This window comes from Sorex fumeus, unplaced genomic scaffold (assembly GCF_029834395.1).
Source record: "Sorex fumeus unplaced genomic scaffold, SorFum_2.1 ptg000029l, whole genome shotgun sequence".
NCBI lineage: Eukaryota > Metazoa > Chordata > Mammalia > Eulipotyphla > Soricidae > Sorex > Sorex fumeus.
The window spans coordinates 3,294,005-3,429,839 of record NW_026606086.1 but is presented as its reverse complement, the minus strand read 5'-3'; the positions used below and the strand labels follow the sequence as shown (position 1 = coordinate 3,429,839).

The 135,835-nt window shown below is 53.6% G+C and overlaps 1 protein-coding gene and 2 pseudogenes across 1 annotated transcript; all 3 read right to left on the bottom strand.

Annotated features, from left to right (window-relative positions):
- Positions 1-4,913: 4,913 nt before the first annotated feature.
- LOC130024594 (vacuolar protein sorting-associated protein 33A-like) lies at positions 4,914-25,645 on the bottom strand (annotated as a pseudogene).
- A 17,914-nt stretch (positions 25,646-43,559) lies between these two features.
- On the bottom strand, positions 43,560-53,612 carry LOC130024593 (CAP-Gly domain-containing linker protein 1-like; the record flags this gene model as incomplete). Its single annotated transcript, XM_056115303.1, is given in 9 exon segments — positions 43,560-44,225; positions 44,626-44,683; positions 45,786-45,889; positions 46,244-46,263; positions 46,266-46,440; positions 49,947-50,169; positions 51,157-51,281; positions 52,231-52,772; positions 53,509-53,612. Coding segments are annotated over 9 exon segments (1,998 nt in total), but the record flags the coding sequence as incomplete, so codon positions are not given.
- Positions 53,613-55,046: 1,434 nt separating this feature from the next.
- Positions 55,047-131,859, bottom strand: LOC130024592 (CAP-Gly domain-containing linker protein 1-like; annotated as a pseudogene).
- Between the last annotated feature and the right edge of the window lie 3,976 nt (positions 131,860-135,835).

Sequence of the window (135,835 nt, the reverse complement as noted above, 5' to 3'; positions counted from 1 at the left end):
CAATTCAATCAGCTAATCAGTGGCTGAATAAATAGCAGTACTCCTACATAAAAACACAAACCATGAAACAAAAATCACTGTACCTGTGAGGCGAGTGCATCAGCAGCCTGATGGCGCCTCCACACTTCCAGATACCCCAAAATTGCTGTTGTGCCTTTGGCCAGACTCCAAAAACTTGGGGCAAAGGTTACCAAGAAAGTAAATGGCCAAAAGTTAGGTATGTGGGAAACACACCCACAAATCACCTCCGGCTCAGCTAGATCATTGGAGGCATGGCCTCTCTGGGTCCTGATTGAACTGCTTAATGGCCATGATCCCAGAGACTCAGAAAAAATCTCGAAACCCAGTGGCTTTTGGCAGAAATGCGTCTGGTCCCTGCAGTGCTGGGCCCACGGTTTCGTGCCTTGGCCTGTTCCCTCTGGTGGCCCGGTGGCCGCCATCCTCCAGAGGCCACTGGACAGTCAGGCTTGGGACCTCAGTAACAAAACTTGTTGGGCCTCACAGGATGGGGGTGGAGCCAGTCCTGTCCTCCCCGTCCCCAAGAGACCCCAAGTCATTGCCCACGAACGGCCTTTCTGGCTCCTGATCAAGCTGCTTAACGACCAAGATCCCAGAGACTCAGGAGCAATTCTCGGGAACCCAACAGGTTTTGACAGAAATCCCTCCAGATTTAAGTGTTCAAATGTCAGAATTTCAAAATCGTGCGGCCAGTACTGCAGCCACGAAACATCATATGTTATTCATAACCAGCAATAGAAAACAAATTGTCTACTGTTGCCTTTTCAGCAGATCTGAGTGTTGGGGCAAAATCTCAAATAATAATGGTGGGTCTGGTGTCAAAATATTGAATGTGATCAAAGTAGAGAGAGAGTAATGTGGAAATCATCTGCCCCACTGGTAGGGGGAGGGTGTGGGATGGGGATATACTGGGGTTGTTGGGGGTGGAGAATGGGCACTGGTGAAGGTACGGGTGTTTCATTGTATGACCGAGACTTAGACCTGAAAGCTTTGTAACTGCTCTCACGGTGATTCAATAAATAAAATCATAAAAAGTGAAAAGAAAAGTAAGGTGGAGTTCATGCACAGTTCAATCAGCTAATCAGTGGCTGGATAAATAGCAGTACTCCTACATAAAAGAGAGAGAGAGAGAGAGAGAGAGAGAGAGAGAGATCCAGAAAAATGCGGCAAATCTGTACCCCAAGCACACTTCTCCCCAAACGATCCGTTTTCCCCCACCCGAGATAAAGCCGACACGCTATGGGTCACATCCTCCTGCCACTGACCCCCAAAACCCGATGCTCCCTCCTCCCACCCTAGGGACTGATGGCACAAACTCCATCTTTGTGTCACGCCATACATGACACATTTGTCACTAGCACCTGATGACTCATTTCAGAACCTCAACAGAAGCCACAAAGATGGGGAGCACTGTTCAGGGAGCACCATGCAGGGGCTTCTCAGACCTTCCCTCTACCTCTGTCCCCCGCCTGTTCTGGGGAAGATGTATAGACAAATGGCCGGGGGTTGAGAACAGAGGAACCAAGCTGGGAGGAAGCGGGTGCTTGTGTTTTGTTTTCTCTGGTGGCCTCTAACTACGGTTCCTCTTAAGAGACAAAGAAGGCCACAAATAAGCAAACACTCTGACCTCGGTTAGCACCCAACTCTGATTGAACGCCAAGATCTGCTCTAAATGAACTTTGAAAGGGCAAGCTAAATATCTTTCAGGGAAGCAAATAACCTTAGGGGATTATCTGCTCTGGTACTAAAAATGGGGGGGGAAAAAGTCTGTTTTGTATCTCTTGAAAATGTCAGCTTGACTCAAAGGCAGTTCTATTTCTTCCCGCGGTACAAATGCTTCCTCCCAGCTAGAGCTTTGGCTCACGTCTGTCCAGCATTTTCTGGACAGGGAAACACCAGCCCTGGGAGCTGTGGCGTGATGGGCAGCACCACACACCGATCTATGAGGAAGTTACATAAATATCAGTCTTTCGTTCCAAACAAAATGTCAGGAGCTGCAGACACAGTTCAAGACTATATATAGCCTGAAGGCACAGGACATATGCAAACGGCACCTACTCAATGTCATCAGCCAGCCCAGTCACCCACCTCACGCTGGCATTCAACTTCAAAATATCCAGATAGAGGAAATTGTCACATGTAAGGGGGGAAAATCAGAGTTAGCAAGAGCTCGGAGAGAAGAGCAAGCCGGCAAACAGGACTGAGAGAAGGTGACCGGAGTTGAGACAGGTCTCTGGCCTAACCCAGGTCCTAGCCCCAGCTGCCCTGCAGAACCTGCCAGGGGCGACCTCACATGCCTCGGAAGACTCACGGGCACCCCACATGCTATAGAATCCCCCCAACGCCCACAGTCGCTCAGTTCTGGCTCACACCCGCCCTTCCATGCAAAAGACCCGAAGGAACAAGAATCCCAGGCCGAAGCTTCTAGTATTGGGGCTGGAACGATAGTACAGCAGTGAGGGCATTTGCCTTGCATGCAGCCAACGTGGGTTCGAATTCCAGCACCCCACATGGTCCCCTGAGCACCGCCAGGAGTAAATCCTGAGTGCAGAGCCAGGAGTAACCCCTGTGCATCACCGGGTGAAAAAATTAACAATAAAAATATAACACCGTGGAGATGTGCAGACTGGGGGCGGGGTGCAGAGGGAGACCTCCCAAAGAGTGGCCCAGAGTGAGTATAACATCCCCAAAGATTCCGTAGGATGGGTCCGCCAGGTCTGGGGTGCAGCCTCACACTTGAGTCTAAGCCACCCTGGTCAGGATGTCCAAAGAGTCCTCAGAAAAGGACCAGAAACTCTGCATTGGAACAGAGTAGAGAGGATGATTCAGGGGAAGGAGAGCATCAGGGGGCATCTTTCGAACTGCTCAAGGGCCCAGGTGACTGTTCAGAGCGGGAACTGTGTCTGCCTGCGGACAGCTAAGCCGGCTCCTGCCCAGCCCTGCCCAGCCCCGAGCACCCAAACAAAACATTCATTTTGAAAAACGGCGTATTACTACAGAGACGCCTCTAACAACTCCCACCCGGCGAGGCTCAGGGGATACCCCTGGCTCAGCACTCAGGAATTATTCTGGTGGTGCTTCGGGGACCATATGTGATGCCGGGGATTGAACCTGGGTCAGCTGCGTACAAGGCAAATGCCCTCCGAATGTATATAGCTCCAGCCCTTGCAATTCCTCTTTAACAGCCCCTAAGGTCATAACTGGTGGTGTGTGGGTCCCTCCTGTCCTGAACCCGGGGCTCCCCAGGTGATGCTGGGCCTCTAGCCCTCTAAGCTATCTCCACACCACCCAGAAATCTGTAAGTAAAGTGAAAAAAGTAAAGGCCCTCCCGTTGTCCGTCCATTTGCTCGAGCGGGCCCAGTAACGTCTCCATTGGAGACTTTGTTGTTACTGAGTTTGGCATATCGAATACGTCACGGGGAGCTTGCCAGGCTCTGCCGGGCAGGCGAGATACGCTTGGTAGCTTGCCGGGCTCTCCGAGAGGGGTGGAGGAATCGAACTCGGGTCGGCCATGTTGGCTGCGTGCAACGCAAACGCCCTTCCACTGTAATATCGCTCCAGCCATAATTCCGTATTAAAAAAAATTTGTTTACGTTAACCACAGGGGCCAATGGCACAGCGAGGCCCGGGTTCTTTCTCTTAAGGTGCTGCTGAGACCAACATGCTGAGGGGAAAGGGTGCCCGGAAATCTGGTGATGCACCTGCGCTCTAGAAAGGTCGTTTCTTGAGACCAGCAGCAGCAGTACCACAAATCAACGCACACACCCAAGAAAGCAGGGAAACGCGGTCACATCTCAAACACACCTGCACAAGCTTCCAATGGCAGAGGGCGCAGAGGGCACAGACAGGCATCGGAAGCGTTGGGGAAGTGCACGGGTTCAGGCTGACTCCCTGGCTTGGCACTGGGGGTGACATTTGGTAGGCTTGGGGGACCGTATGGGGTGCTTGGGAACGAACCCGGGTCTGCCAGGGGCAAGGCAAGTGCCCGACCCACCTTACTATCTCTCTGGCCCTGGTACGCTGTTTTTAGAAGATATTATCAAGCCGATGTGTTTCCCCCTTGCATCTTCCCCTTCATTCCAGTATTTATTTTCCCTTTCCCTCCCTTTCTCGCTGAGGCTGAGGGTCGCACACTCTAGATGGCGGTTACCCACTTGGGGGGTGGGGGGTCTCACTCGGCCTGCCAGAACTCCAGCCATGCCCAATTTTCCCTATTTCCAGTGAAGAATATGCCATAGGAAAAACATCTGGTTGAAAACTCACATAAATCAATGCTTTTGGGTCTACAGATACTCTTAAGGGACTAAGCATAGAGAAACCTCACCGCACAGAAGATAGAGCCAGAGTTCTGGCCTGGGCGCCCCTAAGAGCCAAGCTGACACTTCGAATGAGAAAGTTTTCAGAAGTGCTCCCTGTCATAAAGATAGTAAACAAAACATATAAAATCATATTTGTAAACAAAAATCCACCTTTCAGAAAAAGACAACATTTAAAAAAGAAAATGTCCCGGGGACCCGACAGATAGTTCAGTGCGAAGGTGCTTCCCAGGCATCAAAGAGTCAAATATGGACCCCTGGGGACCAGCAAGAGTAATCCCTGAGCATCACCAGGTGAAGCCCCAAGCAAAAACCAAAGCAAAGCAAACAAATAAATATGTGCTGAAAATAACCAGTAGGAAACAGGCTGGGACGGGCGTGTGGGAGAAACAGAATTTTCCGCACACCCTGCACCCAGCCCTGAGGTCACACTGCAGAACCTCAAGAGTTTGAATGAAAAATGTAAGCAATTTTATTTCTAAAAATGAGAATGTAAGAAAAGAATCTTCAGGTCTTACCAAGACTCAATCAAGGGGAAAGGCGGGTCACGAAAACAAAATCACTCACAAACCTACGTTTCTTCTGCAGGCACCTGGGCAGCGGCTGCCACTCCTCGAAGTGGGGACCCGGGAGGATGTGCAGAAATTCCTCGATTCTGCGCCAACCAGGCCGGGAGAGCAGCTGGGCCAGCCGCATGCTGAGGGAGGCATAGCCGAGATGTCCGTGGGGTTCTGCGGGGGATTCGAGAGTGACACCTGGAGTCAACCAACTCCTCTCTGCCAATGGACCATGGGATCTCTTTTTGTTTGTTTGTTTCGGCGGAGGCCATACCCTGCGGTTCTCAGGGCTCCCTCCTGGTGCTGCACTCAGGGATCACAACCTGGGTTGGCTGCATTAAAGGCAAACGTCCTCCACGCTGCCATCCTGGATTTGACTTTGGGGAGGAACACAGTGTGCTCCAGCCTACCCCGCTCAGCCCTGCCATCTCCACCCTCTACCCAATTTCCCAATCTCTCTCTTCTCTCCTTCTCTCTCTCTCTCTCTCTCCCCCACCCCCGCCCTTACAGCTTTATGGATCAGACCTGGTGGTGCAGAGCTGACGCATGGCTCTGCCCTCACCTCTCCTGGCCCTGAGTCCTGTCTCAAACCAATCTCAGAAAGCTGCTTGGTGCCCCTGTGTGCTGGAAGGTGCCAGTGCCTGGCAGCACGTGCAGAGGGCAGGTGCGTGGCCAAACCCCAGCACCGCTGGGTCTGAACATTCAACTGTCTGCCGGGGAAAGATTCCATCCGACCCCCACAGAAGAAAAACTGTTCATCGATTTGGTGAGAAACTTCTCCTATAGAATCTTGGCCCACTGGGGGGAGGGAATGTGGAGAGCTCTAAGCCCAGCCAAGCTACTCTCAGGCATTCTTCCAGGGGGCGAGGCTCCAGGGCACAGCCAAGCCCAAATCTCCCAAGGGTGAGAGTGACAGCCCCCAGCATCACAGTCACCCCCAGTCTGAAACCCCCCCTCTCTCACAGTGACTCTGAGTCCAGCAGCCCCAACTTCCCACAATGAGTCAGTTGTGTTGGTCCCCAATCCTCTTACTTGAGGCTGGCCTTTTCCCTGACCAGAGGCTTCCTTGAGTCCAGACCAGCCTCCCCCGCCCTGAGGCCTAAGTGGACAAGGGCCCCTGTTTCCCACCCCCCAGCCCCCATTTTCAAAGAGCATCCCCCCAAAAGCCCCTCTCAGTCCTGGCTTCTGCAAGGGCAGCGCCTTCCCACCAGCAGGATGCCACACCACTGGGGAACTGTGTGTGTGTATATCTATGTATGGGTCTGTGTGTGTATGTTGGTCCGCATGCATGTGCGTGAAGGCTCAGCTCGCCTATTAGATGGCGTGCATGTGCATGCGTGTGCATGAAGACTCGGCTCACCTGCTCATTCACATCGTCCATCCAGAGGCGCAGGGTCTTCCGTATGGGGGGGTAGCTGTTCCTGCCCCACTGCTGGGGCCGCAGCAGCCCGGCCTTCTCCAGGTTCTGTAACGTCAGGATGTGCTCGTAGCCGTATGTCTGCCAGAGAAGTTGGGGAGCCTGCTAGATCTCCCACTTCCGAAGAGGGAGCGAACATTTTCATTCTCATTTTGATACTATTGATTTTGAGTCATAGCCGGCAGCATGCAAGACAAGTGCCTTACCCCTTTCTAGCTCTTGGTTTGTTTGTTTTTTTTGTTTGTTTGTTTGTTTTGCTTTTCAGGTCACACCCGGCGATCCTCAGGGGTTACTCCTGGCTTTGCACTTAGGAATCACTCCTGGCGGTGCTCAGGAAAACGTATGGGATGCTGGGAATCGAACCAGGGTCGGCTGCGTGCAAGGCAAACGCCCTACCCGCTGTGCTATTGCTCCAGCCCCTTTCTAGCTCTTTGGACCCCACATTTTCACTTTAAAGTCAGAATGCATGGGCCCACCTTAAGGAAGATAGATGACAGTGTACTGAAATAACTGAGTAAGAAAAGGAGGCCAACCACACCTCCTGATGTGCTATTGTCCAGATGTCTCCTTTGTTTTATTTGCTTTTGCCCCCCCCCCCACTTCCTGTGCTCAGGGATCAGTGCTGGTGGGGCTCAGGGAACCCATGTGGGTGCCGGGGATCGAGCCCAGGTGGGCACATGCAAGGCCAACTGCCTTTTTAATAAATTTCTCCCTTGGCAAATGAGTCACTTAGAAACACTGACCTGGAGAATTTCTCTTTTGTAATAATCCAGAACCTTCTGCTTGACCCCACTGTTGCACACCGACTGCAGGCAAATGAGCCTGAGCACCTTGATGAGTGGATGCTTCTGGGCGATGCAGTCCTCCATGTAACTGTTGACCTAGAGTCGTGGCAGATTCATGTGTGAGAGCCGGGTCTGGGCCTGCAGTCCTGGGCGCTCCCGGGCCCCTGAGAGGCCCAATCAAGGAGAGGCTGGAGATTGGCTCACGCTCCTGCCCACACTCCCTGGACAACCTAAGCTCCAGGGGCTACAGGCAGGTGCAACTGTCCCACTTGTCAGCGACACCTGAGCAGCATCAGTAAAGTAGCAGGGACTTGGGGAATTTGGGCGATTGCTTGCTGCAAGTGAGAATGCGGGATTTATTGACAGGCAGACAGGAAAAGGGATCATATAACCCATGCTCTTAAATAATCCCTGATGGGCTTCAATAGTCTTGGGCTTCAGGGCTGGGTCTTGTTTCTCTGAGGACAGCAAACAGCAATGGAACACATGCGCGCACACACACACACACACACACACACACACACACACACACACACACACCACCCCCGGTCAACAGAAACCGATCCCGTGGCAGAGTCTCTTTCCGCACATTTTGCACTGCCCTGACAGGTATTTAGGCCAGACACAGGAATCAAAGCGATTCCTTTCCTACCTCGAGTTCTGTTTGCCAATCTCGTTAACTATCGGCTAAAACAGTTTTAGTGTTCACGTACCTGATCAGTGTCTATTCCAGACATAAACTCCTGCTCCACGGTTAACTTATCAAAGAAGTCTTCAGACGCTGAAACATAATTAACACATGAGCAACTCAGAAGTGGGTTAAATGCTCATTTCTCCCAGAGGCATGCAAAGTAGCAAGCAAGCACCAAGTTTAAGTCATCACCAGGAAGGCACATTCCAGAACAGAGAGGCTGACAGCCTGTGCCCCGAGGTGTGCCTAGACACAGAGCCCCAGAGCCTGGGCCCTAGAAGCTTCCCCTTCACACTAATTAAAGCAATTTCCCAAGGGCATTTTACTTTGGTTACACTGGGGGCCCCTCCCGGTGGTGCTCAGGGATCACTCCTGGCAGGCTTCGGAGACCATATGGGACTCCGGGATCCAACCCGGGTCGGCTGTGTGCCAGGCACTGCAGTACCGCTCCAACTCCAGCTCCTTGCCACATCAGACTGAATCCAACCTCAGCAAGTATTGCCAGGTCTGGCGAAGCAGTGCTGGCGCCACCCAGAGCCTGGGAGAGTCCTGCTGCACCACCTGACCCCGCAGAACCCAACAGTCACACTCGGAACATTTCTGTGAGGACACAGCGGCTGGCACAGGGAACAATGCACAAGTGAAAAAGTAGCCGGGGCCCCCCAGAAGTAGCAGGGAGCCAGTGACACACCCTGAGCCTGAGCCCGGGACAGGGCACTCACTCGTCACGTCCCTGATGAGCTCGGCGATGGAGGTGTGGTTGGCCAGGGAGCCCCATGTCGCCTGCATGTGGGGTAGCTGGGAGACAATCTGCTTGATCTTGCCCACCGTCTTGACATTGTGCCTTTCCTGAGGGAGGGGAGAAGGTCACGACAGTACTGTGTACAGCACTCAGGGCCTCGCACACCTGTGTGTGTGCGTGTGCGCACACGCACACACACACACATACACGCACACACACACACATACATGCACACACACACACACACGCACACACACGGGGCATGCCCCAGACACAGCCACAGCAGTGCTGGGAATGTACCCAGGACACCCACCCTCCCACGCCCCCCCCCCCCCACACACACACAATGTGCCCCAGCTCCAGCCCTGGTTGCCAAGAGTGCATTTTTAAGAATTTGGGTCTCTGGGTTGCCCAGGACATGTTTGAATCACGTGCAAGGCAGTGCCCCGGCCTTCCTCCTGGCCTGGCACTCAGGGATCACTCCTGGCATGCACCGGGACCACATGGAAGGCTGGGGAGTGAGTCCAGGTCAGCTACATGCAAGGTAAGTGCCTTACCTGCTGTGCTATCACTCCGGCTCCCCCAACTTAATTTTTAGTGTGAGAAATGGACACAAAACGAATTAGGCTATAACCAGATCCCACAGCCACAGGAAAATAGAAAAGGCGGGTTGGTGGGTCCAGGTACTGCGACAGCCACATCCTGCAGCACTGGGAGACCATGTGGACGGGAGGGAGCCCAGGGCCCACGCAGGCCACACCTGACACTGCATGGTTCTTGCCAGGGATGTGGAGCTCAGCAAACTGTGCCTTGAAGCCACAAAAGCTAATGATCGTATAGCCTGAGACCTCAACAATAGCAAATCAAGTGTAAAACGTTTCCTGGGTCCAAGCTATACATTGTGGGAAGCGCTTGCTCAGTGCCCGGCCTCCCCAGAGAACCCAGAGGCCTGCCAGGAGCCAGCCCTGAGCACTGGCAGCGGGAAGGGAGGGAACTGGACACAATGGAGAGCTCGGAGCTGGAACAGTGAATGCCTGACACTTCTTATCCATAGCTTTATAAGTCACGGTGAGGAAATAAAAAATTGAGGAACAAAACCCAAGTGAGACAAAAGCAACTTCAGAAATACAACAACCATGGGGTCAGAGTGACAGAACAGTGGCGAGGTGCTTGCCTTGCATGCGGCCAGCCTGGGTTCGATCCCCAGCATCCCATGTGGTTGCCTCAGCCCACCAGAAGTGATCCCTGAGCGCAGAGCCAGGAGTTAGCCCTGAGCACCTCTGGGTGTGCCTCCCCTCAAAAAACAAAACAAAAAAAAAAACCCAAAGAAATACAAATACTGATATTGTGGAGATAACTCCTAAAAAAGATGAAATCAGGAAATCACCCTTCAAGGGAAAAAGTGATTTTTAAAAACTTCCCCCAGAGTTAAAAAATTCAGCTTCTATCATTTTACTGATTCAGGTTTCAAAAGTGAGCTGAACCCAAACTAAATGAGCAGCAGGAGGGCGCGAGGTGCTAAGGAAGCTGGGGGCCGGGGACTGTGCTCTCATTATCACACGTCTTCACAGCCTGCTCCGGCTGAACCCGGATTCCCTAGATGCAGGAGCTAGTGGAGACGCCGCCACCGCCAGCAGCTGGGAGGAAGGTGGGAGGGACAGGGAGTGCAGATGATGACTGGCAAAGGACCTGACACCAGGAGAGGGCCTGGCACCACCTTTCCCCGGGCGCCCACAGCCCGCCTGCCGCCTGGCGCCAGGCCCCAGTCACCTCAAAGGCGGCCAAGATCACCTTGGCCTTCTTGCTGAGCACGGCGCCCACGGCGTTGAAGTTGCGGTCTCGGATCTCAGCGTAGAGCTCCTCGGCTGAGTTCAGCGGCAGCTTCTTGGACTCTGTGGGCAGGTCCTGCCCGTCACCCTGCCTCTTCAGGGCGAATTTCTCGGGTGGCAGCTTTACATGACCTGCACGGGAGGGGACACCCAAGTGAGACTCCAGAGACTTCCTGTCAGGGGAGAGCACTGGGCTTTGAGTCACTAGATGCGCACGAGCGTAGGACGCTCACGCTTTTCACGCACGGCTTCCCTGCCCTGGCCCGCGGGACGCCTCCTGCCACTGCCAGCCCGAACTGAACTCAGGATGGGGCCACCCGAGGAAACATGCCCCAGGGCGGCCTAACTGCAGGTCTGTCCTGCTGGCTCGTGCAAGTGCATGCCGTGTATACCGCCATTTCAACAAGCCAAGAGGAGCCCAGGATGGGGCTGGAGTGATAGCACAGCAGGGAAGGTGATTGCCTTGCACGGGGCAGACACAGGTTCGAGTCCCAGCATCCCATATGGCCCCCTGAGCACCGCCAGGAGTAATTCCTGAGTGCAGCACCAGGAGTAACCCCTGTGCATTGCCAAGTGTGACCGCTGTCACTGTCCTCCCATTGTTCATCGATTTTGCTCAAGCGGGCCCAGTAACGTCTCCATTTTGAGACTTGTTACTGTGTTTGCCATATAGAACACGTCACGGGTAGCTTGCCAGACTTTGCCATGCAGGCAAGATACTCTCCGAAAAAGAAAAAGAAAAGTCAAAAGAAAAACAAAAACAAAAACAAGATCCCAGGAATCATCTCAGCATGGAAGTTTGCTTGAGGCCGGAGACAGCTCCAATGGCTTCTTTCCTTTCTGTTTCCTTTCTCTTATTTTTGGACCAAACCTGTCAGAGCTCAAGGCTTATTCCTGCCTCTGTGCTCTGGGCTAATTCTTGGCAGTGACTGGGGGAACCATATGCGGTCCTGGGGACCAAACTCACCCTAACTGCTGCACTGCCTCTAGCTCCAAGTTGGTTCCTTTCAAAAAATCATCTCCTCCACTTTCAACACAAATCCCGACGTGTCTACACACAATCAGCTCCACTGCTGTGGGTCCAGAGAGACGGGTCATCGGGGGCAGCGCACGCTCAAGTCCAGCTGTCTGTTCCTCTGAGCACTGCCCCGTGTGGGCCCTGAGCACTGTGGGGTGGGTGCTGAGAATCATAAAGCAACAACAAGAACTCCTGCATCGGAGAATGTGGGAGAGAAAGTGAACGACGGAAGAAAAATACTTCTCAGATGCTTTCCAAATCCTAAGCCCCTCGGAACAGCCCGGGCACCAGCGTCTGGAGACAGCACGCCACGGTGGCCGCGGGACCCGGGGCCTGAGCACATGCTGAGATACACGAGGTCGGCCAGACCTCGTATTCCAGCTCAAAGCAGAGGGGCAGCTGCTGGCCCAGGCAGCCTGCACGCAGCTCCTGCACGGGCCTGCCATCGTCCTTGGTCCAGCCACGGGCGCAGAGCTGGGGGGTTATGGGGAAGCCCAATTTCTCCTTGTTTTTCAGATTTCTCTTAATTTTTTCTTTTTTGGGGGGGTCACACCCAGCAATGCACAGGAGTCACTAGTGGCTCTGCACTCAGGAATTACTTCTGGTGGTGCTCAGGGGACACTATGGGATGCTGGGAATCGAACCCGGGCTGAGCCGCGTGCAAGCAAAATGCCCTACCCGCTGTACTATCACTCCAGCACTCTTCCTTAATTAAATGTTTGATCAGAAGTAAGTGTGTGATGTGAAGAGACTGTGAGCTCCCCAAACGCCTTCCCCCCGGAGGCACCCCACAAGCCCCATCTCTCACACCTCCGCACCAGCAACCCCAGCACCTCTGCCAGATCCCTCGAGGGACTTGCAGAAGCACCAGGAGGTGGGGACCCCTCGCACGGGGTGCTCCTGTGCCAGTGAAAGCTCAGAGCAGGAGTCTGGGGAGGGACTGTGTGTGTGGCATCACCCCCAGCCGCTGCCAGGCACAGCCCCGGTGGCCCCAGGGCCACGGACTGGCCCCACAGAGCAGAAAATCACCGAGATCAGCCCCACAGTGACTTGGGCACTGCTTACGACTGTCCCCACAAAAGGAAGCAACTTAAGAAGTTATCCTTTGGAACGACTGGTAAAAAACAAACCGGAAACACCCCCCATAATCATGAAAGAGCAGGAAAACGCTTTGTTGTGTGGAAATGCCTCCATGTGTGGTCCTGTTCTGCTTCCGTGGCCGCTGTCACTGAGCCACGCATTCACCACTGCAGTGACATACACACTAACACACACGAACACACACACACACACACACACACGCCATCGCAATCCACTCTGCGATAACCAGCTTGGCACACTGGACAGATAGCACTGTCTGGACTCAGCCACCACTCAGCAGCTGCAGGGCTCTATGTCCCCAGAGAGACCCCATGCAGTTAGCTGCATCCCTGTCCTTCCAGACCGGGGCTCTATCCCCAGGGCTGTTTCCCCAGCCCCCGGCCAGGGCCACTCCTGAAGTCGCCGGAGTTACCCCTCTTGCGGCCTAGGGCTCCCTGTTCTGAAGAAAAGACACGAATCAGACTGTGGGAAACTTCTCAGACTGTATCCCAGCAGGAGATACTCCCGGCTCAGTGCTCACTCGATGAGGCAAGAGCGCAGATGGAACCGAGTGCTGGCTGTGCGCCTGGCACTAGCCCCGTGAGCTTTCCTAGCCCCCACTCAGATCTGAAATGCTACAGAATCTAACACCCGGGGCCAAAGCCCCCTGACCTCAGACCCAGGCATCCCTCAGAAACGCTCTATTCCTCACGCCTCCCTGGGCGGCCTGAGCAGCGGGGCTGCACACCGCATGGCCCTCTGCACAAGGCCTTCGCCTCAGTTTCCCCGATGGTGTCCTGGCTCGAGCTCGCTTTAACCTTGGGCTGAAAGTCAGTGCCTGACATTTTCAAGTATTCTGACTTATACACAAATGCCACACCTTTAAAAACAGACACTTTTGAGATTGATTTTACTCAGCTAACCTATTAGTAGATGATGTCGCTTCACTTACTGTTCTGGAAGCCATAAATTTCATCGACGAGTCCGTCATATGTCAGCTGAGTCGCAAGGGGCGTTAATGAATTCACATTTCAATCAAGCAACAAGAGGTTATCAAAAACAGGAAATATTGAATTCTGACTTTCTGTAAACTCTCTCTTCATCCTCATCATCATATTGGCCACTTGCTGGGAACAAAGTACAGAATCAGGGAGAGCCTTTTTAGCAATGGGCGGATTTTAAAATGAAGCTAAAAGGAGCCCGGCAATCCAAAATTTAAAAATAAGGCGGAAAAAAATGGAACAATAAAATAAAACAAGACAGGCCCGAGACAGTATGGTGGGTAGGATGCTTGCCTTGCAGGTGGCTGACACAGGTTCAATTCCTGGCACCACGTACGATCCCTCAAACCCTGCCAGGAGTGAGCCCCGAGCACTGCAGGGTATGGAGAGGGCGGGAGGAGGGAGAGGGCGAGAGAGGGAGGGAGAGTAGGGATGGAAAAGAAAAGATAAAGAACAGAAAAGAGAAAAGGAAAGAGGGCTGGGAGACAGCAGAGGGGCCAGGGGTCACGCCTTGCACGCAGACAGACTCATTTTGGTGGCCCGAGCACAGAGCCAAGAGCACTGTGAGGTGGAGCCCCAAACCCCACCCGCAGGAGAGAGGCCTCCCTCCCCGCCCCGGCTCACCCTGGCGCACTCGCCCTTGCCGAATCTCTAGGGAATGGTCCCGTACAGGCCAGCAGCTTCATCAGGCCCTTGGTCGCGTGGTACAGGCCCGTCTGGTCGCTGTCCAGGTAGCACTCCTGTGGGAGAGGGCCAGGCGCGTGGGCACAGGCTCTGTGAGTCAGCACCGAGGCCTCAAGGCAGCATCTCTACTGGGGGCAAGCATTGCTGGGCGGGCGAGGAAAGGCTGGCCTCCGCCTGCCCGCGTGACCACACAGCAGAACACTCTGGGCTTGTGGAAGGGCAGGCAGCCTCTCCCACATACAGCAGCGAGTGTCACAGGGGACAGCAGGAGGGCAGCCACGGTCTCGGAGAAGGGCCACAAGGTCCATTTAACACACAGACAAAAAGAAACATCTTTGGCCCAGAAAGAGCAAAGAGCACGCACGCGCCGCCCAGCCGGGTGGTTCAGCAGGGCTGACAGAGAACACACGGTCCCAAGCGGGGCCTCAAGATCTCTCCTGTGCCTCAATCCCTTCATCCAGCAAGTGCGGAGAGCAGAGGAGGGAAATCACGCAACGTGCTTCACCTGCACTCCACCTGATGGGGCGGCACTGCTGGTGCCCATCGCGGGACTCTCTTTTTATCTTTTTTCTTTTTGGGTCACACCCGGCAATGCACTGGGGTTACTCCTGGCTCATGAACTCAGGAACTACTCCTAGTGGTGCTCGGGGGACCATGATGGGATGCTGGGAATCGAACCTGTGTCGGCCGCATGCAAGGCAAATGCCCTACCTGCTGTGCTATTGCTCCTCATCATGGAATCTTTGACCCTGTCTAAGGCAGCAGCCAACAGGCGTGCACCGTAGAGGCGTGAGGACGAGGGGTGCAGACTGAGGGCGGGGTAGAGAGGGAGACCTCCCAGAGAGCCTAGCCCAGATTGAGCATAACATCCCCAAAGATCACGTAGGATGTCTCTGCCAAGTCTGGGGTGCAGCCTCACACTTCAGTCCAAAATATCCTGGTCGGGATGTCCAAAGAGTCCTCAGAAAAGGACCAGAAACTCCGCATTGGAGCAGAGCAGACAGGAAGATTCAGTGGAAGGAAAGCATTAGGGGACCTCTTTCAAACAGCTCAGGGGCATAGGTGACTGTTCAGAGCGGGAACTGTGTCTGCCTGCGGACAGCTAAGCCGGCTCCTGCCTGGCCCTGCCCAGCCCCGAGCACCCAACAAAACATTCATTTTGAAAAACGGCGTATTACTACAGAGACACCTCTAACAACTCCCACCCGGTGAGGCTCAGGGGATACCCCTGGCTCTGCACTCAGGAATTATTCTGGTGGTGCTTCGGGGACCATATGGGATGCAGGGGATTGAACCTGGGTCAGCTGCGTGCAAGGCAAATGCCCTCCGAATGTATATAGCTCCAGCCCTTGCAATTCCTCTTTAACAGCCACTAGGGTCATAACTGGTGGTGTGTGGGTCCCTCCTGTCCTGAACTCGGGGCTCCCCAGGTGATGCGGGCTCGGGGGCCGTCGTGGCTCAGGGCGAGAGAGAAGGCGTGAATGCAGCATCCACGGGCGGATGTGGGGCCCGTGGCAACGAACTGTCTGGGGTCTGTCTGTTGGGATGTCCTTGCCCCGCCCACGCAGGGCCAGGAGCAACCCTGGGTGTGACTGAGAAAGCTCCTATCCTCAGCTGGGGTGACCAAGCCGCTTCCTCAACGCTTCCGCACTGCTGACTGGGAAAGGGAGCAGAGAGGCCGCTCCCAGACCTGCAATGGCTCGGATGGAAGGCAACCCCTAGTCCTGTCACCACACAGGGCCGGGCAGGCCCCTGTCCTGTCACCACACAGGGGCATGCAGGCCTGTGTCCTGTCACCAAACAAGGCCATGCAAGCCCCTCCCTGCTTCATGACTGGGGTGGGGGGAGACCATCGGGGAGCCCAGGAAAGTTCTGGATTCCACAGGATGAAGCCCAGAGCCATGAGCAAACCCACAGGGAGCTGGGTGACAGCAGCCCAGAACCCAAGCGAGCCCCAGGTTCTTTCTCTTAAGGTGCTGCTGAGACCAACATGTCGAGGGGAAATGGTGCCCGGAAATCTGGTGATGCACCTGCGTTCTCGAAAGGTCGTGTCTTGAGACCAGCAGCAGCAGTACCACAAATCAACTCACACGCCCAAGGAATGCAGGGAATCGTGGTCGCGTCTCAAACACACCTGCACAAGCTTCCAATGATAGAGGGCGCAGAGGGCGCAGACAGGTACTGGGAGCTTTGGGGCCGTGCACGGGTTCCGGCTGACTCCCTGGCTTGGCACTGGGGGTCACACCTGGCGGAGCTTGGGGGACCGTATGGGGTGCCAGGGAACAAACCCGGGTCAGCAAGGGACAAGGCAAGTGCCCTACCCACATTACTATCTCTCTGGCCCTGGTACGCCGTTTTTAGAAGACATTATCAAGCTGATGTGTTTCCCCCTTGCATCTTCCCCTTCATTCCGGTATTTATTTTCCCTTTCCCTCCCTTTCTTGCTGAGGCTGAGGGTCGCACACTCTAGGTGGTGGTTACACACTTGGGGGGGGGGGTCCCCACTCGGCCTGCCAGAACTCCAGCCATGCCCAATTTTCCCTATTTCCAGTGAAGAATGTGCCATAGGAAAAACATCTGGGTGAAAACTCAAATAAATCAATGCTTTTGGGTCTACAGATTATCTTAAGGGACTCAGCATGGAGAAACCTCACCCCACAGAAGAAAGAGCCAGAGTTCTGGCCCGGGCATCCCTAAGAGCCAACCTGACACTTTGAAAGAGAAATTTTACAGAAATGCTCCCTGTCATAAAGATAGTAAACAAAACATATAAAATCATATTTGCAAACAAAACACAACCTTTCAGAAAAAGACAATATTTAAAAAAGAAAAACTCCGGGAGCCAGATAGATAGTATAGTGGGAAGGTGCTTCCCTGGCATCAAAGAGTCAAATATGGACCCCTGAGGACCCCCAAGAGTAACCCCTGAGCATCATCAGGTTAGGCCCCAAGCAAAAACCAAAGCAAAGCAAACAAATAAATCACTTATCACTTAATCACTTAATCCCCGTTATTCATCGATTTATTCGAGCGGGTGCCAGTAATGTCTCCATTCATCCCGGTTGCGTGCTAGCGTAGCCCAATGGTATCTGTTCGTTCTAGCAACATGCAGAGCCTTAAACCGATCATTTAGGGTCTTGACGAAGAAGTCTGACCATCTTATAGGTGGGCGTCCACGTGATCTTTTGATGTCTCGTGGAATCCAATCAGTAATGGCTCCAGTCCAGCGGTTGTCTGTAAACCTCATTACGTGTCCAGCCCATCTGATTTTTGATGTCTTGGCAAATGAGACAGCGTCCCTGATTCTTGAGCGTTGACGAAGATCAGAACTCCGGATTCTATCTCTCATTTGAGTGAATCGTGATATTCCAAGCATAGTTCTTTCGATTCCTCTTTGAGAGACCCGAATAGCTTTCTCATCCTGTTTTCGTAGGGTTCAGGACTCTGAGGCATATGTTAATGCAGGAAGAATAGTGGAATCAAAGAGATGTGTTCGTAGCTGGAGGTTCTTTGTCCTTTTAGTTATTTCTTCAATGTTCTTGAAGGCATTCCAAGCCACTCTCTTCCTCCTGCGCAACTCAGGTGCCAGGTCATTCATCATGTTGATTTCTCGACCTAGGTATATATAACCGTTGCATTCAGAGATGGTGGTTCCGTTGAGAGCGAATGGAGCGCCAGGAACAAGGCTGTTTCTCATAAACATTGTCTTCGTAAGATTCAGCTGTAGTCCGACCTTTCCACATTCACGGTCAAATTCGTTCAGCATTTGTGCCGCTTGGCTGATGTTTGGTGTTATTAGAACGATGTCATCAGCAAAGCGGAGGTGGTGTAGTTGCCGACCATCTATCTTCACTCCCATGTTTTCCCATTCCATCGTCGCATGATGTTCTCGAGGGTGGCACTGAAGAGTTTTGGTGAAATGGTATCACCCTGCCGAACCCCTCTCTTGATATGGATGATTACTTCTTTGTAGAATGGTGAGATTTTGGTAGTGAATCCGCAATAGAGCTCACGAAGGATCCTGATGTATTGAGTTTGTACGCCCTGATTGGCTAGGGCTTCCATGACCGCTTCCGTCTCAACAGAATCAAAGGCCTTCTTTAAATCAATGAATGTCAGACAGAGTGGCATCTTGAACTCCCGAGGTACCTCAATGAGCTTGGTTATTGTGTGGATATGGTCGATGGTACTGAATCCTTTTCAGAATCCAGCTTGTTCACATGGTTGTCCTTCATCTAGCGTTCTGCTAATCCTATTCAGGATGACTCGAGTGAATAGTTTGTAGATGACAGACAATAGGCAGATTGGGCGATAGTTGCCAATGTCGTGGGTGTCTCCTTTCTTGTATAGTAGTACAGTCCTGCTGGTTTTCCATTGGGATGGAACCTTGCATTCAGACAGGTAGCGTGTGAAAAGTCGAGCCAATGTATTGATGAGTACTGATGGTAAGTTCTTCAGTTGTTCAGGTCTGATCTTGTCTGGGCCAGGTGCTCTTTGTTTCTTTACCGACGAGATGGCATGTTGGATTTCGGAAGGGAGAACATTGGGAACGACATATCCATCATGTGGTATGTGGTATGTGGGCAAGTGGATGTGGCTATTAAAGAGATCTGAGTAGAAGTCATGAATAATCTTCTCCATTGCCCTTCTGGAAGATGTGATAGATCTATCATGATGTCGGAGGGCAGTCATCTTGGTTTTGTAGTTCGTGAAGGACAGGCGGGCATTACGAATGTTTTTCCCAGCTTCTGCTGCATCTACCAGTCCTGCAGCTCTCCTGTTTTTGAGGTCATCCTTGATGGCTTCTCTGCACTGTTTTGCCAGTTCGGATGTTCGCTTGTGGTTGCCTGAGGCATGTGCCAAGCCACGTTGGCGAATAAGTTCAAGAGTGTTCGAAGAAAGACGGTTTTTTGTGGTTATTTATCTCTTGGCATTCCTTACACAATCATGGAGGTGCTGAATCATTCGATCGTATTCCTCATCAATGTTGTCAATGACGGCATCTTCCCATGTTGCTGCAATAGAGCCAAAGAGCTCCCAGTTGGTGGTTGTTCTGGGAGTCCTCTTCTTAAACCTTGCATTCTTTTCTCCTCGTTCTGTGAGGTAGAATTTTGCACGAAGAAGACGGTGGTCTGATCCCGTTTGGAATTTTGGGACAACAGCAACATCGGTTAGGCAAAACCGCCAATTGAATATGATGTGGTCTATTTCATTGTGGAACCGTTCATCGGGAGACTCCCATGTCCAACGTTTAGATTCAGCCTTTTGGAAATATGAGTTACCATGGAATGTTTTGGTTGACATGATGAACTCAGACAGTCTGTCACCCTGTTCGTTCCATTCCAGGCCATGGGTTCCGATGTGGAGTGCATCGACTGATCTTCTTGGTCCTATCTTGGCATTAAAATCACAGACAATGATCTTGTAGAAGGTGTGATCTTCTTTATAGAACTTCTCCAGCTCCATGTAGAATTTCTCAGTTTCTCTTTCACCATAACTGGGTGTTGGTGCATAGACAACAAAGATAGAAACTTCCGGTAGTGAGCCACATTTATTCAAGTGTAATCGTCCGATTCGGGTTGTTAGGCATTCGAATGAATCAATGCTCATGACTAAGTTTGTATTGACAAGGATACCAACACCACCGACGCCTCTTTTATCACATGTTCCAAGGAACAGTTCTTCTCCGGTGTCGAAAACGGCATGATGGGATTGATGTCTTCTCGTTTCGGTCAGACCAATGATGTCGTACTTGATCTTTTGCACTTGTACCATAAGGTCTTCAATGGATGCAGTAGATGCCAGCGTACGAGCATTAAAAGTACAGACAATCATTTTTGTTTTTCTGCGTTTTGGCAGCCTATGTCTGCCTTGGTGTTTTATCAGCCTCTCCTTCCATATCCTTCTCGACTCTGCATATTCAGGGTTAGGGAAATGAGATCCATTTATTACTGGATTTGGCATATCAATTTGGTCTATTTGGCATAGACCACGGATAGCTTGCCAGGCTCCGCCATGTGGTATTTAAGGTACCCTGAAAACTTAGAGAAAAGTAAATAATATTCGCGGCTGCGCGCTCTCGGGAGCTTGTTGTGATAATCTCTGGATCCTGGCCGTTGTTGGGGTTACACGGCAGTTGGAGGGTGTAACTGTCTAGCTACTGACAGGTCCAGTCCCAAACCGTGCAGGCTTGGAGATCTCAAATAAATCACAAATAAATATGTGCTGAAAATAACCAGTAGGAAACGGGCTGGGACGGGCGTGTGGGAGAAACAGAATTTCCCGCACACCCTGCACCCAGCCCTGAGGTCACACTGCAGAACCTCAAGAGTTTGAATGAAAAATGTAAGCAATTTTATTTCTAGAAAATGAAAATGTAAGATAAAAGTCTTCAGGTCTTGCCAAGACTCAATCAAGGGGAAAGGCGAGTCATGGAAACAAAATCACTCACAAAGGGCTAACTGGAAAAACGCAGTGACAGACTTGACTCTTTCTGGCTGGAGCGGCCCTGCCTTCCACTCTCAAAGCTTCCTCCACAGCCACAGTCAAGTCAGGGTGGGACGGGCACAAGGACAAACATCGAACAGCAGCAGAGAAACACCAGAAATCAACACATTTAAGGCCAATTGATTTTTGAGAATTCAGTAAGGGCAACAACAATTTTAAGCCAATTTGTTGGAACAGGAGGTTCTGCATAAGCAAGAGGAGCAGCGGCCGGAGAGACAGCACAGGGGAAGGCGCTGGTCTTGCACGCAGCCAATCTGGGTTCTAGCCCCAGCATCACATATGGTCCCCGAGCATGCGCAGGAGTGATCCTTGAGCACAGAACCAGGAGTAAACCTTGAGCACTGCTGGGTGTGGACCAACTCCCATCTCTCCCCAAATGGAAGAAACTGGACACTTCCAGGAATCACTAAAATGCCAGTGTGAGTGTCACCATCACAAACGAGGCAGAAACGAGTGTCAAGTTCAAAGGGCAAACACTGAACTTACTCTGAAGGCGCCCTCCGACTCCATGGAGAGAAGGTCCCCGTCGAAGGGAATGAGGTCCAGGCTGTACTCCTCCCTACAGATGAAGGAGCCCAGGACGCCCAGGTCCTTAAGCCGCTGCTCACACAGCAGGCTACGCCGGGGCACAAACAAAATGTGGAAATCTCTTGTGGGGCCACGTCTGTCTTCACTGCAAGAGAAGGACCGTGCCTTGGCCCGAGGCCCCGATGCAAGGACTGCTCCCCAGGGCCCCACCTGTGCCTGACACACAGTGGGCTCTAAAGAGACGCTTATCAGCTAACCCCCCACTACTGACTCGGCCCAAGTTTCGAGTTTTCCTGCTCTCTTGATTTGATGCTTTTTCTGGAAACCGCTGACCTGTGCTCTGCCAAGGGGCAGTGCTGCTTCTCTTGGGCCATTGATGGGACATGAAAACTCTCAGGGTTGGGGCTGGAGCAACAGCGCAGCGTGTAGGGCGTTTGCCTTGCACGCGGCTGACTCGGATTCGATTCCCAGTTCCCAGCATCCTATATGGTCCCCTGAGCACCACCGCAGGTAATTCCTGAGTACAGAGCCAGGAGTAACCCCTGTGCATTGTCGGGTGGCACCCAAAAAGAGAAAAAAAAACCCCAAAACCTCTCAGGGTTATTGCAATGGACATCTGTTTCTTGCAGAAAAAAAAAATGTTTCTATTTATTCAAGCGATGTCTCTAGGAAAATAAATGGTTGCTTCACACCGTGCCCGATCTTGCACAAATACCCCGCATGCTTTTAAGTCCGTTCGTAGGGGCCACGTCGATCACACGTAATGCAGACTGGGCTGGTGCACTTCCTCCATAAATGCTGCAGCATTAAATTTTAATCAGCTTCTCCTGACGTTGCTTATGAAATTTGAGCATATGGTATTCAGTACTTGAAAAAGAACCACTAGCTGTTTTTCTTTTTATAAAAATATCTGGGTCTTTCTACTGAGACAGGCCGGAGCTTCCTACTGTCCTGAGAGAGTGGGTTTCTGTGGTTTGCCCTGCCTCCCCAAGCCCCAATGCACAAAGTTTCCCATTCTCTATTTATAGTTTTTGGGCCACACCTGCAGGTGCTCAGGGATAACTCCTGGCTATGCACTCAGAAGTCACTCCTGGAAAACTTGGGGACCACACTGGGTTCCCAGGATCTATCCTGGTCTGGCTGCAGAGTATCCTACTCCTGACCCCCCATTCTCCTCCGACACACTCTCACATCTGTCCAAAGATCCACTTCCTAAAGCGCTGGCAAGCAAAGGTGTCCTGATGAGCACTAAAACCACTAGAGGAATGATTCCGTATGGACCATGCATCAGTTCTGAGATACCTAAGCACATTTCCAGCAATTATATCCATCAGTTCTAGCCGGGGTCTGACGAAAAAAATGATATTCTTGACATCCGCTGCTTGCAAGCGGCTTCCTTTGAGTGTGAACATTTTCTCCACCTCATGTTCCTAGGAAAGCACACATACAAATGGTGAACAGAACCCCTAAAGCTTAGCAGCTGACCCTAACTCAGACATCACTGCAGGCAGCCAACCCGGGTTGGATTGTCGGCCTCCCACACCGTCCCCAAACACCACCAAGAGTCATTCCTGAGTGCAGAGCTAGGGGTAAGTCTGAGCACTGCCAGGGGTGGCCCAAACCAAACAGACCAACAACAAAAACTCAGGTGTTCTAACACTCCCACTCGAAAGCACAGTAGACTGTAGTGTTGAGTCAGAGTATGCAGGGGTTACGGTACATGCCTGACACATGACTGCCAACTTCGCCCCCTGGCACCACAAGGGTCTCAAGCATTGCCATGTGCATCCCAAGAGAGGCCACTAGAGTGGCCTGGGATATCCCTGCCACCACAGCGCCAAGCCTCATCGAACTGCTAAGACTCACCACCAGGAGGTGCCCAGGGGCAGTGCTCAGGAGACCTGGGGCTAGGGAGAAAGTAGAGTGGTGAAGGTGCTTGCTTTGCATTCAGCTGACCCGGGGTTCTATCCCCAGCACCCCATACTGTCCACTGAGCACTGCCAGGAGTGATCCTAAGTGCAAAGCCAGGAGTAAGTCCTGAGCACTGCCTGGCACAAGCCCCCAAATAAAATTCAAAACCACTTTAGTATAAAAATTTAGATTCCCCAAAGGCAGGTGTATAAATTCAGGCTGAAGTAACCATTCCTGTGTCTAAAAAACTTTGAGCCACATGAAGTAACAATCAGAAGACATGCCGCTCCGTCAAGGAGAAGAGGGGGGTGCACACCCATCCTTGAAAGGTCCACTGAAGGCTCCTATGCTGCCCGAGCCCCTGAGTTGCTTGTGCCCATGTAGCCGAACAAATGCGGTGCCCGCAGCTCTCCTTGAGATGGGGACTTTTGTGCTTTCCGTTCTAATGTTGGGATGTGTGTAGGGGCTCTCTCTGTCTTTGGAGAAGCCCATGGTCTCTCCTGAAATGTTACTCTCTCTCCGCTCGTCCTCTTCCTAAAGGTCACCAAATAAAATGTTTTTTTTACTTCAAATAAATAAACAAAAGGTCCACAGAAGATAAAACATTTACCACTCATAACAGCGTCAGTGATTCTAAAAACCAGACAGCTCTGCACACCACTTACTCCAGAAGTGGAACATCATATTACATCAAGAATAGCTGAGATCAGCACCAGGAGGATTACTCCATAACTTAGAGGCCAGCCGGGTATCCTAGAGGAAAGGGCTATTCAGATAGAGAAGGGAGCACCAAATAAAGGATGTTTGGAGGATCCTCCCAGGAGGGGAGATGCATGTCGAAAGTAGACTATGGACTGAACATGTTTGCCACTCAATGCCTCTTTTGCAGACCACAACACCCAAAAGGAGAGAGAGAACACAGGGGATTGCCCTGCCACAGAGACGGGGGGATGGGGGGATGGGGGTGGGAGGGATATTATCCATGGTGGTGGAAAATGGGCACTGGTGGAGGGATGGGTATCTGATCATTGTATAATTGAAACCAAAGCACAAAAAATTGTAAATCTACAACTTTAAAAAAAAATAAAATAAAATAAAGGGGGAAAAAAAAAAAACAAAAACAAAAAAAAACAAAAAAAAAAAAAAAGAAAGGTCCACTGAAGGCTCCTATGCTGCCCGAGCCCCTGAGTTGCTTGTGCCCATGTAGCCGAGCAAATGCGGTGCCCGCAGCTCTCCTTGAGATGGGGACTTTTGTGCTTTCCTTTCTAATGTTGGGATGTGTGTAGGGGCTCTCTCTGTCTTTGGAGAAGCCCACGGTCTCTCCTGAAATGTTACTCTCTCTCCGCTCGTCCTCTTCCTAAAGGTCACCAAATAAAATGTTTTTTTTACTTCAAATAAATAAACAAAAGGTCCACAGAAGATAAAACATTTACCACTCATAACAGCGTCAGTGATTCTAAAAACCAGACAGCTCTGCACACCACTTACTCCAGAAGTGGAACATCATATTACTCTTGCTAGAGTCCAGAATGACAGTTTCAAAAAAATAATAATAACCAAAACCTTTTTACCTTTAGAAGTGAGTACTGTGCAATCAAGCCAAATGGTCCTGTGAGATACTCATCTCAAACTATTGCCTGCAGGAGAGAGAAGCATCCCATTCTTTTAGTAAAAGGGATTTCAATAACGGCCAACAGCAAACAACAGTCATTTGCAAACTCTGGACAAACAAAACTTGCCGTTAGCAATAGCTAACCACACTCCTATTTTGTGGCCTGAAGAAAAACAGCGTCAGGGCAAGGGGTGCTACTGGCCACGGAAGCACATTCACTGTCATCCACAAAGAGTGTGTATGCAGTGTCCTGGGGTCAGACTGGGGTCATGAACCCCGTGGGTGAACTGCCAAGGAAACCTTTCAACCCAGCATGTAACAGGCGTCATATAATCCAGCATCAATCAAATGAAAACCTCTCGTGTAGGTATCCCATAGGTATCTTAATTCTGAGAGAGTATTTGGAAAGCTGGGACAGTGTCAGGTGCCCCTGAGAGAGTCAGGCCTCCAGCTGACCTTCGCCTCTACCTAGGCAAGGATGGTGTCACTGGGGGCCAGGATGAATGCCAAGCGGCCTGTGAGCATTTCGCCTGTGCGACACCAGGGTCCTTTTCCCCCATTTGGCGTAACTGATTGGACAAACCGTGGAGGAACAGGCAGCTGGGAGAAGTGGTACCCAGGGTAGCATGCAGCGCCACCCCGCACACGGGGACAGCGGGGAGTGCCTGGACGCGGGGCTGTAATCGTCCTGCTGAGAAGGACTCAGGTCACTCCCATTTTCCTTCCCAGAGCCAGGCCACAGGGGCGGGGAGCACAACGCCCCCTCTCTCCGGGCTGCCGACTCTGGGTGGCGCCCCCAGACCCAGAGGCCGCCACCCGCCCCGGCTGTCAGCTTGCTGCCCGCGCACATGTCCAGGAACTCGCGCAGCACGTTCAGGTTCACCCGCCTGACCACAGGTGCGTGGCCTTGGCTCCACTGGGCCCCGCCGCCACGTGACACCGCGGTCATGTGAAAATAGTGACATCACACCCCCTCATCTCCCTCCATACCGCTAGGGGCGCCGGGGGTGCCCCACGGAGCCAGGGCACAGGCTGCCGAGACTCAGCGCTTCCCGGGGGCTCTACAGACCCCCCAGACCCCCAGCAGAGCAGGGGCACAGTGCTGCCTCTGCTCCCTTGGAGGGACCCTCCCGGGAAGCTGGGGACAGGGGAACGAGGGCGCCCTGGCGTCATCTCCCCTGCACTGCCAGCTGGCCTTGCGAGGGCATGTTCCCCCCCACGCCCCACCCCGGCTCCTGGGAGCGGTCTCAGGGGGTCCTCGGGTTCCCCTGGCCATCACCGGGTCCTGCCCAGTGAGGGACCGACCAGCAGCCCCATCAGGCCGGTGAGCGGCTCACGGCGCCCTCTGCTGGCCGCCGTGCGAACTGCACAGGTGCGGGGCCCTGCTTGGCGCGGGGGGTCCCGCCCACCGGCACCCAACAGCGCCTCGCTCAGGCCTTGTCCCCCTGTCCAGAGGTTCCCTGCCCGCCCCTCAGGGGCCGGCCCGTGGCTGTGGAGCCGCAGGAGGTGGCGCTGCCCGCGCAGCGGTCCCTGGGGGGCCTCCGGCCAGATGCCCAAGCTCCGTGGCTCCAGGTGAGTTGGCGGGGCCGGAGCAGGGCCCGCGACTCCAGGCGGGCGACCCCCGGCGCCCGTCTCCCCGCGCGGAGCGGACCCCAGCCCCCCGCGCCCATCGAGGCGCACATCGAGGCCACGTGACCGTCTTTCCTGGGGGCCGCGGCGGGCGGCGGGAAGCGCAGGGCGCGCGAGTCATGGGCTCAGGGCGCGGACCCCCGGCGCGGGGGTCTCAGTCCTGAGGCATCTGTCCGAGGGGCTCTGGCGGCGGGGGCGGGGGCGGCAGGACTGGAAGGCGGCCTGGGATCCCGGTCCCTCGGGCGGGGCGGGCGGGGGCCCCTGGCGTGCGGCTTTGGGTCTGGGTCCAGCGGTGGCCTTGGGCTCAGACTTTGGGCTCCTCATCTCCCTCGTGGGGGGGGGGGGGCACCCTGCACAGCGCGGTCTAGGAGATGGGGGTCGGAGGCGACCCGGGCGGCCTGCACTTGCCGGCAAGGGGCTGTCCCCGCTGCAGCGCCCCCGCCCCAGACTCACCACGCACTCCCTCGCCTGATAGGGGGCGCCCTCCACTCCAGGTGGGAAAACCCCCAGCCCACTGAGCCTCCTAGAGCCCGCTGGCCAAGGACTGCTGGTCACAGGCCCTGAGGGTCCTCATGGCCCCTGGGGCCTCGACTTCCCTTCCTGTACCAGAAATCAACCCAGAGAGAGGCCAGTGCACAACTGCCCTAGAACCCCCGCTCAACGGCTCCCAGGACTATTGCGGGGGGAGGGGCCCAGGCTTTGATGCTTACACAAGTTTAGTGAAATTTTACTGACTGTGAGGGAGAAAAAGTTTGCCTGTGTGTCTTTTAAATACCTAATCCCAGGAAGAAGTGCTATTTCTTGAATAAATTATTACCAAGAAATGACAACAATTAAAACAAACACAAAAGGACGTGTGGGGGGTAGCACAGGGTGGGGACGGACGTTCAGTCAAGACTGGGCAATGCCACAGCCTGGAAAGGACATGAGAGGGGACAGAAGTGTGGCTCCTGGGATGCATATTGGGAGAGAGACAGAGGTGCGTGTGAAGTGGGGGATCTCATTAAAGTCTGGGGTCCAGGACAGCAGTGGATGTTCGTGTCCTACTCAGTAGTTCCAATCTGTGTGCCTTGGGGATGGAGGGAATGTGCACCCCTGGGAGAAGCTGGGAGGGCCACTGGGTATTCCCTCCAACCCACCTTGCGGCACTGGGTCATGCATGTTTAGATCACATGCTCTGGGCCATAGCACCAGTGATGTTGGCAGGTGACACATTGAATGAGGCGTAACTTACAGCAACAAGCCGAGTCTCTCTGGTCCCCGGGTGAGTGGGTGAACGAAGAGCATGTTCCGAGTGTCAGATGCCTCCCAAAACTGACAGGAGGAATCGCAGACTGAGGCCCACGTTTGAAATGGCAGAATGTATGTCTGGTTAGTGAGACCCAAGATATCCGCACACACATTACAGAATTCTCATGGGTTTACGGCAAACGGGAATTCTCACAGAGATGAAAAGAGAAGTGTGTATTTCTCTCAGCGCCTGGCTCACACTTACACTCCAGATCATTAGATAGAAAGCAAAGAATCTGAGACTAACAGAGATCTCCTGAATTCAACACCCAAGGGCTGGAAATACACCGGAAAGGGTGGTCTTCTGTGCAGTTAAGCTATTACATGAGCAACACCTCGCTAGGGAATAGGATCTTGTGTAGGTGGAAATAAGAGCATTTTAGTGGAAAGGAAATCTCTGATGCGACCCTGTGGGTCAGGAATCTTGACTTTCCTATGGCATGTGTTTGGGGCTGGGCTGGGGTCTACGCTTCACAGACAGGAGAGCTGGGTTGGTCCCCAGCACTGCATGGTCTCTGGAGGCAGGAATGACTGAAGAGCACTGTGTCCCCAAAGCAAAACAAAACAAACTTATTTGGTAACTGATCCCACCATAAGATTATTTTAAGAGTTCCTTGCTCTAAATCTAACACATACTTAGAAAGTCTGATTTTAAATGTTTATTCAAAGTGAAGGGGTTTAAGGAAAATGAGCAGAGTCTCCTGCCCCCGCGCCTGGCTGTCCTCGCCGGGACCCTTTGGAGGGGAGCAGGTTGAGTTTCCCTCCCCACCCCGACCAGGGCTCTGGTAGCCGAAGACCTCTACAACCAGCCACCACCATGCTGAGACCACTCTCCACAGGCATGAAGGTACTGGCAGAGGAACAAAAGCATGCGTGTCCTGGGGCTGAGATCTCCAAGCCTGCTCAGATTGGGGCTGAGCATCCTCCACTCAGATCCTCCATATTCCAGTAGGCAGAGGTTACACCCACCAACTGGCCCCCTTGTGCCCTGTAATCCCATCAACGGCCAAGACCCAGACACTATAAAACCCAGCTCCCGGAAGCATCTTATTATCTCATTCTTTCTTTGGACAAACTGGCAGGCTACCGAATGTAACCTGCCCACACGGCAGAGTCTGGCAAACTCCCCGTGGCTTACCCAATATGCCAAATACCAGTAACAATGATGAGGCTCATTCTACTAACCCTGAAAGAGCCTTAAATATGGCACTTTTTAAAAAATTCTCAGGGCTAGGACAAAGGAGAAATTACTGGGGCCTGTTCGAGGCAATCGACGAAAAACAGGATGGTTGTGATCGTGATCGTGAGCAGATTCCAATTTTTTGGGGGGAGGAGGGGGTCATACTGAGAGATCTCAGGGGATCCTCCTGGTTGTGCACTCAGGAATTACTCCTGGCAGTGCTTGGGGGACCATATGGGATGCCAAGGATCGAACCCAAGTTGGCCGTGTGCAAGGCAAACGCTCTCCACGCTGGAATGTCGCTCCAGTCCCACATTCCCATTCTTTGGTCAGGACTATCCAACTAGCCTGAGCCATCAGCTCTGAGGCAGGAGGGGAGGGCAGATTCCTTGGCGTGTTCCTGACACAAGCCTGGAACATTGCACAATCACCTGGCAGCCTTTCCTCGAGTGGGCACGTGTGGCGACCCCTACATGGACACGGCCAAACAGACCCCGGCAGCTGCTCCTGCTGACCAGTCCTCACGGCTAATTCCTTTGGTCTCTTCTCAGCTCTGACTTCTACCGTGCAATCCACAAGTGGCTGGAGGACATCGGGCCTCTTTACCGATGCCCGAGTCGCAAATACGTGGGCCCCTTTAAAGCCACATGCTTTAGATTTGGTGTCATGAGCAACAGCAGAGGGAGGAGAGCCGGAAGGGAGGTGTCCGGGGCCAGAAACCTTTCCCAAGGGATCACACTATCCAGATTCTTTCCTTACGACTTTCATAAGAAATAAATCTCAGTCATGATGCAAATGCCTTAAAGTGTTACTGGGCAGCCTTTCAAAACGCAAAAAACAAGAACCAAATATTAGAAACTAAAAAAAATTTGAAATTTATTATAACGTGGATAGAGTTTCTTTAGTCTTTCCATCAAAGACACACAGATAGAGCAAAGGAAGCAGGAGTGGGAGGAAAAAGAGAGGGTGAGGTGAGCACGGCAGCGCGTGAGCGCAGAGACAGCCAGACATCAGCACACACAGTGAGCTCAGGACCGCGGACGCTGCCTCCCGGACCCGCAGAGTTCCTGACCAAAGCCCGAGCCTGACATTCTGGTTCTGGTATCTGTCCTTGGACGTCAGGGAAGTGGGGTACGCCGAACAGGACCACCCCGCCCCCGTCTGCTCTGGGCTTTAGCAGTGGTCGGAGCAGGGCAGGACTGGCCTTGCCTTCCGCAGCTGTACCTGTTTTCTTTTATTTATTCATTTATTTATTTATTTATTAAATTTATTTATTTATTTTTATTGAATCACCATGAGAAACTTACAATCTTTCATGTTTGGGCTACAATCACACAATGATCAAACACCCATCCTTCCACCAGTGCACATTCCCCACCACTAATCTCCCAGGAATACCGCCCCCCCTTCTACACCCTCCCCCTGCCTCCATGGCAGACAATATTCCCCATACTCTCTCTCTACTTTTGGACATTATGGTTTGCAATACAGACACTGAGAGGTCATCATGTTTGGTCCATTATCTACTTTCATCACAAATCTCCCATCCCGACAGATCTGGACCTGTTTTCAACCTGTCTGAAAACCTAACTTGAAGACAAGCTCCCGAAAGAAACGCTGACATTCACAAAGTGCAGAGACACACCTTTGGCACACATTGCGTGCAGCTAAGCTGGAGATAACTACAGTCTGGGGAAAACCCGCAGCAAACCCAGGGGCTGGGTGAGTGTAGGCGACGTCCTCTCTCAGAGGCAGCAGTTCTGCGCCTCCATGTGGGAGCCCAGGATGGAGAGAGCCTCCGCCATCAGGACTGCACGCCAACAAGGCCCTTGAGGGCAGGCAGCGGTTTCTGCATGAACCCAGGGAAACTGGACCTAAACCCTTCTAGGCTTTCAACCTGAGAGCAGAGCAAATTCCTTTTAGCACTTTATGTACCATCACACTCAGACCTACATCTGAATCCTTTACAATCTCTACCTGCCGATGAAGATCCTGAGATTAGCTACAATGGAGTTGTCTTCAGATTTCTGAATCAGACACAGCTTGCCATGATTAACGAGAAGAAACAGTTCAATATTTGTTTTAAAATTTTTTAATAGTTTTAAATTTTTTTACTCCCACAAAAAAAATAAAGTCATCATTTGTTCCTTAGATTCACTGAAAGTTTTTTTCCTTCGGGGTGGATGGGTGCACACCTGGCCATGCTCAGGGTTTACCATGGCTCTGGGCTCAGGGTACCATATGGGGTGCCAGGGATTGAACCCAGCTCAGCTGTGTACAAGACAAGATAGTACCAGTTCTACGACTTCCCCAGCCCCTGAAAGAATGACTTTCCATGGATGGCTGCATAAACATTCCTGGGACATAGGGGGAGAAGGGGAACAGAGGTGATGAGACAGCAGAGGGAAATGGACAAGTGGTTAAATGGGCCATTTATTTTTTAAAATTTATTTATGTATTTATTTTTGCCGGGGGTCACGCCCGGCGATGCACAGGGTTACTCCTGGCTCTGCACTCAGGAATTACTCCTGGTGTTGCTCAGGAGACCATATGGGATGCTGGGAATCGAACCCGGGTCGGCCGCGTGCAAGGCCCTCCCCTGCTGTGCTACCGCTCCAGCACTAAGTTGCATGCCAAGACGAGTGTCTTAAAAAACAAAACCAAAATGAAACAAAAAACTGCTTCCCGTTCTGACGGATGGTTCCTCCTCAAGCCAGGGGCACCAGCCTTGATTCTGGGGGGCTGTGCGTTGTGGGGAGCGCGGGGGAGGATGGGACTCTGGTGTCTGTGTACCCCCAACTTGGGAGTTGTCTCCTGCAAATAGCACCAGGGATGAACCGACCATTTGGGACCAGCTGTGGGGGGCTGGGAGGATGAGTAGATGGAAGGACCTGAGATGGGAGGCAACCGTGGACGCGCAGCAGACCCCGACAATCGCCACTCAAGAGTACAGAGGAGGGGGTCTCCCCGCAACCAGAACAGTTGGTGGGGGTGGGGCGGGGATGCGCTGTGTCACAGGGAATTACAGCACAGTAGATTTCATGAGAAACGCATTTCCCTTCCTTGTGTCCTCCATCTTCGGCAGCCTGGCAGTGGGCTGGCCTTGGGGATACTCCTGGCTCCTTGCTGGGGGCTGGGTGGAGGGAGGGAACTCTGCCTCCTGCAAAACCTGTGCTCCCTGTGGCCCCAGACTTCAGAGCAAAGCTCAGATATGCTTAGGCCCATCTGCCTTTTTCTTTTCTTTTGTTTTGGGGCCACACCTGGTGATGTGAGGGGCTTCCTCCTGGCGGTGCGCTCAAGGATCACTTCTGGCGGGGGAGGGTCCACCTGGGATGCTGGGGATCAGGGATTGACCCTGGGTTGGCCTCAAACAAGGCAAGTTCCCTGCCCGCTGTGCTATCCTGCACTTCCGCTATTTGTCCTTTTCATTCTGACTTTCGTTTGCATTTCTGCAGGAAGTTCAAATTCTGGGCCTATCTGCCCCACCTCAGTTCAAGATTTTTTCCATCCTGTTGAAGTATGTCTTTTTCTCCTGATACTCTGATTGAAGTTTTTGTTCTCCTTAGTCATAACAGTACATGCAGAAAACGAATCTGTAACAAGATAGTTCTTTTTTGTGGCACATTTGGCGGTGTTCGGGGCTTACCCCTGGCTCTGTGCTCAGAGAACACTCCTGGCGGTGCTTGGGGGACCATACAGAGTGCAGGAATTAAGCAGCACATGGGCTCCTTTGTTCAAGGTGGCCTTTATAGGGTTTCTCCAACCTGCCCCCACGTAGGGCTTCTTCCCAGGTAAAAGTCCGTTGCTAAGGAGGTTACCAGGGAGGTCCAAAAAGAGGAATTTCATGGGGAGGAGGCCTTTATCCTCAGGGTCTGCGGATGGTCTTATCGGGCCTTTGCTTTCTGTATCCACAAGGTGGCTCATTCCTAGAATTCTTCTTCCATGAAACTTTGTTTCATTGCAAAGTGCCTTTCCCCATCTACCTGCCTACATCACAACCATTATTGCCATACTGGTCCCTACTCTATCCTAAGCATCCTCTGTCCCTTACACCTGTGGTTTTTTCCAATCATTGACAAGGCCTCCTGGCCTCCATTTTTCTAGCCTTGGATATCAATCTCGTGTGTGTGTGTGTGTGTGTGTGTGTGTGTGTGTGTATTATGGGCTGGAGCCATAGCACAGCGGGTAGGGCGTTTGCCTTGCTCGCAGCCAACATGGCCGACCCGAGTTCGATTCCTCCGCCCCTCTCAGAGAGCCTGGCAAGCTACCGAGAGTATCTCGCCCGCAAGGCAAAGCCTGGCAAGCTACCCTTGACATATTCAATATGCCAAACACAGTAACAACAAGTCTCACGATGGAGACGTTACTGGACCCGCTCAAGCAAATCAATGAACAACGGGAGGACTGAGACCATATATATCATATTCCACAAAATGGGTGCTTACTTATATTTGTGAAGGGACTTGGGAATCATATCCAGCAGTGCTGAGGCTCCTCTGGGCTCTGCTCAGGCATCACTCCTGGAGGGGATACTGGGGACCCTATGAAATGCCAGGGAAAAGAATCTGGGTTTGCTGCTTGCTAGGCATCAGCCTTGCCCCAGGGCTCTCTCTCCAATCTCCAGTTTACTTACTTACAACGTAGTATTACAGAATACTCACAGTACGATGTAATAATATTTGGATATCCTGCAAAGTAACCATGATTCATGTATAGACCGTTTGAATTCCCTACCATAGATTCTAAGGTCAAGGACTGCTATTGGGTATTATGAAGGCTGAAAGTAACAGTCCTACTCAAGTTCTTTTTCCAGAAATCTCAACGTGAGGACATGTGCTTCAAACGTACAGGAGTTGGTGCTTATAAGCATATTTGGTTCTGTTCATTTTGGGTTAATAATATAGCAATGTCCAGTTCTTTCCCAGACTTTATGGATTGATGGTGTTTGTACTGCTTGGTGTCCCTTCATTTTTGTCTTGTGAAGAATCACTGAAAGCATTCATTTTAAGGTACATTGACTAGGAAGCTTTGCAATAATGCAAGAAAGGTTTTGTTTGTTTTGGGGTTTTTTTTTTTTGCTTTTAAACCTCACCCAGTGGTTTTCTTTTCATTTTTTATAATTTTATTGATTGAATCACCATGAGAGCAGTTACAAAACTTTCGCGTTTAAGTCTTGGTCATAAAATGAAACACCCGTACTTTCATCAGGTCCCATTCTCCACCACCCAAAACCCCAGTATAGACCCATCCCACACCCTCCCCCTACCTGTAGAGGAGATAATTTCCATATTACTCTCTCTGCTTTGATTATATTCAATATTTTGACACCGGACCCACCATTATTATTTGGTGCTCAGATCTGCTGTAAAGGCAACAGTAGACAATTTGTTTTCTACTCCTGGTTATGAATAACATATGACATCGCGTGGCTGCAGTAGTGGCTGCACGATTTTGAAATTCCACAATTTCAACCATTACATCTGGAGGAATTTCTTGCCAAAACCTGCTGGGTTCCAAGATGAAATCAGCAGCCAGAGAGGCCGTTTGTGGGTGACGACTTGGGGTCTCGTTGGGGAGGAAAGGGCCAGCTCCACCCACATCCCGTGAGGCCCTACGTGTCTCGTCACTGTGAGCCCAAACCTGACTGTCCAGTGGCCTCTGGAGGATGGCGGCCAGTGGGCTGCCAGGGGGAACGGGCCAAGGCACGAAATCTATTCCCACCTGGGGTGGCCCAGTGCCTGTAACTTACTTCAGGGACTGGACACATTTCTGCCAAAAGCTGTTGGGTTTCGAGATTTGTTTCTGAGTCTCTGGGATCATGGCCGTTAAGCAGTTCAATCAGAAACTAGAGAGGCCATGCCTCCAATTATATAGCTGGACTGAAGGTGGTTTGTGTGTGTGTCTCCCACATACCTAACTTTTGCCTGTTTAATTTCTTGGTAAACTCTGCCCCACGTTTTCGGGGTCTGGCCCAAGGCACAGCAGCAATTTGGGGGTACCTGGAAGTCTGAAGGCGCCATCAGACTGCTGATGCACTCACCTCACAGGTACAGAGAGACCTGCTGGTGGCACCATACCCCCAACCCAGTGCTTCTTACGGTTTACTCCTACCTCTGCACTTAGCGATTGCTCCTGCCGGGGCACATATGACTGGATGGGATTCCTGCGATTGAACCCAGATCAGCCACATGCAAGATAAGAAACCTACTCACTGTACTACCTCTTTAGCCCAAGATAAACACTTTTAAGAAAATGGCATACAGGCACAGAGCAATAGTTCAGCTGGTAGGGCATGTGCTTTGGCCAATCTGGCTTCAATCCCTGACGTTCCGTATAGTCTGCCCAAGCACTGTCAGGAGTGATTCCTGAGTGCAGAGCCATGAATAAGCCCTAAGACATCACCAGGTGTGGCACAAACATAAAGAAACAAAAAGAAATTGGTGTATCAGAATTCCATTGTAGAAACTCTTTGACTTCTTTGACTCTATAGTTCTTGATTGCTAGCCAAAAATCTTTTATAAATAAACCGGAGAATAATCAGTTATCACTGGCAAAAAGGAAATAATTTTATTCAAGTAGATAAAGAACATTGTTTGCTCTAATTTTAGTACTGCTTTACATAGTTTGTGAAACAATTTCAATCGTGTTTATTACTCAAAATGTCAATGGATTACGATCTTTCACTGGTGAGACACTTGATAATCTCCAGAGGAAAATACATCAAAAGCATATATACAATTATAGAAGTTCTTATAATCCATGTAGCCCTGATGGTACATTATTTATCACGTTTTACAGAACTAGAAAACATTCAAATGAACATAAAGAGATTCAGACTGGATGATAAACTTCTGATGGTTCAGGTCCTTCATTTAATTTTTTCTGATAAGAAAATCCAAAATTATTAATGTTGAATTTCTCATCATACATTCATCTAAAACCACAGTGGAAAAAAATAAACTTTGTAAAGACAGTAAATTGGTTATTGTAGGTGTTTCACAAGTAGCTTGCTATCTAATCCAGGAACTGCTGGAGATTTCTGCAGAGTGCAGAGAATGAGGTGGCCGGGCCAAAGTTTTTGTTGTCGTAATTGTTGAGGTCGTCCCCGTTCCCTTTGAGAGCCGCCTCGGACATCATCTCCACTTTCATGTTGAGGTCCTGATTCTTTCTTTGGAGGTCCACAATCACGGAATTCAGGAAATCAATCTGTGTTCAAGGAGAGCGTGAGACGGTGAGCCATCTGCGGGAGCCATGGGAGCCCGCCACAGAGGAGGCTGGGCCCCGCTTCCAGTCCCCGCCCCAGGGTTGGAGGCAGCCAGAGCTCCCCTTTCCCTTCCTGAGCGCAAGCTCCCGGGTGCCCAGGGAAGACCCCAGGAGGAGATGCTGGTACCCCTCGGTTCTTCTCAGAGCAGGGAGTCAAGAGGGGTCTTCCCTCTCCTACAAAGACAAACTCACTTCTTTCAAATGAATGGGGCGGGGGGAAATCCCACTTTACAAAAGCAAGCATGACTGTAGGCACAAACATTCATGTTTCACTTGAAAACTGGCAGGCGCATTGGGTCTGAGTGATAGCACAGCGGGAAAGGTGCTTGCCTCGCACACAGCCAACCCAGGTTTGATCCCTGGCATCCTATAGGGGCCACCGGAGAGCAGCCAGGAGTGATTCCTGAGTGCAGAGCCAGGAGGAAGCCTGGAGTATCGCCAGGTGTGGCCCCCAAAGAAAGTGTAAATAAAACCAGAAAAACAGACTGATTCTTTTTCTCCCTCAGGGCAAGTTCTGATGGCCAGTCTCTGAGAGTGCCCAGGCTATCCCACACTAGAGCCAAGAAACGCAGATCTCTCTTCCTCCAGCTGAAAACAAAACAAAACAAAACAAAACATGGAAATGTTCAGTTCCCAACAAACCCATACAGGGTCCACCTGCACAGCCCACATGCAAAGTTCACTTCAGCCCACAAGTGCCCTCCAGGGCCACCGGCTGTTAAGTACAGAAGTGCAGGAAGTGAGGGTGTGCGGGAACTCCTCAGGGCACTGGGACCCATATGGTCCCCTTCCTTGGAGAGGATTCAAACGATAAAGCGCTGCAGACCCGGGTGGGATGGAAGGGGTGTTGGGGAAGGAGAGACATCAAGGAGGCCCCAAGGCAGACTCCTGCTGCAGGCCAGACCCGAGCCTGGTGATGGTAGGTGCAGGCACCGGACTGCAGCCAAGTGTGCAAACCCCGGAGGACCCCACCCAGCTGTCTCCCTTGACAGGAGCAAGAAGCAGGAAGGCAGCCCAGAGGACCAGACTCCCCCAGCTCTGGGCCTAGAGCATGCGCAAAGAGGCTGGAAAAGCCACATGCTGGTGGGCGTTTCCGTTTGCGACTGAACCTTCCTGGCAGGGAAGAAGCCCTCCTAAGTGGTGTTCGACTCTGGCAAAGTAAAGATTTGCCAATTTGATGGGAGCCCGAAGCCCAGGTTCTGGGAGAGCAGCAAGAGGAAGGGCATTGGAGGGCTCTGGCAAGGACGTGACCCCTTGACTGAAGGGATGTGTCCTTGTCCATGGGGCCTCTCACTCCTTAAGCATCACCTCTTGTGCTGGGAGCGTGTGGGGGTGGGGTTCCGGCAGCATGTGCGCGGCCCCTGGTTCTCACGGGCGCCAGGGGAGCACAGCCCCTTCTTCCTCAGCTTCCCTCTTTTTGGCTTCTGTTATTTTAATGAATCAATTAATTTGGGGAGGGGGTTTTTGGGTCACAATCCGGCGTTGCTCAGGAGTGACTCCAGGCTCTGCACCCAGGAAGTACTCCTGGCGGTGCTTCGGGGACCATATGGGATGCCGGGGATGGAATCTGGGTTGGCCATGTGCAAGGCCAACACCCTACCTGCTATGCTATTGCTCCGGCATCATTCTCGGATATTTTAAATGGTAGATATTCCCCGACTCTTTTGAAGCATACACGCATATATACATATATACATGTCTGTGTATGTATACATGCTTATCTAGAACCTTTGTGGGTAGTCAGTTTGGTTTGTTTGGGGGCCACACCCGGTGGGGTAGGGACTAAACCCTAGCTCTGTGCTCAGGGATCACTCCTGGCTAGGGTGGAACAGCTCAGGCTGTCAGCAGTCACTCGAGCCCGGGAAAGTGGGGCTGTGAGTTCAGAGGGCACTGGCTCACCTACAACTGCACTCAGGAATTACTCCTGGCGGTGCTCAGGGGACCATATGGGATACCGGGGATTGAACCTGGGAATTCGGTGTGTAAGTCAAACGTCCTCCCCGCTGTGCTATCACTATGGCCCAGGATATGGTTTCTCTCAGGGCTGAGGCCGGGCCTACACAGCCCTGGTCACTACCATCACCCACCTTACTCTGCATCATCGCATTGGTGTTCCTGGTGTCCTCCAGGGAGGCCAGGGCCTGCAGGGACGCCTCCCGCTCGGCCAGCAGCTCGGTCTGCTGCGCCTCCAGCAGCGCCTGGTCTTTCAGCAGCCAGTGCAGCTGCCGCTGGAGCTTAGTGGCCTTCTGGCCCAGCAGCTCCTTCTCAGAGCCAAGGCTGTTCAGCTGCTCACGCAGGGCCGACTCCACGCGGGCGGCCTCCTCCTTCTCAACCGTGAGCTCCTCGATTTCTTGCACCAGCGACTTCTGATCCCGACCCAGCTCCTCGTAGGAGCACTGCAGCTTCTGGATGATGTTGTCCTTGTCCTTGGCCAGGGATAGGTTGTCCAGAACCAGCTTCTTGACATGCTCCTCCAGCTGGCCCCTCTCCTCCAGGCCCTTCTTACACTCGGCCACCAGGCTGCTCTTGCTCATCTGCAGCTCCTCCACCAGGGCCTGCAGCCCCAGCTTGGCGACCTGCAGTGCGTCCTTCTCTGCGCCCACCCTCTGGAGCTCCTCCTGCACCGCCCTGCCCTCTTCCAGCACTTTCTCTTTCTGCGCCTCGAGGGCTTCTCGGCGGAGCCGCTCCTGCTGGCAGAGCTTCTCCGCGGCCCACCTGGCCTCGATGACCTTCTCCTTATCCAAGCGAATCGCTTGGTTCAACAGCCAGAGCTTCCTCTGCTCTTCCCGCAGCGAAGAGTTTTTGGCCTCCGCTTCTCTGAGTTTCAATTGAAACCACCCTCTCTCGGACTTCAGACAGAGCTTCTCCTTCGCCAGCAATTCATTCTCTGACCTCAGGGCCCTGCGATCCTCTGACATCAGCTCCATCTCTTCTTTGGCCGAGCTTAATAAGCAAGTTAAGGACTGCAGAAACAAAAAGCGGGGAAGAATGGAAACAAGAATGAGATCAAGCAGGCACACGCAAGCCAAGCACTTCATGTGGCCTAAATACCAGAAACGAAAATGGCAGAGTAGTCTTACCTGCACACGCGTGTATACGCGCACACGCACACACTCACACACACACGCACACACAGACTCAGGATGGAGAGGCTCAAACACAGTTAGCTTCTTAGCGTCAACATTACTACCTGCCTATTTTGTGGATGGGGGCCCCACACCTGCTGGTTTTCGGGTCTCGCTCAGGGTTCTGTGCTCAGGGATCACTGCTGGCAGGGCCGGAGGACCATACGGGATGCTGGGGATCAACCCCGGGTTGGCCGAGTACAAGGCAGCACCCTACCCATTCTACTATCAGCCGATTTGATTTTTGAAATGCCGTCTGAAATGATTCCTGACAGCTCCCCGGAAGTTGTAAGTACAGTTGGATCTTGACATTGGGGCATAAGATTTTTCCCCCCACTTCAATTCTTCTATTATAAAATCCATCACTCTGTCCTAGAAGGGATGCATTCAAAAACTAGTTTTCAATACAATTCAAAGAACTACAAAAAGTATTTTGTTTTGGAACTTTGTGCAGGAGGGGAAGGGAAAAGCAACCACTGCTTGTCAAACGATTTTCACAGGGACAAACAGAGGCAGGAAATGGACTTAGTCCCAAAAGTTATACACTTTATAGAAAATCCAGACGAATCCACCAATCTTTGGAGACTGAAGTCAACAGTTTTTTCTTGCCAAACACAGTAACAACTCTCAAAATGGAGACATTAGTGGGCCCGCTCGAGCAAATCGATGAACAATGGGAGGGCAGTGTTTGCAGTCATTTGGGAGGGGCCCAGGGGCTCCAGGAGGATTGGCCGCACACGTGTCAGGGTCTCCCTCACCTGCTCTCCCTGCGCGGCAGCAACGGGTTGTGCGTTTTCAGTTCTGAGTCTCAATGCACACCACAGTTGAACCGCCATGTACTTTCCAGAACTTTCTGCAGCAAGGGCTATCTTCTCTGTCCAGCTCAGCAACCATGAGCCGCAGCAGGCTGCTGGCATGTGCTGGGAAGCTGATCGCTGACGGCCATGTTACCGGAATGGGACTGACCTGAGCATGCACACGAGGCTGCTGGCCACAGAACTGGGCCAGCAGGTGGTCCAGAGAGGAGACGTAGCCCTGGCTGCGGTGCGTGGTGGAAAGCGGCCGGGCACCAACACACACACGGGCCACGGCCGCCACTCAGCAGCCCTGGTTTCCTCTGATGTAACCCCGCTTCCGTTTTCTTTCCATTGGCTTATAGATATGTATACACACATATACATACAAGCACATATATGTATACGCATACACATTAATATATAAACTATACATGATATAAAGCATGTAAAACTAAAAATGTATCCAAATACGTACATATGTATTCAAATGCACTTGTTGTATGTATATAAAGATGGACACATAGGTACATGTTATGTATGTACACACATATATGTGTGTGTACATTCTTTTCCTTTTTGTTTTGGGGTTCACACCCGGAAGAGGTCACGGCTTCCTCCTGGGTGCTTGGGGGACCATGGGGGATGCTGGGGATCCCCGGTGGGTCACGTGCACAGCAAGTGCCCTCTTGCTGCACTAGTTCCAGCCGCTCTATTTCTCTCCACTGAGACTCAAACCTTAACATTTCTCTGATACACACTAAAAAATGCCTTTGAGCAATCAAGTGAAAACACGAAGGCCTGAACTTACTGAACAAGCTCAAAACAAAACGGAAAACCCAAGCTGGGGTCCCTGGGCTTCCGCATGCTCTGCCGGGCGCCCCGGGAGCAACCCCCTTCCTGCTCTCAAAGCCGCTGCCAGGTGGGGGAAGTGTCTGCGGCTGCAGGCCGAGGCCCCCCAACAGAGCCTGACCCCGAGACGGCCGCCATCAGCCGCGGCGCTACCCTGCGCCCACCCACCATGGCCTTGTCTTCAGCTCGGCCACCTCCCGCAGCAGTCTCCCGTTCTCCGCCTGCACCGCCTGCAGCTTCTCCTTCGCCTGCAGCAGCAGCTGCTGCAGGGCCTGCGGCGCCTCCTCGTGCTGCCCCTGGATCTCCACGCTGGCCTTGGCGTGCTCGGCCTGTAGAGCCTGGCACTGGCTGCGGCTCACGTCCACCTTCTCCTCCTGCGGGGACCCGGGGGCCACCGTCAGCCGCCGGCCCCCTGCCCGCTCCCAGCACACACGCACACACACGAGCACACACACACACACACACAATGCAAACACACAAACATACACACCCGCACACACACGGCCCCTCTGCTCTGCTCACCAGCATGCACACAAAAAACACACATGCACACTCACACGCGCGCACACACACGGCCCCTCAGCTCGGCCGCTTTCGTTCAAGTTCTCCTGAAGACTACAAAGCGCTAGCCCCTTCCCCTGCAGCTCTTCGGCCAGGCTATCGGCCTACCAGAGTCACAAGGATGGAGTGAATGGACCAAGGAGACAAACAGGAACGGGAAGGGGAAAACAAAACAGAAAACATGTATGAGAAGCCCATGACCCAACACAACCCCGAAGAACAGAGACGTGAGGTGAGCGTGATTGCCTGAAGCTCACGAAGCCAAGGCCTTGGCGCGGGCAGTTCTGGTGATGACTGTCTAGTGGTTATTGAAAACGGCCCAAACAGAGGCGTTTTCTAGACCTAACTTTGGCGTGACCAGAAAATAAGAAAGCCTATGAGAAAGACTGACTTTCCAGGGGCGGGGAGACGGCACAAAGGGCTGGAGTACACACCAGGCCCGAGTTGGAACTGCAGCACCACTGGGCGAGACTGAGATCGGTCCCCAAGCTGAAAAGCCCCACTACTGCTGGGCGGGAGGACCCCAGAGCCCAGAGCATGGCTTGGCGAGGAAGAAGGAAGTAAGCAAGGGAGGAGGGAAGCTAAGCATAGGAAGGAGGGAGGGAGGAAACAGGGAAGAAAGGGAAAGGGAGGGGAGGGAGGGAATAAAAGGTTATCTTTTTTTTTCCTTTTGGCTTTTTCGGTCACCCTAAATGCTCAGGAATTTCTCCTTGGCAGTAACCCGGCCAGCTCACCGAGAGTATCTCGCCTGCACAGCAAGCCTGCCAAGCTCCCCGTGATGTATTCCATATGACAAACACAGTAACAAGTGTCACAATGGAGACGTTACTGGGTCCGCTCGAGCTAATCGATAAACAACGGGAGGGTAGAGACAATGACAGTGACCCTATGGGATGATGGAGATCGAACCCACGTGGGCCGGTTGCAAGGCAAATGCCCTTCCCACTGTACTATCACTCCGGCCCCCAAGATTTACTTTCTTGTAGTTTCTTTTCTGTGACTTTAAAAGTTTGAGGGGTTTCAATATGAAATTTAAAATGAGGAACCTCTAATCCCCTAGACAGCAGTCACCCGAACTTGACGTTTGTTACATCTTGATGCGAACAAGTGGGTCAGCTATCCCCTGCTCTGTCCTAGGAATTGATTCCATTTGTTTCAGCCGGTGTTTCTGGAATGCCAGCCAAGGAGTCCTGAGTCCTGAAGGGAACTCCCAGGGATCTCGGGGCCCTTCTGTTATGTCTGTCAGTCCTGTCTACAAAAGCCACAGCCCTTCCATCTTGGCCAACAGAGAAGTTTCTCCAACAAAGTGCCCAGCGCGGGGGGGAGCGGGGGGGGGGGGTGAGGGCACGTCCCTGCCACCACAATCCTATAGGAGGAAAAGGGCATCTCTCGGGGCTCCTTGGTGAGAACTGCAGCTTCCTCGGCTTGGCCCAGATCTCACTGTCTCGTCCTTCCCCAGGGTCAGGGCTACCATGAGAGTCCATGCCTGTGGCCAGCAGGGGGCCATGCTGGAAGGCGGACTTGGCCCAAGCACCTGTTAGAGGCTGAAAGGGATGAAATCTCTGCAGGGCTGCGCGGGGGCTTGTGCTGCAGGGAGGGAGGGGCTGGCAATGAGAAATACCAAGATGGGCCACGTCACCAGCCTTGAGGGAGCTCAGAGGCTCAGAGGCATCGAGCACCAGCTGGGAACTGAGGCGCCTCGGGGAGAGGAGGGCAAAGCCCGTCACACGAGCAGGTGGTCAGCAAGGTCAGGGAAAGACCCTCGCGGCCTGACTCGAGCCCAAGTGTCTGGGCGAACTCGGCGAGTATGCAGCAAGCCCAAGAGGTGGGGGGCAGAGGTTTGCTCTTTGGGGGCTCCTATCTTGTTTTCTCACTGGCCTCGTGAAGAATTCTCTGTTTCAGAAAGACCCCAGACGGGCCCGATTAGCCGGGACCAAGGCTAGCACGGCATCCAGGTGCTGGGGACCAATGACAACCCCCGAATCATGCCGACTCCTTCTCAGTCCCCTCAGAGGGAACCGCACGGGACGTGACCGGGAGACCTGTCAGCACCAAGCCGGAACACGGCGGCGAGCAGACTGACACACAGCATGCAGGGAGTGAGCGTAGAAGTGGGCGAGGGCGCCCGAGTACCAACCTGCAGCTCTCGGCCCGCTTTGCATTCTCTAACTCCTGAATCTGCCGCTCAGCCACCTGGAGCTGCTGCCTGAGCTTCTCCATTCCCAATTGACCTTCGGAACTGGCCTTCCAGAGCCCATCGAGCTGCAAGAGCTTCTGCTGGGTGGCCTCCAGCTGTGCCGTGGCATTGGCCAGGGCCTGGGCTTGCTGACTACACACGGCCCACAACCCGTCCAGGTGCTTTACCTTCGTCTCCGCCTCCTGCAGCTTGTTCAGGGCGTCCTCCATCTCCACCAGGTGCTGGTCCTCGATCTGCTCGAGCTTGGCCCGTGCGGCCTCCAGGCTGTTCTTCTGCTCCTGGGCCGTCCTGAACAGCCGCGACCTGAGCGTCTGCAGCTCGGAGGCGTGCGCTGCACGATCAGCCGCCTGCTGGGCCTTCAGGCTCTCCACCTCCTGCTGGTACTCGAACTGTAGCCTCTCGATCTGCATCTTGAGCTCGGCCAGCTCGGCCGCCTCGGCGCCCACGCCCTGGCTCATGGATGCCTTCGGCTCGCCCATGGCCTGTTGGTGCGGGGCGATGGCCGTCTCCAGCTTGGACTTCCTCAGGGCGATCACGTCCGCGTTCTCCTTGTTGGCATGGTCCAGCTTGGTCCTCAGGCACTCGTTCTCCTTGGCGAGCTTCTCGGAGGCCGCCTGCAGGGACTTCACCTCCTTCTGGTGGGAAAACAAAATTTCCATGAACTTAAAACAGGAAGGAAAAGAAGCAGAAATAGAAACTTTTCTTTTCCAAACTGACTCTTTGCTTCTTCTTGTTTTAAGGAAAAGCTTCCAAAAAATGGGGTTCTAAAGGATTTGATTTGTGCTGCTCGACTGAAAATCAAAGCTGAGGCAAAGGCATAGACCCGACTGTCAGAACGAGAGAAAAACGCTCATCAAGAGCAGCCTCCAGCCCCAAGGAGCAGAGATGTGTCAGCCGGGCCCTGCCAGGTGCATGACCCCAGGTATCCCTGTCTGATTCGGAGTCTCCAGCAGAAGTGGTCCTGGCAGGATCGGCCAGGCCGCCCCGCATCCTTGCCTGCACCCTGCAAGCCTCCGGGACCTGCCCGGGCTTTACCTCCAGGTCGCCTTTGGTGATGGACTCCTCCTCGACTCGGAACTGGAGGTCTTCCACTTTCCTGTGGGGGAGAGGGAGACGTTGTGAGGGGTGTCACTGCTGCCCCCCATGAGGGCCACCATCTTGTAAATGCGCCTGACCCAGCCCCCGGCTCCACACACAGGAGGGCTGAGAGAGTCGGGGAGGGCCAGAGCGAGAGTACAGCAGGCAGGGCGTTTGTCTTGCACGTGGCCGACCCGGGTTCAATTCCCAGCATACCACTATGGACCCCGGAGCAATGCCTGGAGTAATTCCTGAGTGCCGAGGCAGGAGTAACCCCTGAGCATCGCTGGGTTGACCCAAAAAGAAAAAAAAGAAAGTCAGCGAGTCCCCTCACCTTCGAGCACTGGGTGGGACCCGCAGGCTACAGGAGGAAGCTAGGCCGAGCCAACGCCAGGTGCAGTGTCATATCAACCCATTCTGCCTCGCAGCTAACAGAGGTGGTTAAAAACTGACCCGCGGCGCCTGCCAGTCCCTCCCAGCCAGCACCTGTCTCCACATTGGGACAAAAACTGAGCCCCTGGGGGAGAAGCAGCCAACGACTCGGGGGCGGGGAGGGGAGGGGCTCCCAGTGACTGTCGAGTCGGCATGTGGAGCTGAGGGGCTGAGCCAGGCACTGGCAGTGCCCCTGGGCACCACACTGCCGGGAGCCCATCTGAAAAGGCGGTCTCGGCCAGCACCCCGTGTCCATCTGTCTGCAGCCAGGCCTCAGCCCCGCGTCCGTCTGTCTGCAGCCTGGCCTGAGCCCCATGTCTGTCTGTCTGCACCCCGGCCTGAGCACCACGTCCGTCTGTCTGCAGCCTAGCCTGAGCCCTGTCTGTCTGCTGTCGTGCCCCATGAGTACTGTGGGTTTCCTCCCGCCTGGGACTTAACCACAGGGACTCCCACAGGGCCCCACTGGGTTAGGACAGTTCCTTGCCACCCAGCACAGGCCTCCTGAATACCAGGCCAGGTGGACACAGCAGGGAGGGCCGGGGGTGGCTTGGCTCCACTGAGCTCCCCCCCCAGCCCTCCCGGTGAGGCCGCGCTCAGGACTGGGCACCCGTTGGTTTCTGGTTCTCACAGCCCTGGAAGGCCAGGAGTGCCCCACCCGAGGGAGCCCCCAGCTTTGGGCACGGCCTCACCTCTTCTCCTCCTCCAGCTGGTTCAGCAGCTCCACCTTCTCCCAGTCGGTCGCTTCCAGCATGGCCCGCAGCTCGTCGTTCTTGGCCTCCAGCTCCAGGACGTGCTGTAGAGGCAACGGGGCGTGAGTGGCCTTGCCCGCCCCCAACAGCCCTCTGTGGGCTGGCATCGCCACCTGTCACCACGGCAAGCTGAATGCATCTCCCACCTAAGCTACGGCATTTCTGGAAGGCCAGAGGGGAACCACACCACGCAAGCACCGGCGCGGACAACTCGGCACTCCCTAAACCCCCAGAGGGCGAGCAGAAGGCGCATGCGATCAAACCACGCGCCGGACGCCACCGCAACGACGGCAGACGGGGACCCACAGCCTCTGCCTGCACCGCCTGCACCAAGCTCGCGCCCAGCCTCTACCACAGGCGTCTCTCGGCCCCGGCACTGCCGTCTGCACAGACGTCACCTGGTCGTGCCCGTTCCGGCCAGGGCCAGCTCCTGCTCTATCTCCCCCATGTGGCTCGTGGCCTTGGCCACCTCCGCCCGCTCTAGGTCCCGCTCGGCCAGCAGCTTCTCAATGTGCTGCTGCTTCTCCTTCAGCGCCTCCTGGAGGGCGGTGGTGCCAGAGATCTTGTGCGCGTAGCAGGAGGAGGTTTCCGGCAACTGCAAAGGAAAAAGAGACGTGAAGGGGATGGGGCCGGCCGACACGGGCATGCTCGCAGTGATCCTCGGCAAAGCACATGGAGCAGTGCTGCATCCTTGCATATGGGCCAGCGACTCTCAGCAGAAACGTCATGAAACCTTCCCGAAGATCCTTGGACGGGACCTGGGCTCCACTGACCTCGGGCCTCGTGGGAATCCAGAGACTCTTCTGCAGAGCTGGAGGCAGCCCCCTCCACAGCCCGCTCTGGCCTGAGCTTCCTTAAGGATGAGCCCTTGGCTTGAGCTTGAGGCCAGCTCCAGCATCTTCAGCCTTGCAGGTCCGTCAGGGTCTCCCTGGGCAGCCTGTCCCTTCTCTCTTCCTCTTCCTTCCAGCTCACCTCGCTCTCCCGGGCACCCGCCCCATGCCTGAATAGCAGTAACCAGAGACTCTTGTCTCTGGGAATGGCCCCGTGCCCCCGGGGGTCAGTGGGTGTGACCTTATAAAAGACCCCTGTGCCATCTGCCTTCGAAAATGGGAGATGAGAGGCTAAATGATAAAGTTGCGGGAAAGGCGCTGGCCTTGCACGCCGCTGACCCGAGCTGGATAACAGGTACCCACCCCATAGGGTCCCGAGCCCACCAGGAGTGACTCCTGAGTGCAGAGTCCAGAGTAAGTCCTGAGTATTGCTGGGGCATGGCCAAAGTCCAGGGGGAAAAAAAGGAAAAAGTGGTGGGTTCGAATGTGTGAGGGCTCACGCCCAGCAAGCAGGACAGCAAGGGCAGCTCAGGGAAAGACCAAGCACAAAGGGAAGGAGAGAAGAGGCAAAGACAGTGAGGAGGGGAAGGGAGTGGGCTGAAGGGCTGCGGGGACCGGGGGTCCTGTCCGTTCTATCCTGGGCTCGTGGTCGCTCATGGTTGCTCTGCAGACCCAGATCCCTCTCTGCACAACGGCCCCTGCAGGAGGGGACAAGGCGGGACCTGATCTTCATTCTTCGGGCACATGGTGGCGGGGGCTGCAGCGGCGATGGCCAGGACTTCCGCTCCTTCTGCCCGACCATCCCTGTTCCATCGCCCTGCTGCGGTCCAGCCGCAGGTTCTCTTGCCACTTCCCCGCATCATCTGAGCTGCTGCCAAACGCCTCCTGACCGACGGGCCCAGCAGGGCCCAGGCTGTCCACTGCTGCTTTGCCTGCTGGGAGCTCTCGAGCCACCTGGTTCTGTCCGGAGAGCGGGATCATCCTTGCCTGTGCGTAAGGACCTGGCCGTGATTTCCCGATACACTTAAAGTATATCTGGTCCGATTAAATGCCCTCCCCAGGGCCAAAGAGTCTGTTGGGGGGGTGGGGGAAGGTGCTTGCAGAGGTTCAAGATCCAGCACCATCAGGAGTGACCCCACCCCCCAAGCAGAGAGCCAGGAATAAGCCCTGAGCACCCCTGGGTGTGGCCCCAAAACCAAATAATAACTAAAATTTCTAGGAGCACACGAGCTCTCGGGCCAGCCATGTGCAGTGCTCCCGGGAACTGCAGTCAACTCGGATTTCAAGGGGTGGCTGGGAAGAGCTTGGCAGCCTTGGGGGTCTAACAACAAGACCCGGGCTCAACCCCCCTCCACCGGGAGCAGCCCCCAAGCACCACGCCTGGAGTCCCTGAGCACTGCCAGGTGAACCCCAAAGAGCAAAAATAAAAACTAAGAAAGGCGGGCGGCGGTGTTCCCTGAGCCTCCTGGCCTGAGCGGGTGGGGCAGGCCAGACGCACTCGCTTCCTGTGCCCGAGACAGCTCCCTGAGGAAACCAGCACAGGAGCGATGGGCTTCTTTCAGCCAACTATGGAGACGAGACTGTGAGGTTCAGGCGCCGGAGCAGGGAGAAAGCAGCACCCCTAGCATGGGGGGAGGCGCGTGCTGAGGGGCTGGGCAAGGTCGGGGCCACGAGCTGAACTCAGGATGCTGATGCCAAAGCCTCTGCCCTGCGCGTGGTTTGTGAGGCCCCAGGCTCCATCCCAGCAAGGCCAGGCCTTCTGTGGGAGCCTGGTACCTCAGAAGAGCAACTCAGCCAACAGACGAACAGGGAGGCCTCCACAGGGCATGCACGGACCCGTGTGCATGTATGTATGCGTGCATGTATGTTCCAGTGGGCATATCTACACGCACCTGTGTGCATGCGCGCGTTGTGTTTATGCATGTATGTGCCTGTGTGTGTATACCCATAAGCCTGTGTATATACGGTATGCACTACGTGTACATGTATGAGTGACTGTGTGTATGAACGCTTGTGTGTGCACTTATGGAATTATGTTGTCGAGGTATACTTCCGTGAAGTCACACAGAATCTTTCTATATTCCTGTCATAGACGCTAACGGTGATGTTCAGTTTAGGAGTGAGCTCCACCCTGCATAAAGATATGCAAGGCAGGGGCCAAAGAGCTGGAGAGCGAAGCCCCAGCGCTGCCCAGGCTCAATCCCGGAGGCCCGCCAGGAATAATCCCGAGCACAGAGGAGGGAGAAAGCCCTGAGCTCTGCCAAGTGTGACCCCAAAACAGAACAAAACAAGATAGCGGGGGGAGGCTGGAGATACGTCTCAGGCGTAGGGCTCTTGCTTGGAGGTGGGAGGCACCGGCAAAACCCCAGCACTGCAAACGGCCTTTTGAAGCACTGTAGGGTATGGCCCACAGTCAAGCAGAAAAACAAAACCAAATTCCACAAATGGGCTGGCTCGCGAGGGAAGGAGAGGGGCTTCTGAGTCTGCTCTCCTCCTAAATGGTGAGGCGAAGGGAAGGAGGAGTCGGACGTGAGGATACAGGTGGGGCAGGGAAACCTGGTGGTGGTCGAGCAAGACAGGACTGGCCCCAGGCCTGTGCCCACGGCGCGTGGCCTCCTGGCTCCCGTTCCCGTGTCATCTGTTTTGTATCTTCCGTTGCACACACACTCACTCCCTCCTCTTCCGCATCGAGGGTCAATGCACGGAGCAGAGGCGGCGGCAGGAAGCGCAGCCCCCAGCAAAGCCAGCCCCCCGGGACAACCTCTCCATCGTGGGCCCGTTTCCCTGTGGACAATATCTCAGGGCACCCTTGCATATTCAGACACACTTTAGTGTTTATGACTCAGATAGACGTGAGGGGAGAAGCCACGAGGCCCCAGCTTTGAATTGCGGCACCGCAATGGACAGAAGTCGAGGCCACTCTGCATGTGGACAGCGGTGCAGAGGGACAGGAGGGAGCAGGGAGAGACGGAGAGAGCAAAGAAGCAAGATGAAGGGCCAAGCGTTCCCCAGAGTCTCTGGGCCCTGCTCTGACCCTCAGGCGCCCCCTTCAGCTACCCCACTTCATCCCTAAGGTGGCCTGAGCCCAGAGAGGAGCCCTGAGCACCCCAGGAAAGGCCCATCCCTGCTCCTGTCACCGGTGGTGGCTGAGAAGCCACTCGCCTGCCACCCGGAGCTGCTCAGCCCACGTGCTCCTGCTCCGCCTCTCGCCCCTGGGGCTGTGGGAGTCTGTGGGGGCCCGAGCACCCCGCAGTGGTGGGGGGCTGCTTACTAGTCCCCTGCGGCCGGGTCTGCTGCTCTCGAATGAGGCCCCGGAGCTGACGGAGCTGAGCGAGGAGGCCGAAGGGCTGCGCTTCAGGCTGGCGGGGGTGGTGGCCATCACACGCCTCACGGCGGCCACCTTGCCCTTGGCCGGTGTCGTGGACGGGAAGCCGATCTTGGTGACTTTGTGAATGGGAGCAAACAAGCCATACTTGGGCTGACACTGGAAGTACCTGCGGACAACGAGGAGGGGGGGACAAAAACACCTTCGGCAAGAGACACAAGCGCCGACCCAGAAGTCCACTGAGTCCCACAGTCTCACACCCCCACAAACGAACACGCTCCCACAGCCCCACATGCCCACACACTCACACCCCAACAAACACACTCACACACGCACCCCAAACAACACTCCCACACTCTCACACTCCCACCCCAACAAACACACTCACACTCACACCCCAACCAACACTCCCACATTTCCACAGCGCCACACTCACACTCACTCCCCAACAAACATCATACCCTCCACCAGCCCACACTCACACACACTCACAACCTAACAAACACACACACACCCCAACCAACACTCCCACACATAAACACCACAACCAACACACACTTACACTCACACCCCAACCAACACTCCCACACTTCCACACTCTCACAGCCCAACAAACACACTCACACCCCACCGACACTCCCACACCCACACACACTCACACCCCAACCAACACTCCCACACACCCACAGCCCCACAGTAACACACACGCACACCCCAACCAACACTTGCACGCTCTCAAACCAACACTGACACGCTCTCATTCCCCCACAAACACGCTCACACCCCCACCAACACTCTCATGCCCACGCCCCCACCAACACTCTCACAGCCCCACACTCACACGCTCACATACACACTCCCTCATACATTCACATCCACACTCGCTCGCATGCCGCCCACCCCCACCACGCAAACCAAGGGCAATTCCAAGCAGCCTCCCCGGCATCTGAAGGGCGACAGCAGGCCCGGGGGTTTCCTGCGGCCCGAGCACAGCTGCATGTGGGGGCCCCAGGCTGTACCCACATCCCTGCAGGGTCCCCGCGTGCCACCGGAAGTGGCCCCGCCTAAGAACCAAGTGAAGTGGCCTGCAGTCCCCTCAGCGCCTCCCGGGCACCGTGCATGGCCCCAGGCTGTCTGGGGGGACAGGGGGACCCACCTCGTTCCAGCCACGGCACCATCGTTCTTGCCCAGTGGCTTGTCCAGCTCTACGCCGCACCAATCCCCCTTGGCGAAGTCCGTCTCCCCGAGGAAGCGCACCACACCGGCCTCCATGCCTCCCACCTGCCGGAGGGATGGAGGGACGTGGGTCAGGCACCCTGGACTGCGCACAGCGCCCCCACCCCCGCAAACGAACATTCTGGCTTCAGAGTCGGGATTTCCTGAAGAAACCCCAAAGGTCAAAGTGCCATTTCCCCCCACAACCCCTACAGGGTGAGCAGACGCTGCTGCTCAGTGTCCATGCAAGGCAGCGGCATTCACACCCACTCGCTGTCACTGGTGGCCTGGCTGACCACACCCCCGGGAATCTCTGACCCAGGCCAGCCACCTGGTGTGGCGAGGGGGTCGCTGCCCCATGGGTGTGGGAGCGGAGCTGTGGCAACCCCACCGCTGGAGAACAATTAAGCCAAAAACCAGCTAAAGGAAAATGACTGTTCTCGTATCTTAGCAGAGTTCGATCTTCCAGTTCTCCTTCACTATGCCTTGGCTTGACGCTTGGCTCCCGGGACACAGAGCAAAACAGAATCACAGCGCTGGACACTGACAGGAATGCTGACAAACAGGGCTGGAGCACCGGGGGAAGGGTGCTTTGTGTGCGACCACCCTGTGACGCCCCAAGCAAAAACATCGAAAACCAGAGAAATAGAACCGATTTCCAACTTTGTTCATTGGTTTGTTTTTGAGTCACAGTCAGAGTGCTCAGGGCTTACTCTTGGCTTGGTGCTCAGGGATCACTCCGGGATGTGCTTGGGGGACTGTACATGGGACCAAGACTTAAACCCCAGGTCAGAGGCGTGCAAAGCATGACCCCTCCCCACGGCATGACCCCTCCACCCTGTTTTGGCTAAACAGGTAAAACTGGCAGCATCCCCGCACGCATCCATCACGCTGGAAACTGCAGGACCAGGCGTCCCGGCTGCTCGAACTTCCACCCAAACCGTGAGTCTGGAGGAACTGATGGACCAGACAGGCGAATGGACAGCCACCCGCGACCTCTGCCCTCGGCACTCACCAGCACCCGGTCCCCGAGCTTCAGCTCCCGCTCCCCTTTCTTGAGGGAGCCGGCCTCAGAGAGGTTGGAGATGGACTCGCTGGCCGTCCTGGTCAGGCTGCTGATGTGAGGGGTGGCCGGTGACTCCTTCGCGGGGGACTGGGGCACCTTCGCGGTGCCGGCAGGGGCCGGGGAGGCCGACAGGGGCGGTGTGGCCCAGGCGGCAGGCGCTGGCTGCCGGCAGTTGGTCTCATCGTCGGCCTGCAAGCTCCTACTCAGCTTGGACGGCCGGGTGAAGATGCCCTTCAGCGGCTCGCACTGGAACTAGCGCACACCTGCCACCGAGCCGTCGTTCTTGCCGATGGGCTCGTCCAAGACGATCCCGGCCCACTGACCAGGGGCAAACTGGGTCTCCCCGAGGAACTGGATGAATCCAGGCTTGTTCCCGTTCACCCAGACTCGTTCCCCGACCTGGAAGTCGCCCACAAACTCCTCCTGCATCTCCGAGGAGGGGGCGATGGGGGTTTTCTCCCCAGGCACGGTCTTCTCAACGGGAGCAGCCGCTGGAACAGCAGAGACGGTCAAAAGGGTCAGAAGGGACAGGAAGGGCCTGTGCAGGTCCAGTTAAAGTGTGGTTGGGGGAGAGGGACACCCAGCAGTGCTCGGGGCTACTCCCAGCCAATGACGGGGGCTGCTTGTGGCGAAGCCTGGCCGGGCCAGCCGTGAAGCGGACGTGCTCACCTACCGCAGCATCCCAGGCCGCAGTCATACTTTGGGCAGCTCAGGGGAAATCTTTGGATACACCCCGTGATACTACGGACCAAGCCAGGTGAAAGCTCGAACCCAGTGTCTTATTTCTGCTGTGTCCACTGGCCCATCTTCTTTTTCTTTTGGGCGGGGAGCAACCCAGCCAATGCTCAGGGCCTATTTCTGGTTCTCCGCTCAGGGTCACTCATGGTGAGGTTGAGGGTGGAGAGTCACATGGGGTGCCAGTTGCCCTCCCCACTGTACTGTGGCTTTGGCCGGCAATGAGGCCCTCTAGTCCAGGTGAGTCCACCTCCCTAAGCCTGTCCCCAAGCCTGGGCAAGGGAGCTAGCAGTTAGAAGGGAGCGTGTTGGTCGCCTCAGCTGTCACCGGTTGCCGTGACACTAAACTCACAGAACGTGACACTCGTGTGTGAGAGCTGTGCCCAGAGCCACGGACGTGTCTACAGCTCAGGGAGCCCTTCCCGGGCGAGGACTCGGGATGGGGTTCCCGGGTGGGAATGAGTCTCCGTTGGCCTGGGCTGAGCGCACTTACCGGCCGAGGGTGCCTTCAGGGCCCAGCTCCCATGCTTGAGGATCTTGGTGGGGGCCTTCAGCCCGCTGGGCCTCAGCAGACTCATGGTCAGGCGGTCAGACGCTGCCGCGGCCACTAACAGGCCCCGACCATCGAGCCCACTGTGGGGCCTTCTGAGGCACACTCGTTCTCAGGACTAAATCTCTGAAGAGCAGAGGAGAGAGTCTGTCTCAGGCGAGCGACCACAGCAGCTTCCGGAGCCCAGAGAGCTGCCAGTCTGGCACTCGCCACCCCGAGTGCGACCCCCAGTCTCCCGCACAGCCCCCTGAGCCCACCAAGTGTCATTCCTGCGCAAAAACTCAATCCAAAACAGACAAACAACTGCCGATTCGGGGCCAGAGAGCAGAGGGGACAGGAACTAGCCCTGCGGGCAGCTGACCCTCACGCCCTCCCTGCCATCACTCCCACCACCAAACACATTCAGGAGCCAGAAATCATCCCTGAGCACCGCGAGTGTCACTGACCACCTCCCCGTCCAGACACTGACGAGCCGGCAGGCGACGCAGCAGTGATGGCTGGTCTTGTGTGTGCGTGTGTGCGTATTTACATGTGTGAGAGGTCCGGGGTTACACGTAGAAGCTAAGGCAAGCAACAGGCACACTTTTTTCTATGGGCTGAGAACTGCAAGGGAAAAGGGCCCAGCAAGACTGCGCCATGGGGGGCTGGAGAGCGATAGCACAGTGGGAAGGGCATTTGCCGTGCACGCGACCGACCCAGGTTCGATTCCCAGCATCCCATATGGTCCTCTAAGCACTGCCAGGACTGATTCCCGAATCCAGACCCAGGAGTAAACACTGTGCATCACCAGGTGTGACCCAAAAAGAAAAAAAAATTGTGCCAAAGGGGAGCGAAGGAGTTTTCGGCATTTCCTTCATTCCTTGTGACGCTGCCCAGGTTGGATAACCACAAGCCAGTATTAACTCCATTTCTTAACCCACAGAACTGAGGCAGACAGGTAGATGGGGGAAGCGTCCCCATGGCGATGGAACTCCGAGAAAGTCAACAAAAGCTTCATGTCCACCAAAAGACTACCTGAGTGCACGGGACCCAAGGTCTTGTCAAAATTAACCCACATTATGAGGCCCAGAGCAGGCTGGACCCCCCGAGGGAATAGGAACAAAGGGCAGGAAAGGAATTTCTAAGAGGACCATGGACCACTCAACTCTACCCCGTTGGCAACCACCCTAGCAACGGACTCTAGGTAGCTAGAAACTCCCACCAGGGGCAGCCTGGGAAAATCCCTAGATTAGCCACCTTGAACCAAGGGAGGGCGCTCATGTGTGCCCGAGCCCAGGTACTGCTCTTGCCTATGAGGTCCATCATGTCACGGGCTTCTCCCCTCCTGAGGTGTGGACTTTCAGACCGAATGCAACCTAGCAACATAACATGTTCAGTGGCTTTCCGCACCTCTGGAGAAGCCGCACTCTCTCTCGAGCGTGTTACTCCCTCCCTCCTTCCCCTTCCTAAAGACCTCCAAATAAAATGTTTCTGCTTCATGCTCATCTCCTGAAATGCTTTTCTGCGAGGAGGACAAAGACCCGGGGGCATGAGGAGGTCGAGGATCGACTCCCTTTCCCTGAAAAGGGCAACCCCTCACTCCGGCCCAAGACCCCGGGAAGGCCTAGTGGGCGTCGTGGGGCTGGCGGGGCTCATCGCACTCAGCAGTGCCAGCACTCCAGCCAGTCTCGGGGGAGTGATATATTCTCCTCTACTTCTCATCAGCCCCCCATGAGGGCCCACTGACTTCAGAGTCATTCCATATTTCAATAGAGAAGTCCGCAAAGGGCAGAGAGGCAGGACAGTGGGGAGGGCACTTGCCTTATATCCAGTTGTCCTGGGCTCGATCTCCGTCAGCACAGGGACGTTAGCCGGCCAGGATCACCCCTGGGCACAGCCAGGTATGGCCACCCCACCCCACCCTGCCCCCAGCCCACCCAAAAATATATATATATATAACTAGTAAAAAAACTTAAACTAACTAAACATTAAAAACTATCATACACTAAAGAACTGTTAGAGAAAAAAGCCGCCCGCACGCAGGCAGAAAGCCCAGAGACTCAGATTCACCTGTGTCACACTGCACTCGCAGCTTCAGTACTGAGCTCTGCCAAACAGGCTCGTGCCAGTCTCGTGGAGAGACTGAAAATGGCAGTTGGAGTCTAGAATGTTCTGAGGTAGAACTAGAATTCAGCAAGGAGGAGGGCATCATGGGCCATTCTTAAAGGGGCAGGCGCCACCCTTCGTGATGTCAGTGTCTGGCTGAGGCTCCGGAGGGCTGCCCTTGCAGACGTCAGCACTACATGGTCAATGAGCCTCTGGTCCCTGCGGGGCCCAGTTCTGGATCCCCGGGCCCTGTGAAAGTGGTTTCAGAAAACTTTTGACAAATGTTTGTCAGTTACAGATCTCCAACTGAGGTCATTCAGCATCCCCCGAGTGGGACCTGGACCCAGTGACCCTGCCCAGGGCCCTCCTCAGGAGCCGGGCCAGGAAATCTGTGAGCCGGGGGGGTGGGGGGGCACGCGGGGGGGCAGAGCGACAAGGCAGAGGTCCTGAGCTCGACCCTGACAGCCCTGCTCTCTGTGACCCCAGTGCTGTGAGCAACACCGGCCGCACCGTGGCCAGGGAGTGGCCCAGCCCACTAAGGCCTGAGAGCTGTACAGAGGAGTATGGCCTGGCCTGCTCTGGATGGGAGCACAAGCTGAATGAGTGCGGGTCCCCCCGAGGATGAGTGAGCGGGAACTGGGGAGTGGGGGGGAGGTGGGGAGGGCGGAGTGACCTAACCTGGGGGCTGAGGACGGGACATCTAAAGGTGCTCAGGGCTGACTCTGATCCAGTCATGGGAGCTCATCCTGGCAAGACCTGGGTGGGGAGGGACGTACAGGGTGGGGTGGGGTCAGCCACAGGCAAGGCAGGCTCCTTGGCCCTGGGCTACCCTTCCAGGCAAGGATACCTATTTTCTTTCTTTCCTTTTGTTTTTTGGGACATTCTGCAGTGCTCAGGGTTACTCCTGGGTCTGCACTCGGGAATCACTCCTGGCGGTGCTCAGGGGACCTATGGGGTCAGCCATGCACCAGGCAAGCGCCAAGTCTTCATGTCAAGGTGCCCACGAAACACAGTGTGCAACAAGGGACTCTGCAGAGAACGTCAGGGCCGGCAAACGCTACTTGGAAATCAATCAATTCTGAAAAAACACAAAAAGATGCAAAAGGAGGGGCTGGAGTGAGAGCACAGTGGGGAGGGGTTTGCCTTGCTCACGGCTGACCAAGATTCGATCACCAGTCCTGAGCACTGCCAGGAGTAATTCCTGAGTGCCACGTCCGGCGCTGCGGGGCAGAGCCAGGGATGGGCCGTCAGGGTGAAATCAGCACTCGAGTCACACAGGGTTCGTCATTCAGGAGATGGCATGAATGCGTGCGTTTATTCAGAGCATAAGTACAGACTTAAGTATGTTTCCACAGCCCACCCAAAAGAAGGAAAGGGGATGGGACGTGGGAAAGTGGGTGGGACAATGAGCAGAGCCATGCACTGTTGGTCAGCCACCTGGTGACCCTTTCGGCATAATGCTATTGGTCAGAACGACCTGCTTTGATATAGCTTTGACATAAGTGCAAAGATTGTGCTGTTCCTGATACACCATTTACAAATCATTTACGAGGGTGCATTTTCCCCAAACTGAAGCCTCCTGTACTGGGAAGTTGCCCAGCTTTGAGCAGGACAAAGGGGGAATGAAAAATCAAGCATTCTTTTACTTGGTCAGTAGGCAACACTGAGCATCACTGAGTGTGACCCAAAAAGCCAAAAAAAAAAAAAAGAGAAAAAAACAGCGCAAAAGAAAATGTGTTTGAGCCTCACTGTCTCCCTGAGACTTGAGCACTCAATGCTGTGTGTGAGCCTAGTAGAGTCTCCGGCCTGAACAAGCCCCCACCTCCCCACCCCCATGCTCCTGTGTTTGGACCCTGACCCTAAATCCTGTAATGGGACCACGTGTGTCCATGACAAAGACGCTAGCAGGCTCACGCCCTGGAACGTCCCTGCTTCACACAGGCGTGGCACACGGGTCCTGGCCTGCTAGCGGCCGGCAGTGATTCGGCAGGAAGCAGAAGTGTGAGCCTGAACGTGGGTCAAGTCCGGTCCTTCAGCTTGGAGGGGAGGAATGTACGAGAGGGGGTTTTGAGCACTGGCTCACAAGCATGAGGTCCTGAATCCAAGCCCCCGGGGTCAACCGTGCTCCTGGCACAAAGCCGGCACAAACCCAGCAGCTCTGCTGTCCCAGCACCACGCAGGAAGGGGGGTGACCCCAGGGGGAGGGCCACCGAGAGAGGAGGGGGACACCACAGAAAGGAGGAGTGAACACAGGGCAGGAGTTGAGGGCTGCAGGGCCGGGAGCACCGGGCAGAGAGCAGCCCTGGGGAGCAGGAGGACACGCGGGTGCCCTTGTCACTGGCCACTCGAGGCAGTCGCACAAGCCGTGTGCAGACCCACGAGGCTGACAGGACGCCAGGGACGGTGAAACCCCAGCAAGGATTTTTCTTTAAGTTTTGGGCCTTGGGGCCAGAAGTCTAGTACAGCGGGGAGGGCATTTGCCTTGCACACAACTGACCCGGGTTCAATCCCGTCATCCCATAGGGACCCCCGAGCACCTCCAGGAATAAGTCCTGAGTGCAGAGCCAAGAGTGACCCTGGAGCACGTCCAGGTGTGACCCAAAAACAAAACTACAGCAGAGCAAGCCGAAGGGCACGGAAGCTCCGAGCCACGGAAACGCCGAAGTTGGTGCCCACTCGCCCCCGCCCCAGGCCAGGTCAGGCCTTCCTGCGATCAAGGTGCCCGAGTGTCTCCAGACAGGATCTGCCTCAGCGGCTCAGTGCGTTATCTCAGCCTATCACCCAGCTCGACTGGGATTGACTCTGGTTATCTCCTTGACTGGTTATCTTGGGCATCTCAGGGGCCAGCCGCCAATCTCCATCCTCCCACCTGGCCAGGGCGGGATCAGGTGTCAGCAGCTGGGCCCTGAACACCCCACCTGCCCGTCCAAACACAACGCGAGCCGAAAGGCCAGGCTCGCCCCCAACTCGTAGGACACGACCAAGCTAGGGGCCCCGGAGAGCACTGGGCCGAGGATGGGTCCCAGAGATCCCCAAATCTCCCTTGATCCACGGCCTGGCCCAGCAATCTGCATCAACCACCGGGCCCAAGCTCTTTGCTTTCCTTCTTCTTGCTGAGCGAAACTTGGAGGGGAGGAACTCCAAACTTTTTTTTTTTTTGCTTTTTGGGTCACACCTGGCGATGCGCAAGGGTTATTCCTGGCTCTGCACTCACAGGGGTTACTCCTGGCTCTGCACTCAGGAGTTACTCCTGGCATTGCTCAGGGGACCATATGGATGCTGGGACTTGAACCCGGGTTGGCCACGTGAAAGGCAAATGCCCTACCCGCTGTGCTATCTCTCCAGCCCCGGAACTCCGAACCTTATATAGAAAACAATGTATTTCACAATGCCATTTCAGCCATTCTGATTGTTGGGGGGTAAATTCTAAGCAATCATGGTGCATCTTTTGTCGAAATAATGAATGTAATCAATGTAGAGAAGAGTTAGTTAGAAATCATTTGCCTCATAGGCATTGGGTGGGTGGGAGGTGGGGTATATTGGGGTTCTGGGTGGTGAAAAATGAGTACTGGTAAAGGGTGAAGAAGATGGTGTTTGATCATTGTATGACCGAGACTTAAATCTGAAAGCTTTGTAACTTTTCCCACAGTGATTCAATAAATAAATATAAGAAGAAAAAAGAAAGAAAGAAAGAAAGAAAGAAAGAAAGAAAGAAAGAAAATTATGGAAAAAAATGTAAGGTGGAGTTCATGCCCAATTCAATCAGCTAATCAGTGGCTGAATAAATAGCAGTACTCCTACATAAAAACACAAACCATGAAACAAAAATCACTGTACCTGTGAGGCGAGTGCATCAGCAGCCTGAAGGCGCCTCCACACTTCCAGATACCCCAAAATTGCTGTTGTGCCTTTGGCCAGACCCCAAAAACTTGGGGCAAAGTTTACCAAGAAAGTAAATGGCCAAAAGTTAGGAATGTGGGAAACACACCCACAAATCACCTCCGGCTCAGCTAGATCATTGGAGGCATGGCCTCTCTGGGTCCTGATTGAACTGCTTAATGGCCATGATTCCAGAGACTCAGAAACAAATCTCGAAACCCAGTGGCTTTTGGCAGAAATGCGTCTGGTCCCTGCAGTGCTGGGCCCACGGTTTTGTGCCTTGGCCTGTTCCCTCTGGTGGCCCGGTGGCCGCCATCCTCCAGAGGCCACTGGACAGTCAGGCTTGGGACCTCAGTGACAAAACTTGTTGGGCCTCACAGGATGGGGGTGGAGCCAGTCCTGTCCTCCCCGTCCCCAAGAGACCCCAAGTCGTTGCCCACGAACGGCCTTTCTGGCTCCTGATCAAGCTGCTTAACGACCATGATCCCAGAGACTCAGGAGCAATTCTCGGGAACCCAACAGGTTTTGACAGAAATCCCTCCAGATTTAAGTGTTCAAATGTCAGAATTTCAAAATCGTGCGGCCAGTACTGCAGCCACGAAACATCATATGTTATTCATAACCAGCAATAGAAAACAAATTGTCTACTGTTGCCTTTTCAGCAGATCTGAGTGTTGGGGCAAAATCTCAAATAATAATGGTGGGTCTGGTGTCAAAATATTGAATGTGATCAAAGTAGAGAGAGAGTAATGTGGAAATCATCTGCCTCACTGGTAGGGGGAGGGTGTGGGATGGGGATATACTGGGGTTGTTGGGGGTGGAGAATGGGCACTGGTGAAGGTACGGGTGTTTCATTGTATGACGGAGACTTAGACCTGAAAGTTTTGTAACTTCTCTCATGGTGATTCAATAAATAAAATCATAAAAAGTGAAAAAAAAAGTAAGGTGGAGTTCATGCACAATTCAATCAGCTAATCAGTGGCTGGATAAATAGCAGTACTCCTACATAAAAAAAAAAGAGAGAGAGAGAGAGAGAGAGAAATCCAGAAAAATGCAGCAAATCTGTACCCCAAGCACACTTCTCCCCAAACAATCCGTTTTCCCCCACCCGAGATAAAGCCGACACGCTATGGGTCACATCCTCCTGCCACTGACCCCCAAAACCCGATGCTCCCTCCTCCCACCCTAGGGACTGATGGCACAAACTCCATCTTTGTGTCACGCCATACATGACACATTTGTCACTAGCACCTGATGACTCATTTCAGAACCTCAACAGAAGCCACAAAGATGGGGAGCACTGCTCAGGGAGCACCATGCAGGGGCTTCTCAGACCTTCCCTCTACCTCTGTCCCCCGCCTGTTCTGGGGAAGATGTATAGACAAATGGCCGGGGGTTGAGAACAGAGGAACCAAGCTGGGAGGAAGCGGGTGCTTGTGTTTTGTTTTCTCTGGTGGCCTCTAACTACGGTTCCTCTTACGAGACAAAGAAGGCCACAAATAAGCAAACACTCTGACCTCAGTTACCACCCAACTCTGATTGAACGCCAAGATCTGCTCTAAATGAACTTTGAAAGGGCAAGCTAAATATCTTTCAGGGAAGCAAATAACCTTAGGGGATTATCTGCTCTGGTACTAAAAATGGGGGGGGGGAAAGTCTGTTTTGTATCTCTTGAAAATGTCAGCTTGACTCAAAGGCAGTTCTATTTCATCCCGCGGTACAAATGCTTCCTCCCAGCTAGAGCTTTGGCTCACGTCTGTCGAGCGTCTTCTGGACAGGGAAACACCAGCCCTGGGAGCTGTGGCATGATGGGCAGCACCACACACCGTTCTATGAGGAAGTTACATAAAAATCAGTCTTTCGTTCCAAACAAAATGTCAGGAGCTGCAGACACAGTTCAAGACTATATATAGCCTGAAGGCACAGGACATATGCAAACGGCATCTATTCAATGTCATCAGCCAGCCCAGTCACCCACCTCACGCTGGCATTCAACTTCAAAATATCCAGATAGAGGAAATTGTCACATGTAAGGCGGAAAAATCAGAGTTAGCAAGAGCTCGAAGAGAAGAGCAAGCCGGCAAACAGGACTGAGAGAAGGTGACCGGAGGTGAGGCAGGTCTCTGGCCTAACCCAGGTCCTAGCCCCAGCTGTCCTGTAGAACCCGCCAGGGGCGACCTCACATGCCTCGGAAGACTCACGGGCACCCCACATGCTATAGAATCCCCCCAACGCCCACAGTCGCTCAGTTCTGACTCACACCCGCCCTTCCATGCAAAAGACCCGAAGGAACAAGAATCCCAGGCCGAAGCTTCTAGTATTGGGGCTGGAACGATAGTACAGCAGTGAGGGCATTTGCCTTGCATGCAGCCAACGTGGGTTCGAATCCCAGCACCCCACATGGTCCCCTGAGCACCGCCAGGAGTAAATCCTGAGTGCAGAGCCAGGAGTAACCCCTGTGCATCACCGGGTGAAAAAATTAACAATAAAAATATAACACCGTGGAGATGTGCAGACTGGGGGCGGGGTGCAGAGGGAGACCTCCCAAAGAGTGGTCCAGAGTGAGCATAACATCCCCAAAGATTCCGTAGGATGGGTCCGCCAGGTCTGGGGTGCAGCCTCACACTTGAGTCTAAGCCACCCTGGTCAGGATGTCCAAAGAGTCCTCAGAAAAGGACCAGAAACTGCATTTGAGCAGAGTAGAGAGGATGATTCAGGGGAAGGAAAGCATTAGGGGGCCTCTTTCGAACTGCTCAAGGGCCCAGGTGACTGTTCAGAGCGGGAACTGTGTCTGCCTGCAGACAGCTAAGCCGGCTCCTGCCTGGCCCTGCCCAGCCCCGAGCACCCAAACAAAACATTCATTTTGAAAAACGGCGTATTACTACAGAGACGCCTCTAACAACTCCCACCCGGCGAGGCTCAGGGGATACCCCTGGCTCAGCACTCAGGAATTATTCTGGTGGTGCTTCGGGGACCATATGTGATGCCGGGGATTGAACCTGGGTCAGCTGCGTACAAGGCAAATGCCCTCCGAATGTATATAGCTCCAGCCCTTGCAATTCCTCTTTAAAAGCCCCTAGGGTCATAAATGGTGGTGTGTGGGTCCCTCCTGTCCTGAACCCAGGGCTCCCCAGGTGATGCTGGGTCTCTAGCCCTCTAAGCTATCTCCACACCACCCAGAATTCCGTAAGTAAAGTGAAAAAAGTAAAGGCCCGCCCGTTGTTCGTCCATTTGCTCGAGCGGGCCCAGTAACGTCTCCATTGGAGACTTTGTTGTTACTGAGTTTGGCATATCGAATACGTCGCGGGGAGCTTGCCAGGCTCTGCCGGGTGGGCGAGATACGCTTGGTAGCTTGCCGGGCTCTCCGAGAGGGGTGGAGGAATCGAACTCGGGTCGGCCATGTTGGCTGCGTGCAACGCAAATGCCCTGCCGCTGTAATATCGCTCCAGCCATAATTCCGTATTAAAAAAAAATTTGTTTACATTAACCACAGGGGCCGATGGCACAGCGAGGCCCGGGATCTTTCTCTTAAGGTGCTGCTGAGACCAACATGCTGAGGGGAAAGGGTGCCCGGAAATCTGGTGATGCACCTGCGTTCTAGAAAGGTCGTGTCTTGAGACCAGCAGCAGCAGTACCACAAATCAACGCACACACCCAAGAAAGCAGGGAAACACGGTCACATCTCAAACACACCTGACAAGCTTCCAATGGCAGAGGGCGCAGAGGGCGCACACAGGCACTGGAAGCGTTGGGGAAGTGCACGGGTTCAGGCTGACTCCCTGGCTTGGCACTGGGGGTGACACTTGGCGGGGCTTGGGGGACCGTATGGGGTGCTTGGGAACGAACCCGGGTCTGCCAGGGGCAAGGCAAGTGCCCTACCCACCTTACTATCTCTCTGGCCCTGGTACGTTGTTTTTAGAAGACATTATCAAGCCGATGTGTTTCCCCCTTGCATCTTCCCCTTCATTCCAGTATTTATTTTCCCTTTCCCTCCCTTTCTCGCTGAGGTTGAGGGTCGCACACTCTAGATGGTGGTTACCCACTTGGGGGGTGGGGGGTCTCACTCGGCCTGCCAGAACTCCAGCCATGCCCAATTTTCCCTATTTCCAGTGAAGAATATGCCATAGGAAAAACATCTGGTTGAAAACTCACATAAATCAATGCTTTTGGGTCTACAGATACTCTTAAGGGACTAAGCATGGAGAAACCTCACCGCACAGAAGATAGAGCCAGAGTTCTGGCCCGGGCGCCCCTAAGAGCCAAGCTGACACTTCGAATGAGAAATTTTTCAGAAGTGCTCCCTGTCATAAAGATAGTAAACAAAACATATAAAATCATATTTGTAAACAAAAATCCACCTTTCAGAAAAAGACAACATTTAAAAAAGAAAATGTCCCGGGGACCCGACAGATAGTTCAGTGCGAAGGTGCTTCCCAGGCATCAAAGAGTCAAATATGGACCCCTGGGTACCACCAAGAGTAATCCCTGAGCATCACCAGGTGAAGCCCCAAGCAAAAACCAAAGCAAAGCAAACAAATAAATATGTGCTGAAAATAACCAGTAGGAAACGGGCTGGGACGGGCGTATGGGAGAAACAGAATTTTCCGCACACCCTGCACCCAGCCCTGAGGTCACACTGCAGAACCTCAAGAGTTTGAATGAAAAATGTAAGCAATTTTATTTCTAAAAATGAGAATGTAAGAAAAGAATCTTCAGGTCTTACCAAGACTCAATCAAGGGGAAAGGCGGGTCACGAAAACAAAATCACTCACAAACCTACGTTTCTTCTGCAGGCACCTGGGCAGCGGCTGCCACTCCTCGAAGTGGGGACCTGGGAGGATGTGCAGAAATTCCTCGATTCTGCGCCAACCAGGCCGGGAGAGCCGCTGGGCCAGCCGCATGCTGAGGGAGGCATAGCCGAGATGTCCGTGGGGTTCTGCGGGGGATTAGAGAGCGACACCTGGAGTCAACCAACTCCTCTCTGCCCAATGGGCCATGGGATCTCTTTTTGTTTGTTTGTTTCGGCGGAGGCCATACCCTGTGGTGCTCAGGGCTCCCTCCTGGTGCTGCACTCAGGGATCACAACCTGGGTTGGCCGCATTAAAGGCAAACGTCCTCCACGCTGCCATCCTGGATTTGACTTTGGGGAGGAACACAGTGTGCTCCAGCCTACCCCGCTCAGCCCTGCCATCTCCACCCTCTACCCAATTTCCCAATCTCTCTCTTCTCTCCTTCTCTCTCTCTCTCTCTCCCCCACTCCCGCCCTTACAGCTTTATGGATCAGACCTGGTGGTGCAGAGCTGACGCATGGCTCTGCCCTCACCTCTCCTGGCCCTGAGTCCTGTCTCAAATCAATCTCAGAAAGCTGCTTGGTGCCCCTGTTTGCTGGAAGGTGCCAGTGCCCAGCAGCACGTGCAGAGGGCAGGTGCATGGCCAAACCCCAGCACCGCTGGGTCTGAACATTCAACTGTCTGCCCGGGAAAGATTCCATCGACTCCCACAGAAGAAAAAGTGTTCATCGATTTGGTGAGAAACTTCTCCTATAGAAACTTGGCCCACTGGGGGGAGGGAATGTGGAGAGCTCTAAGCCCAGCCAAGCTACTCTCAGGCATTCTTCCAGGGGGCGAGGCCCCAGGGCACAGCCAAGCCCAAATCTCCCACGGGTGAGAGTGACAGCCCCCAGCATCACAGTCACCCCCAGTCTGAAACCCCCCTCTCTCACAGTGACTCTGAGTCCAGCAGCCCCAACTGCCCACAGTGAGTCAGTTGTGTTGGTCCCCAATCCTCTTACTTGAGGCTGGCCTTTTCCCTGACCAGAGGCTTCCTTGAGTCCAGACCAGCCTCCCCCGCCCTGAGGCCTAAGTGGACAAGTGCCCCCGCTTCCCACCCCCCAGCCCCCATTTTCAAAGAGCATCCCCCAAAAAGCCCCTCTCAGTCCTGGCTTCTGCAAGGGCAGCGCCTTCCCACCAGCAGGATGCCACACCACTGGGGAAATGTGTGTGTGTATGTCTATGTATGTGTCTGTGTGTGTATGTTGGTCCGCATGCATGTGCGTGAAGGCTCAGCTCGCCTATTAGATGGCGTGCATGTGCATGCGTGTGCACGAAGACTCGGCTCACCTGCTCATTCACATCGTCCATCCAGAGGCGCAGGGTCTTCCGATGGTGGGGTAGCTGTTCCTGCCCCCCTGCTGGGGCCGCAGCAGACCGGCCTTCTCCAGGTTCTGTAATGTCAGGATGTGCTCGTAGCCGTATATCTGCCAGAGAAGTTGGGGAGCCTGCTAGATCTCCCACTTCCGAAGAGGGAGCGAACATTTTCATTCTCATTTTGATACTATTGATTTTGAGTCATAGCCGGCAGCATGCAAGACAAGTGCCTTACCCCTTTCTAGCTCTTGGTTTGTTTGTTTTTTTTTGTTTGTTTGTTTGTTTTGCTTTTCAGGTCACACCCGGCGATCCTCAGGGGTTACTCCTGGCTTTGCACTCAGGAATCACTCCTGGCGGTGCTCAGGAAAACGTATGGGATGCTGGGAATCGAACCAGGGTCGGCTGCGTGCAAGGCAAACGCCCTACCCGCTGTGCTATTGCTCCAGCCCCTATCTAGCTCTTTGGACCCCACATTTTCACTTTAAAGTCAGAATGCATGGGCCCAACGTAAGGAAGATAGATGACAGTGTACTGAAATAACTGAGTAAGAAAAGGAGGCCAACCACACCTCCTGACGTGCTATTGTCCAGATGTCTCCTTTGTTTTGTTTGCTTTTGCCCCCCCCACTTCCTGTGCTCAGGGATCAGTGCTGGTGGGGCTCAGGGAACCCATATGGGTGCCGGGGATCGAGCCCAAGTGGGCACATGCAAGGCCAACTGCCTTTTTAATAAATTTCTTCCTTGGCAAATGAGTCACTTAGAAACACTGACCTGGAGAATTTCTCTTTTGTAATAATCCAGAACCTTCTGCTTGACCCCACTGTTGCACACCGACTGCAGGCAAATGAGCCTGAGCACCTTGATGAGTGGATGCTTCTGGGCGATGCAGTCCTCCATGTAACTGTTGACCTAGAGTCATGGCAGATTCATGTGTGAGAGCCGGGTCTGGGCCTGCAGTCCTGGACATTCCCCGGCCCCTGAGAGGCCCAATCAAGGAGAGGCTGGAGATTGGCTCACGCTCCTGCCCACACTCCCTGGACAACCTAAGCTCCAGGGGCTACGGGCGGGTGCAACTGTCCCACTTGTCAGCGACACCTGAGCAGCATCAGAAAAGTAGCAGGGACTGTAGGGAATTTGGGCGCTTGCTTGCTGCAAGTGAGAATGCGGGATTTATTGACAGGCAGACAGGAAAAGGGATCATATAACCCATGCTCTTAAATAATCCCTGATGGGCTTCAATAGTCTTGGGCTTCAGGGCTGGGTCTTGTTTCTCTGAGGACAGCAAACAGCAATGGAACACATGCGCGCGCGCGCGCGCGCGCACACACACACACACACACACACACACACACACACACACACACACCACCCCCGGTCAACTGAAACCTATCCCTTGGCAGAATCTCTTTCCACACATTTTGCACTGCTCTGACAGGTATTTAGGACAGACACAGGAATCAAAGCGATTCCTTTCCTACCTCGAGTTCTGTTTGCCAATCTCGTTAACTATTGGCTAAAACAGTTTTAGTGTTCACGTACCTGATCAGTGTCTATTCCAGACATAAACTCCTGCTCCACGGTTAACTTATCAAAGAAGTCTTCAGACGCTGAAACATAATTAACACACGAGCAACTCAGAAGTGGGATAAATGCTCATTTCTCCCAAAGGCATGCAAAGTAGCAAGCAAGCACCAAGTTTAATTCATCACCAGGAAGGCACATTCCAGAACAGAGAGGCTGACAGCCTGTGCCCCGAGGTGCGCCTAGACACAGAGCCCCGGGGCCTGGGCCCTAGCAGCTTCCCCTTCACACTAATTAAAGCAATTTCCCAAGGGCATTTTACTTTGGTTACTTTGGGGGCCACTCCCGGTGGTGCTCAGGGATCACTCCTGGCAGGCTTCGGAGACCATATGGGACTCCGGGATCCAGCCCGGGCCGGCTGTGTGCCAGGCACTGCAGTACCGCTCCAACTCCAGCTCCTTGCCACATCAAACTGAAACCAACCTCAGCAAGTATTGCCAGGCCTGGCGAAGCAGTGCTGGCGCCACCCAGAGCCTGGGAGAGTCCTGCTGCACCACCAGACCCCGCAGAACCCAACAGTCACACTCGGAACATTTCTGTGAGGACACAGCGGCTGGCACAGGGAACAATGCACAAGTGAAACAGTAGCCGGGCCCCCCCAGAAGTAGCAGGGAGCCAGTGACACACCCTGAGCCTGAGCCCGGGACAGGGCACTCACTCGTCACGTCCCTGAGGAGCTCGGCGATGGAGGTGTGGTTGGCCAGGGAGCCCCGTGTCGCCTGCATGTGGGGTAGCTGGGAGACAATCTGCTTGATCTCGCCCACCGTCTTGGCGTTGTGCCTTTCCTGAGGGAGGGGAGAAGGTCATGACAGTACTGGGGACAGCACTCAGGACCTTGCACACCTGTGTGTGTGCGTGTGCGCACACGCACACACACACACACATACACACACACACATACATGCACACACACACACACACACACACACACACGGGGCATGCCCCAGACACAGCCACAGCAGTGCTGGGAATGCACCCAGGCCACCCACCCTCCCACGCCCCCCCCACACATACAATGTGCCCCAGCTCCAGCCCTGGTTGCCAAGAGTGCATTTTTAAGAATTTGGGTCTTTGGGTTGCCCAGGGCATGTTTGAATCACGTGCAAGGCAGTGCCCCAGCTTTCCTCCTGGCCTGGCACTCAGGGATCACTCCTGGCATGCACCGGGACCACATGGAAGGCTGGGGAGTGAGTCCAGGTCAGCTGCATGCAAGGTAAGCGCCTTACCTGCTGTGCTATCACTCCGGCTCCCCCAACTTAATTTTTAGTGTGAGAAATGGACACAAAACGAATTAGGCTATAACCAGATCCCACAGCCACAGGAAAATAGAAAAGGCAGGTTGGTGGGTCCAGGTACTGCGACAGCCACATCCTGCAGCACTGGGAGACCATGTGGACGGGAGGGAGCCCAGGGTCCACGCAGGCCACACCTGACACTGCATGGTCCCTGCCAGGGATGTGGAGCTCAGCAAACTGTGCCTTGAAGCCACAAAAGGTAACGCTCATATAGCCTGAGACCTCAACAATAGCAAATCAAGTGTAAAACGTTTCCTGGGTCCAAGCTATACAGTGTGGGAGGCGCTTGCTCAGTGCCCGGCCTCCCCACAGAACCCCGAGGCCTGCCAGGAGCCAGCCCTGAGCACTGGCAGCGGGAAGGGAGGGAACTGGACACCATGGCGAGCTCGGAGCTGGAACAGTGAATGCCTGACACTTCTTATCCATAGCTTTATAAGTCACGGTGAGGAAATAAAAAATTGAGGAACAAAACCCAAGTGAGACAAAAGCAACTTCAGAAATACAACAACCATGGGGTCAGAGTGACAGAACAGTGGCGAGGTCCTTGCCTTGCATGCGGCCAGCCTGGGTTCAATCCCTAGCATCCCATGTGGTTGCCTCAGCCCACCAGAAGTGATCCCTGAACGCAGAGCCAGGAGTTAGCCCTGAGCACCTCTGGGTGTGCCTCCCCTCAAAAAACAACAACAAAAAAAAACCAAAGAAATACAAATACTGATATAGTGGAGATAACTCCTAAAAAAGATGAAATCAGGAAATCACCCTTCAAGGGAAAAAGTGATTTTTAAAAACTTCCCCCAGAGTTAAAAAATTCAGCTTCTATCATTTTACTGATTCAGGTTTCAAAAGTGAGCTGAACCCAAACTAAATGAGCAGCAGGAGGGCGCGAGGTGCTAACGAAGCTGGGGGCCGGGGACTGTGCTCTCATTATCACACGCCTTCCCAGCCTGCTCCGGCTGAACCCGGATTCCCTAGATGCAGGAGCTAGTGGAGATGCCGCCACCGCCAGCAGCTGGGAGGAAGGTGGGAGGGACAGGGAGTGCAGATGATGACTGGCAAAGGACCTGACACCAGGAGAGGGCCTGGCACCACCTTTCCCCGGGCGCCCACAGCCCGCCTGCCGCCTGGCGCCAGGCCCCAGTCACCTCAAAGGCGGCCAAGATCACCTTGGCCTTCTTGCTGAGCACGGCGCCCACGGCGTTGAAGTTGCGGTCTTGGATCTCAGCGTAGAGCTCCTCGGCTGAGTTCAGCGGCAGCTTCTTGGACTCTGTGGGCAGGTCCTGCCCGTCACCCTGCCTCTTCAGGGCGAATTTCTCGGGTGGCAGCTTTACATGACCTGCATGGGAGGGGACACCCAAGTGAGACTCCAGAGACTTCCTGTCAGGGGAGAGCACTGGGCTTTGAGTCACTAGATGCGCACGAGCGTAGGACGCTCACGCTTTTCACGCACGGCTTCCCTGCCCTGGCCCGCAGGACGCCTCCTGCCACTGCCAGCCCGAACTGAACTCAGGATGGGGCCACCCGAGGAAACATGCCCCAGGGCGGCCTAACTGCAGGTCTGTCCTGCTGGCGCGTGTAAGTGCATGCAGTCTATACCGACATTTCAACAAGCCAAGAGGAGCCCAGGATGGGGCTGGAGTGATAGCACAGCAGGGAAGGTGATTGCCTTGCACGGGGCAGACCCAGGTTCGAGTCCCAGCATCCCATATGGCCCCCTGAGCACCGCCAGGAGTAACTCCTGAGTGCAGCACCAGGAGTAACCCCTGTGCATTGCCAAGTGTGACCCCTGTCACTGTCCTCCCATTGTTCATCGATTTTGCTCAAGCGGGCCCAGTAACGTCTCCATTTTGAGACTTGTTACTGTGTTTGCCATATAGAACACGTCACGGGTAGCTTGCCAGACGTGGCCATGCAGGCAAGATACTCTCCGAAAAAGAAAAAGAAAAGTCAAAAGAAAAACAAAAACAAAAACAAAAACAAGATCCCAGGAATCATCTCAGCATGGAAGTTTGCTTGAGGGCGGGAGACAGCTCTGACGGCTTCTTTCCTTGCTGTTTCCTTTCTCTGATTTTTGGGCCAAACCCATCAGTGCTCAAGGCTTATTCCTGGCTCTGTGCTCTGGGCTAATTCTTGGCAGTGACTGGGGGAACCATATGCGGTCCTGGGGACCAAACTCACCCTAACTGCTGCACTGCCTCTAGCTCCAAGTTGGTTCCTTTCAAAAAATCATCTCCTCCACTTTCAACACAAATCCCGACGTGTCTACACACAATCAGCTCCACTGCTGTGGGTCCAGAGAGACGGGTCATCGGGGGCAGCGCACGCTCAAGTCCAGCTGTCTGTTCCTCTGAGCACTGCCCCGTGTGGGCCCTGAGCACTGTGGGGTGGGTGCTGAGAATCATAAAGCAACAACAAGAACTCCTGCATCGGAGAATGTGGGGAGAGAAAGTGAACGACGGAAGAAAAATACTTCTCGGATGCCTTCCAAATCCTAAACCCCTCGGAACAGCCCGGGCACCAGCGTCTGGAGACAGCACGCCACGGTGGCCGCGGGACCCGGGGCCTGAGCACATGCTGAGATACACGAGGTCGGCAAGACCTCGCATTCCAGCTCAAAGCAGAGGGGCAGCCGCTGGCCCAGGCAGCCTGCACGCAGCTCCTGCACGGGCCTGCCATCGCCCTCGGTCCAGCCACGGGCGCAGAGCTGGGGGGTTATGGGGAAGCCCAATTTCTCCTTGTTTTTCAGATTTCTCTTAATGGTTTCTTTTTGGGGGGGTCACACCCAGCAATGCACAGGAGTCACTCCTGGCTCTGCACTCAGGAATTACTCCTGGCGGTGCTCAGGGCACCATATGGGATGCTGGGAATTGAACCCGGGCTGAGCCGTGTGCAAGGCAAACGCCCTACCCGCTGTACTATCACTCCAGCCCTCTCCCTTAATTAAATGTTTGATCAGAAGTAAGTGTGTGATGTGAAGAGACTGTGAGCTCCCGAAACTCCTTCCCCACGGAGGCACCCCACGAGCCCCATCTCTGACACCTCTGCACCCAAAACCCTAGCACCTCTGCTAGATCCCTCGAAGGACTTGCAGAAGCACCAGGAGGCAGGGACCCCTCGCACGGGGTGCTCCCGTGCCAGTGAAAGTTCGGAGCAGGAGTCTGGGGAGGGGCTGTGTGTGGCATCACCCCCAGCTGCTGCCAGGCACAGCCCCGGTGGGCCCAGGGCCACGGACTGGCCCCACAGAGTAGAAAATCACCGAGATCAGCCCCACAGTCCCTTGGGCACTGCTTACAACTGTCCCCACAAAAGGAAACAACTTAAGAATTTATCCTTCGGAACAACTTGTAAAAAACAAACCAGAAACACCCCCATAATCATGAAAGAGCAGGAAAACGCTTTGTTGTGTGGAAATGCCTCCATGTGTGGTCCTGTTCTGCTTCCGTGGCCGCTGTCACTGAGCCACGCATTCACCACTGCAGTGACATACACACACACACACGAACACACACACACACACACACACACACACACACATACACATACAACCCATCGCTATCCACTCTGCGATAACCAGCTTGGCACACTGGACAGACAGCACTGTCTGGACTTGGCCAGCACTCAGCAGCTGCAGGGCTCTGTGTCCCCAGAGAAACCCCATGCAGTTAGCTGCATTCCCGTCCTTCCAGACCGGGGCTCTATCCCCAGGGCTGTTTCCCCAGCCCCCGGCCAGGGCCACTCCTGAAGGCGCCGGAGTTACCCCTCTTGCGGCCTGTGGCTCCCTGTTCTGAACAAAAGACACGAATCACACTGTGGGAAACTTCTCAGACTGTATTCCAGCAGGAGCTACTCCCGGCTCAGTGCTCACTGGACGAGGCAGGAGCGTGGATGGAACCGTGCACTGGCTGTGCGCCTGGCACTAGCCCCGTGAGGTTTCCTAGCCCCCACTCAGATCTGAAATGCTACAGAATCTAACATCCGGGGCCAAAGTCCCCTGACCTTGGACCCAGGCACCCCTCAGAAACGCTCTATTCCTCACGCCTCCCTGGGTGGCCCGAGCAGCAGGGCTGCACACCGCATGGCCCTCCGCACAAGGCCTTCACCTCGGTTTCCCCGATGGTGTCCTGGCTCGAGCTCGCTTTAACCTTGGGCTGAAAGTCAGTGCCTGACATTTTCAAGTATTCTGACTTACCCACAAAGGCCACACCTTTAAAACAAGACACTTTTGAGATTGATTTTACTCAGCTAACCTATTAGTAAATGATGTCACTTCACTTACTGTTCTGGATGCCATAAATTTCATCGATGAGTCCTTCGTATGTCGGCTGAGTCGCAAGGGGCGTTAATGAATCCACATTTCAATCAAGCAACAAGAGGTTATCAAAAACAGGAAATATTGAATTCTGACTTTCTGTAAACTCTCTCTTCATCCTCATCAGCATATTGGCCACTTGCTGGGAACAAAGTACAGAATCAGGGAGAGCCTTTTTAGCAATGGGCGGATTTTAAAATGAAGCTAAAAGGAGCCCGGAAATCCAAAATTTAAAAATAAGACAGAAAAGAATGGAACAATAAAATAATACAAGATAGGCCCGTGACAGTATGGTGGGTAGGATGCTTGGCTTGCAGGTGGCTGACACGGGTTCAATTCCTGGCACCACATAGGATCCCTCAAACACTGCCAGGAGTGAGCCCCGAGCACTGCTGGGTATGCAGAGGGTGGGAGGAGGGAGAGGGCGAGAGAGGGAGGGAGAGTCAGGATGGAAAATAAAAGATAAAGAACAGAAAAGAGAAAAGGAAAGAGGGCTGGGAGACAGCAGAGGGGCCAGGGGTCACACCTTGCACGCAGACAGCCTCAATTTGGTGGCCCTAGCACAGAGCCAAGAGCACTACGAGATGGAGCCCCAAACCCCACCCGTAGGAGAGAGGCCTCCCTTCCCGCCCAGGCTCAGCCTTGGCGCACTCGCCCTTGCTGAAGATCTAGGGGATGGTCCTGGACAGGCCTACAGCGTCATCAGGCCCTTGGCCACGTGGTACAGGCTCGTCTGGTCGCTGTCCAAGTAGCACTCCTGTGGGAGAGGGCCAGGCGCGTGGGCACAGGCTCTGTGAGTCAGCACCGAGGCCTCAAGGCAGCATCTCTACTGGGGGCGAGCACTGCTGGGCGGGCGAGGAAAGGCTGGCCTCCGCATGCCCGCGTGACCACACAGCACAACACGCTGGGCTTGCAGAAGGGCAGGTAGCCTCTCTCACATACAGCAGCGAGTGTCACAGGGGACAGCAGGAGGGCAGCCACGGTCTCGGAGAAGGGCCACAAGGTCCATTTAACACACAGACAGAAAGAAACATCTTTGGCCCAGAAAGAGCAAAGAGCACGCACGCGCCCCCCAGCAGGGTGGTTCAGCAGCGCTGACAGAGCACACACGGTCCCCAGCAGGGCCTCAAGATCACTCCTGTGCCTCAATCCCTTCATCCAGCAAGTGCAGAGAGCAGAGGAGAAAAATCACGCAACGCGCTTCACCTGCACTCCACCTGATGGGGCAGCACTGCTGGTGCCCGTCGCGGGACTCTCTTTTTCTTTTTTTTCTTTTTGGGTCACACCCGGCAATGAACTGGGGTTACTCCTGGCTTGTGCACTCAGGAACTACTCCTAGTGGTGCTCCCGGGACCATATGTGATGCTGGGAATCGAACCCACATCGGCCACATGCAAGGCAAACACCCTACCTGCTGTGCTATTGGTCCAGCTCCTCATTGTGGAATCTTTGACACTGTCTAAGGCAGCGGCCAACAGGCGTACACCCCAAAGGCATGAGGACGAGGGGTGCAGACTGAGGGTGGGGTGGAGAGAGAGACCTCCCAGAGAGCCTGGCCCAGAGTGAGCATAACATCCACAAAGATCCCGTAGGATGTCTCTGCCAAGTCTGGGGTGCAGCCTCACACTTCAGTCCAAAACATACTGGTCAGGATGTCCAGAGCGGGAACTGTGTCTGCCTGCGGATAGCTAAGCCGGCTCCTGCCTGGCCTGCCGAGCCCCGAGAACCCAAACAAAACATTCATTTTGAAAAACGGCGTATTACTACAGAGACACTTCTAACAACTCCCACCCGGCGAGGCTCAGGGGATACCCCTGGCTCTGCACTCAGGAATTATTCTGGTGGTGCTTCGGGGACCATATGGGATGCCGGGGATTGAACCTGGGTCAGCTGCGTGCAAGGCAAATGCCCTCCAAATGTATATAGCTCCAGCCCTTGGAATTCCTCTTTAACAGCCACTAGGGTCATAACTGGTGGTGTGTGGGTCCCTCCTGTCCTGAACTCGGGGCTCCCCAGGTGATGTGAGCTCGGGGGCCTTTGTGGTTCAGGGCGGGAGAGAAGGCGTGAATGCAGCATCCACGGGGGCGTGTGGGGCCTTCGGCTCCGACCTGTCTCGGGTCTGTCTGTTGGGATGGCCTTGCCCCGCCCACGCAGGGCCACAAGCAACCCTGGGTGTGACCGAGACAGCTCCTATCCTCAGCTGGGCTGACCAAGCCGCCTCCTCAACGCTTCCGCACTGCTGACTGGGAAAGGGAGCAGAGAGACCGCTCCCAGACCTGCAATGGCTTGGATGGAAGGCGAACCCCTAGTCCTGTCACCACACAGGGGCAGGCAGGCCCCTGTCCTGTCACCACACAGGGGCATGCAAGCCTGTGTCTTGTCACCAAACAAGGCCATGCAAGCCCCTCCCTGCTTCATGACTGGGGTGGGGAGAGACCATCAGGGGAGCCCAGGAAAGTTCTGGATTCCACAGGCTGAAGCCCAGAGACGTGAGCAAACCCACAGGGAGCTGGGTGACAGCAGCCCAGAACCCAAGCGAGTCCCAGGTTCTTTCTCTTAAGGTGCAGCTGAGACCAACATGCCGAGGGGAAATGGTGCGCGGAAATCTGGTGATGCACCTGCATTCTAGAAAGGTCGTGTCTTGAGACCAGCAGCAGAAGTACCACAAATCAACTCACACGCCCAAGGAATGCAGGGAAACGTGGTCGCATCTCAAACACACCTGCACAAGCTTCCAATGGCAGAGGGCGCAGAGGGCGCAGACAGGCACTGGGAGCGTTGGGGCCGTGCACGGGTTCAGGCTGACTCCCTGGCTTGGCTCTGGGGGTGACACCTGACGGGGCTTGGGGGACCGTATGGGGTGCCAGGGAATGAACCCGGGTCTGCAAGGGACAAGGCAAGTGCCCTACCCACCTTACTATCTCTCTGGCCCGGTACGCCGTTTTTTGAAGACATTATCAAGCCGATGTGTTTCCCCCTTGCATCTTCCCCTTCATTCCAGTATTTATTTTCCCTTTCCCTCCCTTTCTGGCTGAGGCTGAGGGTCGCACACTTTAGGTGGTGGTTACCCACTTGGGGGGGGGTCCCCCACTCGTCCTGCCAGAACTCCAGCCATGCCTAATTTTCCCTATTTCCAGTGAAGAATGTGCCATAGGAAAAACAACTGGGTGAAAACTCAAATAAATCAATGCTTTTGGGTCTACAGATTATCTTAAGGGACTCAGCATGGAGAAACCTCACCCCACAGAAGAAAGAGCCAGAGTTCTGGCCCGGGCACCCCTAAGAGCCAAGATGACACTTTGAAAGAGAAATTTTTCAGAAGTGCTCCCTGTCATAAAGATAGTAAACAAAACATATAAAATCATATTTGCAAACAAAAAACAACCTTTCAGAAAGAGACAATATTTAAAAAAGAAAAACTCCGGGGGGCCAGATAGATAGTATAGTGGGAAGGTGCTTCCCTGGCATCAAAGAGTCAAATATGGACACCTGAGGACCCCTAAGAGTAACCCCTGAGCATCACCAGGTGAGGCCCCAAGCAAAAACCAAAGCAAAGCAAACAAATAAATATGTGCTGAAAATAACCAGTAGGAAACAGGCTGGGACGGGCGTGTGGGAGAAACAGAATTTCCCGCACACCCTGCACCCAGACCTGAGGTCACACTGCAGAACCTCAAGAGTTTGAATGAAAAATGTAAGCAATTTTATTTCTTGAAAATGAGAATGTAAGATTAGAGTCTTCAGGTCTTGCCAAGACTCAATCAATGGGAAAGGCGAATCATGGAAACAAAATCACTCACAAAGGGCTAACTGGAAAAACGCAGTGAGAGACTTGACTATTTCTGGCTGGAGCGGTCCTGCCTTCCACTCTCAAAGCTTCCTCCACAGTGAATTCAGGGTGGGACAGGCACAAGGACAAACATCGAACAGCAGCAGAGAAACACCAGAAATAAACACATTTAAGGACAATTAATTTTTGAGAGTTCAGTAAGAGCAACAACAATTTTAAGCCAATTTGTTGGAACAGGAGGGTCTCCATAAGCAAGAGGAGCAGCGGCCCGAGAGACAGCACAGGGGAAGGTGCTGGTCTTGCACGCAGCCAATCTGGGTTCTAGCCCCAGCACCACATATGGTCCCCGAGCATGCGCAGGAGTGATCCTTGAGCACAGAACCAGGAGTAAACCTTGAGCACTGCTGGGTGTGGCCCAACTCCCATCTCTCCCCAAAAGGAAGAAACTGGACACTTCCAGGAATCACTAAAATGCCAGTGTGAGTGTCACCATCACAAATGAGGCAGAAACGAGTGTCAAGTTCAAAGGGCAAACACTGAACATACTCTGAAGGCGCCCTCCGACTCCATGGAGAGAAGATCCCCGTCGAAGGGAATGAGGTCCAGGCTGTACTCCTCCCTACGGATGAAGGAGCCCAGGACGCCCAGGTCCTTAAGCCGCTGCGCACACAGCAGGCTACGCCGGGACACAAACAAAATGTGGAAATTTCTTGTGGGGCCACGTCTGTCTTCACTGCAAGAGAAGGACCGTGCGTTGGCCCGAAGCCCCGACGCGAGGACTGCTCCCCAGGGCCCCACCTGTGCCTGACACACAGTGGGCTCTAAAGAGACGCTTATGAGCTAACCCCCCACTACTGACTCGGCCCACGTTTCGAGTTTTCCTGCTCTCTTGATGTGATGCTTTTTCTGGAAACCGCTGACCTGTGCTCTGCCAAGGGGCAGTGCTGCTTCTCTTGGGCCATTGATGGGACATGAAAACTCTCAGGGTTGGGGCTGGAGCAACAGCGCAGTGGGTAGGGCGTTTGCCTTGCACGCGGCCAACTCGGATTCGATTCCCAGTTCCCAGCATCCTATATGGTCCCCTGAGCACCACCGGGGGTAATTCCTGAGTACAGAGCCAGGAGTAATCCCTGTGCATTGCCGGGTTTCACCCAAAAAGAGGGAAAAGAACCCCAAAAACCTCTCAGGGTTATTGCAATGGACATCTGTTTCTTGCAGAAAAAAAAAATGTTTCTATTTAATCAAGCGATGTCTCTAGGAAAATAAATGGTTGCTTCACACCGTGCCCGATCTTGCGCAAATACCCCGCATGCTTTTAAGTCCGTCCGTAGGGGCCACGTCGATCAAACGTAATGCAGACTGGGCTGGTGCACTTCCTCCATAGATGCTGCAGCATTAAATTTTAATCAGCTTCGTCTGACTTTGCTTATGAAATTTGAGCATATGGTATTCAGTACTTGAAAAAGAACCACTAGCTGTTTTTCTTTTTATAAAAAAATCTGGGTCCTTCTACTGAGACAGGCCGGAGCTTCCTACTGTCCTGAGAGAGAGGGTTTCTGTGGTTTGCCCTGCCTCCCCAAGCCCCAATGCACAAAGTTTCCCATTCTCTATTTATAGTTTTTGGGCCACACCTGCAGGTGCTCAGGGATAACTCCTGGCTATGCACTCAGAAGTCACTCCTGGAAGACTTGGGGACCACACTGGGTTCCGAGGATCTATCCTTGTCTGACTGCAGACTATCCTACTCCTGACCCCCCATTCTCCTCCGACACACTCTCACATCTGTCCAAAGATCCACTTCTTAAAGCACTGGCAAGCAAAGGTGTCCTGATGAGCACTAAAACCACTAGAGGAATGATTCCGTATGGACCATGTATCAGTTCTGAGATACCTAAGCACATTTTCAGCAATTATATCCATCAGTTCTAGCCGGGGTCTGATGAAAAAAATGATATTCTTAACATCCGCTGCTTGCAAGCGGCTTTCTTTGAGTGTGAACATTTTCTCCACCTCATGTTCTGAGGAAAGCACACATAGAAATGGTGAACAGAACCCCTAAAGCTTAGCAGCCGACCCTAACTCAGACATCACTGCAGGCAGCCAACCCTGGTTGGATTGCCGGCCTCCCACACCATCCCCAAACACCAACAAGAGTCATTCCTGAGTGCAGAGCTAGGGGTAAGTCTGAGCACTGCCAGGGGTGGCCCAAATAAAATAGACCAACAACAAAAACTCAGGTGTTCTAACACTCTCACTCCAAAGCACAGTAGACTTTAGTGTTGGGTCAGAGAATGCAGGGGTTAAGGTACATGCCTGACACATGACTGCCAACTTCGCCCCCTGGCACCACAAGGGTCTCAAGCATTGCCATGTGCATCCCAAGAGAGGCCACTAGAGTGGCCTGGGATATCCCTGCCACCACAGCACCAAGCCTCATCGAACTGCTAAGAATCACCTCCAGGAGGTGCCCTGGGGCAGTGCTCAGGAGACCCGGGGCCAGGGAGATAGTACAGTGGGTAAGGTGCTTGCTTTGCATTCAGCTGACCCGGGGTTCTATCCCCAGCACCCCATACTGTCCACTGAGCACTGCCAGGAGTGATCCTAAGTGCAAAGCCAGGAGTAAGTCCTGAGCACTGCCTGGCACAAGCCCCCAAATAAAATTCAAAACCACTTTAGGATAAAAATTTAGATTCCCCAAAGGCAGGTGTATAAATTCAGGCTGAAGTAACCAATCCTGTGTCTGAAAAACTTGGAGCCACATGAAGTAACAATCAGAAGACATGCCGCTCCGTCAAGGAGAAGAGGGGGGTGCACACCCACCCTTGAAAGGTCCACTGAAGGCTCCTATGCTGCCCGAGCCCCTGAGCTGCTTGTGCCCATGTAGCCGAGCAAATGCGGTGCCCGCAGCTCTCCTTGAGATGGGGACTTTTGTGCTTTCCTTTCTAATGTTGGGATGTGTGTAGGGGCTCTCTCTGTCTTTGGAGAAGCCCACGGTCTCTCCTGAAATGTTACTCTCTCTCCGCTCATCCTCTTCCTAAAGGTCACCAAATAAAATGTTTTTTTTTTTACTTCAAATAAATAAACAAAAGGTCCACAGAAGATAAAACATTTACCACTCATAACAGCGTCAGTGATTCTAAAAACCAGACAGCTCTGCACACCAGTTACTCCAGAAGTGGAACATCATATTACTCTTGCTAGAGTCCAGAATGACAGTTTCAAAAAAAGTAATAATAACCAAAACCTTTTTACCTTTAGAAGTGAATACTGTGCAATCAAGTCAAACGGTCCTGTGAGATACTCATCCCAAACTATTGCCTGCGGGAGGGAAAAGCATCCCATTCTTTTAGTAAAAGCAATTTCAGTAACGGCCAACAGCAAACAACAGTCATTTGCAAACTCTGGACAAACAAAACTTGCAGTTAGCAATAGCTGACCACACTCATATTCCGTGGCCTGAAGAAAAACAGTGTCAGGGCAAGGGGTGCTACTGGCCACGGAAGCACATTCACTGTCATCCACAAAGAGTGTGTATGCAGTGTCCTGGGGTCAGACTGGGGTCATGAACCCCGTGGGTGAACTGCCAAGGAAACCGTTCAACCCAGCATGTAATAGGCGTCATATAATCCAGCATCAATCAAATGAAAACCTCTCGTATAGGTATCCCATAGGTATCTTAATTCTGAGAGAGTATTTGGAAAACTGGGACAGTGTCATGTGCCCCTGAGAGAGTCAGGCCTCCAGCTGACCTTCGCCTCTACCTAGGCAAGGATGGTGTCACTGAGGGCCAGGACGAATGCCAAGCGGCCTGTGAGCATTTCGCCTGTGCGACACCAGGGTCCTTCTTCCTCATTTGGAGTAACTGATTGCGCGAACCTTGGAGGAACAGGCAGCTGGGAGAAGTGGTACCCGGGGTAGCATGCAGCGCCACCCCGCACACGGGGACAGCGGGGAGTGCCTGGACGCGGGGCTGTGCTCGTCCTGCTGAGATGGACTCGGGTCGCTCCTGTTTTCCTTCCCAGAGCCGAGCCACAGGTGCGCGGAGCGCAACACCCCCTCTCTCGGGGCTGCCGACACTGGGGGGCGCTCCCGGACCCAGAGGCCACTGACCGCTCCGGCCCTCAGCTTGCTGCCCGCACACATGTCCAGGAACTCGTGCAGCACGTTCGGGTTCACCGCTGGGCCCCGCCACCACGTGAGGCTGCGGTCACGTGAAAAGTGACATCACACCCCCTCATCTCCCTCCATCCCGCTAGGAGCGCTGGGGGTGCCCCACCGAGCCAAGGCACAGGCCGCCGAGACTCAGTGCTCCCCGGGGGCTGTACAGACCCCCCAGACCCCCAGCAAAGCCGCGGCACAGCGCTGCCTCTACTCCCTCGGAGGGACCCTCCCTGGAAGCTGGGGGCAGGGGGACGAGGGCGCCCTGTCGTCATGTCCCCTGCACTGCCAGCTGGCCTTGCGAGGGCATGTTCCCCCCCATTGCCCCGGCTCCTGGGAGCGGTCTCAGGGGGTCCTCGGGTTCCCCTGGCCATCGCCGGGTCCTGCCCAGTGAGGGACCCACCAGCAGCCCCAGCAGGCCAGTGAGCGGCTCGCTGCGCCCTCTGCTGGCCGCCGTGCGAACTGCACAGGTGCTGGACCCTGCCTGGCGCAGGTGTCCCGGCCCACACGCACCCAACAGCGCCTCGCTCAGGCCCGCGTCCCCGCGTCCCGGGGGTTCCCTGCCCGCCCCTCGGGGGCCGGCCCGTGGCTGCTGAGCCGCAGGAGGTGGGGCTGCCCGTGCAGCGGTCCCTGGGGGGCCTCCGGCCGGATGCCCGAGCTCCGTGGCGCCTGGTTGTTTGGCGGGAGCCGGAGCAAGGCTGGCGCCTCCCGGTGGGCGAACCCCGGCGCCCGTCTCCCCGACGCGGGGTGGACCCCAGCCCCTGGCGCCCAGCGAGGCGCACCCCGAGGCCACGTGACCGTCTTTTCTGGGGGCGGGGGCAGCGGCGGACTGGTCGCAGGGAACGCAGGGCGCGCGAGTCCTGGGTCGCAGGAGTCTCAGTCCGGAGGCATCTGTCCGCGGGGCCCGGGCTGTGGAGGCTGCGGCAGGACTGGACGGTGGCCTCGGCATCCGGCCCCTCGTGCGGGGCGGGGACCCCTGGCGTGCGGCACGGGGGGGGGGGGGGGGCGGGGTTCTGGTCTGGTGGCGGTGGTATCGGGCTCAGGCTTCGAGCTCCGTGTCTCCCTCGTCGGGGGCGCGGGGCTCCGTGCGGTCTAGGAGATGGGGTCAGCGGCGGTCCGGGCGGCCCGCACATGCCGGCAGGGGACTGTCCCCGCTGAAGCGCCCCCACCCGAGACTCACCACGCACCCCCACGCCTGCTCGGGCTTGCCCTCCACTCCAGGTGGGGAAACTGAAGCTCAAAGGTACGTGAGGCATGTACGGGCTCGGCTTCTTCTGACCCCGAGGTCTGGGGTCTCTCCTGCATCCCCTTCTCCCTGAAGGAGTGGCCGGACCTGTGCCCCCAGGCCGCGGGGGCTGGTCATGGGGGGGGCACTTTCCTCTCCCCACCGAGCCCTGCTGCTGTTGCGGCTGGGTGCGAACCCCCGGGAACCCCCAGCCCACTGGGTCTCCTTGGACCCTCCGGCCACGGACTGCTGGTCGCGGGCCTTGCGGGTCCTCACGGCCCCTGGGGCCTCGACTTCCCTTCCTGTGCCAGAAATCAACCCAGAGAGAGGCCAGTGCACAACTGCCATAGAACCTACGCTCAATGGCTCCCAGAACTATTGCGGGGGGAGGGTCCCAGGCTTTGATGCTTGCAGAAGTTTAGTGAAATTTTACTGACAGTGAGGGAGAAAAAGTCTTTCTTGGGGGTGGGGGCAGAGGGAGAGGCCCAAATGCCCAGGTGCGTTTGCCTGGCACATGACCCAACCTGAGTTCAATCCTAGGCTTCCCATAGGGACCCTGAGCTCCACCAAGAGTAATTCTTGAGTGCAGAGCCAGGAGTAAGCCCTGAGCACTACCGGGTGTGATCCAAAATAAGGGTGTTTGCCTTGCAAGCGGCCAACATGGCGACCCGAGTTCTCTTGAGCGCCCGGCAAGCTACCGAGAGTATCTCGCCCGCACAGCAAAGCCTGGCAAGCTACCCGTGACGTATCATATTCGATATACCAAACACAGTAACAATTGTCACAGTGGAGACGTTACTGGGCCTGCTCGAGCAAATCAATGAACAGTGTCAGTGACGGGGACCGTTGGGGCCATGCCTGGCGATGCTCAGGGGCCACCCCTGGCAGACCCAGGGGGACCTTATGGGGTGCCGGGATTCGACCCCGAGTCTTCTGCACGCCAAGCAAGTGCCCTGTCTGCTGTAGTGTCTCTGGCTCCCAGACGCTTCTTTTAAAGAATCAAGAACATGGGGGCAGAGAGGCAGCACAGGGGTCTGCGCCACATGGTCCCCAAGCACTGCTGCAGCTGGGATGGCCCCCACGACTCGCCCGCCCAGGCTACAGCAGGGGCTTCAGGCGGGCCCCAGCCCAGAGGGCCCAGGTCACCAAGGTCTCTGTGACCCCAATGCGGAAGCAGAAGAGCCCCCAGCTCTGACCCCAGGGCCCCATGCCCCCTCATCTCCCACCGTCCCGCTAGGGGCGCCGGGGGTGCCCCACCGAGCCAGGACACAGGCCGCCGAGACTCAGCGCTCCCAGGGGGCTGTACAGACCCCCCAGACCCCCAGCAGAGCCGGGGCACAGCGCTGCCTCTGCTCCCTTGGAGGGACCCTCCCGGGAAGCTGGGGGAGGGGGGGACGAGGGCGCCCTGTCGTCATGTCCCCTGCACTGCCAGCTGGCCTTGCGAGGGCATGTTCCCCCCCCCCCTTGCCCCGGCTCCTGGGAGCGGTCTCAGGGGGTCCTCGGGTTCCCCTGGCTGTCGCCAGGTCCTGCCCAGTGAGGGACTGACCTGCAGCCCCAGCAGGCCAGTGAGCAGCTCGCTGCGCCCTCTGCTGGCCGCCGTGCGAACTGCACAGGTGCGCGGCCCTGCCTGGCGCGGGAGTCCCGCCCACCCGCACCCAGCAGCGCCTCCCTCAGGCCACGTCCCCGCGTCCCGGGGGTTCCCTGCCCGCCCCTCAGGGGCCGCCCATGGCTGCGGAGCTGCAGGAGAGGGCGCTGCCCGCGCAGCGGTCCCTGGGGGGCCTCCAGCCGGATGCCCGAGCTCCGTGGCCCCAGGTTGGTTGGCGGGGGCCGGAGCAGGGCCGGCGACTCCTGGCCGGCGACCCCCGGCGCCCGTCTCCCCGCGCGGGGCGGACCCCAGCCCCCGGCGCCCAGCGAGGCGCACCCCGAGGCCACGTGACCGTTTTTCATGGGGGCAGCGGCTGGCAGGCCGCGGGGAGGGGAGCGCAGGGCGCGCGAGTCCTGGGGCGCAGGCTCGGTCCCCCGGCGCGGGGGTCTCAGTCCGGAGGCGTCTGTCCGCGGGGCTGGGTGGCTGTGGCGGCGGCGGCAGCGGCAGGACTGGACAGCGGGCTCGGCGTCCGGCCCCTCCGGTGGGGCGGGGCGGGGCGGGCAGGGGCCCCTGGCGTGCCGCGCGGGGTCCAGTCTGGTGGCAGCGTCAGGCACAGGTTTCGGGCTCCGCCTCTCCCTCATCCGGAGGCGCCTGGCTCCACGCAGTCTAGGAGATGGGGGTCAGCTGCAGCCTGGGCGACCCCCACGTGCCAGCAGGGGGCTGTCCCCACTGCAGCGCCCCCGCCCCAGACTCACCACGCATCCCCACGCCTGCTCGGGGGCACCCTCCACTCCAGGTGGGAAAACCCCCAGCCCACTGAGCCTCCTAGGACCCGCCAACCACAGACTGCTGGTCGCAGGCCCTGAGGGTCCTCACGGCCCCTGGGGCCTAGACTTCCCTTCCTGTGCCAGAAATCAACCCAGAGGGGCTGTGTGTGGCATCACCCCCAGCCGCTTCCAGGCACAGCCCAGGTGGCCCCAGGGCCACGGACTGACCCCACAGAGCAGAAAATCACCGAGATCAGCCCCACGGCCCCTGGGGCACTGTTTACGACTGTCCCACAAAAGGAAGCAACTTAAGAAGTTATCCTTCGGAACAACTGGTAAAACACAAACCGAAAACACCCCCATAATCATTAAAAAGCAGGAAAACGCTTTGTTGTGTGGAAATGCCTCCATGTGTGGTCCTGTTCTGCTTCCGTGGCCGCTGTCACTGATCCACGCATTCAACACTGCAGTGACATACACACTAACAACACAAACACACACACACACACACACACGCCATCGCAATCCACTCTGCGATAACCAGCTTGGCACACTGGATAGACAGCACTGTCTGGACTCGGCCAGCACTCAGCAGCTGCAGGGCTCTGTGTCCCCAGAGAGTTAGCTGTTAACTGCATCCCTGTCCTTCCAGACCGGGGCTCTATCCCCAGGGCTGTTTCCCCAGCCCCCGGCCAGGGCCACTCCTGAAGGCGCCGGAGTTACCCCTCTTGCGGCCTAGGGCTCCCTGTTCTGAAGAAAAGACACGAATCAGACTGTGGGAAACTTCTCAGACTGTATCCCAGCAGGAGATACTCCCGGCTCAGTGCTCACTCGATGAGGCAGGAGCGCGGATGGAACCGAGTGCTGGCTGTGCGCCTGGCACTAGCCCCATGAGCTTTCCTAGCCCCCACTCAGATCTGAAATGCTACAGAATCTAACATCCGGGGACAAAGCCCCCTGACCTCGGACCCAGGCACCCCTCAGAAACGCTCTATTCCTCACGCCTCCCTGGGCGGCCCGAGCAGCGGGGCTGCACACCGCATGGCCCTCCGCACAAGGCCTTCACCTCGGTTTCCCCGATGGTGTCCTGGCTCGAGCTCGCTTTAACCTTGGGCTGAAAGTCAGTGCCTGACATTTTCAAGTATTCTGACTTACACACAAAGGTCGCACCTTCGAAAACAGACACTTTTGAGATTGATTTTACTCAGCTAACCTATTAGTAAATGATGTCACTTCACTTACTGTTCTGGATGCCATAAATTTCATGTTCCTAGGAAAGAACATATACAAATGGTGAACAGAACCCCTAAAACTTACCAGCCGACCCAAACTTGGAGTCACTGCAGGCAGCCAGCCTGGGTTGGATTGCTGGCCTCCCACACAGTCCCAAAACACCAACAAGAGTCAATCGTGAGTGCAGAGCCAGGGATAAGCCTGAGCACTGCCAAGGGTGGCCCAAAAAAAAAAACAGACAAACAACAAAAACCCAGGTGTTGTAACACTCCCACTTCAAAGCACAGGATACTTTAGTGTTGAGTCGAAGAGTGCAGGGGTTAAGGTACATGCCTGACACATGACTGCCAACTTCGCCCCCTGGCACCACAAGGGTCTCAAGCATTGCCATGTGCATCCCAAGAGAGGCCACTAGAGTGGCCTGGGATATCCCTGCCACCAGAGTGCCAAGCCTCATCGAACTGCTAAGAATCAACACCAGGAAGTGCCCTGGGGCAGTGCTCAGGAGACCCGGGGCCAGGGAGAAAGTAGAGTGGTTAAGTTGCTTGCTTTGCATTCAGCTGACCCGGGGTTCTATCCCCAGCACCCCATACTGTCCACTGAGCACTGCCAGGAGTGATCCTAAGTGCAAAGCCAGGAGTAAGTCCTGAGCACTGCCTGGCACAAGCCCCCAAATAAAATTCAAAACCACTTTAGGATAAAAATTTAGATTCCCCAAAGGCAGGTGTATAAATTCAGGCTGAAGTAACCAATCCTGTGTCTGAAAAACTTGGAGCCACATGAAGTAACAATCAGAAGACATGCCGCTCCGTCAAGGAGAAGAGGGGGGAGCACACCCACCCTTGAATGGTCCACTGAAGGCTCCTATGCTGCCCGAGCCCCTGAGCTGCTTTTGCCCATGTAGCCGAGCAAATGTGGTGCCCGCAGCTCTCCTTGAGATGGGGACTTTTGTGCTTTCCTTTCTAATGTTGGGATGTGTGTAGGGGCTCTCTCTGTCTTTGGAGAAGCCCACGGTCTCTCCTGAAATGTTACTCTCTCTCCGCTCGTCCTCTTCCTAAAGGTCACCAAATAAACTGTTTTTTTTTTACTTTAAATAAATAAACAAAAGGTCCACAGAAGATAAAACATTTACCACTCATAACAGCGTCAGTGATTCTAAAACCAGACAGCTCTGCACACCAGTTACTCCAGAAGTGGAACATCATATTACTCTTGCTAGAGTCCAGAATGACAGTTTCAAAAAAAGTAATAATAAGCAAAACCTTATTACCTTTAGAAGTGAGTACTGTGCAATCAAGCCAGACGGTCCTGTGAGATACTCATCCCAAACTATTGCCTGCGGGAGGGAGAAGCATCCCATTCTTTTAGTAAAAGCGATTTCAGTAATGGCCAACAGCAAACAACAGTCATTTGCAAACTCTGGACAAACAAAACTTGCAGTTAGCAAGAGCTGACCACACTCATATTCCGTGGCCTGAAGAAAAACAGTGTCAGGGCAAGGGGTGCTACTGGCCACGGAAGCACATTCACTGTCATCCACAAAGAGTGTGTATGCAGTGTCCTGGGGTCAGACTGGGGTCATGAACCCCGTGGGTGAACTGCCAAGGAAACCGTTCAACCCAGCATGTAACAGGCGTCATATAATCCAGCATCAATCAAATGAAAACCTCTCGTGTAGGTATCCCATAGGTATCTTAATTCTGAGAGAGTATTTGGAAAACTGGGACAGTGTCATGTGCCCCTGAGAGAGTCAGGCCTCCAGCTGACCTTCGCCTCTACCTAGGCAAGGATGGTGTCACTGGGGGCCAGGACGAATGCCAAGCGGCCTGTGAGCATTTCGCCTGTGCGACACCAGGGTCCTTCTTCCTCATTTGGAGTAACTGATTGCGCAAACCGTGGAGGAATGGGCAGCTGGAGAAGTGGTATCCAGCGTAGCATGCAGCGCCACCCCGCACACGGGGACAGCGGGGAGTGCCTGGACGGGGGGCTGGGCTCCTCCTGCTGAGACTAACTGGAGTCGCCCCCGTTTTCCTTCCTAGAGCCGAGCCGCAGGGGCGGGGAGCGCAACGCCCCCTCTCTCGGGGCTGAGGGCACTGGGGGGCGTCCCCTGCCCCAGAGGCCGCCACCCGCCGCGGGGTTCAGCCTGCTGCCTGCACACTTGTCCAGGAACTCCCGCAGCAAGTTCAAGTCACCCGCTCTAAGGACAGGTGCGCGGCCTTGGCACCGCCCAGCCCCGCCGCCACGTGACGCGTGTGTCACGTGAACATCGTGATGTCACGCCTCCGCCAGAAGCTGAAAGCGCCTGGCGACCCCGCACCTCTTTCCTGTCTGGGGTTCCGCCTCTTGGTTCCGCCCAGCCCAGACCATCCAACCCCAGGTCTGAGGGTCCCGCACGGCCCCGCCGCGGCCCGCGATCCCCCGGGAGCCGAGAACTGGCGTCAGAGACAGCAGCGCTGGTGCTAAGACGTTGGAGCGACCCCTGCCTGTCAGCCCCTGGACACCGCGGGTGGGACGCAGAATATTGGTTTTGTTTGTTTGATTGAAATAAAATAAAGGGAAGGGACCAGAGTGACAGCGGAACGGTTAGGGTGTTTGCCTTGCACACGGCCGACCCGGGTTCGATCCCCAGCATCCCATAGTGTCCCCCAAGCACCGCCAGGCATAATTCCCGAGTGCAGAGCCAGAAGTAACCCCTGAGCACCTCTGGATGTGACCCAAAAGCAAAATAAATAAATAAAAGAAACAAAATAACTAAAGATAAAATTGGTCCTCCTTCCGCTTACTGTGTCTGGCATATCGAACACATCACGGGGAGCTTGCCAGGCTCTGCCGTGCAGGCGAGATACTCTCGGTACCTTGCCGGGCTCTCCGAGAGGGGCAGAGGAATCGAACTCGGGTCGGCCATGTGGGCTGCGTGCGAGGCAAACGCCCTACCGCTGTGTTAGGCAGGATGTAGGGCCTTTACCTACCTCCCGCTTAAATGTCTCACCTTCCGGGGCTGGGGATAGTACAGGGATTAAGGCATTTGCCTGCGGGCGGGATACGCTTCATATGCTTCAGCCCCCGCAGGCCCCCAAAGAACGCTGATGATTAAGGCTCCGTTTGGACCAGGGAGAGGCGCCAAGCTTCGGAAGCTTCTGGAGCGTGGGAGCTGACTCCCACCACAGCTGCCAGGTGAGGCTCTGCTAGCATCGCTCACCAGCCCACTGCACTGCTGCTCGCTCAAAATTTCAAGATTGACTTAAATTTGTTTTTTCTTTTTAAAAATGTTATTTTCTTTGTGAAATTTTTAAATCCTAATGAAATAGAGTTGATCATGGTTGGATTTCAGTCATATCATGTTCCAACACCTGTCCCTTCACCAGTGTACATTGCTCACCACCAATGTTCCCAGTCTCCCTACGCCCCCAGGCAGGCAAGGCACCTCTCTCTCCCTCCTCCTTTCTGCAGTGCTCTCTCTCCACTCCCTCTCTCCCTCTTTTCTTTCTCCCCCTCTCTCTGACACACGCCTTTTGGTTTACAATACAGGGGGACCTTATGGGGTGCCGGGATTCGACCCCGAGTCTTCTGCACGCCAAGCAAGTGCCCTGTCTGCTGTAGTGTCTCTGGCTCCCAGACGCTTCTTTTAAAGAATCAAGAACATGGGGGCAGAGAGGCAGCACAGGGGTCTGCGCCACATGGTCCCCAAGCACTGCTGCAGCTGGGATGGCCCCCGCGACTCACCTGCCCAGGCTACAGCAGAGGCTGCAGGTGGGCCCCAGCCCAGAGGGCCCAGGTCACCAAGGTCTCTGTGACCCCAATGCGGAAGCAGAAGAGCCCCCAGCTCTGACCCCAGGGCCCCATGCCCCCTCATCTCCCACTGTCCCGCTAGGGGCGCCGGGGGTGCCCCACCGAGCCAGGACACAGGCCGCCGAGACTCAGCGCTCCCCGAGGGCTGTACAGACCCCCCAGACCCCCAGCAGAGCCGGGGCACAGCGCTGCCTCTGCTCCCTCCAAGGGACCCTCCCGGGAAGCTGGGGGCGGGGAGGGATGAGGGTGCCCTGGCGTCATCTCCCCTGCACTGCCAGCTGGCCTTGCGAGGGCATGTTCCCCCCACCCCTTGCCCCGGCTCTTGGGAGCGGTCTCAGGGGGTCCTCGGGTTCCCCTGGCCATCGCTGGGTCCTGCCCAGTGAGGGACCGACACAACAGGATGGTTGTGATCGTGATCGTGAGCAGATTCCGATTTTTTGGGGGTTGAGGGGGTCATACCGAGAGATCTCAGGGCATCCTCCTGGTTCTGCACACAGGAATTACTCCTGGCAGTGCTTGGGGGACCATATGGGATGCCAAGGATCGAACCCAAGTTGCTCGTGTGCAAGGCAAACGCTCTCCACGCTGGAATGTCGCTCCAGTCCCACATTCCCATTCTTTGGTCAGGACTATCCAACTAGCCTGAGCCATCAGATCTGAGGCAGGAGGGGAGGGCAGCTTCCTTGGCGTGTTCCTGACACAAGCCTGGTACATTGCACAATCACCTGGCAGCTTTTCCTCGAGTGGGCATGTGTGGCAACCCCTACATGGACACGGCCAAACAGACCCCGGCAGCTGCTGCTGCTGACCAGTCCTCACGCCTAATTCCTTTGGTCTCTTCTCAGCTCTGACTTCTACCGTGCAATCCACAAGTGGCTGGAGGACATCGGGCCTTTTTACCAATGCCCGAGTCACAAATACGTGGGCCCCTTTAAAGCCACACGCTTTAGACTTGGTGTCATGAGGAACAGCAGAGGGAGGAGAGCCGGAAGGGAGGTGTCCGGGGCCAGAAACCTTTCCCAAGGGATCACACTATCCAGATTCTTTCCTTACGACTTTCATAAGAAATAAATCTCAGTCATGATGCAAATGCCTTAAAGTGTTACTGGGCAGCCTTTAAAAATGCAAATAACAAGAACCAAATATTAGAAACAAGAAGAGAAATGCAACTACAGCCAGGAGAATTAAATTGGCACTGAAGTTCTTTGTTGTGGTTTGATCTAAAAGGGTGCGTGTGTGTGTGTGAATGTGTGTTGTGTGTGTTGTCGACAGTATTTTACGAAACAAAAGCAAGACACAGAGGGACGAAGGCAACCAAAAAATATATATACAACGACTTGGTTTACTAAAAAAAATATGAAATTTATTATAACGTGGATAGAGATTCTTTAGTCTTTCCATCAAAGACACACAGATAGAGCAAAGGAAGCAGGAGTGGGAGGAAAAAGAGAGGGTGAGGTGAGCACGGCAGCGCGTGAGCTCGGAGACAGCCAGACATCAGCACCCACAGTGAGCTCAGGACCACGGAGGCTGCCTCCCGGCCCCGCAGAGTTCCTGACCAAAGCCCGCACCTGACATTCTGGTTCTGGTATCTGTCCTTGGCCGTCAGGGAAGTGGGGTACGCCGAACAGGACCACCCCGCCCCCGTCTGCTCTGGGCTTTAGCAGTGGTCGGAGCAGGGCAGGACTGGCCCTGCCTTCCGCAGCTTGACCTGTTTTCAACCTGTCTGAAAAGCTAACTTGGAGACAAGCTCCCGAAAGAAACGCTGACTTTCACAAAGTGCAGAGACACACCTTTGGCACACATCATGTGCAGCTAAGCTGGAGATAACAACAGTCTGGGGAAAACCCGCAGCAAACCCAGGGGCTGGGTGAGTGTAGCCGACATCCTCGCTCAGAGGCAGCAGTTCTGCGCCTCCATGTGGGAGCCCAGGATGGAGAGAGCCTCCGCCATCAGGACTGCACGCCAACAAGGCCCTTGGGGGCAGGCAGCGGTTTCTGCATGAACCCAGGGAAACTGGACCTAAACCCTTCTAGGCTTTCAACCTGAGAGCAGAGCAAATTCCTTTTAGCACTTTATGTACCATCACACTCAGACCTACATCTAAATCCTTTACAATCTCTACCTGGCGATGAAGATTCTGGGATTAGCTACAATTGAGTTGTCTTCAGATTTCTGAATCAGACACAACTTGCCATGATTAATGAGAAGAAACAGTTCAATATTTGTTTTAAAATTTTTTAATAGTTTTAAAATGTTTTACTCCCACAAAAAAAAATAAAGTCATCATTTGTTCCGTAGATTCACTGAAAGTTTTTTCCTTCGGGGTGGATGGGTGCACACCTGGCCATGCTCAGCGTTTACCCTGGCTCTGGGCTCAGGCTACCACATGGGGTGCCAGGGATTGAACCCAGCTCAGCTGTGTACAAGACAAGCTAGTACCAGTTCTACGACTTCCCCGGCCCCTGAAAGAGTGACTTTCCATGGATGGCTGCATAAACATTCCTGGGACATAGGGGGAGAAGGGGAACAGAGGTGATGAGACAGCAGAGGGAAATGGACAAGTGGTTAAATGGGTCATTTATTTTTTAAAATTTATTTATGTATTTATTTTTGCCAGGGGTCACGCCCGGCGATGCACAGGGTTACTCCTGGCTCTGCACTCAGGAATTACTCCTGGTGTTGCTCAGGAGACCATATGGGATGCTGGGAATCGAACCTGGGTCGGCCGCGTGCAAGGCCCTCCCCCGCTGTGCTACCCGCTCCAGCACTAAGTTGCATGCCAAGACGAGTGTCTTAAAAAAACAAAACCAAAATGAAACAAAAAACTGCTTCCCATTCTGACGGATGGTTCCTCCTCAAGCCAGGGGCGCCAGCCTTGATTCTGGGGGGCTGTGCGTTGTGGGGAGCGTGGGGGAGGATGGTACTCTGGTGTCTTTGTGCCCCCAACTTGGGAGTTGTCTCCTGCAAATAGCACCAGGGATGAACCGACCATTTGGGACCAGCTCTGGGGGCTGAAAGGATGAGCTGATAGAAGGAGCTGAGATGGGCGGCAACCGTGGACGCGCAGCAGACCCCGACAATTGCCACTCAAGAGTACAGAGGAGGGGGTCTCCCCGCAACCAGAACTGACGGTGGGGGTGGGGTGGGGGGTGCGCTGTGTCACAGGGAATTACAGCACAGTAGATTTCATGGGAAACGCATTTCCCTTCCTTGTGTCCTCCATCTTCGGTAGCCTGGCAGTGGGCTGGCCTTGGGGATACTCCTGGCTCTTTGCTGGGGTCTGGATGGAGGCAGGGAACTCTGCCTCCTGCAAAGCCTGTGCTCCCTGTGGCCCCAGACTTCAGAGCAAAGCTCAGATATGCTTAAGCCCATCTGCCTTTTTCTTTTGTTTTGGGGACACACCTGGTGATGTGAGGGGCTTACTCCTGGCGATGCATTCAAGCATCACTCCTAGAGGGAGGAGGGTCCACCTGGGATGCCGGGGATCAGGGATCGACCCTGGGTTGGCCTCAAACAAGGCAAGTTCCCTGCCCGCTGTGCTATCCTGCACTTCCCCTATTTGTCCTTTTCATTCTGACTTTCGTTTGCATTTCTGCAGGAAGTTCAAATTCTGGGCTTATCTGCCCCACCTCAGTTCAAGATTTTTTCCATCCTGTTGAATTATGTCTTTTTCTCCTGATACTCTGGTTGAAGTTTTTGTTCTCCTTAGTCATAACAGTAAATGCAGAAAACGAATCTGTAACAAGATAGTTCTTTTTTGTGGCACATTTGGCAGTGTTCGGGGCTTACTCCTGGCTCTGTGCTCAGAGAGCAATCCTGGCGGTGCTCGGGGAACCATACGGAGTGCAAGAATCAAACATGAGTTAGAGAAACAGCAAGGCAAGAGCCTTCCCACTGTGATATTGATGTCGGTGGGTCCCACGGGTGACTTATGTGAAGCGGGGAGGAGAAAGACGGTCACTTTCTCCCCAACCACCTCTGCCACCGGGGACCCAGGGTTACTGGGTTCTTGTCTCACCTTGCAGAAAGGAATTTCAGGAGTAGACAAGGAGTGAAACAAATAGATTTTATTTGGAGGATTTTTGGAGAGGGAGAGAAAGGAATAAGTAGATAAGCGGGGGAATGGAGAGTAAGAGAGAGAGAGTAATGCGTCCAGAGAGAACGCGGGCTTCTCCGAGGGTGGAGAGAGCCCTACACACATCCCAGCATTAGACACGAAAGCATGAAACTACACATCTCAAGAGGGGAGATGCGGGCGACACATGCGCTCGGCCACGTAGGTGCAAGCAGCACATGGGCTCCTTTGTTCAAGGTGGCCTTTATAGGGTTTCTCCAACCTGCCCCCACATGCGGCTTCTTCCCAGGTAAAAGTCTGTTGCTAAAGAGGTTACCAGGGAGGTCCAAAAAGAGGAATTTCATGGGGAGGCGGCCTATATCCTCAGGGTCTGCTGATGGTCTTATCAGGCCTTTGTTTTCTGTATCCACAAGGTGGGTCATTCCTAGAATTCTTCTTCCATGAAACTTTGTTTCATTGCAAAGGGCCTTTCCTTATCTACCTGTCTACATCAAATCCCCCCTAGAGATGCCACCACCTTGAATCTTTAAGGGAGAATGGCAGAAGGTCCATCTTCTGGAGCTGCTTCATGCTGACAATGGGGGGCTGGCCCTGCCTAAGCAGGGGGTGAAATCTCATGCTACTTCAGCTTTTTAGTGGCCCTCAGCAATGAATTGGTTGGGTTCCTGAAATTATTTGAAAGAAAAGATCAGATCGATTAGACTGAGGGATATCACTTTGAAATGGTTAGACCCTTGGAGGAGTAGAAGGTCCTTTCTGACCCAGTAAGGACAATGTTGTTTGCTGTCTTAAAAAACAAGAGTTAAAACAACAGAAAGCAAAGTGACATAATGCTATACCCATATCTATCACTAAAATAATGGAAAGGAATAACTCTACCCGCAGGTTTGGTTGATAGAGAAATGACTTCCTGTGTCCAGATTTTTCTACTGGACACAGAAACACCAAGCCGTTCTCTGGCTTTCTCAGTACAGATAGGAAAAGCTTCTGCCCATACACTGAAGCTCTCAATGAGAACCAACGGGTATTTATACCTTGAATGTATGAGCATTTGATCATCTGCATAAGGTCAAGCCGCTGACCCTCCTCTAAGTTCCTTGATGCTGAACAGGTGTTAGGAGAGGAGGCTCAGGAGTTTCTCTAGGTTCATTAATGGCACAGAAAGCACAGTTCTGAATTACTTCTACCTTACTTGCTGTTCAGTTCCTTTCCATGGAAGATGGTTTTCACTGGTGTTAAAGCATAACCATTTAATAATATTCCACTGCAGACCAAAATACAAAGACAGTCTACAGAATGGGAAAGGATATTCGTCGAATACACATCTGACAAGGGGTTGATATCCAGGATATACAAAATACTGGTTAAACTCCACAAGAAGAAAACATCCAACCCCATCCAAAAATGGGGCGATGAAATGAACAGAAACTTTCTCAAAGAAGAAATCCGAATGGCAAAAAAGCACATGAGAAAATGCTCTACATCATTAATCATCAGGGAGATGCAAATCAAAACCACAATGAGATACCATCTCACACCTCAGAGACTGGCCCACATTCAAAAGAACAAAAGCAACCGATGCTGGCGTGGATGTGGCGAGAAAGGGACACTCCTTCACTGTTGGTGGGAATGTCCACTGGTTCAGCCCTTCTGGAAAACAGTATGGACGATTCTCAAAAATTTAGAAATTGAGCTCCCATTTGACCCAGCAATACCACTCCTGGGAATATATCCCAGAGAGGCAAAAATGTATAGTCGAAGTGACATCTGCACTTGTTTGTTCATTGCAGCACTCTTTACAATAGCCAGAAACTGGAAGAAACCTGAATGCCCAAGAACAGATGACTGGTTAAAGAAACTTTGGTACATCTACACAATGGAGTACTATGTAGCTGTTAGAAAAGATGAAGTCATGAAATTTACATACAAGTGGTACAATATGGAAAGTATCATGCTAAGCGAAATGAGTCAGAAAGAGAGGGATAGACATAGAAAGATTGCATTCATCTGGGGGATATAAAGTAACAAAGTATGAGATTAATACCCAAGAATAGCTGAGATCAGCACCAGGAGGATTACTCCATAACTTAGAGGCCAGCCGGGTATCCTATAGGAAAGGGCAGTTCAGATAGAGAAGGGAGCACCAAATAAAGGGTGTTTGGAGGATCCTCCCAGGAGGGGAGATGCATGTCAAAAGTAGACTATGGACTGAACATGTTTGCCACTCAATGCCTCTTTTGCAGACCACAACACCCAAAAGGAGAGAGAGAACACAGGGGATTGCCCTGCCACAGAGGCAGGGGGGGATGGGGGGATGGGGGTGGGGGGATATTATCCATGGTCGTGGAAAATGGGCACTGGTGGAGGGATGGTTTTCTGATCATTGTATAATCGAAACCCAAGCACAAAAAATTGTAAATCTACAACTGTACCTCATGGTGTTTCCCAAAAAAAAAAAAAATATATATATATATATATATATATATATATATATATATATATATATTCCACTGCATTGGTCCAGGAGTTACCAACTTTCCTTGTTGGGTAAATCATCCACCAACTTCCTTTTGAAAATCTCTAATGTCCACTATGCCCACTGTTCCTCTTCTGCAGAACATTCTGACTTAGAGGAAATACTCTCTGGTGTTAATCCCATGACGCAACAAAAATTAAGAGCTGTTAACATCCTTGTTCTCTGCAAACGATTGTTCACAGAAAATGAGATGCAATACAAAAAGTATAGAAAGAATATTCACAGTATTTTAGAACTAGATATTAATCCATTCTAATTGAACCAGTTTAGATGCTTTTCTCGACACTGTGGCCAATGCACAGGCTGGGGGAAAGCAATTCTGTACTTTGAGATGAGCTTCACCCTAGTAAAGCTCTGGCTTCCAATGCTCTGATCAGACTAGTAACAGCATGTATAACATTGAGTTCCTTTACACATTAGGCTGTTTACCTACAGAGAGTAAACCAAGTTTTATCTAAATTTCCCAAAGAGGGGTACCTTTTAGATCAAGATGAAATACATTTCTTCAATCACCTCTGTAGAATTAGAATCTGATTCTTGCAAAAAGCAAGTTGCAGAAACATGGTTTTCTCTCCACCTTCATTTTAAAACTTTGCAAGATAGTTTAACAAACCTGGCTTGTTCTTTTGCATAAACACAGTAAGCTTAGAGAACTCTCCATTTGGGATACCCCATTATTTACTGAGAAGTCCTGGGGATCGGCTAAAGACAGGAGACACACCAAGAGTGGCATTAATCTGATTTGGCACGTCAGAGCTACCCAGGCCTGGCCAGAAGATGTCCCGCGATGAACTGGATGGATGGCTTTGAGCCTTCAGGTTGACCTGGATGTAGCTTTGGCCCTCATTTTCCACAGAGATGTCATGGCAGAAAGGAGTCCATCCTATCCCTTCTTCAGGGTTGGGAGAAATCCTGGTTTCCAGGTTTTTCCTTGACGCTGAGAGTAGGCCCAGACTGAATTAGTCATTGCAGAGTCCTGGATTCCTCATTCTCCACAGCAGTGATGATTTCCAGTCTTTCCTTGAGCTGGCCTGCCTGTAGGTTCGCCCTGAGGTTTGTAGGGTATATGAAACAGTACTTGTTAAATCCCTGCTCCTGTCATTTAGACAGATCCCCTGACTGTTCCCTGGAAGAGGGCTTTGGGGTCCCATAGTTGGTTTTTCCTGTCTGCATGAGGGGTAGACCCTATTACAGAGAGGAAAGACTTATCTGGATTTATGCAAACCAACATAGTGCCATGAAACATCAAAAAACATACTGAAGGTACAAAAGAAAAGCAAGCATTTCAATTTACTCACACAGATGTAATACACCTGTTTGCTGTGGGTCCTAGTCAAAAGAAGCTAAAATCTGTAGAGATAAAGCATACAGTTTAACATCATGTTTTCATTCCCATGTTGAAAACCTTAATTTCCCATTAATAAGAGCACTGTACCAGGAGTCCAGAGTACAGTTTAACATGTCTAATTCATTTAACCCCATGTCAAAAAACCCTGGATTTCCTGCAACTTTTGAAAATTATCTAAGAGCACTGTAACAGGAGTCCGGAAAATCCACCTATCATCTTTTCCATAGATCTTACTGAAAAGGTACTAGAACAATTCTGCATGTGATTTAAAGAGTTTCTTATAACAAAACAATTTGATCAGTTCCTTTTCTTAAAACAACCTCAAACCTCATATACACATTCCTTTGACATACGTTCTGTACTGGATTCCTTTCCTTTTTCTCACTGATGTCTCCATCCATTATCTTTCTGACTTAAGACACACATCTATATTCCTAATAGTCATCCCACAAGTTTAAACTCTTATTTTACTGAACTTGGTACAATATGATCTACCAAGTTTAGACACTAGTTACCAATCATCTCATTTAACATGACAAAACTACTCTGCAGTACCATTTCAAAAGCATTACATCAGTTTCTATAGGTATTTAAAAGGCTTTAGAGATACTCCCAAAAGTTCTTACAATATATATTCACTGGGCAAAAGTTCACTTCACATTAGAAATTAACCAAGAGACATCTTAGAATTCTTAGATTTCTAGGAAAACACAAATACAAAATGATTAAAGCACTCCTAGATTACCATGGAACAGAAAGGATTTCACACATTTCTCTGAAGGTCAGGACGAGGTTGATACCTGGTGACAAGGCTTGGCATGAAATAAAGTTATCATAATACTAGCATGCATTTTCAAATGCTGGACAGGCTGATTAACAATACAGTTATCTCATACTTTCACCAAGGTGCAATGCTATGGCTTCAGACTATCAAGATGACATCTGAGATCACTCGTAATTCTTTGCTAGGTACCTTTAGAAATTTTAGTTCCCAAAAGTCTCAGAGATCAAATAAAACCACTGGTAGGATAAGTTTTGCAACCAACTTTATAACTCTAGAAACTCATATTTTAAAATAAACATGAACCTGTTTTTATGTACCACATTATTTCAACTCACAAGATTTTCTAGGTCAAATATTCTAATCCAATGCAGATACAAATATGTACATTGATATAACAGCATAAAACCTTTGAACCGCCAATGAATATAAAACATGATAAAACCCTTCTTTGGCTTCATTTCAATAGTTCTTGTCCCTTAGTTATTTCAATCATAAGCTTTCTACACCAGATACTTTTACCAATTCCACAAGAATACAAACACACTTTCAGACACAGAAAAAGCCCTTTCGTTTTTACCGAACTTTGATATCAGCATAGAAAAAAGCACTTGGACTGTCAATGTTTATGGTAACCTAAGAAAACTATTTATTAATATGAGGAAACTTTATTTTAGTGGCTTATGTAGCTCTATTGTTTGTAAAACAGCTAAATTCCTCATTACAATTGGCTGAGGCTTGTAAGATAAAGCCTTGCATTCTCTGAACTTTATTTCACTTTAGTTTCAGGCTCTAGTTCCACAGCTCTTCTAGATAGTACAGATTCTTAAGTTCAAAAGGATTTCTAATCCTGTTAGTAATCATTAACATTCTTCTAATAAGAAATCTAGATTGAGAATTCTGCTTTCTCTGTAGGCTCAAACTTCTGATAAGAAATCTTCGTTTAAAGCTCGTCTAGCAAGTTCCAAAAACAACTGCATTCCTTCAATCACTGAGTTGCATATCACTGACTTCTCTAGAATTTCTACTTCTGATTTCAACCTGGTTCCAGCACTCGAGTGTTCCAGACAGACAGACAGACAATGAACTGACTAAAGACCACCACACGTACATGTACACACATCTGCAGTTGATCGATCGATCTGACCCTTCAAAAATGGCAGGGAGAAAACTGATGGACTGAGGAAGGAAGGGCAGTCCCCAGGCCAAAGAAGCCCTGTCGGCCAATTGGGAACACTGCTTGCCGTTTCCCAGCCTAACCAGACAGTCTCCTGTTTGTTACAAAAATGGGTCAAGAAAGCGCTTTTGTTGATATAAGCGAGCAAAATAAACTATGACAAAGCAGTTGAAACCTAAGGTTCTCAGATGTTACCATATTTTGATCGAGGCTAGTTCTGAGGCAGGGAGCTGGTATCTTCTTATCAGACATGGGGATAGGCTACATTCGTGACACTTCTTTGTTTCTGTGATCAAACAATTAATCATATGATCTTGCATTTGTCCTGCCTCCTCTGCTTTGATGATCCTATTTCTTTTGTTACCTGCAAAGATCTGACTGCAAAAAGATCTTGTAATGCAAACTGCCACTCACTGGCCATCTTTCTCCAAGTTCTAGCTTATACTCAGGCCACGTGGTGTTACAGAGGTCAACAAGACCTCTTATTTAAGCCTTCTAGCTTCAGGCTCCTCCGGTGTTTTAACAAGCAACCCAAAGGAGAATATTTAGATACTGATGTAGAATTTCCCATATCTCCTAAGTGTCAGCAATAACCTATGAAAGGGAGGGAAAAGAAAAATCTAAGGTAGGATAACTCCTTAGCAAGCTCTCCTCCTAATACTTTCTCCCAAGGGACTTTGTCCCCTTGTGAAGTGTTGTGGTTCTAGAGAGAGCGTAGACACAACCACAACTGCATGCTGGCCCGTGGTGTTGTGGTTCTAGAGAGAGAGCAGACACGACCACAACTGCATGCCGACCCATCAGAAAAATCTCTCAAGAAAGGACGTCTCCTTTAGAGATTTCTGAGTCACCCCAGGCGTCCCTGGGGCCTGCCTCCCGAGCGTCCTCACAACCATGGCTTGCACGTGTGGAGCCATACCTAGAGTGCCATGGGTTTCCAAGAAGCCTATTAAGGGGAGAAGAGAAAGGTTCTGCCTTTCTTAGCTTGCCACTTATTCCAATGCTCCCTGCTGACTTGCTTTCTTCCACAAACTTCTTGCCTGTCTTTTTACTGCTTGTTTTTCTCTGCTTCACTTTGCCTGTGCTGGAGCGATAGTACAGCGGTAGGGCGTTTGCTTTGCAGGCAGTCAACATGGCCGACCGGAGTTCGATTCCTCCGCCCCTCTCGGAGAGCCTGGCAAGCTACCGAGAGAGTATTGCCCACACGGCAGAGCCTGGCAAGCTCCCCGTGACGTATTCGATATGCCAGACACAGTAACAACAAAGTCTCCAATGGAGACGTTACTGGGCCCACTCGAGCAAATCGATGATCAACGGGAGGGCCTTTACCTTACTTTACTTACACTTTGCCTAGTGCTAAACCTTCTGACATCCTCCATTAGCATTTGAATTGACCTCTAGCTGATTCTGCTGAAACTGCTTGAGGAAAGACATTTTTACTGAGAAATTGATCTGCCTTAGTTTCCCACGATCTTCACACCATTGGGCTTTCCTCCCGTTCCTCCCATAGTGGACAGTGACAGGAGACAGACAAAGGAGGGGTGCCTCTTTGCAGAGACCATTCAGATGCTTGCCTGGCCGGTGGAGAACTTACCCTTAGTGGTTCAGCATTGTGACTTGCGACCGGCAGCTACGCCAGTGCCACCATTGACCATATGTTCTCCGTGGAATCACAGGCAGCCCACTCGAGCTCCGTGACTTTAGGGGGACTTTAAGAGTGCCAGGTCATGGAGGTACAAAATCATGCCCGATAGGAGGACCTATCAGGGTGCTCATACACACACATTCATACAGAGGTTATCACATTCCTCCCCCTTCCCCCCTAGAGATTTCCAAGGGAGCATACCTCCACAGCAGATTTTCCAAAGATGACCTCCTTCCTCGTGGACTTCTTCACTGCCTGTCCCTTCGTGGTCATCAACTGATGTTGGTGGGCCCCACGGGTGACTTATGTGAAGCGGGGAGGAGAAAGACGGTCACTTTCTCCCCACCCGCCTCTGCCACCCGGGACCCAAGGTTACTGGGTTCTTGTCTCGCCTCACAGAAAGAAATTTCAGGAGTAGACAAGCAGTGAAACAAATAGATTTTATTTGGAGGATTTTTGGAGAGGGAGAGAAAGGGATAAGTAGATAAGCGGGGGAATGGAGAGTACGAGAGAGAGAGAGAGAGAGAGAGAGAGAGAGAGAGAGAGAGAGAGTAACGCGTCCAGAGAGAACGCGGGCTTCTCCGAGGGTGGAGAGAGCCCCTACACACATCCCAGCATTAGACACGAAAGCATGAAAGTACACATCTCAAGAGGGGAGATGCGGGCGACACATGTGCTCGGGCACACATGTGCTCGGCCACATGGGCGCAAGAAGCACATGGGCTCCTTTGTTCAAGGTGGCCTTTATAGGGTTTCTCCAACCTGCCCCCACCTGGGGCTTCTTCCCAGGTAAAAGTCTGTTGCTAAGGAGGTTACCAGGGAGGTCCAAAAAGAGGAATTTCATGGGGAGGAGGCCTTTATCCATAGGGTCTGTGGATGGTCTTATCAGGCCTTTGCTTTCTGTATCCACAAGGTGGCTCATTCCTAGAATTCTTCTTCCATGAAACTTTGTTTCATTGCAAAGGGCCTTTCCCTATCTACCTGCCTACATCACAACCATTATTGCCATACTGGTCCCTACTCTATCCTAAGTATCCTCTGTCCCCCACACTTGTGGTTGTTTCCAACCATTGACAAGGCCTCCTGGCCCCCATTTTTCTAGCCTTGGATATCAATCTCGTGTGTGTGTGTGTGTGTGTGTGTGTGTGTGTGTGTGTGTGTGTGTGTATTATGGGCTGGAGCCATAGCACAGCGGTTAGGGCATTTGCCTTGCACGCAGCAACATGGCCAACCCGAGTTCAATTCCTCCGCCCGTCTCGAAGAGCCTGGCATGCTACCAAGAGTATCTCGCCCGCAAGGCAAAGCCTGGCAAGCTACCCGTGACATATTCAATATGCCAAACACAGTAACAACAAGTCTCACGATGGAGACGTTACTGGACCCGCTCAAGCAAATTGATGAACAACGGGAGGACTGTGACCATATATATTATATTCCACAAAATGGGTGCTTACTTATATTTGTGAAGGGACTTGGGAACCATATCCAGCAGTGCTGAGGCTCCTCCGAGCTCTGCTCAGGCATCACTCCTGGAGGGGATACTGGGGACCCTATGAAGTGCCAGGGAAAGGAATCTGAGTTTGCTGCTTGCTAGGCATCAGCCTTGCCCCAGGGCTCTCTCTCCAATCTAGAGTTTACTGACTTACAACCTAGTATTACAGAATATTCACAGTACGATGTAATATTTGGATATCCTGCAAAGTAACCATGATTCATGTATAGACCGTTTGAATTCCCTACCATAGATTCTAAAGTCAAAGACTGCTATTGGGTATTATGTAGGCTAAAATTAACGGTCTTGCTCAAGCTCTTTCTCTAGAAAAATCAACCTGAGGAGACGTGCGTCAAACGTACAGGAGTTGGTGCTTATAAACATCTTTGGATCTGTTAATTTTGGGTTAATAATATAGCAACTTCCAGTTTCTTTCCCAGACTTTATGGATTGATGGTGTTTGTACTGCATGGTGTCTTTTCAGTTTCATCTCGTGAAATAGCTATGGAGAATCACTGAAGGTATTCATTTTAGGCTACGTTTATTTGGAAGCTTTGCAATAATACAATAAAGGTTTTATTTGTTTTGGGTTTTTTTTTTTTTGCTTTTTGAGTCACACCTGGTGATGCACAGGGGTTACTCCTGGCTCTTCACTCAAGAGTTACTCCTGGCGGTGCTCAGGGGACCATGTGGGATGCTGGGAATTGAATCCGGGTCTGCTGCGTGCAAGGCAAACGCCCTACCCGCTGTGCTATCTCTCCAGCCCCCTGTTTTGACTTTTTTTTACCTTTAAACCTCACCAGTGGTTTTTTTTTCATTTTTTATAATTTTATTTATTGAATCACCATGAGACCAGTTACAAAGCTTTCGGGTTTAAGTCTTGGTCATACAATGAAACATCCGTACCTTCACCAGTACCCATTCTCCACCACCAAAAACCCTAGTATACCCCCATCCCACACCCTCTCCTTACCTGTGGAGGAGATGATTTCCACATTACTCTCTCTCTACTTTGATTACATTCAAAATTTTGACACCGGACCCACCATTATTATTTTGGATTTTACCCCAACACTCAGATCTCCTGAAAAGGCAACAGTAGACAATTTGTTTTCTATTCCTGGTTTTAAATAACATATGATGTCATGTGGCTGCAGTAGTGGTTGCGCGATTTTGGAATTCCAAAATTTTAACAATTAAATCTGGAGGGATTTCTTGCCAAAACCCGCTGGGTTCCGAGATTTGTTCCTGAGTCTCTGGGATCATGGCCGTTAAGCAGCTTGATCAAAGCCAGAAAGGCCTTTAGTGGGCGGTGACTAGGGGTCTTGTTGGGATGGGGAGGAAAGGGCTGGTCCCACCCCCATCCCGTGAGGCCCCACATGTCTCATCACTGAGGGCCCAAACCTGACAGTCCAATGGCCTCTGGAGGATGGCGGCCACCGAGCCACCAAGGGGGAGCAGGTGGAGGGACAGCACCCTTTCCTCCCTGGAATGGCCCAGCGACAGTAACCTACTGCAGGGTCTGGATGCATTTCTGCCAAAAGCCACTGTATTCCTAGATTTGTTTCGGAGTCTCTGGGATCATGGCCATTAAGTAGCTTAATCAGGAGCCAGAGAGGCCATTCGTGGGTGGTGACTTGGGGTCTTGTTGAGACTGGGAGAAAAAGGCCGGCTCCACCCCCATCCCATGAGGCCCCACGTATCTGGTCACTGTGGGCCCAAACCTGACTGTCCAATGGCCTCTGGCGGATGGTGGCCACTGAGCCGCCAAGGGGGAGCAGGCGCAGGGACAGCACCCGTTCTCCCCTCGGGCGGCCCGGCAACAGTAACCTATTGTGCGGTCCTGACGCATTTCTGCCAAAAGCTGCTGAGTTTCGAGATTTGTTTCTGAGTCTCTGGGATCATGGCTGTTAAACAGCTTGATCAGAAGCCAGAGAGGCCGTTTGTGGGTGACGACTTGGGATCTCATTGGGGAGGAAAGGGCCAGCTCCACCCCCATCCCATGAGGCCCTACGTGTCTCGTCACTGTGGGCCCAAACCTGATTGTCCAGTGGCCTCTGGAGGATGGCAGCCAGAGGGGTGCCAGGGGGAACAGGCCAAGGCACAAAATCTATTCCCACCTGGAGTGGACCAGCGCCTGTAACTTACTGCAGGGACTCGACACATTTCTGCCAAAAGCTATTGGGTTTCGAGATTTGTTTCTGAGTGTCTGGGATCATGGCCATTAAGCAGTTCAATCAGGAACCAGAGAGGCGATGCCTCCAAATATATAGCTGAACTGGAGATGTTTTGTGGGTGTGTCTCCCACATACCTAACTTTTGCCTGTTTACTTGGTAAACTCTGCCCCACGTTTTTGGGGTCTGGCCCAAAGCACGGCAGCAATTTGGGGGTACCTGGAAGTCTGAAGGTGCCATCAGGATGGGTATTAGTCTCCTATTTTGTTACTTAATGTTCCCCAGATGAATGCAATCTTTCTATGTCTGCCTCTCTCTTTCTGGCTCATTTCGCTTAGCATGATATTTTCCATGTAGTACCATTTGTATGTAAATTTCATGATTTCATCTTTTCTAACAGCTACATAGTACTCCATTGTGTAGATGTACCAAAGTTTCTTTAACCAGTCATCTGTTCTCAGCACTCAGGTTTTTTCCAGATTCTGGCTATTGTAAACAGTGCTGCAATGAACAAACAAGTGCAGATGTCACTTCGAGTATACATTTTGACCTCTCTGGGATTTATTCCCAGGAGTGGTATTGCGGGGTCAAATAGGAGCTCAATTTCTAATTTTTTGAGAATCGACCATACTGTTTTACAAAAGGGCTGAACCAGCCGGCATTCCCACCAGCAGTGGAGGATCCCTTTCTCGCCACTTCTGCGCCAACTCTGGTTGCTTTTGTTCTTTTGGATGTGGGCCAGTCTGTGTGGTGTGAGATGATATCTCATTGTGGTTTTGATCTGCATCGCCCTGATGATTAATGATGTAGAGCATTTTCTCATGTGCCTTTTAGTCACTTAGATTTCTTCTTTGAGAAAGTTTCTGTTCATTTCGACGCCCCATTTTTGATGTGGTTCAATGTTTTCTTCTTGTGGAGTTCAACCAGTACTTTGTATATCCTTGATATCAACCCTTTGTTGGATGTCTATTGGGTGAATATCCTTTCCCATTCTGTAGACTGTCTTTGTACTTTGGTTACTGTTTCTTTTGAGGTGCAGAAGCTTCTTAGTTTAAAATAGTCCCATTGATCTATCTCTGTTTTCACTTGCTTGACCAGTGGCATGACATCTTTGAAGATACCATTCGCTTCGATGTCATGGAGGGTTTTGCCAACCTTGTCTTCAATGTACCTTATGCCATTCTGACAATACTTATGGATTCCCGTCTGATGTAGAGGTCTTTCATCCATTTTGATCTTACTTTTGTACATGGTGTTCGGCAGAGATCTGAGCCCACTGTTTTGCATGTAGCTGTCCAGTTTTGCCAGCACAATTCGTTAAAGAGGCTTTCCTTGCTCCACTTCACATTTCTTGCTCCCTTCTCAAAGATTAGATGATCATATGTCTGGGGGAAGATGTCAGTATATTCAACTCTGTTCCACTGGTCTGCAGCCCTGCCTTTGTTCCAGTACCATGCTATTTTAGTTGTTACTGCTTTGTAGTAGAGTTTGAAGTTAAGGAGGTTGATTCCTTCCATTTTCTTTTTCCCAAGAATTGCTTTAGCTATTCTTCGGGGCTTATTGTTCCATACGAATTTCAGGAGTGTTTGCTCCATTTTTAGTTGAAAAATGTCATGAGTATCGTTATAAGGATCACACTGAATTTGTACAATGCTTTGGGAAGTATTGCCATTCTGACAATGTTAATTCTCCCGATCCATGAGCAGGGGATATCTTTCCATTTTCTCATGTCCTCTTTTATTTCATGAAGTAGCGTTTTGTAGTTTTCTTTGTACAGGTTCTTTACTTCCTTAGTTAAGCTGATTCCTAGGTACTTGATTTTCTGGGTCACAATTGTGAACGGGATTGTTTTTTTCATGACACTTTCTTCTCTCTCACAATTTGCATATAGGAAAGCCCTGGACTTTTGGGTATTGATTTTACAGCCTTCAACTTTACTATACAAGTCTATTGTTTCTAGGAGTTTCTTGGTAGAGGTTTTAGGATTCTCTAAGTATAGTATCATATCATCTGCGAATAGTGAGAGCTTGATTTCTTCCGTTCCTACCTGACTGCTCTTAATATCTTTTTCTTGCCTAACCGCTATTGCAGTACTATATTGAACAGCAGTGGAGAGTGTGGGCATCCTTGTCTCGTCCCTGATCTTAGGGGGAAGGCTCTCAGTTTTTCCCCATTGAGGATGATGCTTGCTGTAGGCTTGTGGTAAATGGCTTTAACTATATTAAGGAAAGTCCCCTCTCTCCCCATTTTGGAGAGGGTTTTCATCATAAATGGGTGCTGGATCTTGTCAAATGCTTTCTCTGCATCTATTGATATGATCATATGGTTTTTATCCAAGATCATTTTTAATAAAAAAATAAAGTCCTAAAATTATGTTTATATTTTTAAAAAGAGAAGTAGCACACGCAGTGGAGAACTGAGTGAGGGCCCTGTAGGAGGCTGCCAGCTCCGCCACGCCTCCCTCCAGTGGAACAGGTTCAGGAGCTCAGCAGTTACTCCTCCGCCTGCAGAGGGGCCCCTGGGAGCCCCATGTCCCCAAGGTGCCCAGGGCCCTGGCTGTCCTCCCAGGTGGGGACAAGCGCAGGAAGTGACAGGCCCTCCTGGGAGGCGGGTGGGCATTGCTTGCTTGTTTGCTTATTAGAGCCTACAGCGCTAATGGGCCAGCAGGGATGCCCCAGGGCGTGAGGCGCCTCTGAGTGCCTCAGAGCTGCCGAGGGAACCCGAGCACTTACAAGCTCCTGGCAAGCTCCTCAGAACTCTAGGGAGCTGCTAACATTGCTAATGAGAGGCCAGACCTGCGATCTCCACCCTCAACTTTTCACATGCTCTGTCCGTACACTCTCACACACATGCAAACACACCCACATGCAAACCACATACACAAGCAAATACAAATGCACACTTACAAACACATACACATACATGCAAACACACAAATGCACATGCATGCACATAAACACAAGCATACACAAACACTTCAAACACAAACACATAACTACAAGCCACACATATATGCATATGAACACATACAAACACAAACAAGTATACACAATTAATATATACAAACACATAAAAATGCACAAATACAAACACGCACTTGCAAATACAAACACATACACATGTACACAGACAAGCATACATACAACACACACAAACATACATGACTATACACATATACAAACATACACACATATACGCATACACACTGCCCTGCAATTTCCAAGTTATTTCAGTTTGTTTTTAATAAAGCACCGTGATTTGCAAAGATATTAATAGATAAGGGTTATAAGGGTTTTTTTTTTTCAAAATTGTATTTGTGTTGAGTTTTTTTCCAATTTTGTTTTAAGGATCATAAAATAAGCAAAAATTTCAAAATTCTTTATTCCATAGGTAGCCAATTAGAAGAAACAGGATTAGGAGGAAATGTTTGAAGTGTTTTGACAAAAGGGTCAGGCAGAAGTCTGGAGAGAGGCAGCGAGAAACAAACCCCATAGGCAGAGGTGAGAGGCATCTCAGAACCACATTTTATGGGTAACGGGAGGGGGGTCCCCACTGACCCTCCCTGGATGAGACAGGAAAGACCAAGCTGACATTTGCAGAATGGTCAGGACCCCAGTCGTCTTCTGAACCCGAGGCAGCTTGCGCACTGTCTTCTACCACCCTCCGGCTTATTAAAGCAATGTTGAGTTCCATGGCAGGGGATTGTTGAGTTTTAGACATGCAACATCCCACCACGGATCCCACTACCGAATCACCATCGCCCAACTGGGGTCCCCAGGTTCACTGTCACCCTCCAGCCCACCACTTGGACAGGCGCGTTTTGAGTTTGGCAGTCATAATCTGGATCTGGCATTTTCCGTGTTATTGACTCGGGACTGGCTCTAGAGCTGGGCCACTCCTCCACATCACTGATGTGTGTTTCTGTGCCCAAATGTCTTTCAATTTCTTTCTGTCTTACTAATGCTCTTTTATTATTTTATTTTATTTTTAGGGGTGGAGCAATAGTACAAAGGTATGCTGCTTTGCATGAGACCAACCCAGGCTCTATCCAAGGCATCCCATCGGGTTCCCCAAGCACTGCCAGGAGTAATCTTTGAGTGCAAAGGCAGGAGGAATCCCTGAGCATAGCCAGGAGTTACCCAAAAAGCAAAAAATAAAAATAATTTTTTGGGGGGTCACACCCAGCGATGCTGGTTCATGCACTCAAGAATTACTCCTGGCAGTGCTCAGGAGACTCTATGGGATGCTGGGAATCAAACCTAGGTCAGCTGCATGCACAGGAAATGCCCTACCAACTGTGCTATCACTCCAGCCCAAAACTATATTATTTGTAATATATTTGTTTGGATGATAGTTCTATGATTCACAACACTGTTCCTGGTGCTTTCGCGGACACATAATTCCAACACCACACTTATCATCATTGATTTTCTATAGCATTAGTGTTGCGGGAAAGAATTTACCAGGTCCTTGGCCCGACCTCCCAGCTCTGGGAGCTGCGGGGCCCAGAGTGGAGAGAGGGGTTACTCTTGGCAGGAAAAGAAAGGCAGGCCTAAGTCTGACCCAGACTTACCAGGAATGCTGCCTTCCCTCCCAGAAAAGAATTTCAGAAAGAGAAAAATAGTGAAGTCAAATAGTTTTAACTTAGAGTTAAAGGGGAGAGAGAAAGAGAGGAGAGGAGAGAAGAGAGAGAGAGAGAGAGAGAGAGAGAGAGAGAGAGAGAGATAAAGTGAATGAGAGAGAGATGCATTCAAGAGAGAACTTGGGCTTTTTAGTCAGCCACCCTATATTACCCACCCCACCCCACCCCACACACACAGTATTGGGGGCACACTGTTTGCCTTGCAGAATGATTATGTAGGTTTTCTCCCAAACCGCCATGTGTGGGATTTTCACACTAGATTAAAAAAAACCTTGGTATTGTTGTTTTGCTTAATTTTCAGTTTGCTTGTTTTTGTTTTGGGACCACACCCAGTGGTGCTCAGGATTTACTTCTGACTCTACACTCAGGAATCTTTCCTAGTAGGGCTCGGATGACCACTTGGGATTGAGCTGGGGTCGGCCCTGTGCAAGGAAGGGCCCTCCCGCTGTGCTATAGCTTGGGCCCCAACATTTGAAACGTTTGATGGTCCATCTTCATTTCCTATCACATTCACCTGCTGGATCTTCTTTCCGAAAAGGGGTCCAGCCTTTACTGAACCTGGGCTGGTGCCAGTTAGAGTCTTAGCAGGCCTTAGTTCCTGTGTCCACAAAGTGGGTCCAGCCATAATATGTTTTTCTACTTTAGAGTTGGAGAAAGAGTCACTTCTTCAAACCCCATCTTGGTTTAATTACTTCCCAAGAAGTCATTGCCCAGGGTTCCTGCTGACAATCTATCTACTACTTCATTTTGTTTCCACTTGGGGTGTGGAGGGGGCCATACTTGACAACACAGTGCTCAAGAGTTATTTTTAATTCTGTGCTCAAGGATTGCTCCTGGTGATGCTCAGGGGGCCATACGAGGCGTGGGGGATGAACCTGGGATTGGGCCCACATAAGGCAAGAACCTTAAGCCCTGTTCTATCTCTCCAGCCTACGTTTGATTTCCTTGGTGCAAAAGTTACTTGAGGTCCTAGAAGTTCTGAAAAATCTTTGGGAGCTACAGAGACAGTACATTCAGTAAGGTGATGGCCTTGAACACATCCATTGGGTTCCCCAGGTCCCCTGACCCCTGCCAGGAGTGCTCACTCCCCTCCTCCCCCCAAAAAAGAAGAAACTTTCACCACTCCTCAACTATAGCCAAGAATAAAAATTACCCCAGATTTGGACTTTTTACAATGACCTATCAAAGAAAACAATCTATTTGACAGAGCAAACATATTTGGTCTTGTTTTTGTTTTGTTTTGTTTGGGAGGATGTGCTCAGGGATCACTCCTGGCAGGAATCAGGGACCACATATGGTGCAGGGGATAGAACCAAGGTCAGCTGCATGCAAAGCAAGAGTCCTGCCTTCTGTAATCCTCTCTGGCTCATGCTGTTCTTTTAGACATAAACAGTTCCACAGACTTCCAAGCCCAGATCATGTTTCCCTGAGACTCTGGAAAAATGCAGCAAACCAGCAACAAACCAACAGGAGCCTAGTGCCACCGATGAAAGCCCACTTTCCCTCTATCGCCGCCAACATCGGAAACTGCTGCTTCTTTGCAATGATAGCTGAGTCTCGCCTCTCCTTAGAACCAGATAAGTGTATTGAGAGATGGGGGTGTGTGGCTTCATCGTAGAGCACATACCGGCATGGGTCCAATCCCCTGAGGTTGATACCAACCACAGCCTCCAATTCCTCAGACCCTTCCCCCAAATCACCAAATAAGCACCAATGCTTTCTCTCCTTTCTAATACTGACATACACCCCCCCGCAGCTCCCAGTGGTGTGGCCAGAATATGTGGCCACCCCCAGCAGTCCTTCGTGGCTGCTCCCAACTTAGTGCTCAAGCACTGCTCCCGGCTATTCTCCGGGACCATGAATACTGGGAAGCAAGCCTGCACCCCAACCTGTTTAGCTAATTCCCTGATACCGTGATTTATAGTACAAAATCGTATTCTTTATTTACCCTTATTCCTAGCACAGGGAACCCCAGCAAGGGCTTTTTCTAATTTGTCTTTGCTTCTTTTGTTGTCTGATTGGTTTCCGTGGGGAGGGAGTTTGGGGCACACCAGCCATGCTCAAGGCTACTTCTGGCTCTGTACTCAGAGTCACTAGCAAGACAAGCACCTTCACCCAATACTATCTCTCCAGCCCTGGGAAGTTTTCTTGGTTCTGTGAAGGAAGCACTTTTGGGAAAGTCGCTAAATCACTCAGGTTGTGAAGGTCATTTGTCAAGGGAAACCAAAGTAAACAAAGGTTGCATCTTCCAGACCTCCCCGGATTTGCCCAGGGCTTGACCCAATAATTCACCAAGGGCCTATGTACTGAAGCTCCAGAACACTCAGACTGTCTGGTCTGAGAGAGCCTCTGAGCTGGGGGACACATGGAGACTTGAGAGGATGGAAAGTAGCTGAGCCAGAACAGGGCAGGGTTCAGACGGCTTCCCTTTCTAGGTTCTGCTGCAACCCTTCAGCTGACTCTTAACCCCTAATCTTGAAGACGCTTCTGCAGAGCCTGGACCCAGAGCATGGTACAGCGAGGAGGGTTGCCTTGCATGCGGCCAACCCCGGTTTGATTTCCAGCATCCATAGGGTCCCCTGAGCACCGCTGAGAGTAATTATTGAGTGCGGAGCCAGGAAGAACCCCCGAGCTGGGCAGTTTTGACCAAAAAAGAAAAAAATACAAAAACAATATCCAAAGAACCCTTCCTAAGGAAGGAAGAACCGTAGTAGGAAGGTTCTGGATAGAGCATATTGGGTAGAGGGTTTCCCTTGCACGAGGCTGGCTGGAGCTAGAGCCCCATCATCCCACAGGTGTGCCCTAAGCCTTCCAGGAGCGACTTCTGAATGCAGAGTCAGGATTAAATCCTCCGACTGTGCTATCGTTCCGGCCCCATGTTTCTAAGAGAATAAATGATTGTTCAAAGAGTCTACGACAACCACGGTGAGCTTTGGGCAGCTGGGGCGCTGTGGACAGTCACAGAGAGTGTCACTGTTACTCCTGGTATCTATGAGCCCAAAGACACGGAAGAGTCCTTCCATCCTGTGTCTCCTCCTTTCAGGTTCATAATGTCACTATGGTTCCCGTAGGTGCAAGCAGGGGTGGGCTCAGCGACTGCACCCGTGGGAGGCAGGCTGGGTGGGTTTGCAGGCGCACACGCAACTCACAGACCTCCCACCTTGAACGCATGCTCCATACTGCGATACCACAGACGGCCAGCAGGGGGCGGGCCCACCACGGCAAAGGGGCCACACGCGCTCCAGACTGCAATACCGCAGACGGCCAGCAGAGGGTGGGCGCACCGCGGCAAAGAGACCACACGGGCTCCGAACTGCGATACCGCAGACGGCCAGCAGGGAATGGGTGAACCGCTGCGTAGGGGCCCGAGGGATCCAAACAGGCCCGTGGGGTCCCAAGCAGCTTCCACCCGAGCGATGTGCATCGGGATTAGAATCGATTTACTGCGGGGAGGGCGCTTGTCTTGCACGAGGCCCACCAGGACCCACCGCCCCCCCCCTGGGCACCCTAAGGACTCCCCAAGGGGACTTGGGAGTGACCCTGAGCGCAGAGCCAGGGGTTGGACCCGAGATCCAGGGTGTGCACATCAAACAAAAATTTTTGAAAAAAACAAGATTGGAGGAGTGGGCAAGCTAAATAGATAAAGGTGGGGGGCAGGGGTGTAACTGGGCTGCAGAGCACCGGCCTAGCAGGTCTGAGTCCACGGATTTGATTCCAAGCTCCTGGATCAGGCACCAGAGTCACCCACCCCGCCACCGGAACTCACAGTTTCAACTGGGAGGAGGGCTGCGGGAGGCAGGGGGGGCAGGAGGCTGAGAGATGCAGGAGGAGCAGGAACGCAGCCTTCCTCACAGGCCACAGAACCACGCCCCCAGCACCCCCAGAGTCGTGCCCTGAGCACTGCAGGTGGGAACAAAAGGAAAGAAACTGTGGGATACTGTGTATCTGACCCTGACTAGCCTCAGGCTCCCTTCTTATTTTATGTCACTGTCAATGTCCTCTCATTGTTCATCAATTTATCAATTTTGCTCAGTAACATTGTGAGACTTGTTACTGTATTTGGAATAACGAATGCATCAAGGGTAGCTTGCCTGGCTTTGCCATGCAGGTGAGATATTCTAGGTAGCTTGCCAGGCTCCCCGAGAGGGGCGTAGTAATCAAACTCTAGTCGGCCGTGTAGGAAGCGTGCAAGGCAAACGCCCTACCCTCTGTGCTATGTATGTAACTTTTGCCTGTTTATTTTCTTGGTAAACTCTGCCCCAAATTTTTGGGGGTTGGCCCAAGGCATGGCAGCAATTTGGGGGTACCTGGAAGTCTGAAGGCGCCATCAGGCTGCTGATGCACTCGCCTCACAGGTACAGACTGACCTGCTGGTGGCACCATACCCCCAACCCAGTGCTTCTTACGGTTTACTCCTGCCTCTGCACTTAGCGATTGCTCCTGCCGGGGCACAGATGACTGCATGGGATTCCTGCGATTGAACCCAGATCAGCCACATGCAAGGTAAGAACCCTACTCACTGTACTACCTCTTTAGCCCAAGATAAACACTTTTAAGAAAATGGTATACAGGCACAGAGCAATAGTTCAGCTGGAAGGGCATGTGCTTTGGCCAATCTGGCTTCAATCCCTGACGTTCCGTATAGTCTGCCCAAGCACTGTCAGGAGTGATTCCTGAGTGCAGAGCCATGAATAAGCCCTAAGACATCACCAGGTGTGGCACAAACATAAAGAAACAAAAAGAAATTGGTGTATCAGGATTCCATTGTAGAAACTCTTTGACTTATTTGACTCTATAGTTCTTGATTGCTAGCCAAAAATCTTTTATAAATAAACCGGAGAATAATCAGTTATCACTGGCAAAAAGGAAATAATTTTATTCAAGTAGATATAGAACATTGTTTGCTCAAATTTTAATACTGCTTTACATAGTTTGTGAAACAATTTCAATCGTGTTTATTACTCAAAATGTCAATGGATTACGATCTTTCACTGGTGAGACACTTGATAATCTCCAGAGGAAAATACATCAAAAGCATATATACAATTATAGAAGTTCTTATAATCCATGTAGCCCTGATGGTACATTATTTATCACGTTTTACAGAACTAGAAAACATTCAAATGAACATAAATAGATTCAGATTGGATGATCACCTTCTGATGGTTCAGGTCCTTCATTTAATTTTTTCTGATAAGAAAATCGAAAATTATTAATGTTGAATTTCTCATCATACATTCATCTAAAAACACAGTGGAAAAAAAGTAAACTTTGTAAAGACAGTAAATTGGTTATTGTAGGTGTTTCACAAGTAGCTTGCTATCTAATCCAGGAACTGCTGGAGATTTCTGCAGAGTGCAGAGAATGAGGTGGCCGGGCCGAAGTTGTTGTTGTCGTAATTGTTGAGGTCGTCCCCGTTCCCTTTGAGAGCTGCCTCGGACATCATCTCCACTTTCATGTTGAGGTCCTGATTCTTTCTTTGGAGGTCCACAATCACGGAATTCAGGAAATCAATCTGTGTTCAAGGAGAGCGTGAGACGGTGAGCCATCTGCGGGAGCCATGGGAGCCCGCCACAGAGGAGGCTGGGCCCCGCTTCCAGTCCCCGCCCCAGGGTTGGAGGCAGCCAGAGCTCCCCTTTCCCTTCCTGAGCGCAAGCTCCCAGGTGCCCAGGGAAGACCCCAGGAGGAGATGCTGGTACCCCTCGGTTCTTCTCAGAGCAGGGAGTCAAGAGGGGTCTTCCCTCTCCTACAAAGACAAACTCACTTCTTTCAAATGAATGGGGCGGGGGGAAATCCCACTTTACAAAAGCAAGCATGACTGTAGGCACAAACATTCATGTTTCACTTGAAAACTGGCAGGCGCGTTGGGTCTGAGTGATAGCACAGCGGGAAAGGTGCTTGACTCGCACGCAGACAACCCAGGTTTGATCCCTGGCATCCCATAGGGGCCACCGGAGAGCAGCCAGGAGTGATTCCTGAGTGCAGAGCCAGGAGGAAGCCTGGAGTATCGCCAGGTGTGGCCCCCAAAGAAAGTGTAAATAAAACCAGAAAAACAGACTGATTCTTTTTCTCCCTCAGGGCAAGTTCTGATGGCCAGTCTCTGAGAGTGCCCAGGCCATCCCACACTACAGCCAAGAAACACAGATCTCTCTTCCTCCAGCTTAAAACAAAACATAACAAAACAAAACAAAACATGGAAATGTTCAGTTCCCAACAAACCCATACAGGGTCCACCTGCACAGCCCACATGCAAAGTTCACTTCAGCCCACAAGTGCCCTCCAGGGCCACCTGCTGTTAAGTACAGAAGTGCAGTAAGTGAGGGTGTGCGGGAACTCCTCAGGGCACTGGGACCCAGATGGTCCACTTCCTTGGAGAGGATTCAAACGATAAAGCGCTGCAGAGCCGGGTGGGATGGAAGGGGGGTTGGGGAAGGAGAGACATCAAGGAGGCCCCAAGGCTGACTCCTGCTGCAGGCCAGACCCGAGCCTGGTGATGGTAGGTGCGGGCACCGGACTGCAGCCAAGTGTGCAAACCCCGGAGGACCACACCCAGCTGTCTCCCTTGACAGGAGCAAGAAGCAGGAAGGCAGCCCAGAGGACCAGACTCCCCCAGCTCTGGGCCTAGAGCATGCGCAAAGAGGCTGGGACAGCCACATGCTGGTGGGCGTTTCCGTTTGCGACTGAACCTTCCTGGCAGGGAAGAAGCCCTCCAAAGTGGTGTTCGACTCTGGCAAAGTGAAGATTTGCCAATGTGATGGGAGCCCGAAGCCCAGGTTCTGGGAGAGCAGCAAGAGGAAGGGCATTGGAGGGCTCTGGCAAGGACATGACCCCTTGACTGAAGGGATGTGTCCTTGTCCATGGGGCCTCTCACTCCTTAAGCATCACCTCTTGTGCTGGGAGCGTGTGGGGGTGGGGTTCCGGCAGCATGTGCGCGGCCCCTGTTTCTCACGGGCGCCAGGGGAGCACAGCCCCTTCTTCCTCAGCTTCCCTCTTTTTGGCTTCTGTTATTTTAATTAATCAATTAATTTGGGGAGGGGGTTTTTGGGTCAGAATCCGGCGTTGCTCAGGAGTGACTCCAGGCTCTGCACCCAGGAAGTACTCCTGGCGGTGCTTCGGGGACCATATGGGATGCCGGGGATGGAACCTGGGTTGGCCATGTGCAAGGCCAACACCCTACCTGCTATACTATTGCTCCAGCATCATTCTCGGATATTTTAAATGGTAGATATTTCCCGACTCTTTTGAAGCATACACGCATATATACATATATACATGTCTGTGTATGTATACATGCTTATCTAGAACCTTTGTGGGTAGTCAGTTTGGTTTGTTTGGGGGCCACACCCGGTGGGGTAGGGAAAAAACCCTAGCTCTGTGCTCAGGGATCACTCCTGGCTAGGGTGGAACAGCTCAGGCTGTCAGCAGTCACTCGAGCCGGGAAAGTGGGGCTGTGAGGTCAGAGGGCACTGGCTCACCTAGCACTGCACTCAGGAATTACTCCTGGCGGTGCTGAGGGGACCATATGGGATGCCGGGGATTGAACCTGGGAATTCGGTGTGTAAGTCAAACGCCCTCCCCGCTGTGCTATCACTATGGCCCAGGATATGGTTTCTCTCAGGGCTGAGGCCGGGCCTACACAGCCCTGGTCACTACCATCACCCACCTTACTCTGCATCATCGCATTGGTGTTCCTGGTGTCCTCCAGGGAGGCCAGGGCCTGCAGGGACGGCTCCCGCTCGGCCAGCAGCTCGGTCTGCTGCGCCTCCAGCAGCGCCTGGTCTTTCAGCAGCCAGTGCAGCTGCCGCTGGAGCTTCGTGGCCTTCTGGCCCAGCAGCTCCTTCTCAGAGCCAAGGCTCTTCAGCTGCTCACGCAGGGCCGACTCCACGCGGGCGGCCTCCTCCTTCTCAGCCATGAGCTCCTCGATCTCTTGCACCAGCGACTTCTGATCCCGAGCCAGCTCCTCGTAGGAGCACTGCAGCTTCTGGATGATGTTGTCCTTGTCCTTGGCCAGGGATAGGTTCTCCAGAACCAGCTTCTTGACATGCTCCTCCAGTTGGCCCCTCTCCTCCAGGCCCTTCTTGCACTCGGCCACCAGGCTGCTCTTGCTCATCTGCAGCTCCTCCACCAGGGCCTGCAGCCCCAGCTTGGCCACCTGCAGTGCGTCCTTCTCCGCGCCCACCCTCTGGAGCTCCTCCTGCACCGCCCTGCCCTCTTCCCGCACTTTCTCTTTCTGCGCCTCGAGGGCTTCTCGGTCCAGCCGCTCCTGCTGGCAGAGCTTCTCTGCGGCCCACCTGGCCTCGATGACCTTCTCCTTATCCATGCGAATCGCTTGGTTCAACAGCCAGAGCTTCCTCTGCTCTTCCCGCAGCGAAGAGTTTTTGGCCTCCGCTTCTCTGAGTTTCAATTGAAACCACCCTCTCTTGGACTTCAGACAGAGCTTCTCCTTCGCCAGCAATTCATTCTCTGACCTCAGGGCCCTGCGATCCTCTGACATCAGCTCCATCTCTTCTTTGGCCGAGCTTAATAAGCAAGTTAAGGACTGCAGAAACAAAAAGCGGGGAAGAATGGAAACAAGAATGAGATCAAGCAGGCACAAGCAAGCCAAGCACTTCATGTGGCCTAAATACCAGAAATGAAAATGGCATAGTAGTCTTACCTGCACACGCGTGTATACGCGCACGCGCACACACTCACACACACATGTACACACACAGGCAGGATGGAGAGGCTCAAACACAGTTAGCTTCTTAGCGTCAACATAAATACCTGCCTATTTTGTGGATGGGGGCCCCACACCTGCTGGTGTTCGGGTCTCGCTCAGGGTTCTGTGTTCAGGGATCACTGCTGGCAGGGCCGGAGGACCATACGGGATGCTGGGGATCAACCCCGGGTTGGCCGAGTACAAGGCAGCACCCTACCCATTCTACTATCAGCCGATTTGATTTTTGAAATGCCGTCTGAAATGATTCCTGACAGCTCCCCGGAAGGTGTAAGTACAGTTGGATCCTGACATTGGGGCATAAGATTTTTCCCCCCACTTCAATTCTTCTATTATAAAATCCATCACTCTGTCCTAGAAGGGATGCATTCAAAAACTAGTTTTCAATACAATTCAAAGAACTACAAAAAGTATTTTGTTTTGGAACTTTGTCCAGGAGGGGAAGGGAAAAGCAACCACTGCTTGTCAAACGATTTTCACAGGGACACACAGAGGCAGGAAATGGACTTAGCCCCCAAAGTTATACACTTTATAGAAAATCCAGACGAATCCACCAAGCTTTGGAGACTGAAGCCAACAGTTTTTGCTTGCCAAACACAGTAACAAGTCTCAAAATGGAGACATTAGTGGGCCCGCCCGAGCCAATCGATGAGCAATGGGAGGGCAGTGTTTGCAGTCATTTGGGAGGGGCCCAGGGGCTCCAGGAGGACTGGCCGCACACGGGTCAGGGTCTCCCTCACCTGCTCTCCCTGCCCGTCAGCAACGGGTTGTGCGTTTTCATTTCTGAGTCTCAATGCACACCACAGTTGAACCGCCATGTACTTTCCAGAACTTTCTGCAGCAAGGGCTATCTTCTCTGTCCAGCTCAGCAGCCATGAGCCGCAGCAGGCTACTGGTGTGTGCTGGGCAGCTGACCGCAGACGGCCATGTTACCGGAATGGGACTGACCTGAGCATGCACACGAGGCTGCTGGCCACAGAACTGGGCCAGCAGGTGGTCCAGAGAGGAGACGTAGCCCTGGCTGCGGTGCGTGGTGGAAAGAGGCCGGGCACCAACACACACACGGGCCACGGCCGCCATCAGCCGCGGCGCTGCCCTGCGCCCACCCACCTTGGCCTTGTTGGCTTGCGTCTTCAGCTCGGCCACCTCCCGCAGCAGGCTCCCGTTCTCCGCCTGCACCGCCTGCAGCTTCTCCTTCGCCTGCAGCAGCAGCTGCTGAAGGGCCTGCGGCGCGTCCTCGTGCTGCCCCTGGATCTCCACGCTGGCCTTGGCGTGCTCGGCCTGTAGAGCCTGGCACTGGCTGCGGCTCACGTCCACCTTCTCCTCCTGTGGGGAGCCGGGGGCCACCGTCAGCCGCCGGCCCCCTGCCCGCTCCCAGCACACACGCACACACACGAACAAACACGAACACAACGCAAATACACAAACATACACACACGCACACACACGGCCCCTCTACTCTGCTCACCAGCATGCACACACAAACACACATGCACACACACACGCGTGCACACACGGCCCCTCAGCTCGGCCGCTTTCGTTCAAGTTCTCCTGAAGACTACGAAGCGCTAGCCCCTTCCCCTGCAGCTCCTCGGCCAGGCTATCGGCCTACCAGAGTCACAAGGATAGAGTGAATGGACCAAGGAGACAAATAGGAACGGGAAGGGGAAAACAAAACAGAAAACACGTATGAGAAGCCCATGACCCAACACAACCCCGAAGAACAGAGGCGTGAGGTGAGCGTGATTGCCTGAAGCTCGCGAAGCCAAGGCCTTGGCGCCGGCAGTTCTGGTGATGACTGTCTAGTGGTTATTGAAAACGGCCCAAACAGAGGTGTTTTCTAGACCTAACTTTGGCGTGACCAGAAAATAAGAAAGCCTATGAGAAAGACTGACTTTCCAGGGGCGGGGAGATGGCACAAAGGGCTGGAGTACACACCAGGCCCAAGTTGGAACTGCAGCACCACTGGGCGAGACTGAGATCGGTCCACAAGCTGAAAAGCCCCACTACTGCTGGGCGGGAGGACCCCAGAGCCCAGAGCATAGCTTGGCGAGGAAGAAGGAAGAAAGCAAGGGAGGAGGGAAGCTAAGGATAGGAAGGAGGGAGGGAGGAAACAGGGAAGAAAGGGAAAGGGAGGGGAGGAAGGGAAAAAAAGGTTATCTTTTTTTTTTTCTTTTGGGTTTTTCGGTCACCCTAAATGCTCAGGAATTTCTCCTTGGCAGTAACCCGGCCAGCTCACCGAGAGTATCTTGCCTGCACGGCAAAGCCTGCCAAGCTCCCCGTGACGTATTCAATATGAAAAACACAGTAACAAGTGTCACAATGGAGACGTTACTGGGTCCGCTCGAGCTAATCGATAAACAACGGGAGGGTAGAGACAATGACAGTGACCCTATGGGATGATGGAGATCGAACCCGCGTGCAAGGCAAATGCCCTTCCCATTGTACTATCATTCCGGCCCCCAAGATTTACTTTCTTGTAGTTTCTTTCCTGTGACTTTAAAAGTTTGAGGGGTTTCAATATGAAATTTAAAATGAAGAACCTCTAATCCACTAGACAGCAGTCACACGAACTTGACGTTTGTTACATCTTGATGCGAACAAGTGGGTCAGCTATCCCCTGCTGTGTCCTAGGAATTGATTCCATTTGTTTCAGCCAGTGTTTCTGGAATGCCAGCCAAGGAGTCCTGAGTCCTGAGAAGAACTCCCGGGGATCTCGGGGCCCTTCTGTTATGTCTGTCAGTCCTGTCTACAAAGCCCACAGCCCTTCCATCTTGGCCAACAGAGAAGTTTCTCCAACAAAGTGCCCAGCGCGGAGGAGCGGGGGGGGGGGGGGGGTGAGGGCACGTCCCTGCCACCACAATCCTATAGGAGGAAAAGGGCATCTCTCGGGGCTCCTTGGTGAGAACTGCAGCTTCCTCGGCTTGGCCCAGATCTCACTGTCTCGTCCTTCCCCAGGGTCAGGGCTACCATGAGAGTCCATGCCTGTGGCCAGCAGGGGGCCATGCTGGAAGGTGGACTTGGCCCAAGTACCCCTTAAAGGCTGAAAGGGATGAAATCTCTGCTGGACTGGGCGGGGGCTTGTGCTGCAGGGAGGGAGGGGCTGGCAATGAGAAATACCAAGATGGGCCACGTCCCCAGTCCTGAGGGAGCTCAGAGGCTCAGAGGCATCGAACACCAGCTGGGAACTGAGGCACCTCGGGGAGAGGATGGCAAAGCCCGTCACACGAGCAGGTGGTCAGCAAGGTCAGGGAAAGACCCTCGCGGCCTGACTCGAGCCCAAGTGTCTGGGCAGACTCGGCGAGTATGCAGCGGGCCCAAGGGGTGGGGGGCAGAGGTCTGCTCTGGAGGCTCCTATCTTGTTTTCTCACTGGCCTCGTGAAGAATTCTCTGTTTCAGAAAGACCCCAGACGGGCCCGATTAGCCGGGGCCAAGGCTAGCACGGCATCCGGGTGCTGGGGACCATTGACAGCCCCCGAATCATGCCGACTCCTTCTCAGTCCCATCAGAGGGAACCGCACGGGACGTGACTGGAAGACCTGTCAGCACCAAGCCGGAAAACGGCGGCGAGCAGACTGACACACAGCATGCAGGGAGCGAGCGTGGAAGTGGGCAATTGCGCCCGAGTACCAACCTGCAGCTCTCAGCCCACTTTGCATTCTCTAACTCCTGAATCTGCCGCTCAGCCACCTGGAGCTGCTGCCTGAGCTTCTCCATTCCCAATTGACCTTCGGAACTGGCCTTCCAGAGCCCATCGAGCTGCAAGAGCTTCTGCTGGGTGGCCTCCAGCTGTGCCGTGGCATTGGCCAGGGCCTGGGCTTGCTGACTACACACGGCCCGCAACCCGTCCAGGTGCTTTACCTTCGTCTCCGCCTCCTGCAGCTTGTTCAGGGCGTCCTCCATCTCCACCAGGTGCTGGTCCTCGATCTGCTCGAGCTTGGCCCGTGCGGCCTCCAGGCTGTTCTTCTGCTCCTGGGCCGTCCTGAACAGCCGCGACCTGAGCGTCTGCAGCTCGGAGGCGTGCGCTGCACGCTCAGCCGCCTGCTGGGCCTTCAGGCTCTCCACCTCCTGCTGGTACTCGAACTGTAGCCTCTCGATCTGCATCTTGAGCTCGGCCAGCTCGGCCGCCTCGGCGCCCACGCCCTGGCTCACGGATGCCTTCGGCTCGCCCATGGCCTGTTGGTGCAGGGCGATGGCCGTCTCCAGCTTGGACTTCCACAGGGCGATCACGTCCGCATTCTCCTTGTTGGCATGGTCCAGCTTGGTCCTCAGGCACTCGTTCTCCTTGGCGAGCTTCTCAGAAGCCGCCTGCAGGGACTTCACCTCCTTCTGGTGGGAAAACAAAATTTCCATGAACTTAAAACAGGAAGGAAAAGAAGCAGAAATAGAAATTTTTCTTTTCCAAACTGACTCTTTGCTTCTTCTTGTTTTAAGGAAAAGCTTCCAAAAAATGGGGTTCTAAAGGATTTGATTTGTGCTGCTCGACTGAAAATCAAAGCTGAGGCAAAGGCATAGACCCGACTGTCAGAACAAGAGAAAAACGCTCATCAAGAGCAGCCTCCAGCCCCAAGGAGCAGAGATGTGTCAGCTGGGCCCTGCCAGGTGCATGACCCCAGGTATCCCTGTCTGATTCGGAGTCTCCAGCAGAAGTGGTCCCGGCGGGGTCGGCCAGGCCGCCCCGCATCCTTGCCTGCACCTTGCAAGCCTCCGGGACCTGCCCGGGCTTTACCTCCAGGTCGCCTTTGGTGATGGACTCCTCCTCGACTCGGAACTGGAGGTCTTCCACTTTCCTGTGGGGGAGAGGGAGACGTTGTGAGGGGCGTCACTGCTGCCCCCCATGAGGGCCACCATTTTGTAGATGCGCCTGACCCAGCCCCCGGCTCCACACACAGGAGGGCTGAGAGAGTCGGGGAGGGCCAGAGCGAGAGTACAGCAGGCAGGGCGTTTGTCTTGCACGTGGCCGACCCGGGTTCAATTCCCAGCATACCACTATGGACCCCGGAGCAATGCCTGGAGTAATTCCTGAGTGCCGAAGCAGGAGAAACCCCTGAGCATCGCTGGGTTGACCCAAAAAGAAAAAAAAGAAAGTCAGCGAGTCCCCTCACCTTCGAACACTGGGTGGGACACACAGGCTACAGGAGGAAGCTAGGCCAAGCCAACACCAGGTGCAGTGTCTTATCAACCCTTTCTGCCTCGCAGCTAACAGAGGTGGTTAAAAACTGACCCGCGGCGCCTGCCAGTCCCTCCCAGCCAGCGCCTGTCCCCACATTGGGACAACAACTGAGCCCCTGGGGGAGAAGCAGCCAACGACTCGGGGGCGGGGGGGAGGGGCTCCCAGTGACTGTCGAGTCGGCATGTGGAGCTGAGGGGCTGAGCCAGGCACTGGCAGTGCCCCTGGGCACCACACTGCCGGGAGCCCATCTGAAAAGGCGGTCTCGGCCAGCACCCCGTGTCCATCTGTCTGCAGACAGGCCTCAGCCCCGCGTCTGTTTGTCTGCAGCCTGGCCTGAGCCCCATGTCTGTCTGTCTGCACCCCGGCCTGAGCACCACGTCCGTCTGTCTGCAGCCTAGCCTGAGCCCTGTCTGTCTGCTGTCGTGCCCCATGAGTACTGTGGGTTTCCTCCCGCCTGGGACTTAACCACAGGGACTCCCACAGGGCCCCACTGGGTTAGGACAGTTCCTTGCCACCCAGCACAGGCCTCCTGAATACCAGGCCAGGTGGACAGTGCAGGGAGGGCCGGGGGTGGCTTGGCTCCACTGAGCTCCCCCACCCCAGCCCTCCCGGTGAGGCCGCGCTCAGGACTGGGCACCCGTTGGTTTCTGGTTCTCACAGCCCTGGAAGGCCAGGAGTGCCCCACCCGAGGGAGGCCCCAGCTCCGGGCACGGCCTCACCTCTTCTCCTCCTCCAGCTGGTTCAGCAGCTCCACCTTCTCCCAGTCGGTCGCTTCCAGCATGGCCCGCAGCTCGTCGTTCTTGGCCTCCAGCTCCAGGACGTGCTGTAGAGGCAACGGCCCGTGAGTGGCCTCGCCCGCCCCCAACAGCCCTTTGTGGGCTGGCATCGCCACCTGTCACCACGGAAGCTAAATGCATCTCCCACCTAAGCTACGGCGTTTCTGGAAGGCCAGAGGGGAACCACACCACGAAAGCACCGGCGCGGACAACTCGGCACTCCCTAAACCCCCACAGGGCGAGCAGAAGGCGCATGCGATCAAACCACGCGCCGGACGCCACCGCAACAACGGCAGACGGGGACCCACGGCCTCTCCCTGCACCGCCTGCACCAAGCTCGCGCCCAGCCTCTACCGCAGGCGTCTCTCGGCCCCGGCACTGCCGTCTGCACAGATGTCACCTGGTCGTGCCCGTTCCGGCCAGGGCCAGCTCCTGCTCTATCTCCCCCACGTGGCTCGTGGCCTTGGCCACCTCCACCCGCTCCAGGTCCAGCTCGGCCAGCAGCTTCTCAATGTGCTGCTGCTTCTCCTTCAGCGCCTCCTGGAGGGCCGTGGTGCCGGAGATCTTGTGCTTGTAGCGGGAGGAGGTTTCCGGCAACTGCAAAGGAAAAAGAAACGTGAAGGGGATGGGGGCGGCCGACACGGGCATGCACGCGGTGATCCTCGGCAAAGCACATGCAGCAGTGCTGCATCCTTGCATATAGGCCAGCGACTCTCAGCAGAAACGTCTTGAAACCTTCCGAAAGATCCTTGGACGGGACCTGGGCTCCACTGGCTTCGGGCCTCGTGGGAATCCAGAGGCTCTTCTGCAAAGCCGGAGGCAGCCCCCTCCACAGCCCGCTCTGGCCTGAGCTTCCTTAAGGATGAGCCCTTGGCTTGAGCTTGAGTCCAGCTCCAGCATCTTCAGCCTTGCAGGTCCGTCAGGGTCTCCCTGGGCAGCCTGTCCCTTCTCTCTTCCTCTTCCTTCCAGCTCACCTCGCTCTCCCGGGCACCCGCCCCAAGCCTGAATAGCAGTAACCAGAGACTTTTGTCTCTGGGAATGGCCCCGTGCCCCCGGGTGTCACTGGGTGCGACCCTATAAAAGACCCCTGTGCCATCTGCCTTCGAAAATGGGGGATGAGAGGCTAGAATGATAAAGTTGCGGGAAAGGCGCTGGCCTTGCACGCCGCTGACCCGAGCTGGATAACAGGTACCCACCCCATAGGGTCCCGAGCCCACCAGGAGTGACTCCTGAGTGCAGAGTCCGGAGTAAGTCCTGAGTATTGCTGGGGCATGGCCAAAGTCCAGGAAAAAAAAAAGGAAAAAGTGGTGGGTGAGAATGTGTGAGGGCTCACGCCCAGCAAGCAGGACAGCAAGGGCAGCTCAGGGAAAGACCAAGCACAAAGGGAAGGAGAGAAGAGGCAAAGACAGTGAGGAGGGGAGGGGAGTGGGCTGAAGGGCTGCGGGGACCAGGGGTCCTGTCCGTTCTATCCTGGGCTCGTGGTCACTCATGGTCGCTCTGCAGACCCAGATCCCTCTCTGCACAACGGCCCCTGGAGGAGGGGGCAAGGCGGGACCTGATCTTCATTCTTCGGGCACACGGTGGCGGGGGCTGCAGTGGCGATGGCCAGGACTTCCGCTCCTTCTGCCCGGCCATCCCTGTTCCATCGCCCTGCTGTGGTCCAGCCGCAGGTTCTCTTGCCGCTTCCCCGCATCATCTGAGCTGCTGCCAAATGCCTCCTGACCGACGGGCCCAGCAGGGCCCAGGCTGTCCACTGCTGCTTTGCCTGTTGGGAGCTCTCGAGCCACCTGGTTCTGTCCGGAGAGCGGGATCATCCTTGCCTGTGCGTAAGGACCTGGCCGTGATTTCCCGATACACTTAAAGTATATCTGTTCCGATTAAATGCCCTCCCCAGGGCCAAAGAGTCTGTTGGGGGGGTGGGGGAAGGTGCTTGCAGAGGTTCAAGATCCAGCACCATCAGGAGTGACCCCACCCCCCAAGCAGAGAGCCAGGAATAAGCCCTGAGCACCCCTGGGTGTGGCCCCCCAAACCAAATAATAACTAAAATTTCTAGGAGCACACGAGCTCTCGGGCCAGCCATGTGCAGTGCTCCCGGGAACTGCAGTCAACTCAGATTTCAAGGGGTGGCTGGGAAGAGCTTGCCAGCCTTGGGGGTCTAACACCAAGACCTGGGCTCAACCCCCCTCCACCGGGAGCAGCCCCCAAGCACCACGCCTGGAGTCCCTGAGCACTGCCAGGTGAACCCCAAAGAGCAAAAATAAAAACTAGGAAAGGCAGGCGGCGGTGTTCCCTGAGCCTCCTGGCCTAAGCGGGTGGGGCAGGCCAGACGCACGCGCTTCCTGGGCCCGAGACAGCTCCCTGAGGAAACCAGCACAGGAGCGATGGGCTTCTTTCAGCCAACTATGGAGACGAGATTGTGAGGTTCAGGTGCCGGAGCAGGGAGAAAGCAGCACCCCTAGCATGGGGGGAGGCGCGTGCTGAGGGGCTGGGCAAGGTCGGGGCCACGAGCTGAACTCAGGATGCTGATGCCAAATCCTCTGCCCTGCGTGTGGTTTGTGAGGCCCCAGGCTCCATCCCAGCAAGGCCAGGCCTTCTGTGGGAGCCTGGTACCTCAGAAGAGCAACTCAGCCAACAGACGAACAGGGAGGCCTCCACAGGGCACGCACGGACCCGTGTGCATGTATGTATGCGTGCATGTATGTTCCAGTGCGAATGTCTACACGCACCTGTGTGCATGCGTGCGTTGTGTTTATGCATGTATGTGCCTGTGTGTGTATACCCATAAGCCTGTGTATATACGGTATGCACTACGTGTACATGTATGAGTGACTGTGTGTATGAACGCTTGTGTGTGCACTTATGGAATTATGTTGTCGAGGTATACTTCCGTGAAGTCACACAGAATCTTTCTATATTCCCGTCATAGACGCTAACGGTGATGTTCAGTTTAGGAGTGAGCTCCACCCTGCATAAAGATATGCAAGGCAGGGGCCAAAGAGCTGGAGAGCGAAGCCCCAGCGCTGCCCAGGCTCAATCCCGGAGGCCCGCCAGGAATAATCCCGAGCACAGAGGTGGGAGAAAGCCCTGAGCTCTGCCAAGTGTGACCCCAAAACAGAACAAAACAAGACAGCGGGGGGAGGCTGGAGATACGGCTCAGGCGTAGGGCTCTTGCTTGGAGGTGGGAGGCCCCGGCACAAGCCCAGCACTGCAAACGGCCCCTTGAAGCACTGTAGGGTATGGCCCACAGTCAAGCAGAAAAACAAAACCAAATTCCACAAATGGGCTGGTTCGCGAGGGAAGGAGAGGGGCTTCTGAGTCTGCTCCCCTCCTAAATGGTGAGGCGAAGGGAAGGAGGAGTCGGACGTGAGGATGCACGTGGGGCAGGGAAACCTGGTGGTGGTCGAGCAAGACAGGACTGGCCCCAGGCCTGTGCCCACGGCGCGTGGCCTCCTGGCTCCCGTTCCCGTGTCATCTGTTTTGTATCTTCCGTTGCACACACACTCACTCCCTCCTCTTCCGCATCGAGGGTCAATGCACGGAGCAGAGGTGGCGGCAGGAAGCGCAACCGCCAGCAAAGTCAGCCCCCCGGGACACCCTCTCCATCGTGGGCCCGTTTCCCTGTGGACAATATCTCAGGGCACCCTTGCATATTCAGACACACTTTAGTGTTTATGACTCAGATAGACGTGAGGGGAGAAGCCACGAGGCCCCAGCTTTGAATTGCGGCACCGCAATGGACAGAAGTCGAGGCCACTCTGCATGTGGACAGCGGTGCAGAGGGACAGGAGGGAGCAGGGAGAGACGGAGAGAGCAAAGAAGCAAGATGAAGGGCCAAGCGTTCCCCAGAGTCTCTGGGCCCTGCTCTGACCCTCAGGCGCCCCCTTCAGCTACCCCACTTCATCCCTAAGGTGGCCTGAGGCCAGAGAGGAGTCCTGAGCACCCCAGGAAAGGCCCATCCCTGCTCCTGTCACTGGTGGTGGCTGGGAAGCCACTCGCTTGCCACCCGGAGCTGCTCAGCCCACGTGCTCCTGCTCCGCCTCTCGCCCCTGGGGCTGTGGGAGTCTGTGGGGGCCCGAGCACCCCGCAGTGGTGGGGGGCTGCTTACTAGTCCCGTGCGGCCGGGTCTGCTGCTCACGGATGAGGCCCCGGAGCTGACGGAGCTGAGCGAGGAGGCCGAAGGGCTGCGCTTCAGGCTGGCGGGGGTGGTGGCCATCACACGCCTCACGGCGGCCTCCTTGCCCTTGGCCGGCGTCGTGGACGGGAAGCCGATCTTGGTGACTTTGTGAATGGGAGCAAACAATCCATACTTGGGCTGACACTGGAAGTACCTGCGGACAACGAGGAGGGGGGGACAAAAACACCTTCGGCAAGAGACACAAGCGCCGACCCAGAAGTCCACTGAGTCCCACAGTCTCACACCCCCACAAACGAACACGCTCCCACAGCCCCACATGCCCACACACTCACATCCCGACAAACACACTCACACACACACCCCAAACAGCACTCCCACACTCTCACACTCCCACCCCAACAAACACACTCACACTCACACCCCAACCAACACTCCCACATTTCCACAGCGCCACACTCACACTCACTCCCCAACAAACATCATACCCTCCACCAGCCCACACTCACACACACTCACAACCCAACAAACACACACACACCCCAACCAACACTCCCACACATAAACACCACAACCAACACACACTTACACTCACACCCCAACCAACACTCCCACACTTCCACACTCTCACAGCCCAACAAACACACTCACACCCCAACCAACACTCCCATACTCTCACACTCCCACCCCATCAAACACACACACTCACACCCCAACAGACACTCCCACATGTCCACAGCCCCACACTGACACACACTACTCCCCAGAAACACACATACTCACACCCAAACCAACACACACTCACACTCACACCCCACTGACACTCCCACACCCACACACACTCACACCCCAACCAACACTCCCACACACCCACAGCCCCACAGTCACACACACGCACACCCCAAGCAACACTTGCACGCTCTCAAACCAACACTGACACGCTCTCATTCCCCCACAAACATGCTCACACCCCCACCAACACTCTCATGCCCACGCCCCCACCAACACTCTCACAGCCCCACACTCACACGCTCACATACACACTCCCTCATACATTCACACCCACACTCGCTCGCATGCCGCCCACCCCCACCACGCAAACCAAGGGCGATTCCAAGCAGCCTCCCCGGCATCTGAAGGGTGACAGCAGGCCCGGGGGGTTCCTGCGGCCTGAGCACAGCTGCATGTGGGGGCCCCAGGCTGTCCCCACATCCCTGCAGGGTCCCCGAGTGCCACTGGAAGTGGCCCCGCCTAAGAATCAAGTGAAGTGGCCTGCAGTCCCCTCAGCGCCTCCCGGGCACCGTGCATGGCCCCAGGCTGTCTGGGGGGGGCAGGGGGACCCACCTCGTTCCGGCCACGGCACCATCGTTCTTGCCCAGTGGCTTGTCCAGCTCTACGCCGCACCAATCTCCCTTGGCGAAGTCCGTCTCCCCGAGGAAGCGCACCACACTGGCCTCCATGCCTCCCACCTGCCGGAGGGATGGAGGGACGTGGGTCAGGCACCCTGGACTGCGCACAGCGCCCCCACCCCCGCAAACGAACTTTCTGGCTTCAGAGTCAGGATTTCCTGAAGAAACCCCAGAGGTCAAAGTGCCATTTCCCCCCGCAACCCCTACAGGGTGAGCAGACGCTGCTGCTCAGTGTCCATGCAAGGCAGCGGCATTCACACCCACTCGCTGTCACTGGTGGCCTGGCTGACCACACCCCCGGGAATCTCTGACCCATGCCAGCCACCTGGTGTGGCGAGGGGGTCGCTGCCCCTTGGGTGTGGGAGCGGAGCACTGGCAACCCCACCGCTGGAGAACAATTAAGCCAGAAACCAGCTAAAGGAAAATGACTGTTCTCGTATCTTAGCAGAGTTCGATCTTCCAGTTCTCCTTCACTATGCCTTGGCTTGACGCTTGGCTCCCGGGACACAGAGCAAAACAATCACAGCGCTGGACACTGACAGGAATGCTGACAAACAGGGCGGGAGCACCGGGGTAAGGGCACTGGCTTTGTGTGCGACCACCCTGTGACGCCCAAGCAAAAACATCGAAAACCAGAGAAATAGAACCGATTTCCAACTTTGTTCATTGGTTTGTTTTTGAGTCACAGTCAGAGTGCTCAGGGCTTACTCTTGGCTTGGTGCTCAGGGATCACTCCGGGATGTGCTTGGGGGACTGTACATGGGACCAAGACTTAAACCCCGGGTCAGAGGCGTGCAAAGCATGACCCCTCCCCACGGCATGACCCCTCCACCCTGTTTTGGCTAAACTGGTAAAACTGGCAGCATCCCCGCACGCATCCATCACGCTGGAAACTGCAAGACCAGGCGTCCCGGCTGCTGGTGCTTCCACCCAAACCGCGAGTCTGGAGGAGCTGATGAACCAGACAGGCGAATGGACAGCCACCCACGACCGCTGCCCTCGGCACTCACCAGCACCTGGTCCCCGAGCTTCAGCTCCCGCTCCCCTTTCTTGAGGGAGCCAGCCTCAGAGAGGTTGGAGATGGACTCGCTGGCCGTCCTGGTCAGGCTGCTGATGTGAGGGGTGGCCGGTGACTCCTTCGCGGGGGACTGGGGCACCTTCGCGGTGCCGGCAAGGGCCTGGGAGGCCGACAGGGGCGGGGTGGCCCAGGCGGCAGGCGCTGGCTGCCGGCAGTTGGTCTCATCGTCGGCCTGCAAGCTCCTACTCAGCTTGGACGGCCGGGTGAAGATGCCCTTCAGCGGCTCGCACTGGAAGTAGCGCACACCCGCCACCGAGCCGTCGTTCTTGCCGATGGGCTCGTCCAAGACGATCCCGGCCCACTGACCAGGGGCAAACTGGGTCTCCCCGAGGAACTGGATGAATCCAGGCTTGTTCCCGTTCACCCAGACTCGTTCCCCGACCAGGAAGTCGCCCACAAACTCCTCCTGCATCTCCGAGGAGGGGGCGCTGGGGGTTTTCTCCCCAGGCACGGTCTTCTCAACGGGAGCAGCCGCTGGAACAGCAGAAACGGTCAAAAGGGTCAGAAGGGACAGGAAGGGCCTGTGCAGGTCCAGTTAAAGTGTGGTTGGGGGAGAGGGACACCCAGCAGTGCTCAGGGCTACTCCCAGCCAATGACAGGGGCTGCTTGTGGCGAAGCCTGGCCGGGCCAGCCGTGAAGCGGACGTGCTCACCTACCGCAGCATCCCAGGCCGCAGTCATACTTTGGGCAGCTCAGGGGAAATCTTTGGATACACCCCGTGATACTACGGACCAAGCCAGGTGAAAGCTCGAACCCAGTGTCTTATTTCTGCTGTGTCCACTGGCCCATCTTCTTTTTCTTTTGGGCGGGGAGCAACCCAGCCAATGCTCAGGGCCTATTTCTGGTTCTCCGCTCAGGGTCACTCATGGTGAGGTTGAGGGTGGAGAGTCACATGGGGTGCCAGTTGCCCTCCCCACTGTACTGTGGCTTTGGCCGGCAATGAGGCCCTCTAGTCCAGGTGAGTCCACCTCCCTAAGCCTGTCCCCAAGCCCGGGCAAGGGAGCTAGCCGTTAGAAGGGAGCGGGTTGGTCGCCTCAGCTGTCACCGGTTGCCGTGACACTAAACTCACAGAACGTGACACTCATGTGTGAGAGCTGTCCCCAGAGCCACGGACGTGTCTACAGCTCAGGGAGCCCTTCCCGGGCGAGGACTCGGGATGGGGTTCCCGGGTGGGAATGAGTCTCCGTTGGCCTGGGCTGTGCGCACTTACAGGCCGAGGGTGTCTTCAGGGCCCAGCTCCCATGCTTGAGGATCTTGGTGGGGGCCTTCAGCCCGCTGGGCCTCAGCAGACTCATGGTCAGGCGGTCAGACGCTGCCGCGGCCACTAACAGGCCCCGACCATCGAGCCCACTGCGGGGCCTTCTGAGGCACACTCGTTCTCAGGACTAAATCTCTGAAGAGCAGAGGAGAGAGTCTGTCTCAGGCGAGGGACCACAGCAGCTTCCGGAGCCCAGAGAGCTGCCAGTCTGGCACTCGCCACCCGAGTGCGACCCCCAGTCTCCCGCACAGCCCCCTGAGCCCACCAAGTGTCATTCCTGCACAAAAACTCAATCCAAAACAGACAAATAAACAACTGCCGATTCGGGGCCAGAGAGCAGAGGGGACAGGTACTTGCCCTGCGGGCAGCTGACCCTCACGCCCTCCCTGCCATCACTCCCACCAACAAACACATTCAGGAGCCAGAAATCATCCCTGAGCACCGCGAGTGTCACTGACCACCTCCCCATCCAGGCACTGACGAGCCGGCAGGCGACTCAGCAGTGATGGCAGGTCTTGTGTGTGCGTGTGTGCGTATGTGTGTGTGTGAGAGGTCCGGGGTTACACGTAGAAGCTAAGGCAAGCAACAGGCACACTTTTTTCTATGGGCTGAGAACTGCCAGGGAAAAGGGCCCAGCAAGACTGCGCCAAAGGGGGGCTGGAGAGCGATAGCACAGTGGGAAGGGCATTTGCCTTGCACGCGACCGACCCAGGTTCGATTCCCAGCATCCCATATGGTCCTCTAAGCACTGCCAGGAGTGATTCCCGAATCCAGACCCAGGAGTAAACACTGTGCATCACCAGGTGTGACCCAAAAAGAAAAAAAAACTGTGCCAAAGGGGAGCGAAGGAGTTTTCGGCATTTCCTTCATTCCTTGTGACGCTGCCCAGGTTGGATAACCACAAGCCAGTATTAACTCCATTTCTTAACCCACAGAACTGAGGCACACAGGTAGATGGGGGAAGCGTCCCCATGGCGATGGAACTCCGAGAAAGTCAACAAAAGCTTCATGGCCACCAAAAGACTACCTGAGTGCACGGGACCCAAGGTCTTGTCAAAATTAACCCACATTATGAGGCCCAGAGCAGGCTGGACCCCCCGAGGGAATAGGAACAAAGGGCAGGAAAGGAATTTCTAAGAGGACCATGGACCACTCAACTCTACCCCCTTGGCAACCACCCTAGCAACGGACTCTAGGTAGCTAGAAACTCCCACCAGGGGCAGCCTGGGGAAATCCCTAGATTAGCCACCTTGAACCAAGGGAGGGCGCTCATGTGTGCCCGAGCCCAGGTACTGCTCTTGCCTATGAGGTCCATCATGTCACGGGCTTCTCCCGTCCTGAGGTGTGGACTTTCAGACCGAATGCAACCTAGCAACATAACATGTTCAGTGGCTTTCTGCACCTCTGGAGAAGCCGCACTCTCTCTCGAGCGTGTTACTCCCTCCCTCCTTCCCCTTCCTAAAGGCCTCCAAATAAAATGTTTCTGCTTCATGCTCATCTCCTGAAATGCTTTTCTGCGAGGAGGACAAAGGCCCGAGGGCCTGAGGAGGTCGGGGATCGACTCCCTTTACCTGAAAAGGGCAACCCCTCACTCCGGCCCAAGACCCCGGGAAGGACTAGTGGGCGTCATGGGGCTGGCAGGGCTCATTGCACTCAGCAGTGCCAGCGCTCCAGCCAGTCCCGGGGGAGTGATATCTTCTCCTGTGCTTCTCATCAGCCCCCCATGAGGGCCCACTGACTTCAGAGTCATTCCATATTTCAATAGAGAAGTCCACAAGGGGCAGAGAGGCAGGACAGTGGGGAGGGCACTTGCCTTATATCCAGTTGTCCTGGGCTCGATCTCCTTCAGCACAGGGACGTTAGCCGGCCAGGGTCACCCCTGGGCACAGCCAGGTATGGCCACCCCACCCCACCCCGCCCCCACCCCACCCAAAAATATATATAACTAGTAAAAAAACTTAAACTAACTAAAGATTCAAAACTATCATACACTAAAGAACTGTTAGAGAAAAAAGCCGCCCGCACGCGGGCAGAAAGCCCAGAGACTCAGATTCACCTGTGTCACACTGCACTCGCAGCTTCAGTACTGAGCTCTGCCAAACAGGCTCGTGTCAGTCTCGTGAAGAGACTGAAAATGGCAGTTGGAGTCTAGAATTTTCTGAGGTAGAACTAGAATTCAGCAAGGAGGAGGGCATCATGGGCCATTCTTAAAGGGGCAGGCGCCACCCTTCGTGATGTCAGTGTCTGGCTGAGGCTCCGGAGGGCTGCCCGGCAGACGTCAGCACTACATGGCCAACGAGCCTCTGGTCCCTGTGGGGCCCAGTTCTGGATCCCCGGGCCCTGTGAAAGTGGTTTCAGAAAACTTTTGACAAATGTTTGTCAGTTACAGATCTCCAACTGAGGTCATTCAGCATCCCCCGAGTGGGACCTGGACCCAGTGACCCTGCCCAGGGCCCTCCTCAGGAGCCGGGCCAGGAAATCTGTGAGCCGGGGGGGGGGGGGGGGGGCGGGCGGGGGGGCAGAGCGACAGGGCAGAGGCCCTGAGTTCGACCCTGACAGCCCTGCTCTCTGTGACCCCAGTGCTGTGAGCAACACCGGCCGCACCGTGGCCAGGGAGTGGCCCAGCCCACTAAGGGCTGAGAGCTGTACAGAGGAGAGGAGCACAAGCTGAATGAGCGCGGGTTCCCTCGAGGATGAGTGAGTGGGAACCGGGGAGTGGGGGGGAGGTGGGGAGGGCGGAGTGACCTAACCTGGGGGCTGAGGACAGGACACCTGACGGTGCTCAGGGCTGACTCTGATCCAGTCATGGGAGCTCATCCTGGCAGGACCTGGGTGGGAAGGGACGTACAGGGTGGGGTGGGGTCAGCCACAGGCAAGGCAGGCTCCTTGACCCTGGGCTACCCTTCCAGGCAAGGATACCTATTTTCTTTCTTTCCTTTTGTTTTTTGGGACACTCGGCAGTGCTCAGGGTTACTCCTGGGTCTGCACTCGGGAATCACTCCTGGCGGTGCTCAGGGGACCTATGGGGTCAGCCATGCACCAGGCAAGCGCCAAGTCTTCATGTCAAGGTGCCCACGAAACACAGTGTGCAACAAGGGACTCTTCAGAGAACGTCAGGGCCAGCAAACGCTACTTGGAAATCAATCAATTCTGAAAAAACACAAAAAGATGCAAAAGGAGGGGCTGGAGTGAGAGCACAGTGGGGAGGGGTTTGCCTTGCTCACGGCTGACCAAGATTCGATCACCAGTCCTGAGCACTGCCAGGAGTAATTCCTGAGTGCCACGTCCGGCGCTGCGGGGCAGAGCCAGGGGAGGGCCATCAGGGTGAAATCAGCACTCGAGTCACACAGGGTTCGTCATTCAGGAGATGGCATGAATGCGTGCGTTTATTCAGAGCATAAGTACAGACTTAAGTATGTTTCCACAGCCCACCCAAAAGAAGGAAAGGGGATGGGACGTGGGAAAGTGGATGGGACAATGAGCAGAGCCATGCACTGTTGGTCAGCCACCTGGTGACCCTTTCGGCATAATGCTATTGGTCAGAACGACCTGCTTTGATATAGCTTTGACATAACTGCAAAGATTGTGCTGTTCCTCATACACCATTTACAAATCATTTACGAGGGTGCCTTTTCCCCAAACTGAAACCTCCTGTACTGGGCAGTTGCCCAGCTTTGAGCAGGACAAAGGGGGAATGAAAAATCAAGCATTCTTTTACTTGGTCAGTAGGCAACACTGAGCATCACTGAGTGTGACCCAAAAAGCCAAAAAAAAAAAAGAGAGAAAAAAACAGCGCAAAAGAAAATGTGTTTGAGCCTCACTGTCTCCGTGAGACTTGAGCACTCAATGCTGTGTGTGAGCCTAGTAGAGTCTCTGGCCTGAACAAGCCCCCACCCCCCCCACCCCCATGCTCCTGTGTTTGGACCCTGACCCTAAATCCTGTGATGGGACCACGTGTGTCCATGACAAAGACGCTAGCAGCCTCACGCCCTGGAACGTCCCTGCTTCACACA